The sequence below is a fragment of the Phoca vitulina genome, unplaced genomic scaffold, assembly GCF_004348235.1.
Source record: "Phoca vitulina isolate PV1807 unplaced genomic scaffold, GSC_HSeal_1.0 scaffold12, whole genome shotgun sequence".
NCBI lineage: Eukaryota > Metazoa > Chordata > Mammalia > Carnivora > Phocidae > Phoca > Phoca vitulina.
This window is the reverse complement of record NW_022589715.1, coordinates 27,342,027-27,481,256: the sequence shown is the minus strand read 5'-3', so window position 1 is coordinate 27,481,256 and position 139,230 is coordinate 27,342,027. Positions and strand designations below refer to the sequence as shown.

Genomic DNA, 139,230 nt, shown 5'->3' with positions numbered 1-139,230 from the left:
GATCCCAGGACCCTGGGATCATGACCTGAGCCGAAGGCAGACGCTTAACCATCTGAGCCACCCAGGCGCCCGGGCCTGTTTCAATAATAGAAGGAACTGAGTGGACTCCTGAAGGAGTATAATAAGGAAGGGCTGGGAGGCTCTCCTGGAGTTCAGTCTCTCCCAGGAGTTATCACTGGGATGCATTTTAGTAGAAGAGCATTTACTTCCTGGTTAGATGACCTTCAGCCAGTTACTGAACTTAGCCTCTGTTTCTTTATCATCAAAATGGGTACGTAAATACTACTACGTAGGGTTAACATGAGGATTACATTAAAAATTCACGTAAATACCTGAGGACACTTCCTGGCACATAATAAAAGCTCAAGAGGTTATTGTTATATATTAAGATTGTACTAGGGTGAGAAATCATGAAGCAAAGCAAACTTTTAATGTATATAATATAAAAGTTCTCCTGCTTGGTGGTCTTTGGGCCACTTCAGGTATGGACCACAATTTTGAAGATCCTTATCAGCATGACAGTTCAGGAGAAGGACCCTGGAGGACTGAAGAGACGAGATACACTCCCAATCTGAGGCAAACAGTCAGGGAATAGAAGCCGAGGTCTGCGCAAAGGGGGATAGGATGTGAAGGCTTTGATGTGGGGAATTAGAAACATCAGAGCAGAAATCCCAGTCCTGGGATGGAGTACAAGTTTCTCCTGGGGCTCCTTCCACTTTTTACTTGGTGTGATGCCTTTTCTCTTTGTTCCATAAGCCCCCAGCTGCAATGTAATTGCTTTTGCAGTTAGCAGCTATAATCAACACTATAAAAACCAGGAAATAAATTAATGCCCTCAGTTGCCCCTGACTGGGGGGGTAAACAGTTTAGAAATCCCCCACTTTCTCATTGTGGCTTGCCCACATAATTAAGTAAGCACTGATGAGACACTCTGATACATGTTCAGCATAATGATGTGGAGGGGTATGTGAGATGTTTAATTTGCCATGTGGCACATACAGGGTTGAAGGAGTACATACTTTCTAATGCATTGGGTATGTCCCTCTTTTTGAAAGTTCCTTTAACCACAGGTTCTGCTTGAGCGACAACAACAATGTATCTGTGTGTGAGGGAATCATGAAGAATCCCGGTCTTGCTTCTTTAACATCTTTTCTCTTTCCTGGGGGATGAGTGGGAGACTCAAGTTATTTTATGAACAGTAGATTTGTTTGCAAGGGCAAAGGTGGTACAATTTGGGTGGCACAGTTTTAACCACGTTTACAATTCTTCTGGGGAAAAATGCGCGCTATCATTTATTCCTTGAGGTGTGACACGTGTGATATTGAAGCTTCCTCGGATTTAATAAAAGAACAACCATTTACAGAATAGGTAGCCTGGGCCAGGCACTGTGCTAAGGACTGAGCAAGCATTGTTTTATTTCAACCTCACCCTAACCCTCTGCATAGTTCCTTTTATTATCCCCATTTTACAGATGAGGACACTGAGGCTCAGGAGGGTGAAATAAATTAGCCAAGCTTACATGACTAGAATAGCAGAGATGGAATTCAAACCCCGATTTTGCACTTTTAATCAATGTTACATTTTCTCTTCTATTCCTCACACTCTTCCCCTGGGTGTCATTTGAATCCATTGCTACATTTAGCATCTACATAGCAGGAATTCTCCAGCCTTCTATGGTTATCTTTTCTTTTAGCATCCAAACAAAATGACTCTATTCCTGTATACCTGTATACCTGGGAAATCTGACAACCTCACCAATTTTTCCAAAATTTCTGAAGGGTGGAGGAGAAGACTTACATTCTTTCACCCCTTCTCATTCTGAATTCTTCCTCCTATCCTAGTTCTCATCACCCATCCCTGACATGAAGCAGTTACTGTTCACTCTTTATATATAGCCTCATGCTACACATGCACACAGCTCTCCTTCCTCTATTCCCCTGAAAACCACTCCTCTGAAGGGAGAACATGTCTGCTGGGTTCTCTGGAAAGCAGATACTGAGACAGAATTAGGAGTGGAAGAGGTTTATTGAGAAGAGGGGCAGGGATAGTAATCCCATGCAAGATAAAAGAAAAAGGAAGTGGAGTTGGGTAGAGAAAGCCTTCAGACTGTGATGCTGATCTGACCGGGGTTGCCTTGGAAGACGGTGACAAAGGGCAATCCTCCCAAAGGACAGAGGTTTGAGCTTTGTGTGGAAGAAGAGTGGCCCAGGATGATAATATATATGGGCTCATGAAGTGGCAAATGGGCTATACAGAAAGAGATCACAGACAAAAAGGTCTGGGGTAGTGGTGTATGGACATAATGAAAGTGGGCTTCAAGTATGAAGGTGTTTCACCCTAAAGGTTGGCCAGTTGGTGTCAGCAAGTCCTTGGTCTACTACAGACACGTGAGTAGAGTGGTCACAGTGGCAGAGATGGAGGCTATGCCCAGTGCCAACGGTATAGACCTCCACTTTCCAAGGCTCATCTAGCTACTGCCACCTCTGAATGCCCAACCTGTCAGCAACAGAGACCAATGCTGAGCTCCCTGTATGGCCTTATTCTTCAAGGAGACCAACCAGCCCCTCGGCAAGTTGACTACATTGAACACCTTCCATCCTGGAAGGGCCAATGATTTATTCTCATAGGAATAGACATCAATTTTGGGTGTTGATTTTCCTTTCCTGTCCATAGATTCCTCAGCCAGCATCACTATCCAAGGGCTTATAGAGTGACTGATCTAAGGCATGGGATCCTATACAGCGCAGCATTCAAACAGCCGACCCAGCTCACAATGAGGGAGGTGAGGAAATGAGCCCATTACCATGGGATCCATTAGTCATATGAAGTACTGTATCATCCAGATGCTTCTGGAGTGGTAGAATGTTGGAATGGCCTACTGAAGCATAGCTACATTGACAGCATGGAGCAATACTCTGCAAAGATGGGGACCACCACCAAGGATGCAGTGTATCAACTGAATCAGAGACCTCTATGTGACACTGTGTCTGAGAACCAATGGGTGGAAGCAGGAGTAGCCTCACCATCATGCCCAATAACCCACCAGATGACTTGGGCTACTGGTCCTTGCAACTCCGGACTCTGCAAGTTAGAGGTCCTCATCCCCAGGCAGCATATTCTCGCTAGAGGACCCAGCAAAGTTCCCACTAAACTGCAAGTTATTGCTGCCACCTGGGCATTTGAATTCGTTGTGTCATGGCACCAGCAGGCAAGAAGTGCAGTCACTATCTTCAAACAGAATTGGTATGTATTTTTTGAAAGACGCCTTTCCTGTATTTCAGAAAGTGTCCTTACATATTTTACCTTTGTATTTCCTTAGTGTATAGTTAACGTTTAAATGAACTCTATCTGATCCTATAGGACATAAAATTCCTTTCTTCTCCCAATAAAACTTAGCACTTGCTAATGAAACCAATTGGTTTTCATAACTATTATCTCTAAAATGGGTATCAAAGCCTAGTTTGGAACTAAAAGCCGAACATTGTTTCCCTTTTGGTAGCTGGGTTCTGCTCACCCCTCTGAAGAGACTAAGGGAGCAATAAAAATTGCCAAGAATAAAAAGTGCTTCTGATAATATTTCGAATTATTACCCTGCATAGATTCATCTCATGGATATTGCATGAAAGAAACCAGCCCCCAAAGACTACATACTGCATGATTCCATTTATGTGGCATTTAAGATCCAGCAAAATTAATGTTTTTAAAAGTCAGAATATTGATTACTTTGTGGGGCATGGGATATAATCTGAGAAATTGCAGCAGGGAATCTTGTAGGATGCTGGAATGTTCTATAACTTGATCTAGGAGCTGTGGATTAATATGTAGAATGCTAACCCGTTACCTGTAAGTTTTACACACATTTGTGTGCCTATCGTTATGCATTCATGTGTCGGTACTAAATGTTCTCTCTCTCCATGTGGATGCTTCACAATCTTATCACGAATTGGAAAAATATCTTTCCAGTTAATTCCCTCCCACATTCTCTATATCCTCACTCTTCATTTGCATTTGCCCTTAGGGGCTGGTTTCTTTGTCAGGTGAGCCAGCAAAGATGCAAATGTCCCCTTACTTGATTTGTTTCATGTGTTTCAGCATCATACCAAAACAAAGGTGCCAGGGATGCTGTTCCAAAGTCCACAGTGTCTGTGCATATGGTGCACACAGGTGAAAGCATCCACTTATCTTTTCTACTCCATCTGGGAACCTGGATGTCAGCTACAAATACTAATTGGTTGAATGCGTTGTGTACTTTCTCTTACTAAGCCTGAAGTTTTTTTTTTTAAATTGAAATTTCTAAAATCAGTAAAAGCGTTAGTTAAAAAGTGAAGCCTCAAAATAAAATGTGACAATTATAGTTTATTAAAGAGTTAACTTAGGTAAATTATCATTTAAAACACTATGGATGTATTGCTATGAACTAAATATGGCCCCATTGCTTAATACCCAGACAGTTCTATGCTCTTCTTAATAAATTGCTGCACAATGTGGTAGCACCAATAGAATGACTTAGTTCTGCAAAATGTTGAAGAGATGGCTTGAAATGAGAAAACAAAACAAAACAACCAACTTGTTTTATGCCATTAAAAAAAAAAATCCCTGCCTTAGATACCCAGCAAGATCAGATCAAAGACTTGGTCATTTGCTCGACATTTCAATTCATCATACTGAATATAACCTTGCATGGGCATTCATAGGCGGTGACATAAACATATCACACGTAATCTACTCATTCTTAGTGAAATTCTTTTAAGGAAATTCAACTGGTGGAAAATAATCTGACCCACTTTGCTACGCTGAAGTCAGTTTACAAAAATAGAAATCATGGTGTGAAGTATAATTGTGAAGCTAAGAACTAAATTTCAAAAAGTTCTCTGACTTCAACTTTATGAAAACAAGCTAAGATTATTCTTTTTTATCATCTGAGTATTGATAGTGTGGAAAATTGCTACAAAGGAAAGTTACTAAATGCAGTTAAACAAGAACATAAAAAAAGAAATCAAGTGATTTCAGAAGAGCAGAATTTCTTATCTTAAGAGTGGCTAGTCTAAAAACCAGGTGCAAAGATTGTATCCACATTTCGAAGTGCCTATATTTGTGATCAGCTGATTTCATTAGGAATAAAAATAATTATCTCTCTCACCTAAAGGATTTAAGACTAAATTCTGCATTATAAACTATAACAAAAAATACAAGCCTGGCAGTGACAGCTTAGTGAGGAAGAAAATGCATGATATTTTAGTTCCAAATTAAAGAAGTAACCAATTAAAAAAGGAAAATGTAACAGTGATGATATTTAGAGAAAAGTATAATTGTGCCTTTCCAAGTATATGACCATTTTTCCTGGTTATCCTTGGAGGAGATTTGGATCTCCTCCAGAAGCGGAAAAGCGATGTGATAGCAAGAATAAGGTAATACTCTTTTTTTGACATTCTTTGAGATTTATAATGAGACGATGTGCTTAAAATCCAGTTAATGGGGAGAGAGAAAGGGCTTACGTTTTTCTAAGTCTTGCAAACTGAGATCATAGAGTTAATGTAGAGAAGAGACTCCCACTGGGACAGCCAGGTGGGGAGGCTAGAGCACAGAAAGGGGTGGTGGTTGACACCTGCCCATTCTAGTTCTGGGGTTGTGGGACAAGCAGAGAGAAAGAATTGGGAGGAATAGAAGTGTGTTGTGATTGTCCATCTTTGGGCCTTGGTGTAGAGAATGGGAAGAGTCAGATAAATTGAAGGGAGAGTGGGTTTCCCTGCTCACAGTTGGAGCTTCTGGAAGGGACTCTTGTGTAGAGACTCCATGCCAATATGGGTGAACCAGCATAGCCAAGAGAGCTGCTGGGTGTGGCCAGGAAGAGGGCTGCTCTCATTTAGATACCAAGCCTCTCTTGGTTCCATACTGAGAGCCAGGGGGCTTGTCATCATGGCTGCCATTGGTAGGAGCAGATTGCCTCACAGCAGAATTGAAGGGAGAGCTACTGGTGGTGAGACCACATGGAGGGGAGGAGAGTCGGGGCTATAGCCAAGCAATAGCTAAAGGCAGGCCTGATTAGCATGAGACAGTGGAGAAAATCCCATGTAAGTCAGCAGTAGAGGCTAGTAGAAAGCCCAGGACAGTACCAGCCAGCTATGCTTCAGCAGCCATAAGACCAGATGATGATAGAAGAATAAATGTCGTATGACATCTTCTGGTGCGAAATCACATGAATCCCTCTGCCCCCCTGGCGCTCTTCACCATTTTGAATGAGAACAGGATAGAGAACAATGGAAATACAAGATGGTGAGCATTTCTCTCAAAGTTTGATATTTAATAATACTTTATGTCACTGGATTGGTCTAAGGTTTGAGATGGATTGAATAGTAAACCTTTTTTCCTCTGCTGAAACTCAGAGGTTGGAGGTTTGCAACGAACACCTGATCAGTTATGTCAGCTAAATGAAGGAAAAACACTCCCCAAAGTGTTTTCTATGAAAAACACTTTTCTATAAAAACACTTTTATATGTTGTGTAAGAAAACCTATGACAATATTCAGGATAATTCAATATTTATATTTTTCAATTTGTATTCCATTTCATCTTTAAAATAAAACTTCTAATATTATATAAATGTGTATGAGATTATGTGCTTAAGCCACAATTCTATAAAAATAAGGCAAATTTGATTATCTTTCCTCAGCTGACTTTTCTTTTCTTTTTTTTTAAAGGATTTTATTTATATGAGAAAGAGAGAGAGTGCACACACAAGCAGAGGGTGTGGCAGAGGGAAAGGGATGAGCAGGCTCCCCACTGAGCAGGGAGATGGATGCGGGGCTCAATCCCAGGACCCTGGGATCATGACCTGAGCTGAAGGCAGACGCTTAACGACTGAGCCACCCAGGCGCCCCACCTTAGCTGACTTTTCTTATATTCAGCTTGCTTCACTCCTATTTATTGCCATCTTGGCCCCTGAAGGCATTTGAGGTTTATGTATTCCTATATTTAAAGAAATCAAATGACTCTCTAGGAACTTCTTGACTCTGAAAGGACACAAAGGGAAGAGAGAAAAGAAAACTCATATACTAAACTCACGTTGAAACATTGAAAGGATCTCTTAGTAATTCCATGAAAATGAACACAAATCCAATTAAAAATACATAAAAGTAGGCTTGTGAAGAATGGATTTGCCTTATCCCATAGAGATTTAGGGGAAGGTTAAACATTATATGGTTCCTTACAAAAGTCAGCCTTTTCTTTTTTTTTTAAACCAGGACTGAGCCAAGAATAATTCAGAAAAGTAAAGTAATAGATTTGGTTAAAAAAATAAAAAAGAGGGGTGCCTGGGTGGCTCACTCGGTTAAGTGTCCAACTCTTGATTTCGGCTCAGGTCATAATCTCAGGGTCATGAGATTGAGCCCTGTGTTGGGCTCCACACTGAGCATGGAGCCTGCTTAAGATTTTCTCTCTCCCTCTCCCTCTGCCCCTCCCCACTGCTTGCTTGCTCTCAAAAAGAAAAAATAAAATAAAATAAAAAGGAAAGAGTAAAAGGGATATAACTAAAAAATTAAAGAAACAAGGATTAAGGATAAATATTAGAGCTAAATAAAAAAGGATATAAAAAAGGATAAAATATACACTGTAAAGTCAAGAATAGATAAGGTGAAAAGTAAAAACAAAGCTAAACTAAGCTAAAGGATAAATACAGAGAACAAAAATAGAGAGGTGACAAAAGACTGAAGTGGGAAGTGCATAAAATAAAATGTTAAACCTTACTAAATTTAATTCCAAATCCCCAAGTATTTGTGGCATGAAGGTCAGAAAAAATAAGCTTCCATTACTTAAAAAGAAACAAAGCTGACAAGTCACATGAGTTACTCAGGGTGACCTCTCAGAGTGACCTCTGGGCTTAAGTAACTCCCAGGGGTTTGGGTCCCCAGCAGAGCTTCCTGAGGGCAGAGATGGTCCCAACTGCCAGGGTCTGCAGTCTCTCAAGTGCCTCTTTAATGCTAACAGAAGGCCTGTTCATCAACAGAAGGATTCAGCCTGGAGCATCACTGCTAACTAGTGTTAATAATTCTGTGGCTTTATCTCTGTTCCTATTTGCTATTGCACAAAAGTGTGTAATATGGAAAATACCAGAGAGATAATATATCTTGAGTATTAATGTATTGTTAAATGCTTTCTGCCACTTTAACCACAAAAGATATACTCCGTGCTGAGATTGGCAGAAAAGACAGTCCAATCACTCCAAAGTTTTTTTTTTTTTTTTTTTTTTTCTGGGACAGTTTTCTCTCTCCTCCTTATTGAAAACTTCCCCAGCTAGGCTAAGGTTAAAAAACTATCCTCCTAAGACTCAGAATGGTCAAAACAATCTTAAAAAAGAACAAAGTTAGAGGACTTACTCTTCCTGATAGCACTTAATGCAAAGCTACAATAATCAAGACAGAGGGGCACTGGAGTAAGAATAGATAGTTCAATGGGATAGAATTGAGAGTCTAGAATGAACCCATGTAGCTATGGTCAAGTGATTTTCAACAAGGGTGCCAAAATCATTCAATGAGGAAGGAACAATTTTTTCAACAAATAGTGCTGGGACAAGTAGAGAGCTGCATGCAAAAGAATGAAGCCCTATCTTATACCATTTATAAAAATTGACTCAAATGAAACGAATAGACAAATCTATGGGGACAGAAAGTAGATATGCAGTAGCTGAGGCAGGGAAAGGGGAAATGGGGAGATGGGGCATGACTGCTGATTTTTATAACAGTTCCATGAGATGAATCCTTTTGTAATCATATTACAGATGAAGATCTAAGGCATAGATAACTTGCCCACACAGTTAATAAGGGGAAGATTCAGGAATGGACTATCTCCAATGGTTGTTGGAAAGATATCTTGTACATAGTGAGCACTCACCTTAGGGTAGCAATAATTATCTATAGGCATTAATCTTGAGTGGTGACTTTTATATCAGAAACATACTGTACTTTAGGCAGGGTCCGAAAAGTAGAATAAAAAACCAAGTGATATGAGATAAAATTATACATTATACTTGAGCACATTTTGCTTTCCATTTTAAGATGTGGATATTACATACACAATCCCGAAATGGATTTCAAAATTTACAAGTGACAGGTTTATTTGTAAATGAAATGGAATCTTGCACATGAATTTTGATTACCTTGCTCAACTACTTAAGGCCCCTGGCTCACTCTTTTTGCCCAAAGGAGTTTCAAAGGGAAACTAAAAACATAATTCTAGAAGAGTCTTCACTGCTGGATGAATTCCTTTTATAGTCTCTTCATATAAGAAAGTTGTATTTATTGATAATGTTGGTAAAAGGATGAGAAATTTCTTGACACCTAAAAACTGTTAAACCATAAATGTCTAATTCTAAGTCTTGGATGTGACAACCTCAGAGCTCACATCTGTTACTTCAGTAGAATATACTCACACTAACAGCCCAACCTCATAGAACTATAGTATCCATGGACACTGGGCTGAAAATTTGGAGAATAAACCTATGAAAAATGAAGTAATACACCTATGTAAAAACGTCTGCACAGAATAATGACGTGGACATACTTCTTTGGGGAAAAAACCTGCAAAACTGAATTCGTATGTTCTTTATTGTGCTTGTGGAAATCAAGATAGGAACCTATTGGGTGGTCAGGACAGGAGTGAAGGGCAGAGTAGGATGAGAATTCTTTCCGTTGGAGTGTTCTTTTCCCTGACAACTTTCTAGCTAGAAAAACTGTTGGTCATTTTTTAGTTATATACAGTGTTCTCTTCTGGGAAAGGCCCAGAAGATGGGCAGGACTAGTTTCAGTTCTGTCATTTACAACAAAAAGGTTTGTACAAATTCTGACTTCTGAGCTTTTCCGATCAGCTGACATGGCTGAAATGAGGAACTTTGTCCTCATATGCTCAAGCTTTGTCAGAGTTTCAGCAGAAACATTGCTCCCTCTGCTGGCGGCTAATTAGCATCTACCAGGTCTCAAGGAGGGTGTAGCAGAAGCAGCTTCTGGGCCAGTCCTGGGGTCAAGGTCCCTTCCTCCAGGTACAAGCTGCTTGACCTTACTCAATTTACTTTGCTTCCATGAATCTCAATGTTTGCATCTTTAAAATATTAATGTTAACACACTTTCAAGACTATTTGATGAGTAAGTGGCTATGTAAAAGTTAATCAATGGAAGATATTATTATTATTACAAGACAATTTGGGGGAAGAAAGCTAGTCTGTTCATCCAGTTTCTCAAGGTTGTAAAACATGATTTTCAATACTGTTGGCTTTCTGGATCTGAGAAAACATGCATGTGTTATATCAACCTAAGAAGCTATTGTTATAGCGTGTAGAATAATAACATAATATTTGTAAAGTTCTTAAAAATTCTCAGGTGAGGGGCGCCTGGGTGGCTCAGTTGGTTAAGCGACTGCCTTCGGCTCAGGTCATGATCCTGGAGTCCCTGGATCGAGTCCCACATCGGGCTCCCTGCTCAACAAGGAGCCTGCTTCTCCCTCTGACCCTCTCCCCTCTCATGTGCTCTCTCTGTCTCAAATAAATAAATAAAATCTTAAAAAAAAAAAAAAAATTCTCAGGTGAGAAATGTCTAACTTAAATCTTAAATGTCAAACAGTCCTTTTATAAAATTCAATATCCATTGCTAATAAAAGTATTAGATAAAATAGAAATTAATGGATGTTCCTTTAATGTGATTAACATAATATATATTATAAACTGTATAATATTATAAATATATATATATATATACATATACATATGAGAGAGACAGAGATTGTTGAAAGGAACACTGAAAGCATCCCCATGAAGGTAAGGAACAAGGTAAAAATATCCACAATCTTCATTACTATTTCACATCATTGTTGATGTATTAGTCAGTGTACTCATGCAAGGGGAAAAAAAATAGAGGCATAAGAATTGAAAGAGAAGTAAAATTCCACTTGCAGGTGATATGATAATATATCTGGAAAACTCAATAGAATCAATGATAACACTAATATAAACAAAAGAATTCAGTAGTTAGCAGGCTACAAAATCAAGGTACAAAAATCAATAGTGTGTGTGTGTGTGTGTGTGTGTGTGTGTAATGATAATCAAATAGAAGATAAAGGAAGAGAAAATCCCATTTATAATAACAAGATAAAAGATAAAAATACTTGGAAATAAGCTTAAAAAGAAATGTGCAAAACTCATATGAGGAAAATTTTAAAACACTCCTGAAAGACGAATGGAAATATTCCTTGGTCTTGGATCACTTGACATCATCGAGATGCAAATTATCCCTAATTTAACACTACTCCAGTAAAACTTCAACAACTATTTTTCCTGAAACTGGAAAATTGATTCTGAAGTTCACATGGCAAAAACACCCCCCAAACATACATGTAGCATATATAGGAAAACCTGGGGGTGGGGAGAGGTCCTTATCAATAAGGAGAGATAACTCTAATAAATACGAATACACTCTAAATTCTCCATAATTAAAACAGCATGTCATGAGTAAATGGACAAATCTGGAACATAACTAGAAATTCAGAAATAGAACCAAGTCAAAGAAAAAAATTATGATTTGAATAAAACGGCAACTCAAATCGCTGGGGAAAAGAGAGACTTGTTAATAAATCGTGTTAGGACAACTACACAACCATTTGAAAAAAATAATTTTGGATCCATAACATACATTCTGCTTCAGGAAAAACTCCAAATGGAAAAAATAAGCCATACAAGTACTAGAAGAAAACTTAAGTGAATTTATTTATAATTTTGTTGTCAGAAAACCTTTTAAAATATGCTCATCATCCAGAAACAATAACAGAGAAGATCAACAAATTTGACTACATTGATAAGAAGAAGGTTTATGAAAAAAACTCTGCTAGAAAAATCAAAAGACAAGTGACAAACTGGGAAAAATATAATTGCAACATACATGATAGACAAAGCTCTAGCTTTCCGTATTTATAAAGCATTCAAAAATTGAGAAGGGCAAAAATTCATATACATAAAAAACATAAATGCCTTTAAACCTATGAACTTCATTTATGACAAGAGAAAAGCAAATTAAATCTGCAGGGAAGAAGTTCTTTCAACTTTACTTATGTTTGGAAAAGTTCATAATAAATGAGTAGAAAAGCTACATTGAAATATCATTTCTCACTATCAGTCTGGCAAGCATCCACAGGCTTGAAAGCACACTTTTCTGCTCAATCAGTTGAGTGAAATTTGGGCCTGAGCTGGGTATTAGATGATATCATTATTGTATGAAAGTTATATTTCCTGGGTGTGATTATTGTGTTGTGGTTATGTAGGAGTGTGTGCGTGTCCTTGAGGAACATATACTACAGTATTTATGGATAAAATACCACGAGACCTCGAAACCTACTTTCAAATACATCAGCTCAACAAAAGTGGTGTGTTTTTATTGTTGATCAGTGGTTCTTAATCAGGGACATTTGGCAATGTCTGGAGACATTTTTGGTTGTCACAACTTGGGAAGGAGGCTACTGACACCCCAATGAGTGGAGGCCAGAGATACTGTTAAACCTCCAGCAAGGTACAAGAAACCCCCTAAACTACTCCAAATATCAATAGTGCCAAAGTTTAGAAACCTCGTACAGATGATGGAGATAAAGCTAACGTGGTTATAGTTGGGTAATCTAGGTGATCATACGATTACACTATTCTTTCAACTTTTCTGTAAGTTTGAAAATTTTCAAGACAAAATATTTAGAGAAAAGGGGCACCTGGGTGGCTCAGTCAGTTAAGTGTCTGCTTTAGGCTTGGGTCATGATCTGCCTGCTCAGCGGGGAGCCTGTTTCTCCCTCTCCCGCTCCCCCTGCTTGTGCTCTTTCTCTGTCTCTCTCTCTGTGTCAAATAAATAAATTTTTTAAAAATCTTTAAAAAAATAAAAAATATATATAATCAAAGGAGTCTAGGAGAGAAAAAGGAAGTTGCATTGGTAAAACAATAAGCCACACATCAGAAAACAATGGTAAAAGTCTTTTTTTTTTTTTTATTAACCTGAGAATAAAGAAAGAGAAAATTCTGCCTAGTCTACCCATTGGCAATAAAACCACAGGCACCACATTAAGTTGAGGCATTTTCAAATGTGATTTTTAGGGAGCTTCTTTTATGATTATATATATTTTTAAATATTTTATTTTTTATTATTTTTTAAAGTAGGCTCTACACCCAACGTGGGGCCAGGTGCCCTTGTATTTTCTTTCCTTTCCCTTTTTTTTTTTAACCAGCCTCTCACTGTGTGATGATCAGATACATAACTTTGTCATACTAAAACTACATCAAAATGAGCAAACTGGGAAACTATCAGCCAGTTTCTTCCCTACAGGGCTCAGAAGACCCACAGCTGAAAAAGGAGTCTCAGAAAAAAGTTACTAAAAAAAAAAATTACCTGACAACTTAATATTTATGGTAACATAGTGTAATTGGAGTGGTTTGCAAAGCTCCTGTTTTATCTGATTTTATCACCCATCCTGCCCTCACTGGGCAGGGACTAGGAGGTGCTGGGAAAGGCAAAATGGGTTTACTAAAAAAATGGGCTGGAAAAAAAATCTTCAGCAGGGCTGAAGATAAGGATACTGGGCTTTTATGAGACCTGACTTGCATCCCTTGCTTTGCGCTATTACTTTCTTCCGTGTCGTTCAGTCTTTGCCGTTCTTCATAGTCCTTACTCTTTCTTCCTTGCCCAGCATTGTTTTATTGTGCAGAGAGTATAGAATGGGTTGGTATTTTGGTAACATTTCTTCCTACTGTACTTTCTAGCCCCAGTAATTCTTGTTTTCTCTACAGCTCTGCATGCCTGATCATTTTTTACTGGAGGCAGACATTGCATAAGACAAGCTGTAGAGGCTCCAGGTGATGTTATCTCCTGCCAGACAGGGTTCACCCTGTCCTCTGCTAGGTGGAGGCGTTTGCTCACCTTAATCAAATTAGGGATGTAGCTGAATTAAGGCTGGAGCCTTTTGGTAAGACCCTCCATGGGCTTAAAATTGAGAACCTGGTCTGTTCACCTGGGCCACTGCCTCTGGTGGGTCCTCAGCTCTAATCACTGTCTCCTGAGCAGAGTGAGACTGGGGAAACTCCACTCTGCTTCCCAAAGCCTCTCTTGGCTTAACTTCTTAGCCTCCAACTCAGCAGAGCTTCAGAATTTGGCAAATGTCTTAAGAAAACTAGCCATGTATCAGACTTCATTCTCCACCTGTCCCTTATGGTGAGCCCTCACGTCTCCAGTTTTGTTTCTCCAGGATCCCCCACCCCTGAGACCACCCACAGCTCTGCTCCCCCACCAAGGCCCTCTGTCTTGACAAAGCCCAGGATCTCAGTTTTCTGCATCACATCTGAAATTCCCAAATGCTTCCATGGAAAAGAAAACTGCAGAATATCAGTTTACCTTTCCAGGTCCGTCCTTCTCCAGAATCTTGGTCTCTCTAGCCCTGCTTGCCATGGTGGCTCTCAATGCCTTTAAGTAGATGTTTTCTGTTTTATTATGGTTTTTCTACTCATTTGAGGCAGTAGCATTGCTCTCGTATATCCTTACTGTCTTTTGTTGTTTTTCTATCAATTGCTGACAGTCTGATAAAATCTCCCACTATAATTATGGATTCTTTTACTTCATCTTGTAGTTAAATCAAATTTTATTTCCGTATGTTCATGTTGTGTTATTAAATTCATCGACTGAACCACCCAGGCACCCCTGTGTTATTAAATTCATGTGAATAGAAAAAAAGTTAAACTTTGTGAATTGTTTTTTTATCCTTATATAGTTTTGTAAAAAATCTCTAGTAGTGCATTTTCCCTTAAAGTTTAATTTGTCTGATATTAGGTGTACCAACTTTCCTTTTGTTGCTATTTGCACAGTATATAATTTTCCATCTTTTTACTTTAGACTTTTATGTATCTTCATGTTTTTTTTTTTTTAAAGATTTTATTAATTTGACAGAGAGAGACACAGCGAGAGAGGGAACACAAGCAGGGGGAGTGGGAGAGGGAGAAGCAGGCTTCCCGCAGAGCAGGGAACCCGGTGAGGGGCTCGATCCCAGGACCCCGGGATCATGACCTGAGCCGAAGGCAGACGTCAAAGACTGAGCCACCCAGGGGCCCCTGTATCCTTATGTTTTGATGTATCTCTTATAAAATGCCTATAGTTTAAAAAAATGCAATCTGGTCTCTTTATCTTTTCATTAGAGCATTTAGTGTACTTATATTAACTATAATTACAGATATATTTGGGTTGAAAATTCCCATCTTACTATTTTTTGTTTATTCTGCTTGTTCTATGTTACTGTCTTTTCTTGTGTTCATTATTTTTTAAGTTATTCCATTTTACCTTGATAGTTACATATTAGTTTGGTAGTTATATATTCCTTTACAATTCCTTCAGAGTTTACTATAGAGATTACTTCACATACCTATTACTTTCCAAAGCAGAACATTAATTGGCTTTTTTACTTTCTTCTCAGACAATGCAAGAAATTTGAATTTTAATCCCATTTGTGTCCTCCCTACTTAAATGCCATTGTTATCCTGTATTTTAATTCACTCTGTATTTTATTATTATCTTATGCTTGCTATTCATTGAGATTTGTCCACATACTTACCACTTTTCTTGCTTTCTAGTGTTTCCTATACTTCAACCAGATGAAATCTGGGAACATATTCCTTTTACCTTTTGAATAGGAGTCTGTTCATGAAGAGCTCTCTCAAGGTTTTTTGTTCCTGAGCATGTCTTTGCTTCATCTTCCTTTTTGAGAAGTATTTCCTCTGGGTACAGAATTCTAGGTTGGTGGTTTGCTTCTTCTGAAAGTTTCTTTGAAGATAACATTTCTTTGTTCTTCTTAAGAAAAAAAAAACATTCAATTTAATTATTGCTCATCCAGAGGTAGTTTTCCTTTCTCTTTGGCTGCTTTCATTTTTCTCTTGGTCTTTACTTTTTAGCAGATTTACTGTGTTACAGTTTAGTGAGTATATGGTTTATTTATCATGTTTGCAGATTGTAGGGCTTCTTGAATTTATGAATTGAGGTTTCTCATCAGTTTTAGAAAGTTCGTAGTTGTCCCCACTTCAAAATTGCTTCTGCCTCATTCTATCCCGTCTTGTCTTCTTGGTCTCTAAGTACACATATACTAGACCTTCGTACTTTATTAATATTTTCCCACGTCCTCTGTTCTGTATTTTTCATTCTTTTTCTCTCCTTACTTCATTCTGGATATTTTCTTTGCTCCTATCTTCAGATTCACGAATGCTTTCCCCTCTCTTCAGCTGGGTTTAATCAGCTGTTAAATAGCAGATCACTGTTTTAACATTGCTTTTTTAATGTGCCATTCTTTTTAGTTGTGGGCTCTTTTTATTATTTTCAGTCCTTTTGTTGAAATTTTAAGCATACCTTTTATCTCATTGATTACCTCAAGCTTTGTTATTTTGGAGGCTTCATCTGATAACTCCAACTGTGGGTCTTTTCTATTGTGTCTTTCTGTTTTTATTTATGTTATCATGACCCCTTATTTATATGTGTGTCTGTATGTATGTGTGTATGCATCAGACACTGATTTTAAAAAATGTTCACAGACATAACGTGAAGCCTACAAAGTTGATCTCTTTCTCCAGGGAGGACTTTTTTTGCTTCTGCCAGCTGTCTGGGGGATTATTATTCTGGGATCCTCACATGCCAGTTTCAGAGACTGAGGTGTTTTGAAAGTGCATGATTCTCTTGTGAGATTTTGTGTACTTCCAGGCCACTCCCATTCCTAGGGTGGAGTCCTTCTGGGTCCCAAACTACAAGAGGGGAGTTACTAAGGAGAGGGTTTCCTCATTCTCCTACTCTTATTGAGTCCTAGATTCCACTCATTGTCCTCATAATCTTGAGAAGCTTTCAGAATCTGTTTAATTTCTCAGTTGCTCTTGCAGAAATTGGCAAATGCTCCATGGTAAGACTAATCTTAATCATGGGCTTACCTCTCTGCTTCTCTTTCTTTTTCCAGAAACTGGTCTAATATTTCTTTACTACCTTGTTAGCTCTATGATGCCTTCAGGTAGAATAAATTTTTTTACTTGAGGTTTTCAAGTTGTCCTATGTAGGAAGGTTTAGAATTAACTGTTCTACTATTAGCAGAAATGTTAAGTTCTATATGTCTAATATTGATTTCCTCTCATTTTCTAGATATTTGTACGGGAGGTGTTCCCTGTTAATCTTAGTCCTTCATGTTGCTTCAGTGTAAGGACTAAGTGTCAAAATTATAAAAAGCGCTATACTCTAGTGGTTCAAAACTTAGTCTCTGAAGTCAAAGAGATTTGGGTTTAAATAGTGGCTTTACATCTTCTTATATTGATATTTAGATTAACTGCAAAATACCTCGAAGATGACTTCTTGTGTTCTTTGAAAGTCTAATTATGAAGATGAAATAAGAAAATGTTATAAAGCATTTAGCACAGGGTTAGTCAAAGGGGAGTACTCTAGAAACAGGTTCTTGAAAAAAGAAATTTTGGCTTTATGGGAAAATATCCCTTTTAACGGAGAGATCTGATGATTACCACCTCAATCAAATAATCAGACTTACTCTGTCACACAGTAAAACAATCAGACATTATGTGCCTTTTAATGTGGTGCATTAAGAAGACTATTACATCCACCTATGTATAATTGCTAAATATGTCTTACCTGAATCAAATCATGAAGAGACGATCAGACAAATCATTTACAGAACATTCTATAAGAAAACCAACCTGAATTCTTAAAAAAAAAAACCCAACAAGTCAATATTCTGAAAAACAAAACCAAAGGCAGAGTGATGCTTCTGGTTAAAAGAGATTAAGGGGACATAAAAAATGATATGCACTTGTAAACCTTGTTTGGGTCCTGAATTGGAAAAAAAAAATCTATATATTTTGGGGGCCATTAAGAAAATTTAAATAAGGATTGTAAATTATATTATTGAATCAATATAAAAATTTTAGATGTGATGATGGTATTGCATATAGGAGAATGTACTTATTCTTAGGAGATGCATGTTGAAGTATTTAGGGGTAAAGTATCATCCTGTCTGCAACTTGGTTTCCAAAGCTTCAGCAAAAATAAATAAAACAAATGTGGAAATGTTAACAACTGGTATATCTAGGTTAGGATATACATAAGAGTTTTTTGTCATATATTTTTACTTTTCTGTGTTTGAAATTTTTCAAAATAAAAAGTTGGAGGAACATTCTTGGCTTTTTCATTCAAGTTACTCAATCTCAGGTAAGTTTTTAATTCATTCAATAAAAATTTATTGAGCACTTACTGCGTGTTACATACTCATAGGTGCTGGGGAGTGGTGATGAACTACATAGATAAGATCATTCTCTAATTTTCAGTTTCCTCATCCATAGAAAGGACGTAGAATAATAGTATCCCCTATAGAAGCACTATGCTTGGTTCCGAGTAGGCACTCAATAAATGTTGGCTATTATAATTAATCAACTTTCTCCATTGTTGATCTAATTTCATTTATTTGATGATTTTGGTCTTTCAATTCTACTGTAAATAAAAATGTATGCTCTTTCATCTTATGTATTATTCTTCCCATGATGTTACTAGTCGTCTTATTTTTGTTATTATTAGGGCATTTGAAGTTTTGGAGAGAAGATATTATATGAAATCAAAGCAAAGATGAAATTAAAAGTGGTTTGTGGTATATTTTTCAAATTAGGCTTTTATTTACTGGGGTATTCTAAGGTCCAAAGTTTATATTCATACAGATTTTATTGGTGATTATGTTCTGGTCTAAGACTGGGTTATAGACTAGAAGCAACTAAAGAAAGGTTTCTAAATTAAAAAAAATACTAGCTCTTGAACTGATTAAATATTAAATAACACTGGAAACTCCTTAATATTCTATGCCAACAATATTCTATGTTGTTGTTCTATGCAACAACAAAACTGTGTCTATGTAACATGTTATTTTATCTATGAGTAAGAGCACTCCTTCCCTCCATTCTACTCCACCCACTCATGTTCTCAGATGCTAATGGCTTGGTCTGATAAATGCACAGTTCATTCTAGGCCCATACCATAAAATTTATCATTAAGTCCCCAAACTTTCCTTTCTGTGTAGAATGTGATCATAGCTTATAACTTATTATATAAAATAATTTTAATGCTATAGTACTAAAAACAACCAAACTAAAAATTATTCATATAACTTGCAAAATAATACTTAAAACTCATTGGGGTGACCCAATAATTAAAAATAAGTGATACTTTTGGGTTAAGTTGATTTTCAGGTGTTTATTCCCAGACATAAAACAAAACATTTCTATTTTCCTGTTTCTCTCTTACAGCTTTTGAGAAGACTAAAACAATTATTCATGTATTTCCATTAATAGTAAGCATCCCATCTACCTTATGGGTTGCACATTGCATTTCAGTACAGTCTTGTCCACTAACAATATAGCAAATTATTTTTATTATACAATCTGGGTAGGATTAAAATAAATAATACAGAAATAATTTAACAAATCTTTATGGAATACCTACTATATTCCAGGTTTGGGGAACATAAAAATAAATAAATGGTCCCTGCCTTCAAGAAGCTCACAGTCTAACGGGGGAGGCAGACAAATTTTAATGTAGTAGGCAGCTTTAAGAGTGGTATGTACAAAGAACTATGGGAACTCTATTGAAGGTCACTTAATCCAGAATGGTAGGATCTAGAGATGGTTTCCAGATCAAGAGGGTAAGTTTTACAAAAGAGTTTGCCAAGAAGAGAGTTTGGTGGGTGGGAGGGTGAGAGGAATTTCTCTAGAAGGGATTGTTAACTAGTCCTAGAGACTGCACTGCCTGATCTTCAAGGCCCCTTCCAGCTGATCCTCACCTGCTTGATCCAACAAGGGGAATTTGTATAGAGTGAGGCATCTTTCTGATATTGTGTCTATTTGTTAGATACAGGTTTCCTGGATGCTTCTTTTTTGTGCTATGGAGCACAATTTAAGAAGAAAATGCCATACTAACTAAAATGTTTTGTAGACACTTTTTACTATGATGCTGACCACAGATTCAGAATGAACAATCTGGTATAGTGAGTACTACACCATCTACTTTTAAGAAAAAGAGAACTAAAGTTAAACTGAAGGTTCCTGAAGAGCTATAAACTTAAGTCAGGTATATAGCATTCTCTAAAATAATATATATATTTTTCTTTTAAATGTGAGGAAAACAAAAAGGACCTTAAGTCCTTTGCCTTGGTTATCTATGAGGAGTACACTAGATGGTGCTCTAAGGCTGTTAGAAAGAAAGCTTTTACCAAGAAAAAGAGTGTGGCAGTTCAAGTGTTACCGGAAACTTTCCATTGTCCCTGAGAGCAGTTCCAGGTCTGTAGGCAAGTAATGGGAATCTTAGTCTCACAAGTTTTAGCCTTCTGGTCAGGTTAATTTTAAACTAAACCACAAGTTTAACACATTTTAAAATGGGCTCAATGTTTGACAATTCAATCTGATTCCACTGAAATGGACATTTTGAAGTTCTTGAAATATAAGTGTATTACACTCTACATTTAAATATAGTGATTAATTTCATTTAGGTAGTCTTCCTAGTGTTGTCTACTTCCAGTTATGAGCCTAATTATGTCTACTGCTGAATGAATCTCTAATCAGTTTCTTCAAATGGTTTCCTGAATTTTTGAATTACTATTCAGTAGAAAATACCAATCAAACTCTCTTGTCATTAGAGTACTGCAATATGCTGATACAAATACATGAAGCAATACATTTGAAATCACTCTATCCGTATAGTATTTCCTACAGACACATTTCATGATTTTTCTACCTTACAATAAAACCAGAAAAATTTTTATGAAAGTGCAGAATAAAAACAAAGTTTGACTTTCATAATATTTTCTACTTAGTTTTCTTTTAAATGTTAAACATTAAAATGGTAAACAAAAAAATGAACCTAAGAGTCATTTTTGTTTGAAAGTCTCAAAGTTACAAGATCTTTGTAATTTTCTGGCTTATCTTTCCAGTTCTGCTTCTAGAATTTCCCCCCACGTATCTACATCCATTGGGTACATGATTTTTTCTGGTAGGCTCAGAGGAGAACATATGTTGCTGTATCTGCCACTTAGCCATTCGTGTTTCACTTTACTCTTCTGGTAATTCCTCAATAGTATTACCTGAAAGAGGTAAATCATCACTGTTAAAGAATGTAGTAGGTGGTTGGTCAGTGAGTTTGTTTAAAACTAGAGGAGCTGATTGACAGGGCTGAAAAGAAGATTAAGTATTTACACTGATACACACATACACTAATAAATGTGTTGTGTGTGTATGTGTGTGTGTGGGCGTATGTATATGTGTACAGATGCAAAGTGAGCCATGGAGTTTGCTGTGAGTTTTGGATAAAGTAGAATGAAGTAGCTAACGGAGGAATGTGCCTAAATTTAGGATTTAAAAAAATGTAAAAGGATGGATGGGATGGTGTAGTTTGTAGGAGAAGAATAATAATTCAACTTCAACTCCAAAAGCCAACACACTCTGTATGCCACTCCATCTCTGAAATCCTACCTCCTCAGGCAGAAGGTGGGGTTGGCTCAAACCTACCACCATATTGTCAAGAACACTGCAGACTACAAAGACTAAACTTACTCTCCAGGAATATCCACTTTCTAGATCATCGTCTATTTCTCTTTGGCACACAGCTCTTAGAGTCAAGCAATGAGGTTTCCACAAGGAGTCACTATTTCTTACTGTGTTATTCCAGCTCCTGCAGGTTACTGAAGCCCTGCACAAACTCCGAATGTCTAGCTGACTGAAAATTTTAAAAGTAACTTCTGGAGGCAGCAGTTCAACAAAGTTATTTTGACTCTCTTTTTTTTCCTTCTCAGCATCCACAGAATTCAATTCTATGCCCGAAACTCTTGAATTATTGTTCCTCTTGCAGTTTTTCTGCATAGCTTGATGTTTTAGCAAATTATCCTCATATGTAACCTAGAAGGCAAAGTTTAAACATGCTCAGTCTCTTCAGATCAGACGACAGAACCTACTCTGAGCCAGATACATTCTGGGTATGATTGAAAGAATCTTAACTCTCTTGACTTGAGTTTTTCAATCTGTAAAATGGGGCCAATGATGCATCTCTCCTGTGTGTTCTTAAAAGGATTAACAGGGATTATGTGTAAAGGATCTAGCTTCACATCTGAATTGCACATGGGAGGCACTCAACACATGTTACTTCCCTTCTTCTTTTAAAATGTTTTTAGTAAACGGGCTTGTTTCTAAACATTTGTTTTTCTGTTCCCAGAGAACATTATCTAAAAAAGAGAAGTGATTCTTCACAGACTACAATTTGAGTTTAGTAGTAGAAATGACTATTGTGGGAACATATTTGATTCCAAGCATTTGCCAAAAATACTTCTGAAAATGTGTATGATTCAATTCTCTTCAACTCCTAAATACTTGTCTGTGGGAGCTGATGCCTTATCATTAAGTTCTTCATCTACAATCTGTGATTTAATCATAAATCTGATGGACTTTTGTAGGGTATATAATTATTTATCTACTTGTACCTAATGGGTAGGTGCTCACAGATGACATAAATACTCTCTGAAATGGACAAGAGGTTGAAGTCCAGGTTATAATGACACAAGGTCTCAAATATTCAGTTCAGTTATAAGATTAGTGTTTTAGAAATGGCCTCTTGAAGCTATCCTACATGCATAATTATGTAACTAACAACAATAAACAATGTTCATAATTCAGCTAGGTACAGCATATAATTAAAGATGGGTAGGCTTCCAAAATCAGTTGAGACCATGGAGCTATTTTTGCATATAAAGACAGCTCATATTAAAATCAGTTTATTCCATGGTGTACTTTCTTTTATAATGGGTGTGTGTGTGTGTGTGTGTGTGTGTGACAGTGCAGGAAGAGGGGTTTGTTAAATGCTTCTTTTTAATTCAGCTAATGATTATTCCCCTTTCTAGACATGTTACTCACCTATGTTTCTGGACTTGCCAAGGCCACAGTTGCTCCCATTCATTTGGTTGTTTATGATCCGAATTAGCTTTGGTGGTTAGAATTTTAATGCCTCTGCTCAACAGAGAACTTCCTCTCCAAGTTTTGGGGAAGTAAGAAAGCAAACTGATAGAAACAAATTCATGAGTCAAGAGCAAGTTTTTGCCACGGAACTCATCTCTCTCACCATCAAACAAACCAAGCCAAACTACTATATTCTTGAAAAAAATTTCATATTAAGAGAACATTACCGTGCATTTAAACATGTTACTTTCCCCAGAATCTCAATGGTGAATAAAATGCATCCTCTCGTTACAGTTCTTCCCCAGGAGGCAAATGAATTTTTTGAATTTAATAGCTGGGGGTACCTTGGTGAGGTTCCTAAGCTCCCACTAGGCATCTTCTTTTAAGTCCAGTTTTGCCTGGATACCTGGACAACTATCCCTCTTCTGCCCCTTCGTGTTTATGAACCATATTTTGCTGAATTACCTCTCTAGTTAGGTAAGAGCTCGCCCCTTTTCCGGTGTCACGAGAAGGGAGGGATCGGGAGGCAGCGCAGACCAACCCCGCAGGTCGGAAGGAATGACCCCATATCCCACTGAGCCACCCTCCTTGAGGGTCTCGCGCAGTCTGCAGCTGCCCGAGTCCAAAGAACACGGAGCAATGACAAATAAGCGACAATAACAACCGTCAGCACCGACTGTCACCACAGTTCTAAGGAGCTGAGCCGAAGCTGAGCTGTCCAGACGTCTGCTGGAAGGGAAGACCTTCCTACCTCCAGTGCCTCGGTAGCTCCTCCAGCGAATTAAATCCTTTGGAATTCGAATCCTTCGCCATAGTCCCTCCAGTCCCGCCCACTGTAGCTCCGCCTTGCTGACTCGGATTTCGTACAGGCGTAGAGAGAAGCGCGCGTTGCCTTTTGGGAGTGGTAGTTTTACCAGGGCGTCTCAGCTCAGCAAGAGAGGAGAAGGAGGCGCCAAGGACTACAAGGCCCGGCATCCTCCACGGCGGGTGGCGGTGAGAAAGGGTGGGGGGGTGGTTAACCCGGGCTTTTAAAAAATAATTTTGAGGCGGAGTGTTGGAAGAATCCCGGCGCGCGTCACGGGTCGGAAAGGGGAGGCGGGACTCGGACGCGGAGCTGGGGCCTCGGCTGAGCGAGGCCTGGAGACACTCGAGCGGAGCCTGTGCTCCTCCTCCCCCTGCGTTTTTCTGAGGGCCTGCCTTGGCCCCGCGCGTGTCCATGGAAGGCGGAAACGGCTGCGGGGACCGTCTCCTTGCGAAGGGGTGTAGTCCTCGCCGCCATGTCCGGGGGCTTCGAGCTGCAGCCGCAGGACGGCGGCCCCCGGGTGGCCCTGGCCCCCGGGGAGACGGTGATCGGCCGCGGGCCGCTGCTGGGAGTAAGTGTGGCAGGGAGGCTCTGCCGGACCCAGAGAGCCGTGCGAGGTCCTCGCCGTTTCCTGAAGCCCTGCTCCCCGTTTCTGGCTTCCCCACCACGCCGGCCCTGCATGTCTGGATTTTAGAAGTTTGGGAGCAGCACGTTTTTCAGTCAACTTTAATCAACTCACAAACGTTTCCTTATGTTGCCTTTAAAAAGCACGGACTTGTATTATCATTATTACATTCTTATCCAGAGGTCGGCAAACTAATGTCCCTGAGTCCAAATCCAGCCTGTTTTTATACGGGCGCACGTAGTAAGAATGGTTCTTAAGTTTTAAAATGTGAAATGTAACAAACAAAAAGCCTGCTAGCCTTTCAGGGAGAATATTGGCCCAAGGATTGAGGATATTGTCTCTTGGCCTGACAAGCTACGGTATTTATAGTAGAATCTGGCCCTTTACAGAAAAAGTTTGCCAACCTCTGATCTTATCTTTCCTAGAATAATTTCTTTTAAGCTTTTGGCCTCTTGTCGGACTGCATGAGCCTTACTTTTACTGTAATAGTCTTTTTCAATAATATCAGCAGCTAACCCTTATGTAGTGTGTAATGTTCCTGCGGTGATCTAAGGACTTTACGTATACCAACTTTTTAACCCATTCAAAATCCTGTGAGTTAGGTGCTCTTATCTTCATTGTTCGGATGAGAAAATGGAGCCATAGAGTGGTTATTTAAAGAGCACACATAAGATTTCGGACACGTAGTGCCACTGAGCTATATATTCTCCACCCTCTTTAGGATGTTTAGGAGTTTGAAAATTTTCCTGTTGCATTCTGGAATTTTATAGGTCTCTACCTCAAACATATGTTGTCGTTTTAACATTCAGCATATCTTTAGTGCCTACTTTGTGTAGCACATTCTCTGATGGTAGCACTGTGGTGTTACAAAGATGAATGAGATGTGGGTCTCTGCCCTCTAGAAGTTTTCTCTTAGGCTCTGGAGACAAACCTGTGTCAGTGAGCTAGTATCAGAGTAAAGAGTGTGGACTATTATCCTGGCTAACCTCCAGTGTCTAAGTGGAACCATTGATATTAGCCTTAGGACCCTTCTCTGAGAGGAAAAGGAGTGGTAATTGGGGGTTCCGATGTGGACGTCTATCCTAAAGCGGTGTGTGTATATGTGTTCGTGTGCATATGTGTATATGCAGTAAGATTATTGAGAAAGTTAAAGTTTACGTGCCGTTTATTTTATTTATTTATTTATTTTTTATTAGCATATAATGTATTATTTGTTTCAGGGCTACAGGTCTATAATTCATCAGTCTTGCACAATACACAGCGCTCCCCACAACACATACCCTCCCCAGTGTCCATCACCCAGCCATTCCATCCCTCCCACCCCCCTCCACTCCAGCAACCCTCAGTTTGTTTCCTGAGATTAAGAGTCTCTTATGGTGCTGTTAATTTTTTTACTGGACAAGTAATTACTTAAATGTTTAGGTAATATTCTGTTACTTTTCTCCATAGTTTAACCTAAACATTTGAGAGAACTGCCTGGGAGGTTTTTTTTCCTCCCACCCTCCCTCTTCTCTTTCTCCATATATATGAAATTTTACAGAGTATGTGCTTCATCTAAAAATCTTATGTCTGGTGACAATTGAGTTTTGATTTGCTTAACAAATTGTATCACCAGTACAGAGTACTGTGGATCTGGTTAAAAGATCAATGAATTTTAGGCTTATGTTTTATAAACATGGCAACAGGTTACAGACCCTTTCATTGTTTGTAGCTTGATCTTTGTATTATAGGCTTGCTAAGGTGAAATGAGCCTAGTTGGTTTCTGTCTTAAAATGGTAAGGAGTAGAAAGTTAGTCTATCTGGTCAGAATTTTGCTTCTCCTTTTCAAATAATCATTCAGTGATGAGATTCTCTTGCCAAGTTTGGCAGCTATTAGAAGTGGTTATGAACAATGTCCTAAATGTGTTGAAGGAAAAATTTGAAGAACAAACAAATCAGTTTGTGGTTTTAAAGATTTTGGAGCTGTCGTGTTTCTTTCTTTGCAGTGGTTAAAACTCAACATGATGGAGGCGACTGGGTGGCTCAGTTGGTTAAGCGTCTGCCTTCCACTCAGGTCTGATCTCCAGGGTGGGGTCTTGGGATTGAGCCCTGCCAGGCTCCCTGCTCAGTGGGTCTGCTTCTTCCTCTCCCTCTGTGTCTCCCTGCCCCCCCCACCCCACTCTCTCTCTCTCTCTCTCAAATAAATAAAATCTTAAAAAACAAACAAACAACAACAACTCACCATTAGGGCATGTTTCAAACAGCAGCAATTCCAGTGAGGCTTTTTTTTTTTTTGTAGTGTGAGAGAGCAAGGACTTAGTTAAAGTAGGAAAATTCAGGAAGTTCATTGTAAATTATTCATAATATAATGATTAATTATTACTATGTGATGATTAATAATGATGATTTTGGAACTAACTTAACAAGTCATGTTTTTTGGAGATAAGTTTCACAGGCCTTCATGGCCGTACAAGCATAAAGGTTTATAATTCCAGTGTGTAAAATGGGCTTGGTGGTGAAACAATTTGATAAGAATGTCTTTACGTCTTTACAGTGGCAGGAAAACCCTTATAGATAACAGAGCACAGTGAAATTTAATTTTCTTATGCCATTTGCTTTAGTGGGAGTCATCAGTGAACCCAAGGTCTTTGTTTACTAGGTTGTATTCTGTTTTATGGTCCATACCAATTAAAGGTTTTACAGCAGAATGAATCTCCATGGAATTATCCTGGGTGAAAACAGCCAATCCCAAAGGTTACATATTGTATGAATTTATTTATATAACATTATTGAAATGACAAATTATAAATATGGAAAACAGATTCCTGGTTGCCAGGAGTTACAAGAAGGGGGGAGGGGAGTAGGAGGGAGTTGGTATGGCTATAACATAGCAACATGAGGGATTTTTGTGGTGATGGAAATGTTCTGTTATCTTGACTGTATCAGTATCAATATCTGGTTGGGATATTGTATTATAGTGTTGCAAGATGTTACCGCTGGGGAAAACTGGGGATATGGTACAAGAGATTTTTCTGTATTGTATCTTCCAATTATATGTGAACCTACAATTATCTTAAATAAAAAATTTACTTTTAAAAAAGGTTTTACAGTACAGCATCTTAAGCAACAGAGTACCTTTACAGCAATTCTATGCATTACTCTGTGCTTATCAAGATAAATGTACTCTTAATCCCCTTCACCTATTTCAGCCATTCCTGCCCTCCTGCTCCCCCCATGGTAAACATCTCTTTGTTCTCTGTGGGTTCCCTGCTCAGCGGGGAGCCTGCTTCTCCCTCTCCAGCTCCTCCCCTGCTTGTGTTCCCTCTCTCAGTCTGTCTCTGTCAAATAAATAAATAAAAAATCTTTAAAAAAAAAAAAAAGAAACAAGTTGTTACTCTCAAGAAACTTACAGTTTCATAGGTATGAGAGACAGAGGAACAGGTAACTAAACAGTGGTTGCAACTTCAAATGGGGACTGGAGCCAGGCAGGCACCTTGAGTGAGTGAAATTGGAGGGAGTAAGAAAAACAGGGATGATGGTAAATAAATCACAGCAGTGTCGTAGATTACAACTGCCTCAGTTTTGGGAAGGCCACAAGGAAAGGGATCTGTAATGTGGTCCCTGCTATTCACTCCCATACCCACCTGGTAACAGTGACCTATTCTTTTCAAGAGTAGTAAGAAATCTGGATTTTTAGACATAACCTCTGACTTTTCAAAGATCACATTTAATTAAAAGTTTTGTTTCAGTACCATGAGCCAGCCGAACAGAAAAGAATGTTCCATGATACAGAGAGGTATAGGAAGGAACCCTCAGTCAAGATGAGGGGTCAGGGAAGGTTTTCATGAATTCAGTGACGTTGAGCTGACTTTGAAGTGAAAGAACAGTTAGAAGTTTGGTAGGTAGAGAGTCGGTGGTAGAGAGGGAAAGGCCTTCAGGCTAAGTGGTTGTATGATGTATGGTTTCCTGGCTCTACGATGGAAAGTGTATGACATATTGGATGACTGGATAAGTGCTGACTAGGCTTGTGGGATAATCACATTACATTACTCTTCCCCTTTAACTTTCAGAGACATTGCTTTTATATAGGATGTATCTTTCTTTTTAAAAATAGGGTTTATTTTACTGAGCAGTTTTAGGTTCATGGCAGAATTGAGTGCAAAGTACAGAGAGTTTCCATATATACCTCTGCCTCTTCCCCTCCATACACACACACACACACACACACACAACCTCCCTCACTATCAACATCTTGCACCACAGTGGTGTAGTCGATGAACCTATATTGACTTGTCATTATCATCCAAAGTCCATAGTTTAACACTAAGGTTCACTCTTGGTGCACATTCTGTGGGTTTTAACGAATGTGTAATGACACATATCAACTATTATAGTATCACATAGAATAGTTTCACTGCCCTAAACATCCTTATGTTCTGTCCTTTATTTCTTCCTCTTCCAACCTCTGGCAACTACTGAATTTTTTACTGTCTCCGTAGCTTTACCTTTTCCAGAATATTATATAGTTGGAATTATACAGTATGTATATGTAGACTTTCTTAGATTGGTTTCTTTCTTTTTTTTTTAAGATTTTACTTATTTGAGAGAGAGAGACAGAGCAGGAGCAGGAGAGGGTGGAGAGGTAGAGGGAGAAGCAGACTCCGCGCCGAGCAGGGAGCCCAACTCGACTTGGGGCTCGATTCCAGGACCCTGGCATCATGACCTGAGCCGAAGGCAGACGCTTAACTGACTGAGCCACCCCGGCGCCCCTAGATTGGTTTCTTTCAATTAGTAATGTGTGTTTAAGGTTCCTCCATGTCTTCTCATTGCTTTTTAGTGATGAGTAATATTCCATTGTCTGGATGGTCCACAGTTTATTCATTTACCTACTGAAGGATATCTTGGTTACTCCCAAGTTCTGGCAATTATGAATAAAGCTATTACAAACATCCACATGCAAGTTTTTGTGTAGACATGTTTTTAGTTCATTTGGGTAAAAATACCAAGGAGCTCAATTGCTGGATCATATGGTAAGAGTGTGTTTAGTTTTGTAAGTAGCTGCAACTATCTTTCAATGTGGCTATACCATTTTGCATTCCCATCATCAGTGAATGATTTCCTGTTTTTCCACAATCTCACCAGCATTTTGTGTTGTCAGTGATTTGGGTTTTGGCCATTCTGATAGGTGTATGGTGAATTACTTTTCATATATATATATTCATATGAATTTCATATATATTTATTTATTTCTAAATCAAGCTCTCTAAACTGTCTCCTGGATACTACTCAGCCTTAATATGCCATCTCCTCACATGCCTCCATACCTCTGTTTGAGTTCCTTCCTCTGGTAATTGGATTCTGTAGGTAGCATTTGGGTATCTGTAATTTTAAAAACTCTGAAGATGATCTGTTGCAAAATTAGAGTTGGAAACCTCTTCTAGACATACTAATAATGCTTGGCACAAATAATTCTTTAAGAAATGTCTGCTGAACTGAATTAAATAACTATTGAGACACTTTAATTTACTGAAGTCTCAAGTGAGGGTTTAAACCCAGTTTGTCTTCCTAAGTTCTGCTTCTGTTTTTACTCATTATGTTGCCTCTTTCATAATATATTCATAATAAGGATGATTCTCACATTTGGGTAGCATTCACTTTGCAAGTAACATTGCAAGCCAAACAGGTTGAGTGAGTTGGGATTTCAGTGGTATCAAGTCAGCACAGTTCCATCATATTGGCTAACAATTCAGCAACCTTGACTTAGGAGTTCAGAAGGTATTGGATTTTACTTTTTAAAATCTAAGTGATCCATATTTCACCGGTATTGTGGATTAAATAGATGTTTGTGAGGTAGCCTGATAACCTAACTACTATTATACAATTAGTCTTATGGGAAAGTATTTCACAAGTTTCAAAGACCATTTCACATCCAGTATATTAATAACCTTTTAAAGAGAGCTTACTGGAATCTGTCTAGAGAGCCTCTGGCAAAAATCAAGTTTGTTTCCTCAAACTTGCCCTTTGTTAATATCAGAAAATGAACTTTGGTACATTCCAAGTGCAATAATATTAAATACTTCGTATCAACTAACTTTTTCCATGTTGAGGAATAAGATGGACTTACTTATCTAATGTTATGACAGAATCTCAGTGTTGATTGAACTCTGGAGTGTGTCCTGGATCTGATAACTGGGAAGCAGTCTTGATAAGAAAATTTCATGGTTTGTCAACTGGTTTACAGTAACCAGCCTCCCATCCAAGTACTAACCAGGCCCCACCCTGCTTAGCTTCTGAGATCAGACGAGATTGGGTGTGTTTAGGGTGGTATGGCCATAGACTACAGTAACTAGTCTCTACTTAATTCAAGTCTTAATTTTAGATTTTCTTTACCTGCCACATACACAAGTTTGAGGAAAATATTTTATGTAAATTATGTCTGAAATAGATCCTGTGCTTCTTTAGGTTTATGCATTTTCTCGTAATACAGGCCTAAATCCCATACCAGAGGGTTTTTTATTTTTCTCTACCACAAAAGTTTGAATTTGTCACTTTTTTATTTGTCTGTTGTTGATAGAGCAAACCGGATAATCTTGTGTGACAGCACTATAAGTTATAAAGTATTATACAAGAAAATTTTTATTATCTTAAGCATTTGGTGTGTTATGTAATTTATATTGGAAAAAACTAATCTTGCCTCTTCTCTGTTCGTTTATGTTTATAGGAGCCAGGCTACATGGGGATATTGTATTTATGAGATATATTATACCTGTCTGTGATATTCAGAAATTTCTCTAGGGAAACATTTTAAGAAAAATTAACTGCTGTTGGTTTTTCAGTAAATGTATATAGGCAAAAGTGAAATGAAAGATACCATTGTATTCTATTTCAGGATCCAGTAGCTTTTCTGCTTTTTCTTTATTCAGGTTTGTTTTTTATTTTTAGAATGTTGGAAATAATAAACAAATAGGTCAGAGACCTTGATTCAAAACATCCAAGCATTTCTGCTAGTAGCATAAGAAAATCTTTTGTTTGACTTCAGTAAATGCCAAAAATAAATATTTGGCAAACAAATCACAGTTCTTTTATGTTTTCATGTCTTTATCTTTTTTTAGCACAAACTTCATGTCTTAAAAGCAAGACATGAAGACAAGGAGAAAAGACTTGTCCTTATCATAATGTGTGAAACATTCAATTTAGACCCAGAAAATGAAAGATAAGGGATCCACATTTTATCGATACAAAAGTGATACAAAAACAGAGTCCTGTCCCCGTTCAAGAAACAGTATGAAGAATTCAAGTAAAAAGAGTTGGTTTATTCTGTAGTATCTGAAGAAGAATTGCTATCATTTTATCTGTTGTTAACAAAGGATGGGGTGGGTGCCTGGGTGGCTCAGTCGTTAAGTGTCTGTCTTCAGCTCAGGTCATGATCCCGGGGTCCTGGGATCCAGCCCCACATCGGGCTCCCTGCTCAGCGGGAAGCCTGCTTCTACCTCTCCCTCTGCTTGCCATTCCCCCTGATTATGCTCACTCTATCTCTCTTTCTCTGTCAAATAAATAAATAAAATATTAAAAAAACAAAGGATAGGGGTGATTTCAGCATTACCTGTTAGCCTGAGTATCCTTCAGCTCCTGCCATATGTTATGCAACCTTTTTAATATTAAAAAAAATTCTTGGGCTTGAATGTTCAATTTGGTTAGCTTCTCTGACTAGCTGATCATACATGAATTTATTATTAGATGTCCAGTATCAATATAACAGTTGTTGGAGTAAAGGATATTAATCATAATTGCTTTTGGCTACAAGTAACACATGGTGACAAACAGCAGCTTAATCAAATTTCCTTTTGTAAGAGAATCTCTGGGGCAGTCAGTTCCAGGACCAGTGCAGATACCCAAGGAATGGCCTCTTCTGTGTTCCTCCTTTTTCATCCTTTGCAGGTGGCTTGCATGCCTGCAGTCATGAGATGGTTGCTGTACCTTGAAGTGTCCCATTTACACAGTAAGAAAAGAAGAAGGCAGAGATCAAAAAAAAAGCCCATGCCAGCTGAGCCTGTTCCTGGTTATCATGAAGACAATAATCTTTCCAGAAACTCCACTGTTTTAAAATGGAGATTTTGTTGTTTTGTTCAGGAATGGTGAGGCCAACAGGTTAAAAGATGCTTGCCATTGAAAAGATAATTTATTACTCACAGTTCCCAAGAGAAAGAAGGGCACACAGGGCCATGCGGGGCCACATGAGGTTGGTTGAAGGCAGAAGACAGAGCTAGGGGTACTGCAGGAAAGCCTTTCTTACGGTTTTCTCAGCAATGAATGGGCAAGGCAAAGTAAGCAGGTGCAGGATGGTCTAGTTTGAATAATGTTATGGGGCTCTGAGCTGTAGGGGCTGCCCTTAGTTGTCTGATGCCTAGCCCTGGGGTGATTGGGGCAGCATAAGAGCCAGGGAAAGCCATAATTGGGAGTACAGGCTTCAGATTGGTTAGTTTGCTTATGAAAGGTATACTCGTAGGTGAGTCATTTACTGTCTCCAAGAAGCCCATAACCCTGGGAGAGGTAATCCTTCCTTAGTTCAAGATGTGAAATATCAAAACATTAGATGCGGAAACTAGAAAATGTGGTTAATACACACTCTTATATCCTTTGCTAGAGCTTGTCATTTGGCCATTCATAGCTACAGGGAATTCTGGGCACTTGGATATTTTTAAATGGGTACATTCTTATCCTCAATAAAACTGGAATAAATATTAGTATGGAAGAAGAAATGAATAGCTATTGATTAAGCAACTAGCAGCATCTGGTACACAATGTCACATGTGAAGAAATGGCATCTAAAAGTACAGGTGTAGTTTAAAGCATAAGTTGCGGGGCGCCTGGGTGGCTTAGTTGGTTAAGCAACTGCCTTTGGCTCAGGTCATGATCCCCGGGTCCTGGGATCAAGTCCTGCAATGGGCTCCCCCTGCTCTGCTGGGAGTCTGCATCTCCCTCTTCCTCTGCGTGCCACTCCCCCTGCTTGTGCGCTCTCTGTCTCTCTCTTTCTCTCTCTCTGTGTCAAATAAATAAATCTTTAAAAAAAATCATAAGTTGCAAATTCAAATGCCTGCAGAGGCCAGGTATACAATAGTGAAGTGTGCTCAGTGGAAGATTATAGGGAGTGCTGGGGTCTATGGTGAGATGGAAGGTACATATACTTTTCAAAGCAAAACTTAAAAAAAAAAAAAGAGAGAAGAAAAAACTGAATGAAAAACCTGGCTACCAATTTGGTGCCTAGTCTAAAACAGAGGTGAAAAAAGTTACAACTAAATAGGAAAAGGCTTATTAATTTTACTGAAATAACTGTAAATAAAATTATACTTCATTTATGTTGTTTAACAATCATATACTACATTTTCTAGGTAATTTATTTTTAGAGAGAGAGCATGCGTGCGTGTGTACGAGCAGGGGTGAGGCATAGGGAGAAGGAGAGAGAGAATAATCTTAAGCAGGCTCCACACCCATCCACATCCTATGCGGGGCTCAGTCTCACAACTGAGATCATGACCTGAGCCGAAATCAAGAGTCAGAGGCCTAACTGACTAAGCTACCCAGGCACCCCGAAATTGTTGATGATGTTGTGTGATCACTTTGGGAAGGTGGTGTCTGTCAGACTTCTCCAGTGAAGACACAATTCCCTTTGTAAGTAATTTGTGCAATGATGCTTTGAGACTTCAGGAATATTCTTTTTCCCATCAAGCACTCACCTGAAAGTTAACATCCAATGATCTTTACTGAGTCAATTATTATATTGGTAGTAACAAAATAGTGATTTTCTGGTTTGATCATTTCTTCATTAGTTGGCATTCTTTTATGAATATGAGCTTTTCCTCCCAGCCCTAGCCTCAGCCCCTTTCTCGAGTTCTGTATGAACTCATGGATTATTTTGTATTCAAAGTGTGTTGTATTCCATTATTATCATTATTCATATTGATGCCCAAATTGTTCCCAATTTTGCTGGACCATTGAGCTGCTGGATGTGAGATATATTTTCATTATTTCTCAGTCAAGGTGTGACTATTTTGGGGAGTGATCTTATCTGTGCCCCACTACCCCTAGCTTACCCCTAGCTTCTTACTCCCTCTCTTTTTCCCTCCCAGTTGTCACTTGACTTTCTGTTCCAGCATAGTAACATTTGGTTGCATTTGGTGTTTCTTTCCCCTCTTACATGTAAACTTTGTGGTCATCTCTGTTTCCTATTGTGCTTTAGATGTGAATATAGGTGGCTTTATTTGTTCTATTTGTTGATCTCTGATTTTTTGTATGGTGTGATTAGTATTTAGGTGGCTATAGTTATTTGATAGGAAATTGGAATTCCTCTATTTTAACTATTTTTATGGCTTTCTAAAGATGTGAAATGTCTGACTTTCAAATAAAGTTTTCATTTAAACAGGGTAATCAATAAACTCGGGTAAGTATTTAGTACCTTTTGAAGTATGTTATGCCATTTGTTCCTAGTCTCAATAGCTTCTAGCCAGTGCTATCTTTTTGAGTCTTTGGGTTTCTTTGCTTTTCTATAGCTTTTGTCTTTCCACTTGCAGACCAACCTCAGTCATTTTCCCGCATTGCCAATGCACCGCCTACTAAGCCTTATCCACTTTATTGTCTACTGTGAGTAGACAATTGGGAATTCAGACGAGATTGGGTACATTCAGGGTGGTATGGCCATAGACTTGGGAATTCAGATAACACATCTTGTTAGACTTGGGTATGACATTAGAATAAATAGGACCAATTGAAAACCTGAAGACCTTCTGGAGCTTTATTTAGGGCTTGATTTTCTGAGAATGTCTATTTGCTTATTAAATAGTCATTCTGCCTTATTTCCAGTTCTTTAATATGTTCTAGTTTATATTCAGTTAAGCTGATGGTAAATAATCTAAAAAATTGTATTTTATGTAATGATAATGAGGGAGGAAATATAGTTTGTTTTTTTTTAAGAAAGATTTTATTTATTTATTTGACACACAAAGAGAGGGTGAGATCACAAGTAGGCAGACAGGCAGGCAGAGGGTGAGGGAGAAGCAGGCTCCCCGCTGAGCACGGATCCCGATGTGGGGCTGGATCCCAGTATGCTGGGATCATGACCCGAGCCGAAGGCAGATGCTCAACCGACTGAGCCACCCAGATGCCCCATGGAGGAAATACAGTTTTAAAAGGAAGAGTGTCCCTAGAATCAGATTCCTTCTGTTCAAGTCCCGGTCCTGCTGCTTATTGGCTGTGTAACTTTAAGTAGTTGCTTAACCTCACTGTACTTGTATTTCTCACTTATAAAATAAAGATAATAGTGTCTTCTCTGCAGCTTTTGTGAAGATTAAAAAAGATAATACATGATAAATAATAAAACAGTGCCTTGGTCTTGATAAATAATTGCTATTACAGTTAATATAGTAGTAAGAATATATGGATATTTACTCTGCACAAGGAACAGTGATCTCTGTTTAATAAAGCAGGCCATCAGCTCCTTAGGGTAATCTATTTATGACCTAGCCTCCACATACCCTCTACCTTCTACCCTCCCCACACCCATCCTGCAATTAAAATAAGCCCCAATGATAATTTGTTAAAAGCTTCCTGTAGAGATGACATAAATTATTATTTTCTAACTTACTCATTATTTAGAGGTATAGTTTAAAAGGGACTATTATAGCTAAATGCCCAAATAACATTAATTTGAAAGGCTCTTTAAAAAACACTTTTTTTTGGTATGCTATAGAAATGCACAGCTTGCCATGAAATTACATTGTTATGGAATGATATGTCCACTAGAGGTCATGTTATGCTTTCATATATATATTTTTTTTCATGCTAGTGTCGGGAAAGCCTACTTCAAAGAAAGACTGAGATAGAAAAAGTCCATTATCGCTTCCTGCAAAAATATGGTTTGAAAAAGAAAGAAACCCAAGCTGGACTATTACAGGAACCATCATTGCATGCCATGGTTTTATATTTGACAGTCTGCTGCAAATGGATTTGTATTGTTGAAGTTAGCAATGAGATCTTACTACCCAAGTTAGAATTAGAAGCTTCTTACTCCCTGACACAGAGTAATTTTCTTTTCTTGAAACTGTTTCTGAATGATTATATGCAGGTATAGAATCATATATGACTATTTTCCCCACATATTTATTCTTATTAATGAGTATGGATTTGGAGTGCTACCTACTCAAGGAGTGGCCTACACAAGTTACTTCAGTTCTCTAGACTTTCAGTTTCCAAATTTGTAAAATGTGAATAATAGCTATGGCAGTATTATGGTGAATCTCAACATTTAAGTGAAAGTTCTATGCAAATGATAAAATCTGCACATGGTAAATTAGGTTATCGGGTAACTGCTGGTGTTTTTGGCTCACAAGGCACAAAATGGGGGAGAATATAGGAACCTCCAAATTTCTTCTCTCCTTTCTTTTTTTTTTTTTTTTTTTAACATATAATGTATTATTTGTTTCAGAGGTACAGGTCTGTGATTCAACAGTCTTACACAATTCACAGCGCTCACCATAGCACATACCCTCCCCAGTGTCTATCACCCAGCCACCCCATCCCTCCCACCCCTCTTCTCTCCTTTCTGATAATTAGTTTATATTTACTTTTCTGAACTGTTGTGGCCAACAGTGTATATACTTTAAGTGGGCTACTTTTAAGATACTTTATTTTAGAAAATGTTCTAAAAATTAACTGGAGCTGTTGCAATACACATATATGGAATTCATTCTACTGTGCCTATTTTTATATAGTCATGGTTTTACATGCAGAACTGTTCTCTGATTAAAAAAATGAGTACTGATTCCTGGTACTTTCACATTTTTGCAAGTTTTTGCAGAACTAATGGGTTTAATTGAATTAGGCATTGCTGTAGTCTGTTTTTACTGATAATTTTGGTCCTTAGGTGGATAATAATCAGAGTTGAAGTGATAGATACTAAGGTGATCCAGAGATGGGCCGAATAATTATGGTGTTAAGTTTGTGCTTAACATGTTTTCATTATGTATCTGCCACAAATAACAAAGGCAATCCTAACTGTTGTGTTTATAGCCTTGCAGGGAAGGCTCAATTGGCAATTTTAGCATTTAAAGTGCAAATGATTTTTAAACTTTGGTATGCAGAAGTGCTTGTGAGGGGAAGTAGAACATTGTTGGCTCAAAACAGGAAGCAAATATATTCATTATACATTATTATATGATATTAATATATGCGTATATATTGTTTTATATATATACACACACACATATATAAATGATAATCTCTGCTGCATGTGAATATTTGGTTTTCATCACTGCCCCTCCCACCTTCCTGTTTTCTTAACTACTACTGATGGCCCTAGAGCTCCAGTGCAGGTCTGCCTGACCCTAAAACTTGTAGTCACCCCTTTATATTTACCAGACTGCTGCTCCTTAAATCCTTTTGTCATCATAACATACTATATATTTCTTATATTTGAAAGGTTTCTTAATAAGTACACCACATACAGATTTTTTTCTCATTTTATGAATTTTATTGATAAGAATCCCCACAAAATGTCTATCTTGAAACCATCATGAAAGGTTTTGGGATGTGTTAGATTCCAAGTTTGGGTCTCTGCTCTGCCATTTATTCTTCTTATGACCTTGGGCATGTCCCTTAATCTCAGAGTTGTTTAATTATCTGTTCAATGAGGACAATCATTTTAATACGCAGTTGCTGAGGGACTATTTCATATCTAACCTACTAATTTCAGAAACCTTGCTATGGGTTTTGTTGTTGTTGTTGTTACTGTTGTTTTTTATGGAGGTAGCTGTGTTTGAAATGTTTATTTTTTTTCCCCTGTAGATAACAGACAAGAGAGTGTCCAGAAGACATGCCATTCTTGAGGTGGTCGGTGGTCAGCTTCGAATCAAACCGGTATATATGTTATTCATGACTTGTTTTTAACTTTTTGCCTCTCACCTTTTTACAGCTCCTGATTAAAGTGGCTTATTTTCTAAGGTTATGGAAATAGAGAATGAATGTCAGAATATATCCTTCTTATTTCCAGAGGATAATTGGGAGATAAAGATCTAAACTTTTTAAAGTATTTATTTTCCCATAAGGCAGTGCTACATTTACCTAGTTAGAACTGTAGTGAAAGATGACTGCCAGTTCATGTATACATTATGACTGGGTATTACAAATAAGATTCTATAAGAAAGCCTGTAACTATATAATGGTTTGTTTTTGGGAGGTGAGGTAGTGAATGAAGTCACTTAAATATTACAGGGTTGTATTTTAAGAGATTTCTGTACCTCTGTGTGTAGAATTGAATATTTCTAAAATTTAAACCTTGTTCAACTTTAGGGTTGCATAAATAGTTTTAATTTGAAAGTTCTTGTTGAGGGCTAAAATTTTAATTGCTTGCTTTATAGTTTGAGCATTGATGTATCATAGGGATATTAGTTTCTGAGGATGTACTATGTGATTATTCCTTTCCATTTGCACAATGTGTTGTATAGGAGAATAAAACATGTATGAGGGTCCATCTGTTTTGGACTAGATGCCGTGGCGGTAAAATTATTATGGAACGAAATTCATTAACTTGTAACATTTTTAAACCTATATGTATTTTCATCTTATACGTACACTGCCTGTGGTATCATTAGTTCTTTCTTTTACACATAAAGTACTTTTATTATCCTGTGTTGAGCTGTTTTCAAATTTGAGAAGTATCCTTTTAATTCTAGTATTGGAAAAGTTTTGAATAAAGCTGAATTTACCCCATCTCAACATTGAATAAATACTTTAAAAAAGGTTTTTTTATATCATTCTGCATTGTCTTCGTGTCTTGAAAAGTGCTGATATCTATAGTCAGCTCTCCTGTGAGAGCCCATTTATTTACCATCAGCTGTTCATCTCTGAATCCTCTCCAACTGTCCTCTTAGATGAGACTTACTAGATCATAAGCTTGTTGAGTATAGGAACACTGACCCATCTTTGTATCTTTAGTATCTAGCATAATGCTGAGCACATAGTAGGTACTTAATTCATATTTGTGAATGCATGAAGAAATGCTGCAGTGAGAACTATACACGACATGTCTAAAAGTGGAGATATCATGAATTTTTACAAAATTATGTTATTCCTAGCACCTAAGTTCTTTTTTTTTTTTTTTAAGATTTTATTTATTTGACAGAGAAAGAGAGAGAGAGAGAGAGCACAAGCAGGGGGAGCGGGAGAGGAAGCAGACTCCCTGCTGAGCAAGGAGCCTGATGTGGGGCTCGATCCCAGGACCCTGGGATCCTGACCTGAACTGAAGACAGACGCCTAACCCACTGACCCACCCAGGTGCCCCCTAGCACCTAATTTCTAACGCCATTTCAATGACCAACTATGGCCTAAAATAAACAAGTTTGTTTTTATTGTTACTGAAGCATATCAAGGTAGAGAATATAGGAATCTCTAAATTCCCATCCTGCCTTCTCTGATAGATCATATCATTACTTTATATTTACTTTTTTTCAAAATAGTAATTATGGCAAATAATACACATGGCTCCTCAAGTGGAATACCTACAACTTAATACTACATTATTTAGATTTACTACTCTATCATTCATGTTAACGAAATGGAGAACTTCTAATGAGTACTTACTTTTGGAAAAGTGTAACATTTAAATAGTCCTTGATGATTAGATTTCTAGTTATTTTTGATACCAAAGCAGAGAATATCAGCCCTGCAAGTAGGTTTATAGACTTTTCTAGATTTGCATTATTAGTATCCAAATCCTATGTATACATATATCATAGAAAATAAATCAATAAGCCAAGAGTATTCTTTATGCAACTTATAAAGACAGATCCTTGGTCAATACCTGTAATTCTTGATGTTTTTGAAGCTTTGCTTTTGTTTCAAATAACATCTGAAAACTTTGTAGTAGCAGAAGAGTTGTAGACAATGACATGATCCATTTTGAGAACTCAGCACATTTATTTGTAAGCAAATTAATCAACTGAATTGTGAACAATTGAATATTAGATTTTCTTTTTACATTCTTATTTACTCAGTGCTAAGAAGAAACCCTTCTTAGAACAAAAGTTACACGGCATTAAATTTTTTATGTATCAAAAGTAGGCCATTTGGGAAACCATCAGTTTAACTAATGCTTGAATATTGAAAAACTTACTTATATTTATATTTTAAAAACTAGAATGTTTTCCAGATTGGCTTAATAAAGATGCTTAACTAGAGTTGTGTCTATACTTGGATGAAAAGTATTCAGGTATATTTTGAACGTCTATGATTATTCAAAAAAGTAGTAATAATATAAAATAAGTATACTTATATTAAAATTTTGTTAATGAAAAATTCTTTGAGTTAAATTTTATTTTTTTGTGAAGTGGGTCAAATTTCTGCACAGGAGTTTAGTAATTTTTTAATTAAAAGGAGATATCTTTTCGAAAACATCCTTCTCCTTTACTTGGTCTTTAATTAGACTGTACTCATATAAAACAACTATATGAAGTCAACAAGTGTCTTTTGAGTATCAAACTGTGGTAGATACAAAATTAGAAGCTAGAGCAAAAATTCCTCATGAGATTATAGATATGAAACTAAAATTTGGTATAATATTGTTAATGCATACCTTTGTTTATACTTATCTTTTAAATATTATTTAATATAATTTATGAACTTTCTAGTAAATGTAACCTTATATACTTGGGAGAAAGATAAGTATTTTTTACCCTTTTCTTGGTAGCATTAGTTTTGACAATGTAGAATATCAAGGCTCTCTAGAGAATGCATAATTTTACATAGTCAGCAAGTTGTCAAATGGGAATTAGAACTCAGGTTCTTTGAAATCTGTGCAGTATTTTTTTTTTTTTTCATTATATTTCCCAAGTCAGGATTCTTTTGCCATTCGGTACTCTCTTCTTTAAAAAAAAAAATTCTTGAAGTTAAAAGTAACTTGATTTTTCTTCACAAGAAGTTTTGGTGCCTTCAGTTGGATAGAATTTTACAACTGGAAGCACTCTTAGATTCAGTCTTATATATGTGGGAATTTGATTTGGGCCAGACCTGGCATTGCTTATCGGTGGACAAGAGGACTTTTCATCAATAAATGGTACTGGGAGAGTTTGTTATTTGCTTGTGGGAAAAAAATTAGATCCCTACCTCAAACCATACATACAAATCAGCTTTAGGTGGTTTAAATGTGAAAGTTAAAACTATAAAACTGTTAGATTATATAGGAAAAAAAAACCTTTGTGACCTTAGGGTAGGGAAGGGTTTTAAAATAAGCTATAAAAAGAAAGACTGAAAAAAATCCAATTACAGGGGCACCTGGGTGGCTCAGTCAGTTAAGTGTCTGCCTTCAGCTCAGATCATGGTCCCAGGGTCATGGGATCGAGCCCTGCATCAGGCTCCCTACTCAGCAGAGAGCCTGCTTCTCCCTCTCCCTCTCCCTCTGCCTGCTGCTCCCCCTGCTTGTGCTCTCCCTCTCTCTCTCTGTCAAATAAATAAAGTCTTAAAAAAAATCCAATTACATTAAAATTAAGAACCTTTGCTTATCAAGGATTATAATGAAAATGGAAAATGTAACAGGAAGAAGTTATTTAAAACACATATAATTGACAAAGGAATGATATCCAAAATATATAGCAAATGCCTTCAATCAATGAGAAAAAGAGAAATAATCCAGGAGAAAAATGGGCTGAAGACTTGAGTGGCACATTATAGAATTGGAAATCTGACTGTTTAGTAAATATGACAAAATAAGAGGGCTCAGCCCTCTTATTAAGTAGAGAAATGTAATGAAACTGCAATGAGATACTAACACCCAACAGATTACAAAAACGAAAAGTCTAACAATTTCAAGTGTTGATGAGGATGTAGAACAAGTAGAATAGTTATAAAGTTTGGGTGGGAGCTTAAATGTTGCAGCCACTTTGGAAAATAGCTTGATACTATTTCCTAAAGATGAAGGCATGCATTCCCTACAAGCCAGACCTCACACACACATAAGTACCAATAAATGTGTACAAGAACCTGAAGAGCAAAATTGCTTATATCATAGCAGAAAACTAGACACAACATAAATTTCCATCAACAATGGAATTAATAAATATATTGTGATATATTCATTTAATGAAATATCCTACAACAGTGAAGACAAATTATAGTGAAAGCATGAAAAAAATGGATTAGAGTCAGGAACATGATAATGATAAAAGCAACCTTGGAAGAATATATACAGTATAGCTTCATTTACATAAGATTAAAAATTCTACAAAATAAATATTCACTGTCATAAGCTTAGGTGATAAAACCATAAAGAAAATTTCCTAAGGAAGTGATAAACATAACAATTGGTATAATAATTACCTCTGAGGGAACTGAGAAGAGACAGGGATAGGGAAAGACTCAAAAGGGACATCAGAAGTTAATATACTTTTTCTGAAACTGTATGATGGGTCCACACATAATATCTAACCTGTATTAGGTTTTCTTTTTTTTTTTTAAGATTTTATTTATTTGACAGAGAGATTGAGAGTGAGCACAAGCAGGCAGAGCTGCAGGCAGAGGGAGAGGGAGAAGCAGACTCCCCGCTGGGCAGAGAGCCTGATGTGGGGCTCAATCCCAGGACCCTGGGATCATGACCTGAGCTGAAGGCAGACGCTTAACTGACTAAGCCATCCAGATGCCCTGTATTATGTTTTCAAAAAATTATTATGGAATCCTTATGACATGAAAAAGGTGTAGAGAATAGTACAGTGTGGTGCAGTTCCTTCCGTAATGCCAAAGTACCAAACACTGGAAGACATGAAAAAGTGTATTTATTTTTAAGGAAATGTACAACTCTAGTACTAGAATTTGATTGTTCTTTTAGAACAATATTTAATTGGGTTTTGAATTTTATTCTATGAATTATTTACACCATGCCAGTTGAAGAAAAACTGCTTCTTGGACTTGGTGATGTATGCATAGGTCCTTTGCTTTATGTAATGCTTGATTTCTTGTGTATGTTAATGTAGTTTCAACAAAACGCCTATCTCCTTGAAATAGATATATTTATTTATTCAGCTGTTTATTGTAGCTGTACCTTCAAGGTGCGATTTAGAGAAATTTAGAAAAATTCTAAACTGACCTTAATTGTGAATAGAAATGTTAAGGTCTTGAAAATAATGAGATAGACGAGCAACTTCTAATTCATTCATTTTACCTTTATGTGTGCTAAATATCATTTACTTTCTGTTCTCTAATAAGTCACAAATAAATTGATCTGCTAAAGCAGGTTATGTATACAACTGTGATAAAATTTTGAGAGAAGTTTTATTTTGAAAAGTTTTTGTAAAATTATTTAAATGAACTAGAGCAAATGTTTTGTTACAATCCTTCTGTAGGCTGTGTACTCCAAATTGTGTTTAAGTGATTAAATATTTTTCTGCTTTCCTTCAAATTAGAAATCCAATCAAATAGAAATGTAGCTTTGACAATGATAGATGAATGCGATTAGGGCATTTACTAATTTATACTTTTAAATTGGATGAATTTGTCTTTTTTTCCTCTAATACTTCCTTTTAAAAAAGACTCTAGCTCTCAGCAGTTCTTGGAAATAGTGTGTGAGGAGATAATGTTAGCTCATGAGGAGATGATGTTAGCTTTTTTGTGTGTCATTTAAATTTAATCTGTCTGGTATCAGCAGGGAGAAAATATAAAGGCAAATCGACAGTGTTGTCTATAAATGATTGCATCACCAGTTAGTTATGTCCTCCGGGTAAATTCATAGCTGTCAATGCTTTTATTTCATTTTAAGAAAATCTTACTCTTTTTGGTTCTTGGATGATTGAGGGAGTAGTTCTATAACTACAGATAAATTGCAAAGGATTAGATACGTTTTTTGCCACTTAGTGTTAATCCTCAAAATATACATCTTTGAGTGACTGTGTTTTTTCTTTGCCCAATAAAATTCCGGAGTTGTGATTGTTTTTCTTCCTGTGAAATTATGAGTGTACTTGGAAAATAGCTATAAAATACTACAGTAGCTCTTCCACAGCTCATTTTGTAAAAAAAAAAAAAAAAAAGAACAAGAAAGAAAGAAAAAAAGAATGCTTTACAAATTAAAAAAAAGAAAACATTGAAAATAAGAGGAACTTTTTGGGGTGGTACACATCAATCCTTTAATGTTTATGATAATTACTAGAGAAAGCTATGGAAAACTGATTTGTATTTTAGTTCCACTTCTTCAGGGATAATGCATCCTTTGCACCACGTCTAAAATTATAGCATAATATATTTAAGTTTGCACTTATAATCCTATGGGTATGTTAAAAAGAATTTCCCACAAATATGCTTCTCATATAGGTGGCTCTATCTTTTATTCACTCTGAGTTTGGGTTTGCAAGTATTTTGCCTGCCCTTATCTGCTTTTAGAATCAAAGTTAACTTAGCCTTATTGAAGGAATTGGAGAGCTTTCCATCTTTTTCTGGTCTCAGGAAGACTTTGAATATTCAGAAAAATTTTAAATCCATTTAGGTCTGGTTTAGGGAGAGATTAGAAAGATTTTTAATTACTGATTGTATTTTTAAAGTATAGGTCTAATTCAAAAAGACACACACATACACACTTTTTTTTTTTTTTATGTCAGTTTGGTGTATATTCTTTAAGATCATTGTCAATTTTGGCCATATTTACAAATACATTGCCATGAAGTATTTGTAGTATTTTACCAAGTTTTATGTGTACTTATGTCATTGTTTTCATTCCAAAATTTGTGTTTGTGTTATCTTTTCCCTTTTTGTTTATTAATATTGCTAGATTTTTGTCTACTTCATAACTTTTAAAAGACTACCCTTTGTTTTGGACTTCATGTCTGTGTGGCTTTTTAGTTGAAGTGCATATAGTTGCTTTTGTTTTTGTTTTTGTTTCTTTATAGAGGGAGAGGGGGCAGGGGGCAGAGAAAGAGGGAGAAAGAGAATCTTAAGCAGGCTCCATGCCCAACATGGAACCTAACACGGGGCTTGATCTCATGACTCCGAGATCGTAACCTGAGCCGAAATCAAGAGTCGGATGTTTAATCGACTGAGCCACTCAGGTGCCCTGAAGTATATATAGTTTGACAGATTTTAAAAACTTATTCAATTAGTAATATTTATTTAGGTTTAAGTTATGGGATCAAATATTAGATTAGTTATAGGAATGTCATTTTTGCTCTTGGTTCTGGAATCCCCTGTATGAACAATTTTAGGAAAAGAAAAAGATGATCATGGACCATATACTTGGTTCACTTTCTCTTTGGATTTGCTAAATACCTGATATTTCACCACTTAAAATTTAAATGTTAAGTACATTCAACTGAGTAAAAAATACTGAAAATGAATGTTTCTTTGACTTTGGGTTTGTGATGCCTTATTAAAGGAATGTAATTAGTTTCCTTTTTTAAAAAGTATTTTACCTTTTCTACCCTTAGAATATTATGCCTTTGTATTGAACATCTTGGCCTTCGAAAATTTAGGACTATTGTTATTTAATGTTGTTTAGAGATTCATCTGAATCTTTAAAATACTTATGAATAAGAGCATGGTCTTAGCGTATTAGAAGCAAACCTCATTTATAAAATATTCAAGGTTCAGGCAGAAGCTATGGATATTTCTGTCCTGACTCTTGTCCCTCCTGCTGCTCAACATTCCTGACTCTGATGATTGTGGTATACTCAAGGAAAAGGAGGCTTCATTTAAAAGTCCAAGGAATAACAGGGAACAATTGCCAAGCCCAGCAGTGTGCACAAGCTCAGAATCTGGTGGTTTGTCCTGGCTCGAAAACTCTAGCCATGAGCCAGAGCCACTCTGAGAGATAAATTAGGGGTGGTTGATAGCTAACGAAAGGTTTCTAAACATTAAGTTTAAATTATAACTTCATTTTTAAAAATCAAACATTCACAGTTCTTTTCAGCAATATGGTGTTACATAAATATGGTATTCCATAGCATGTCCATTCTTACGAAGTCTTGTGTATAGTTTGTAAAATAACTCTGACCTATAAAATAATTGCCTACCAAATTTACATAGTCTCTGTTTTAAATTTCTATTTCTACTCTTTATCTCCAAATTTTATTTCACTCCCTTCTTTTAACAGATTTAAAGGAAATAGAAATGTTTTCAGTTGCAGATACACATAGGAAGGATTTATGGCCAGATCCTCATGAAATTAAATTGCCAGAACTGGATAGATTATATTCATTATAGCTTTCAACCTTGTCTTTTTTTTTTTTTTTTTTTTTTAATTTGGGCATGTAGGCAACAGTGCTTATTTTTTATTGGTGGCTTTTGTTTTAACACTCCCTTTTCTATATTAGTCTATGTTAGAAAACTCCTAGGTGAGGAGGAGCAAAAGCAATCGAAACAAGCTATGTTGTTTGCTTGAGAGATTTGGTCAAAGTCTCTCTTCCTGTAATATCTCTTTTTTTAATCATACTAAGAATTTACTAGGGGAAAATAAGTATAAAAGAAGCTAGCCATTTCCAAGGGATTAGTGAATTATGGATATGAAAGTTGGGGGACTCAGTTTCCAAACTGAGAATTATTTTTCGTGTTTCTCTTTCCAATGTCTGATTGTCCCTCTTAAGCAAAGCAGAAATATCTTTTAACCAGCTAATTGATAACTTTGCTTTTTTCTTTGATTCCTACAAAAGTGGGAGGTATATTTTAGCTCTTTTTCCTTTTTTATGTATAGATAATAATTATTGTACTTATAAGTGCCAGATTTATTAGACTTAAGTCTGAGTTTGTAATGAAATTGTTTTGATACCCAAATTTTGGATCAGTTCGTGTTAAGTTGTATTTTTCTCATAATGTAGAGTTACACCACTGTATTCTTTTTTTATTTGTTAGATACACGCAAATCCATGTTTTTATCAGTCTTCCAAGAAGAGCCAGCTCTTACCATTGAAGAGAAATCTATGGCGCTGGTTGAATCCTGGAGACAGTTTTTCTTTGCTAGTCGACAAATACATATTCTGTGTTTTCTCTACACACTCTGAAACAGAAATGGAATGTACTTTAAGGTAAGATTGCCTGATGAAATGAGATTAAGTAATGGTAATTGTAACCTAGGGGCACCTGGGTGGCTCAGTCAGTTAAGCGCCTGCTCAGGTCATGATCCCAGGGTCCTGGAATCGAGCCCCATGTCAGGCTCCCTGTTCAGTGGGGAGTCTGCTTCTCCCTTTCCCTCTGCCATTCCCCTGCTTGTGCTCTCTCTCTGTCAAATAAAAAAAAGCTTAAAAAAATTTTTTTTTAATAAATTTTGAAAAAATGGTAATTGTAACCTAATTCCTCAGCCATCCACAAATGCTTCAGTAAAAACCATTCTAGGATTAAACAATGTTGGCAGTATAGGAGTTACATGGAGTGTGTGTGGTATATATGTTTGTTATGTTTCTCTAGGAAAAATTTGACATTAGAAACCTACACCTCAATAGTGATTGCTCGCATATGTGGTATCCTTTTACCATTGTGTTCAGAATGTATTTTCTATCTAATAGTAACCAGGATAGGTATTTTGAAACCAACTACATTTTCTTAATCTTTTCTTTTAGCTTTTTAAATTGTATTAAGGTATTATTAACCCCTCTGGCTTAGACTACACTCACATAACTCCTCTTTCTTATAAAAATAACAGAAAATATAGAATTGGGAAAATGAGGTATTACAATAAACATCTAATATAAAGTTAATACTCTAGTTTTGTTGAGGCAGTCATTAGCAGATTATTTGCCACTCTTTCAGCTTTTAAATTATAGTCTACATAAACTGGACTTATAGAAGTAGATGGACAAAAGTATACAGAATGTGTTCTGTGATTACAGTAATATTAAATTAAAAATCAGTGACAGTAGGGGTGCCTGGCTGGCTCAGTTGGTAGAGCATGCGACTCTTGATCTTGGGATTGTGAGTTCGAGTCCCATGTTGGGCATAGAGATTACTTAAAAAAATCAGTAATGATAAAATAGAAAAATCTCCAAAAATTTGAAATTAAATAGCACATTTCTAAATAACTCTTAGGTCAAAGAGAATCACAAGGGAAATTAGAAAACATTTTGAACAAAATAATGCTGAAAACAACATAAAAATTTGTGAGATGAAGCCAAAGTAGTTCTTAGAGGGAAATTTATATTAAATGCTTGTATTAGAAGAGAAGAAAGCTATAAAACCAATGATCTTTGTTTCTACTCTAAGGAGACAGGCAGACAGGAGCAAATTAATCCCAAAGCAGATAGAAAAAAGGAAATAAGAATAAGATTAGAAATCAGTGACATAGAAAATAGACAAATAACAAAGAAAATCAACAAAGCCAAAAGTTGGTTCTTTGAAAAGATTAATTAAATGTAAACCAAAATGAAAAAATACAAATTATCAATATCAGGAATGGAAGACAGTATATTACTAGGGATTTTACAGACCTTAAAAGAATAATGAAGAAATATTATTTAAAGCTTTATGCCAGCAAACTTGACAGCCTAAATGAATGGATACATTCCTCCGAAAACATAATTTACCAAAACTAATATAGGAAGAAATAGAAAATTGGGTGAATTTTATATTAAAGAAATTGAGGTCACAATTTAAGAATTTTCCATAAGAAACTTCACTAGTGAGTTCCATTAACTTTCAAGAAAGAAATAATACCAATATTGTGTCTTTTTTCCCCCCAAATAGAAGAAGAAACTTCCATAATCCTCATACCAAAATCAGACAATAACATTACAAGAAAACTAGACCAGTATTCTCATAAAAAATACTTCTAAGTCAAATCCAGCAATTTGTAGAAAGGGTAATACACTATAACCAAGTGGAATTTGTCTGAGGAATGCAAGGTGGATTTATGAGATAAAAATCAATGCAATTTGCTATAGCAGATTGAAGAACTGTCATTTCAACAGATACATAAAAATAGTTTTGACAAAATTCAACACCTGTTTGTGATTAAAAAAAAAAACCTCTGAGAAATCTAGAAAAAGAAGGAAACTTCCTTTCTATCTAAAACAAACTTAACAGCCAAGTTTTGGAAGTTCTCTCCCTAAGATTGGGAACAAAACAAAGATGCCATTTTGTACAACTTCTATTCAACATTTATTGGAGGTCCTAGCCAGTCCAGGAAGGCAAGACAAAGAGGTAAAATGCATCAGATTGGAAAAGAAGAAGTAAAACTGTCTTTATTTGCAGATGATAGGATTGTGGATTTAGAAAATTCTCAAGTATCTACCTAAGAAGCAAGGCACAAAACAGTACCTATTGTGTGATTACGTTTATATTACGTTCTATAATAAGCAAACGAATCTGTAGTGATAGAAATCCAGTCAGTGGTTATTTCCAGGGACACAGGAAAGCTTTTTGTGGTGATGGACATATTCTGTGTCTCAGTAAGGGTGTAGGTTACATGGATGTATGCAATTGTTAAAACTGACCAAATCGTGCGCTTCAGATCTGTGTATTTCAGTAAATATAAATCACATCTACAATTTATTAAACTAGTAAATGAAAAGAAATTATGTGAGGAAATGGGTTTTGATTTCAGTTAAATGAAATTCAGTAACTGTCGCTTGCAACTTTACATATCTTCCTCTTCTTTTTTCTCTTATCACACATGTAGAAAGAATGCTGTTGTTTTTTTTTTTTTTAAGATTTTATTTATTTATTTGACAACGAGAGAGTGAGAGAGAGAGACAGAGAGCAAGCACAAGCAGGGGGAACGGCAGGCAGGGGAGAAGCAGGCTCCCTGCTGAGGAAGGACCCCCCGATGTGGGGCTCGATCCCAAGACCCTGGGATCATGACCTGAGCCGAAGGCAGCCGCTTAACTAACTGAGCCACCCAGGCGCCCCGAAAGAATGCTGTTTTTAACCAGCTGTTGAAATGAGAAATATAAAGAACTAATTTTTCTGTTACAGTAAATTTCCACAGTGAAATTATATAGTTTTTTAAAAAATCAGGAAAATATTGCACATCTCTATAAAACAAAATAGTCATTGCCTCAAAATTTAGAGTATTATATGTCAACTTTATATTTTTAAAAATTTTATTTATATCCATTCAAATAAGCTTGTCCCCTTAACATGAAAGACCAGTGCTGTACCTTAAATAAATGAGATTGTGGGATGACTGAATTTTGAGTGTTTTTGTATGGATAAAAGTAAGAATACAACCCACTTCAGCAGCACTGTACTTTTTTAGGCTATTATGAGTAATATATCTGGTGTATTGTTGCTGTGAAGCTACATGTTGAAAGAGGTAGTAAATATTTTGCATATGTTTTGGTAAATTGTGTGCCTGGGTTAGGGTAACCAAATTAATTGTGTTATTTTATATTTAAAAAACCTATGTGCTTTGTGGCAGTGGTTGGGTCCCTGATGCCATTATAAATTTTTTCTTCCAACCAGTTGTGAATATAAGAAAGATCTGAACAACAAAACAGCAACAATAAAAACCGAGAAAACAAAAGCTTGCCATTTCTTTCACTTTTCATTTTACTGTTGTCATAATGTTTTCATGTAGTAGTTAGATTCTGTATAAGAAGTCCCATTTATAACCAACTCCGTGGGACCGTATGGATCTGTTCATATCAGCTCTCATCAGTTTGTTCATTTCTCACTCTTTTCTGTATATATTTCTGTGAAATCATTCTGTTAGAAATACCAAAACCCATACTTTTTTGAGAAGTCAAAGTAAGAGAAAACCAAATTAAAAAAAGATTAATCACTTAGTTTTATATTTTAGTTAATTAAATTATGGCATATTTCATTCAGAAGCACCAACATTAATTTTGCATTCTTTTACCTCCCCAATAGTGGGTGCTCATCAAGTGTTGGTTCTTAAATACATGAATGAAATATTGTATAACACTTTGTTTTTGATCTGAATTTTGTATCTGAATTTCACTGATGAAGAAGTACAACATTGTCTCTCTAGGGAGATTATTTCCTTTAAGACACTGTTGAGAAAAGTACAGTAAATCTTATGTCATACAAAGTTTTTTTTCAAATTGTTAAAGTTCTTAATTTTTAAGTTTCATATAAAAAGCTAATTTTAATCACTTTAATTTTGAACAAAACAATAAAATGATGAAAATGCCATTATAGTATGGTAATATGCATGTTTACAATTGATTTATGATTTTTAAAACTTATTTCTAGATCCAGTTCATTTATGTTAGTCACATATTTTATATTAAAGATAAGAATATTTATATTTAAATTTAATTTGGAGTATATTTTTAAGATTTAAGAATAACTTAATTGCTAAGTCTTTAAAAAGAAGAAAAGAGTTTTCTACACTACCTAGGGAAGGGTTGCTATGGTGTTGCTCTGCATGAATGCCCTGTGGGATACCTAGCACCACCCAAAGCCACCAGAACAAGCTTCCTGCTGGAGTGAGGGATTCCTGTCATAACTTAAAGGGAAATTTTCACAATGTCTGGAGCCCTTGATGTCCTGCAAATGAAGGAGGAGGATGTCCTCAAATTCCTTACAGCAGAAACCCACTTTGTTGGCAACAACCTTGACTTCCAAATGGAACAGTATATCTAAAAAGGAAAAGTGATGGCATCTACATCATAAATCTGAAGAGAACCTGGGAGAAGCTTCTACTGGCAGCTCGTGCCATTGTTGCCATTGAAAACCCGGTTGATGTCAGTGTCATATCATCCAGGAATACTGCCCAATGAACTGTGCTGAAGTTTGCTGCTGTAACTGGAGTCACTCCTATTGCTGACTGCTTCACTCCTGAAACCTTCACTAACCAGATCCAGGCAGCTTCTGGTGGTAACTGATCCAAGGGCTGATCCTCTCACAGAGGTGTCTCATGTTAACCTGCCTACCTACCACTGCTCTGTGTAAGACAGGCCCTCCTCTGCACTATGTGGACATTGCCATCCCTTGCAACAAGGGAGCTCAATAGTGGGTCTGATGTGGTAGATGCTAACGTGGGAAGTTCTGTGCATACGTGGTACCATTTCCTGTGAACACCCTTGGGAGGTCATGCCTGATTTCTACTTCTACAGAGATCCTCAAGAGATTGAAAAGGAAGAGCAGGCTGTTGCTGAAAAGGCTATGACCAACGAGGGATTTCAGGGTGAACAGACTGCTCCAGCTTCTGAGTTCACTACTACTCAACACGAAGTTGCAGACTGGTCTGAAGGCATGCAGGTGCCCCTGTGTCTATTCAGCAGTTTCCCGCTGAAGACTGGAGCACTCAGCCTGCCAATGAAGATTGTCTGCAGCTCCCACTTCTCAGGCCACTGAATGGGTAGGAACAACCACTGAGTGGTCTTAAGGTGCTCTTCCACAAAGGCAAACAAAATGGAAATAAGGTTGATGGAAAATAAACAGTTTCTAAAAGTTGAAAAAAAAAAAAAGAGTTGGAGGATTCACACTTCCCAATTTCAAAACCTACTACAAAGCTACAGTAATGAAGATAGTATGGTACTAGCATAAAGAAAGACATATAGATCAGTGAAATAGAATTGAGGGTCCGGAAAAGCCCTTACATTATGGCCAACTGATTTTTGACAAGATTGCCAGGACAATTAAATGGGAGAAACAATAGTCTCTTCAACAAATGGTGTTGGGACAACTGGATATCCACTTGCAAAAGAATGAAGTTAGACTCCTACCTCACACCATATAAAAATGGACTTAAAATGGATCAGAGACCTAAATATTAGAGCTAAAACTGAAATTCAGAAAAAATACAGGTATAGATCTTTGTGACTTTGGATTAGGCAGTGGTTTTTTGATATAACACCAAAAGCACAGAATGTGGTACAAATGGATTTATATGATTTGTAGCCTTTTTTTTTTGCATTTTTTAAATTTTATTATGTTAATCACCATACATTACATCATTAGTTTTTGATGTAGTGTTCCATGATTCATTGTTTGTGTATAACGCCCAGTGCTCCATTCAATACGTGCCCTCTTTAATACCCATCACCAGGCTAACCCATCCCCCCACCCCCTCCCCTCTAGAACCCTCAGTTTGTTTCTCAGAGTCCATAGTCTCTCATGTTTCGTCTCTCCCTCCAATTTCCCCCCTTCATTTTTCTCTTCCTACTATCTTCTTTTTTTTAAACATATAATGTATTATTTGTTTGAGAGGTACAAGTCTGTGATTCAACAGTCTTACACAATTCACAGCACTCACCATAACACATACCCTTCCCAATGTCTATCACCCAGCCACCCCATGCCTCCCACCCCCCACCACTCCAGCAACCCTCAGTTTGTTTCCTGAGATTAAGAATTCCTCATATCAGTGAGATCACATGATACATATCTTTCTCTGATTGACTTATTTCGCTCAGCATAACACCCTCCAGTTCCATCCACGTCGTTGCAAATGGCAAGATTTCATTCCTTTTGATGGCTGCATAATATTCCATTGTATATATACACCACATCTTCTTTATCCATTCATCTGTCAACGGACATCTTGGCTCTTTCCATAGTTTGGCTATTGTGGACATTGCTGCTATAAACATTGGGGTGCATGTACCCTTTCGGATCCCTACATTTGTATCTTTGGGGTAAATACCCAGGATTTGTAGCCTTTTGTGGTTGGCTTCTTTGAGATTCATCCATTTTGTTGTATATCAGTGGGTTATTCCTTTTTATTTCTGAGTAGTATTTCCATCTATATTTTCAAATGTTCAAAGAAGTACATTTGTTGGATTGTCTCTATGTATATGTAATGAATAGTAATCCATCAACTTTGGATGATCTTACTGCACTTTGCAGCAAGTGGGAGGTAGTCGGTTCTGCTAGTATGTTCCACATGTGACCATGGATGTTCCTGTGTCAGAACAGTTAGCTTCCGACTGGACTACAGGTTTGGGGAGATTTCACAAATGGCTATACTGGCTAGAACTCCAGTAGCAGCTACGTGTGAGCATGACATCAGGATTTTATTTTTTTCTTCAAAAGCCATACTAGCTTATTTGATATTCTTGCAGTTTGCATTTTCTCTTTGGGTGCTGGGTGGGGATCTTAACTTTTATGGGCTATCTGGACAAATACTGAGTAAGGACACAGCTCTTAAGCCTTAAGAGAGATGGCTACTACCCATCTCATAAGTACCTAGTGGTTTCTAGGCCGACCACTTGGAAAGATAAATGTATTTTATGCTGATACAATGAGCAGAAGATGAAGAACATATTTTAGTCTATATATTTTATTCTAATATGCTATCATCTGCTTTTTTGTCTTGCTAAGGCCAAGAAGCACAATTCATTAGTTAGATGTACTTGGGAGAATCACATTTATAATGACATGGTATAATAAAAGTGTTTTAAATGATTTTTTATTTTATTTTGTAGAAATAGTCAGATGCTTGATGAAGATAATATACTGAATGAAACACCAAAATCTTTCTCAGTTCACTCGCCTGATGAGACAACTGGTGCCCCACAACTGGAAGGAAGCACAGAAATAGCTAAGACCCAAACTACTTCTGCAAATAATGAGGTCAGAAATTTAAGATCTCATCCATTTGTAACATATTCCTTATTTCAAGGAGAGAAAAGACAACTGAAATTGGCCATATCATGACAATATTACTGGCATTGCTGTTCTTAGGTTAAGCTGTACAGACTACCACACTAGTCCACCATGTCAACTAATAGAGATAATGAATTTCTTTCCTTGAGAAATTGGAATAATTCAGTCCACATTTGCAGATAGGTTTTTTTTTAATGGTAGTTTCCTGCAAAGTAAGTAATTTTACAGTTTCATTAAGGCTGCATGATTATTTTTAGTAATTAATATATAGGTGCCTTTTTAGTGTTTCCTAGGTGAATGTAGAGACCTCAGTAAGCAACAGTCAAACCCTGCACAGAGGAGAAGAATCCTTCCAGCATGGATGTTAACAGAAAATCTCAGTGATCAAAAACTTTCAGCACCAGTCAGCAGCGGGGGTAGGTTTTGTTTCGAAAACATTAAGCAGAATTTGGAAGTTTTTCTGAACAAATGGAGACAGACTAGTGGTTGTGTAAGTGTATCACTTAGCCTAACATTTTTTTTAGATGTGTACATGAAGTCTAACCTAAAAATTAAGCTGTTATGTTATGTCATTTATCATACACCATCCTGCTAATTACCTTTTGATTTATGTGCTGGACTTATATTAATGTAGATTTTTTAAACATACCTGTTGGTGTCATGTCAGTGATAACAGGTCAGCACAGTAAGAGCTTTCTAAATTAATTTAATTAAATAAAAAACTGCCAGGCACACACTATTACGTGCTGGAGGATTCAAGAGGACCTCTGTCCCAGCACAGCTCACTGTCAAGGCAGATAGCACAGTGATTTATGCCAGCTGTTGGGCATTCCCATTGATTCGAGATTATGAAAACGTGTACTGCATTGTCTTAGTCTTTTATTTGCAACTTTGTAGCCATCTTGGGTTTAGTTTCTATTGACTGCTTGTTTTCTTTTATATGGGTCACATTTTCCTGTTCTCGTTTAGTAACTTTCAATGGGATATTGGATGTTATGAATGATACAGAGATTTTTTTATTTTATGTTCCTCTGAATAAGTATTTTTGTTTTATTTATTTATTTATTTATTTATTTATTTATTTAAAGATTATTTTTATTTATTTATTGGACAGAGAGAGAGAGCACAAGCAGGTGGAATACCAGGTAGAGGGAGAAGCAGGCTCCCCACCGAGCAGGAGCCCGACGTGGGGCTCGATCCCACGACCCCGGGATCATGACCTGAGCCGAAGGCAGACGCCTAACCAACTGAGCCACCCAGGCACCCCAATATTTTTGTTTTAATAGCGATTAATTTGGCCTAATAGGCAATCTTCTTCTAATAGGCAACTAATTCAGACCCTGACCTCTATTTCCCCTGTTGTGGTCAGCAGCCACAGCCTCTGCTTAGTTCTCGCAGCTCCTAGCTGCTGCTTGTCCTTGCACGTGTGGCTCAGCAGCCAGTGAAGGACTTGGGTCAGTTTTATATGTAAATTTTAGTTCATGGCCCTCAGAGGCTTCCTTCCTCTCAGTATTTTATCCCTAACTTTCTACCTGCTCTACCAAGCCTCAAAGTCTGTCCTCTGACCAGTTAAACCAATAAGGCTGCTTTCTGCCACCTGTGGATTGGGAGATGCCCTGGGTCGGTTGGGGGTGGGGAGCCACAAATTCACAAACCTCACAGGTTATACTTAATTTTTTTGGTTCTGCCTTTTTCATCTCTCTGCAGTGCCTTCAAACAGTTGTTTTTTTAATATTTTGCCAAAATTTATACTGGTTTTATTTGGGATGATTAATTCAGTCACACTACTCTGCCATTTTACCCCAAGCACAATTGAATATGTACTGTAGTTGAATGTTACTGCTCTCACTGCTTCTCATACTCAGTATAGTGGTCATAGAAGCAGTCTCAAGATTTTGATCCCATATGTTATATACAAAATATTCCTTATTTAATTCTAGTTTGGAATTTAGTAGGATCAGAGTGACCTCTTGGGAAAAGTAGGTTATATATTATATATTGTGAAAGATGTAATCTGGAGAATTTTCATATATAAACCCAAGATTTCCTGGTAAGAGTTTTATTCCAGTACAGTGGTTTTCAAACCTCCACCACCCATCATTACATGTGTAACATTTTTATCAGTAACATTTCTCATTAAGCGACGTAATTTCTCAGTTTGCCAGAAGGAAATGGGGAGTGATGAATGGTCATGGAGAGGGGGCGGGCACTTTCTCTCAGTAGACCAGTTTCTCTAATATAGGAAGAAGAACTTCAACTGACCAAAAATTGGACCAATGTCAACTGCCTCCCTGCAAGCAAGTCCTTTTCTTTCAGAGTTGTTCTGCGTGGTAGCTGCTTCTGTGCTACCACTATTAGATTGCTTATAATAGTCCAGAATACATTTTGCTTCAAATTAAAAATAACTATTAACTTTTACTAGCCAGATGTACCATGTAAGATATGAAGCACCTTTTGAGTACTTCACCTTAAAAATGCAAAGGAGAACAATTTGCCATTGATTTGGACAAGAATATTATATAATACCTGATGTACTTAAAATGCTAAAGCTTAAAATAAGATAGAAAAGTCTTTGGATTCTGGCACGTCTTCTTTCTTATAAGCAGACTTTGGGGGTACTTGTAAGGGCAAACTTAGGTTACTTGATTCCTTTAGAGACTGAAAGAGTTAGAAATACACATAGGACAGTTCAGCACTTGAATCCAGCTAATTAAAAATCAAAATAATTTGACTTTTTCTGCCGTGTACTTTATTATTATTGTTGTTGTTGTTTTATTTGTTTAAGTAATAAATCATCCAGGTCAATAGACCAATGTTAGAGATTTTAAAAAATCAATTTCTAGGATGCATTTTGGACTCATTTAGAAGTAGGTTACTTTCTTACGTCTTTTGCAGCTTTAGTACTATACTTTGTTCATTGATATCTATTTAGATTATCTGATTAACTTGATATTTTAGAACCTTTTGTATCATTAGGTACAGAACAGATAACGTGAACTGATGTTAAATGACTTATCTAGGATCGTGTAATAAAGGCCAGAGCCGTAAATGAGACCTAGATCTGTCTGACTTTAGAGCCCATGCTCTGAGCTGTGACACTATACAGCCACCTAAATTTACCCTTTCTCTGTTGTGGTGTTTTTATTCTTTTCTGTTTTAATATGCCCTTGCATTCTCTCCTAGGTCTTTTCTCGTTTAACTCTTGGTTTCATCCTTAAATGTATCTGACTATTTGCTGGGATCAGGCTGTCCTTTTTGTTTTTCAGCCAATATAGTTCTAGTTTATTTTCTGGGTCCCCAGATACTAGCCATTGGATGTTATCATGAGTTTCTCAGGCCTGGGCTAAAATTTTCTCCATGTCCCTTAGTGATTCGCAAGTGAATATATTTGGGCATGGGCTTTCTGATCTTCTCTTCTCTTCTCTTGGCTTTCAGTCATCTCTGTTCCCTTAGCCTTCTAGGCTCTAGGACAAGTTATAATTCCTGGGCTATGACACCCATGTTAGATTGCAAAAGGAGCTTTTAAATTTTTAAATCATGCCACTCTGTAGTACGCTTCTTCTCCCATCTTCTAACCCTCCAACATGGAGTCATGAAAAGTGGCACATGCTGAAAAAGGTTGAAGTAGTCCCCAAATCATCGTTTGCATTTAATTTTGTACTGAATATTTTCCACATGACCACTCAATGCAGACGATAAATACTGAACTGACATTCTGTTAATTTGACTGTAGCTTAAATTTTACTTAAAGTGCTGGTTATTCTGTTTACTTTATTTCCAGCAGCCCTGCTAAATTATCTAATTAATTCTCATAGTTTTTAAGTCTCTCAGATTATCTAGCTGTACAGTCATATCTACAAAATTATAATAATTTTGGCTCTTCTGCTCTATCTACTGCCTTTAAAAAATTTTATTTCATGAACTAGACTGTATAAATTTTAAATAAAAATGGATAAAATTGGTAGCTCTATCTTCTTCCCGATTTTAATAGGGATTCTATTAGTATTTCAGCATTAAAATGATTGGTACTCAGTTCTGATTCTCTTACCATGTTTTGGATGTTTTCTTTTTTCATTTTCTTATTTTTCCTTCAGGAATAACTATTGAATTCTTTGGCAAATTTTTTGGTGTAGATATAGTCCTGCAAAGGGGTGGATGGGGGTCGGAAGCAGGGGAGGGCATAGGCAAGCAGTGGGGTGGGGCGCTGGGCTAAAAAAGAAAAAAGGAAAAAAAGAAATAGTCCTGCATTTTCACCTGTCAGTATAATTAGTGATGTTGGTAGATTTCCTAATGTACCACACTTGGGTTCCCGGAATAAGTCAATTTGTCATGATGGCTTATTATTTTTAAGCTCTGTTAGACCAAAGTTGCTGATATTTAGTTTAAAACATTTGTGTCTGTATTCATAAGTGCATAGTGTTTTCCTCCATGGGTGCCATCTATGTCAGATTTTAGCATTGAGCTATGTGGGTGTTGTATACAATGAACTGGGAGATTTTTCCATATATGCTCAAGGACAGTTTGAATAATAGGAATACCTGTTTCTTTAGAGAATCTTTTTATATCACGATCTGGGCCTGGTTCCTACTTTTAGTAGTTGATAGTTCTAGCATAGGAATAGGTAAGTTAGACCAGTAAAAAATGAATGAAACACCCAGAAACAGATCAAATTAACACATAGTTAATATATTAAAAATTATCAGTTCAAATTGATAGGGAAAGGAATTTTATTATTTTTATATTATGTTATATATATTATTATTATAAATGATGTTGGGAAAATTAGCTTTCCATTTGAAAGAAAACAATATTAGAGTGCTACCTCATACCATATTCTTAAATTTTTATTGAATTAATAATCTTAATGTAGAAATTAAAACTATTAAGGCATTTGAAGAAAATATGAGAATAATATTTTTATTACTTCTGGGAGGCTTTCTTAAGATGATAGGGAGCCTGGAACCATCAGGGGAAAATTGACAGGTGCATTTAGGTTAAAAATGAAAAAAAAAAATTCTGTGTGCAGAAGACACTATAAACAAACCAGAGGCAAGTAGCAGACTGGCAAACCTACTGGGAGATAATATCTGTCACAATTATAAAACATAGAAGGTTAACAATTGTTTACTTAGTAACAAAAAGGAAGGTAAAACTCAGAAATTTTGGACATAGTATATGACATACTACAGAAGAATAAATACAAATAGGCAATAAATATATGACTACTTCGCCAGTCTTTCTTACATATTTAAATATACAATGCTCTTTGATCTACAAATTCTAATTCTACGTATTTATCCCACAAGAATAATAGCATTTATAGTTTTAATCTGTGTGTGTTTACACATATGTATTTGTAGGTATATTTGGTTAACCTTAGCAAGTTGTGAAGGATACACTTCAAATTGTTAATGTAACTGTTAGGGTAGTTCTTTTGGAGGAAAAAGGTGGATGGATGTGATTGTAATGACGTGTATAGTGTAGCTATCTGTCATTCATGTACTGTTAATGTAATAGCTCATATAAGTAAATGCAACTAGTAATATTAAAAATAAAGTGATTTGTTTTAACAGATTTTCTTTTATATTACAGTCATTTAACTGTACCTATTCTGGATATAGAAAAATATTTGGTATGCCAGATTTGAAGATTGTTATGAACTAATTAAGCTATTTTATTTACTCTTTTAAAGAGCATTTTTACAACAATATCAAAATGGCTTCTTCCTATGCAAAAAGAAATTAGCTCTGGTCCTTAGAAGGAATATTTGTAGTACAGAACTTGGAATTTTGAAGAATATTTTAAATATATATTTTTAATTTTGTGATTTATTTTATTTTATTATGTTATGTTAGTCACCATACAATACATCATTAGTTTTTGATGTGGTGATCCACGATCCTTTGTTTTCGTATAACACCCAGTTCTCCATGCAGTACGTGCCCTTCTTAATACCCGTCACCGGGCTAACCAATCCCCCCTTCCCTCTAAAACCCTGTTTGTTTCTCAGAGTCCATAGTCTCTCATGGTTCATCTTTCCCTCCAATTCCACCCCCCCATTTTTCCCTTCCTTCTCCTAGTGTCCTCCATGCTATTCCTTATGTTCCACAAATAAGTGAAACCATATGATAATTGACTTTCTCTGCTTGACTTATTTCCTTATGTTCCACAAATAAGTGAAACCATATGATAATTGACTTGGTTTATTCCGAGGTATCTTAATGGTTTTTGGTGCTTGTAAATGGAATCGTTTCTCTAATTTCTCTTTCTACAGTTGCGTTGTTAGTGTATAAGAAAGCAACTGATTTCTGTGCATTGATTTTGTATCCTGCCACATTACTGAATTGCTGGATGAGTTCTAGTAATTTGGGGGTGGAGTCTTTTGGGTTTTCCACATAAAGTATCATGTCGTCTGCGAAAAGAGAGAGTTTGACTTCTTCTTTGCCAATTTGAATACCTTTTATTTCTTTTTGTTGTCTGATTGCTGTTGCTAGGACTTCTAGTACTATGTTGAACAACAGTGGTGAGAGTGGGCACCCTTGACGTGTTCCTGATCTTAAGGGAAAGGCTCTCAGCTTTTCCCCATTGAGGATGATATTCGCTGTGGGTTTTTCATAGATGGATTTTATGAGCTTGAGGAATGTTCCCTCTATCCCTATACTCTGGAGAGTTTTAATCAGGAAAGGATGTTGTATTTTGTCAAATGCTTTTTCTGCATCAATTGAGAGGACCATATGGTTCTTCTCCCTCCTCTTATTAATGTGTTCTATCACACTGATTGATTTGCGAATGTTGAACCACCCTTGCACCCCGGGGATAAATCCCACTTGGTTGTGGTGGATGATGCTTTTAATGTATTGTTGGATCCTATTAGCTAGGATTTTGTTGAGGATTTTGGAATCCATATTCATCAGGGATATCGGTCTGAAATTCTCCTTTTTGATGGGGTCTTTGCCTGGTTTGGGGATTAAGGTAATGCTGGCCTCATAGAATGAGTTTGGAAGTTTTCCTTCTGTTTCTATTTTTTGAAACAGCTTCAGTAGAATAGGTATTATTTCTTCTTTGAATGTTTGGTAGAATTCCCCAGGAATCCATCAGGCCCTGGACTCTTGTTTTTTGGGAGGTTTTTGATCACTGCTTCAATCTCGTTACTGGTTATTGGCCTATTCAGGTTGTCAGTTTCTTCCTGTTTCAGTCTTGGCAGCTTATAGGTTTCCAGGAAGGCCTCCATTTCATCCAGATTGCTCAGTTTATTGGCATATAGTTGTTGATAATAATTTCTAATAATTGTTTCTATTTCCTTGGTGTTAGTCATGATCTCTCCCCTTTCATTCATAATTTTATTAATTTGGGTCCTTTCTCTTTTCTTTTGGATAAGTCTGGCCAGTGGTTTATCGATCTTATTAATTCTTTCATAGAACCAACTTCTAGTTTCGTTGATCTGATCTGCTGTGTTTCTGGTTTCTAATTCATTGATCTCTGCTTTAATTTTAATTATTTCTCTTCTAATGCGTGGCTTAGGCATCGTTTGTTGCTTTTTCTCTAGTTCTTTAAGGTGTAGAGTTAGTTGGTGAATTCGGGATTTTTCCATTTTTTTTAGTGAGGCTTGGATGGCTATGTATTTCCCCCTTAGGACCGCCTTTGCAGTATCCCATAGGTTTTGGACCGATGTGTTTTCGTTCTCATTGATTTCCATGAATTGCTTAAGTTCTTCTTTGATTTCCTGGTTGACCCAAACATTCTTGAGCAGAGTGGTCTTTAGCTTCCAAGTGTTTGAATTTCTGCCCAATTTTTTCTTGTGATTGAGTTCCAGTTTTAAAGCGTTGTGGTCTGAGAATATGCAGGGAATAATCTCAATCTTTTGGTATCGGTCAAGACCTGATTTGTGACCCAGTATGTGGTCTATTCTGGAGAAAGTTCCATGTGCGCTCAAGAAGAATGAGTATTCTGTTGTTTTAGGGTGGAATGTTCTGTAAATATCTATGAGGTCCATCTGGTCGAATGTATCATTCAAAGCTCTTGTTTCCTTGTTGATTTTCTGCTTAGATGATCTGTCCATTGCTGAGAGTGGAGTATTGAGGTCTCCTACAATTAACTTATTGTTATCAATATGACTCTTTGTTTTGGTTAACAGTTGGCTTATGTAGATGGCCGCTCCCATGTTGGGGGCATAGATGTTTACAATTGTTAGATCTTCTTGTTGGATAGACCCTTTGAGAATGATATAGTGTCCTTCTGTGTCTCTAATTACAGACTTTAGTTTAAAATCTAATTTGTCTGATATAAGAATTGCTACCCCAGCTTTCTTTTGAGGTCTGCTGGCATGGAAGATGGATCTCCATCTCTTCACTTTCAGTCTGGATGTATCTTTAGGTTCAAAATGAGTCTCTTGTAGGCAGCATATGGATGGGTCCTGTCTTTTTATCCAGTCTGCAACCCTGTGCCGTTTTATGGGAGCATTTAGGCCATTCACGTTGAGAGTGATTATTGAAAGATATGAATTAATTGTCATCATGTTGCCTGTGAAGACGTTGTTTTTATAGATTGTCCCTGTAAATTTCTGTTGTATATCACTCTTGCGGTCTTTGTCCTTTTATAGAACTCCCCCTTAATATTTCTTGCAGGGCTGGCTTAGTGGTCACATATTCTTTCAGTTTCTGCCGGTCATGGAAGCTCTGCATCTCTCCATCCATTCTAAATGAAAGCCTTGCCGGATAAAGTATTCTTGGCTGCACGTTCTTCTCATTTAGTACCCTGAATATGTCTTGCCAGGCCTTTCTGGCTTGCCAGGTCTCTGTGGATAGGTCTGACGTTATTCTGATGTTCCTCCCTCTGTACATAAGGAATCTCTTCCCCCTAACTGCCCTTAAGATGGTTTCCTTGGTTCTAAGATTTGCAAGTTTTACTATTACATGCCGGGGTGTTGGCCTGTTTTCCTTGATCTTAGGAGGGGTCCTCCTGCCTCTAGGACTCGAATGTTTGTTTCATTCCCCAGATTAGGGAAGTTCTCAGCAACGATTTGCTCAAATACATCTTCTAGCCCTCTCTCTCTCTCCACTCCCTCCGGGATTCCAATTATTCTGACATTGGAATGCTTCATGGTGTCACTTATTTCTCTGATTCTATTTTCATGGATTCTGAGTTGTTTTTCCCTGGCCTCCTCTTTTCCGTTTTTATCTATTATATTGTCTTCCAGGTCGCTTATTCTCTCTTATGCCTCAGTTACCCTAGCTGTTAGATTATCTAGATTGGATTGGATCTCATTGAAAGCATTTTTAAATTCTGCCAATTCCCCTTTTATTTCTGCCCTTAGAGACTCTATGTTGCCATTAATTGATTTCTCCATTCTAGCCATTGTCTTCACAATTGCTAGCCTGAATTCCATCTCTGACATCTTGGTTATATCTGCATCCATTTGTAAATCTGCAGCATAAGTCATAATCTCTGAGTCTTTTCTATTTTGGGGGCTCCTCCTCCTAGTCATTCTGTTGATGGGTGTTTGAGGGTATGTATAGAGTCCAAATTATTGACCAGAACCCAAGCAAGATGCACCTGTTTTCTTGGGACCTTAGGGTTGCTGGCCTCTTGTTTTCCCAGCCTGTCTTCTGCGGGAGGGGCCTGCCGCGCTGTTACTCAGGCAACCCTGTTTGGGCGGAGTTGCCCTGCCCCCCTGTGGCAGGGGATGGGCTCAGCGGGAATCAGTTTTTGGGGCTTTTGTTCTCTGGCGGCTTTCCCTGGCGGCTTTCCGCGTCTCTTCCGCGAGTCAGAGCAGAAGAGACCGTTTCCAACCCTCTGCCTCAGAGCAGAGAGCCCGCAGTCTGTTCTTCAGTGAGCTCTCCAGGCCACACTGTCTCCGTTTCTGTCCGTGCTGCTATAAACTGCAGCGTCCTGGGTTGTGCGCCCCTCCGCAGCGCTCCCAGTCCTGCCTCCAGGTCGGGGCACGTCTCTGCCCTTTGTGCTTCTAAAACCGCCAGCTGCTCGCGTGCGACCCAGCCGCTCTGGGTTTCTGCCCCGGGGGCTGCCCTAATGTCCTTTCCCCTCTGCTAGCAGTCTGCGAGTCTGTGCCCGTCCCCAGCGCGCGAGGCTGTCGCTCACCGGCGGTGTAGGATCCCCATGGCCAGGCACCCTCCCGCTGCCGTTTATCCTCTGATATCTGCCCGCGGAATCACGGCTCCCCTCTTCTACTTCAAAACCAACCGCCTGGGGCGCCTGGGTGGCTCAGTCGTTAGGCGTCTGCCTTCGGCTCAGGTCATGATCCCGGAGTCCTGGGATCGAGCCCCACATCAGGCTCCCTGCTCCTCAGGAAGCCTGCTTCTCCCTCTCCCACTCCCTCTGCTTGTGTTCCCTCTCTCACTATGTCTCTCTCTGTCAAATAAAATCTTGAAAAAAAAAAAAAAAAAAACAAACCAACCGCCTGCAATATTCTGCTTGTAGAGCTCCAGATCTTCTTACATCTCAGGCTGGTTTCGTGGGTGCTCAGAGTGGTCTGGTATATATCCAGCTCAATTCCGGGGACCAGTTGAAATAGGGTCCCCTACTCCTCTGCCATCTTTTTTCCAAAACCCTAATTTTAAGATTTTTAAAAAAGATTTTATTTATTTTAGAGAGCGAGGGAGCGTGCTCGGGGTGGGGCGAAGGGCAGAGGGAGAGAATCTCAAGCAGACTCTGTGCGGAGCGCAGAGCCCGAGTTGGGGCTCAATCTCACGACCCCGAGATCATGACCTGAGCCAAAACCAAGAAAGAGTCTGATGCTTAACTGATTAAGCCACTCAGGCACTCCTAATTTTATGATTTTATGTACCTGTGTGACACTTGGAATATGGTAAACTGCCATTTGGGCAGATGTTGTGTCTTAATTTACATTTTTAGTTCTTAGTATAGTAAGCGGTACTATTAGTTGATTATTTCTCTTCATTTGACTAACTCATATCTATTGTAGCATTTGGACATTTGCTGCATGAAGCTGTATAGTCCTGACAGTTTCTAAAATGATATGAAATCTTCCTAATTTAGATTCAAAGCAAATATTTGAGTAATTTAGGCAAAGTTTAGTTATTGAATAGTTTATTCCTAAGTTTCCTATGTAAATACATTATGTTTATATTGGTTCAATTGACTTCACTGTTAAATAATGTGGATGGTATTTCTTTCCTAACTTTAATGAAGGACTGTTATTTCAGGCCACTTGAATATCCTTTAGTACAAATCTGAGCAACCTTAGCTCTTGAGCCAAATCCAGCATGCTGCCTGTTTTTGTCAATAAAGTTTTACTGGAACGCAGCTATGCTCATCCCTGTATGTATTGTCTGTGGCTGCTTTTGCACCAGAAAGGCAGAGTTGGGTAGTTATGACAGAACACTGTATGACCAACAGAACTTAAAATATTTACGCTCTGGCTTTTTGTAGAAAAATTTGCCAAACCTTGCTTTAGAACATTAGTGACTATGGATTGCCTTACATACCTATATTCAGGCTCTCAAGGGAATCTTTGGACCAATTCTGTTTATGTTCACAATTCATTTAGTCATTTATTGAGCACCAGTTTTATGCTAGACACATTTCTCGGTGCTGGAGATAGCAGGAGGGAACAGTGAACAAGACACATGAAGTTTCTGTTCTCGTGAAGTTGTTATTTGAATGTAGGGGAGACAGATAATTAAACATGAAGATTGTCCTCTTAAAAAGAGTAGATTTTTTTTCTGATTAGAGGGATCATGGATTTATTAACAAAATATGATACTGACTTAGGTTTGCCACATATATTGAACCTAGGGTAAATATTATATGGGGTACAGTGTCCATTGTTATTGAGACTTGTTTTCGAAATTGGTGAAGTTTGTGGAGGTCACTCTTGCTTTTGGGTTGTTTTGGGTTCTTAATCTGTTATTAAGTTGAATTCCTCACTGTGGATGTTAGGCGCTCAATAATTGTATGACATATAATTGTATGTCAAATTCATTGGATTCATTAGCTATATGTTAAATTTTCTGTTAGAGAAATTCAGTGCTAAAATAAAAAACATATATATTTAACACATATCAAATACTCTGCTATATAGTTTATATATCACACCTCGTTTACTCCTAGTAACTCTATGAGTTATTATTATAATTCCTTTCTTTGGGATGATAAAACCAGAGTTCAGAGAGGCACGGTGAAGCAGTTCAAGGATGGCACCTGTTCATATTAGCATCTTGGCCTGGCTCTCTCCAGGGCTGGAGCTCCAGGCCAAAGTGCTGCTTAATACTTTCTGAGATTTGCAAATAAGTGTTTTCAAGTTGGCATTAATCTAAATGGAACTTTACTTTTAATTGCCCTTTTATCCTTTTTCTTCTTTCTTTTGATATTTGAAGATATAGGAGATAATTTTTTTCTTCTTTTTCATTGTGTGTTTAAGATAATAATATAATCCAGGAAAGTGGAAAAGAAGGAATCTGCAAAGATAAAACTCAAGTAAACATAACACAGCAAGGAAGAAAGCGATTAATTTCATCAGGAAGTTCAGAAAGTACATCTGCAGAACAAGACACAGGGAAAAAGTGCAAAAATGCTGATCAGGAAGAGTCTGTCACTTCATACAAGGTGATTTTTTTTTTTTAATTATTATTTGGGGGTGCCGGGCTGGCTCAGTTGGTAGAGTGTGTCTCTTGATCTGGGGGTTATAGGTTTAAGCCTCACATTGGGTGTAGAAATTACTTAAAAATAAAAATCTTTTTTTTTTTTTTTTTAAGATTTTATTTATTTATTTGACAGAGAGAGACACAGCAAGAGAGGGAACACAAGCAAGGGGAGTGGGAAAGGGAGAAGCAGGCTTCCCGCTGAGCAGGGAGCCTGATGCAGGGCTCGATCCCAGCACCCTGGGATCATGACCTGAGCTGAAGGCAGACGCTTAAAGACTGAGCCACCCAGGTGCCCCTTAAAAATAAAATCTTAAAAAAATTTATTATTTGATCATTCGTTTTCTTCATCAAGTGTTCTAGATAAGAATTGATTATATGTTGTATACAGCAAGAAAAAAACAGAGCTGTTCTTTATTACTCAGTTTATGAAGATAAAAAGTAGCCCAGATTTTTTTGGCTTACTAAAATTAATATAGTACTTGCTTTGTAGAAAACAAATCTATTTAATTTACAAGTTTTCAGCCTGGAAAAAAAGTGGAGACCACTTGACTGGTTGTAATTGGTACCTTCATTCTGAAAACCTGGTTTCTTTTATTTTATTGGTCATTCTCAGACTACATGTAACCACCTTTTTCTTGATACCTATGAAGAACAACTGATAGGCTAGTTCTTAATAGCCTGTTGCAGGATTACTTCTGCGCTAATTTACAGTATTTGGAAAAATTTTTTCTCTTTCAGTTTTTGCTAACTCACTAGAATGGTTTGACTGACTTAAGCATTCTTTAACACTGGGTACTTAATGAAAATGGGGCCTATTATTGCATGCCTTTAAAAAAAGAGAGAATAGGAGAGAGAGCGTGCAAATGAGTGAGCAAGCCCAGGGCAGGTCAGGTATTTTTCCTCTTAAGAGAGCGGTGGCTTTAGGTAATAGTTTTCGTAATCGTTACAAGCTCCATGGGTCTCCATCTTTTTAGTGTCAGTGGGAGCCAAAGGAGTAGGATTGGTTTTAGAATAGTGTACACTGGGATGATTGAAATGCTGTCAGCTTTTCCGGAGGGTTGGGCCTTTTATAGTACTCGCTTTGCTCTGCCTCCTCTCCCATTAGAAAAGATCTAGCTTCTCACTGGATCCTTTCTTCTAGGTAGGGAAATGGGGTCTAATCCCTATCGGGTCAACTCCTTGGCTTACTTATGGAGTCAGGTTTAATAAATGAAAACATTTTCTGACTCACTTGTATTGACCATAACAAGTTATTAAGATAAAACTTGTTTAACTTTGAGCCCTAATATGCTCTATTCTCTGAACATATTAATATGACTGCCTGTTTTTTTCAAAAAAGAAGTTGTTTTTTTTTTCCAGAAGAAAATCTATAGTATACGTATTTTGCTATGTTTATCCCAACCCATTACCCAAGTTTGGCAATGACAAGTGAAACTTAAGAAACTTTTCTTAATTGATAGATTGCAGAGAGGAGCAGTAAACAGATCCAAGATATTCGAGGTATTTGTGAGATTTTGATGACACATACATTGGACTGCCTACAATTTTGTGACTCTACTAATGTCTGGTCATGAAGATAATTGCTCTGAAATTGTCCATATTTTTCATTAATTCTCTTGCATCTTTCTGCAGCTCCTTATGGGTTATGTAATTGTCCAGTTTGGGAGTGAACATGAGGGGCTTGAATCTACTAACTTTAAAGAAATAATCTACATAATTTACATAATCTAATTAGGTCTCTGTTATAAACGACAGAAGGAAGCCTAACTGAAACAACTGAAGCAAGTAGTGTTATAAAGTGTATTAACTGTTGCTGGGAAGCCAGCTACCCTAACATTTAGTGACTTAACAATGTTTTATTCTTATAATTCTGTGAGTTGGCTGGGCTCAGTTGGGCATTTCTTTTGTGACGTCTTTTTGGTGTTGAGCTGGGCTACATTCAACTGGGAACTCAGCCGAGGGTGGAGCATCTGAAATGGCTTCACTTGCATGAATAGTGCCTCCATGAGGGTTGACTGAATGGCTGGTGGCTGGCTGGGCCTCCCTTTCTCCACTTAACCAGTAAGTAGTCTAGGCCAAACATCTTCACCTGACAGCTGGATTCCAAGGGTATCAAAGTAGAAGCAACTATTCTCTTAAGGCCTAGGATTGGAACTGGTACAGTGTCATTTCGGCTGCATTCTTTTGGTCAGAGCAAATTACCAGGCCAGCCTGGATTCAAGGGGAGGGGATAAGGACTCCACTGCTTGATGGCAGGAGTAATTTGTGTATAAAGGGATGGGAGGAATTGCTGGCAGTCATCTTTGATAACTATCACATAGAGGAATAATTCAGTTTCCAGAATGGAAAGGAAAACAGCAGGAAATATAGGTCATAAAGACCAGCTGGGACAAGGGACTTGATCAAAATCATGTTGGTCTGTTGTTTTCCCATTTTCATCTCTCAAATCATCCTTCACTGCCGATGGCGGGCTTGCTTCACATGGTGTACAACACGGGCACTAGTAGCTCCAGGCTCATGTCGTCTCGTTTTTCAACTTAAGAGGAAAAATGAGAGTTTCTCTGTGGTTGCTTCTGTGGTAAGTTCTAGGGACTTGGATCATGAAATCTCCACTTAGACCATTCACAGTGCTCAGAGAGATGAAGTAGTATCATTACCCCTTTTTGGGTCATGTATACACCCATTATCAGACAGATGGAGGAAAGGGGGTCTAGAAAGAAAGAAATAGTAGGTATTGTATTTTTGGGGCAGGGGGATACTATAGTTAGATCTGGATAAATTCAGAGAGGGGGAGAAACTGGTAGTTTTTAAGTTGGTCGGGATTAACCTAACAAATGAGGTTTGGAATGGTTGGAAACACTTGGGATATACCATAAGGTGAAAGAGCAGATGTGAGGAAGAAGGGACTTTCAGCATTTCATGCATCTAGAGGGGATTCTCTTGTTTTGACTTGGCCTCCGTTGAGCAGTCAGGTGTCAACGTGGTCAGTTAAGACAGAGAACCAAATTGAAAATAACTCAAGCCTTTCTTCACTTAGTGCGACAGGCAAGCAAAAGGGGAAATGACTTGTCGGCTCCCCAGTGTTCCGTTTTGTCCCATGGAACAGCACTCAGCAAGAGTCAGCAGCATAGGTGTGGAGAATCCTCTAACTGCTGAGGAGCCCTGGACCAAATGCTTCTGCCTCTTTCTAGACAAGGATGAAGGAGAAGAGGAAGAGCTAGTAGTGAAAAGATACTGAATCAAAGTACAGAAAAATGCCTCATCCAAAGCCCCCCATAGGGAGGATCCTTGGGAAGGGCCTAAGCTAATCACACACCCCTCCCCCACACCTACCAAAGAGGCCTCTGGATGGAGGCATCTGGGCTAGGAATGCACCATAAGCATGGCTAACCCACTGAGGCTTGAGTCCTTGATTGCAACTCTCTCCAGAAAACTGTAACACACTGGCTTTGCACCATGTCTGTTGTGGGGAGGGCAGCTTCCCCCTTGAGGTCTGCCAGCCAAAGCCTTGAAATTGTCTAAGCTTGGGCCTGAAGGATCATAATAGGACTTTGGCCTAGAGCCAGACTCCTCAGTCTGCACCGCGCTCTGTTGACTACTGTTCCACATAAGTTCCAGACGGAGAGGCCTGAGTATCCTCCAGCCAGCTGCTGTCTATTCCTTTAAATCTGAGTTAGAGTCCCTACCTTGAATCCCATCTGCTTTTCTGTTTTTTTTTTTTTTTTACTGTATAGCATTTTATTTTGTTTTCCTTTTTTAAAATTTAAATTCAATTAATTAACATAGAGTGTATTATTAGCTTCAGAGATAGAGTTCAGTGATTCATCAGTCTTATATAATACCCAGTGCTCATTACATCATGTGCCCTCCTTAATGTCCATCACCCAGCTACTCCAACCCCCATCCCCCTCCCCTCGCCTCCAGCAACTCTAAGTTTGTTTCCTATGATTAGGAGTCTCTTGGGGCACCTGGGTGGCTCAGTCAGTTAAGCGTCTGCCTTCAGCTCAGGTCATGATCTCAGGGTCCTGGGATTGAGCCCTGCATCAGGCTCTCTGCTCAGTGGGGAGTCTGCTTCTCCCTCTCACTCTCCCTCTGTGCTCTCTCTCTCTCAAATAAATAAGTAAAATCTTAAAAAAAAAAAAGTTTCTTATGGTTTGTTTCCCTTTCTGATCTCATCTTGTTTTGTTTTTCCCTCCCTTCCCCTATGATCCTCTGTTTTGTTTCTTAAATTCCACATATGAGTGAGATCATATAATTGTCTTTCTCTGATTGACTTATTTCGCTTAGCATAATACCCTCTAGTTCCATCCACATTGTTGGAAATGGCAAGATTTCATTCTTTTTTTAAATGGCTGAGTAGTATTACATTGTATATATATAACACATCTTCTTTATCCCTTCATCTGTTGATGGACATCTGGGCTCTTTCCATAGTTTGGCTATTGTGGACATTGCTGCTATAAACATTGGGGTGCAGGTGCCCCTTCGTTTCACTACATCTGTATCTTTGGGGTAAATACCCAGTAGTGTAAGTGCTGGGTCATAGGGTAGTTCTATATTTAACTTTTGAGGAACCTCCATACTCTTTTCCAGAGTGGCTGCACCAGCTTGCATTCCCACCAACAGTATAGGATGGTTCTCCTTTCTCAGGATCCTCGCCAACATCTGTCATTTCCTGACTTGTTAATTTTAGCCATTCTGACCGGTGTGAGGTGGTATCTCATTGTAGTTTTTATTTGTATTTCTCTGATGCCCAGTGATGTTGAGCATTTTTTCATGTGTCTGTTGGCCATTTCTGTGTCTTCTTTGGAGAAATGTCTGTTCATGTCTTCTGCCCATTTCTTGATTGGATTATTTGTTCTTTGGGTGTTGAGTTTGATAAGTTCTTTATAGATTTTGGATACTAGCCCTTTATCTGATAAGACATTTGCAAATATCTTCTCCCATTCTGTTGGTTGTCTTTTGGTTTTGTTGACTGTTTCCTTTGCTGTGCAAAAGCTTTTTATTTTGATGAAGTCCCAGTAGTTTTTTTTGCCTTTGTTTTCTTTGCCTTTGGAGACATGTCTAGCAAGAAGTAGCTGCGGCTGAGATCATGAGGTCATCCATTTTGAGTCTATTTTTGTGTGTGGTGTAAGGAAATGGTTCAATTTCATTCTTCTGCATGTGGCTGTCCAATTTTCCCAACACCATTTGTTGGAGAGACTGTCTTTTTTTCCATTGGATATTCTTTCCTGCTTTGTCGAAGATTAGCTGACCATAGAGTTGAGGGACCATTTCTGGGTTCTCTGTTCTGTTCCATTGATCTATGTGTCTGTTTTTGTGCCAGTACTGTAGTGTCTTGATGATTACAGCTTTGTAATAGAGCTTGAAGTCCAGAATTGTGATGCCACCAGCTTTGGTTTTCTTTTTCAACATTCCTTTGGCACTGTTCGGGGTCTTTTCTCATTCCATACAAATTTTAGGATTATTTGTTCCAGCTCTGTGAAAAAAGTTGATGGTATTTTGATAGGGATTGCATTGAATGTATAGATTGCTCTAGGGAGCATAGACATTTTAACAATATTTGTCCTTCCAATCCATGAGCATGGAACTAAGGTCTCCTACTCTGCCATCTTGGAAAGTTAATCTTTTCTGTTTTGATAGGCTTGACTAGACATTGTAGAAGATGGCATATGAAGCTAACAATTTGTAATAATGTAATCTTACCTCCATTTCCAATCCCCCATATTTGTCTGACCCAAATCTAAATTTCACATTTATGTCTTTGGGTACTTATATTAATATGCCCTTATTTGAGCCTTGGGACTGATTGTAGTAGGTGATATGGCAGGTGGAATGATCTTGACCTCTAGTTCTAGCTACAGGGGTCATGAGTCCCTAAGTCACAGTGGGAGTCTTAGCTAGTTAACCCTGGGCAGCCCAGAAGTCCATTTGGGCAGTAAGATATTAAAGAGATATAAAGAGGAGAAAAATACCCAATTCAGAATATCCTGAAGATAAAGGCTATTCTGTCTTATCAGGGTGCTATAGTGATTTATTTGGCAAAACCAATAATTTAGCAAATGTTTATCTCAGGAAGTATGAATCTAAACAACTGATTGTAGAGAGCCATGTACCCCTGTTTGTTGTTTGGATGTATCATTTTTTTCTTCCAACTTAAAGACTGCAATCAGGGTTATTCAGAAAGGGTTTTTTTTGTTTTTTTTTTTTAAGTCATCCAGAATATCAAAAGGTCCAGGTGTTCAATAAAGTTTTTAAGGCATTACCAAAAAGGTTGTTTATTCCTGGAAGCTGGTTGGGAGAGGGGTGGTATTTTGAGAGTATCTTCATTGTCTCAAGCACCCTAGATACCTTGGCTTGGCTGTTTATATTACATTATTGTTTGGTGGAAGGTGTATCTTTGAGGGGAGGGGAAAGATGCTTATTTAATCGCTTTGAAGGAGATGTTTGTGTTAGGTGTTGAAAGATGGCTGGCACGCTAGCAAACAGGGTTAATGAGGAGAACTGTCAGTGAGCAGCACAGTATGAGCGGAGGCATAGAGGCAGGAAAGTGTATGTGGCCCGTGGATGTACATCTGCACTGGAGTGTCATGTGCGTGCTTGCATGGGCGCGTGTGCAGATGTGGGTGGGTGAGACAAGGGGAGGAAACTACTGCAAGAGACTGGGGAACAACTCAGGATGGCCCTTGATGCCAGACTGTACAGAAATCAGGACTGTACTTTACGGCCTCAGAGACTTTTTGAAGGTTTTTGTTTTTTTTTTTTGACAGAGAGAGAGACAGCCAGAGAGGGAACACAAGCAGGGGGAGCAGGAGAGGGAGAAGCAGGCTTTCCGCAGAGCAGGGAGCCTGATGCGGGGCTTGATCCCGGGACCCTGGGATCATGACCCGAGCTGAAGGCAGACGCTTAACGACTGAGCCACCCAGGCGCCCCATGAAGGGTTTTGAGAAGGAGAATAAGTGGCCAGGAAGATGGCTGTAGCCACCATATGTAAGATGGAGGCAGGAACTGCCTAAGAAGCTGCCCTGGGAGGCCTCAGGGAATGAAGGCCTGAGCTAGATGGTGGCACTGGGACCAGAAAGAAGTAGAGGGATATGAGAGACATTTTGGAGATAGAATTAACAGAACCTGATGACTAACAGCATATTGAGGAGGAGGTACTGAAAATGTTCTTTAGGGGCGCCTGGGTGGCTCAGTAGGTTAAGTATCTGACTCTTGATTTTGGCTCAGGTCATGATCTCAGGGTCATGGGATCAAGCCCAGCATAGGGCTTTGGGCTGGGTGTGGAGCCTGCTTAGGATTCTTTCTCTCCCACTCCCTCTCCCCACTCCTCCCCCCTCCCCAACTCCCACACACACACACTCTCTCTCTCTCTCAAAAAAGAAAAGAGGGCTAAGAAGAGAGCTCTATTATAGTTGTATTATTTGGAAGCAAACTTGCAAACAGTGCATTTAGAGTAGAGGAGTATATGGAGGTGGAGGCTTTGGCAGCAAGAGCCATTTCCAGTTTTGCTGCCTGTACTGTATGTATATGCAGTTGTGCTAATAATTGCTGATGTGAGTGCGCTGGCTGCTAGGTATCTCATTTCTCTCTATACACATGCCTGCTGTGAAGTCTTACTCATATTTCTTTATGAAAATAGCAGGGGAGATGAAGACTAACTTATTGCACAGCCACCTCTTAAGTAAGGCTGTATTCCCCAGAGCTCCACAGTATTGGTTTACTACATCAAAGAATCCTGTACCCTTTGCTTTTCTGATTGGCCACTTGATACCATTTATGGCATGGCTCTCATCAGCTCCACAGAAACATCTTTTCATTCATTCATTTATTCAGCATGTGTTCATTAAGCAAGTAGTAGTGATATAATGGCATCGATAATGCTATTAACTAAAACAACTTAAACACACACACACACACACACACCCATTTATTGAGCTCTTATTATGGGCTAGAGCCACAACTAAGATATACTTATTTCATTTAATTTTTAGAAAATCCTGGAAAGTTGATTGATAATATCCCCAGTTTACCGATCAAGAGACCTGAGACTCTGAAAGTTGGAATCAGCTTGTTCAAAGTCAAAAGTTAGGAAATGGCTAAACTAATATTCAAGATATGATTTTTTTACTTCACAGGCCATTCTAATAATCATTACACTAAGTAGTCTTTCTGTTACATGCAAGACAGTGTGCTAGAATCTGGGATAAAACGTGAATAAGAGATAGCTGATTAGGAGCTCATAGTCCTGTAGGGGACATGATTCAAAATGATGAAATAATGTTGACACCACACTGATTTTTCTGGGGGCTTTGGGGGCTGCCTAAGGCAACTCCTAGGGAAGGGATCCTCAAAGAACTGATCTGAGCTGACTCTTAACAGAAGAGGAGTAGGCATGAACCAGGTGCAAAAGAGGTAGAGGTAGGAATCCATCCAGGTAGATGGGCAGCAGGTGCAGGAGCAGAGGAGGTACAGTAGCCTGCTGGGAACTATCGTTCTTAGAATTCGTGGTGTAAAGCCAGGTGGGGATGGAGCTGGCAGTGGGGACCAGTCATAGAGGGAGGACTTTGAAAGGATTTTGGCCACAAGGATAATCCTGGAAGCTCTTTAGAGGAGAGATTGAAAGAGAACAAAATAAAAGACAGGGGAATAAGAGAGGAAATGAGGACATTTCAGTCAAGAAGTATAGAGAATCTGATCCAGGTTGGTGGCATTAAGGATGGCACAGAGGCATTGGGTAAGAGAAATATTTAAGAAACAAAGCTGCAGGACTTATTGCTTGGGTCTGAGCAGAATGAGGGAAAAGAAGGAGTGAAAGGTAGACTTCCAAGTTTCTGGCCAGAATTAATGGAGAAGTTATGTTGGCAGAAACTTTGGTACAGAATACAGGGGGAGGACTTCAGTTTTCACATTTTGAGTTTGAGGTGCGTTGGATATTGAGGAAGAAATGTCTAGTTAGTGGTTGACTGTAAGTTTGAAGCTCAAGAGTGAAGATGGGGCTGGAGGTTGGGATTTTTTAATCCCTAGTATGTGGGTGCTAATGAGACTAATGCAGGACCTTTAAGGCAACTTATTAGTACAGACATTCTTTCCAGGGACAGCAAATTACCTCAATGAACTTGTATTGGGCATAAGTTCTGTAGCCTGTCCCTTGTGGTACATTAAAACTTCAGATGGTTGGGGTGCCTGGGTGGCTCAGTCGTTAAGCATCTGCCTTTGGCTCAGGTCATGATCCTGGGGTCCTGGGATCGAGCCCTGCATTGGGCTCCTTGCTCAGCCGGGAGCCTGCTTCTCTCCCTCTTCTGCTTCCCCTGCTTGTGTTTCCTCTCTAGCTGTCTCTCTCTCTCTCTGTAAATAAATAAAATCTTTAAAAAAAAACACAACAAAACTTCAGATGGTTGAAGGGCAGGGGAGGGCTTGCTAGGCAAGTTAACAGACAATTTAATAATCTTAATAGTACATTCCAGCCATTGCTAGGCACCAAGGTCACCTTACACCAGCTCCATGCTCCTTGATCCCTGAGGCCTCTAGCATATATTTTTATAGTGTAGAGAACCCCATTTTCTCTAACATGAATCTTCAGCCTCCCACATTTCATTCTCCACCTTTTCATCTAAGCAGTGTAGGTGCTTATAAAATATGGACCTCTCTGCCTTTCTCCTGCTTCTTCCAAGTACACAGCACTTTCCATCTTTTCTGTTCCCTCACTTGCCAGTTCAGTGACTTGCTCTGGCTCATGAGCTTTGTAATTGGCACAGGACAAATTTATGTCTCAGCAAACTTACAAATTACTGCATGTAATGGATTTTTGGGATCCTTTATAAATAATTGAAACCGTGAATGTTAAATTCTTGAATGCCAAGGGTCTACTGAGTATCAATATTTCATGAAGTTCCATAAAGGACATTATGAATTCCAGCTTTTGTGCCTCTTAAAATATATTTGAGAACACCTGATCCATAGTATTGATATCTGTGACTTTATCATTCCTTTCTCTTTTAGAATAAATTAGTGTGTTTAACATATTCTTTGTGAAGATTTAAAAAAAAACAACAGAGGGAGTTGAAATAATGTTAAACATGTCTTATCTTTTATTTTCTTTGGTTTATTTTCTATTTTTTAAATGGCAAAAAAATGCATGCTGTTATCAAAAAATAGAATGTTAGAGCATGTGGAGTATAAAGTGGAAATCTTGATTTGCCTTATCCTTCAATCCCATTGGCCTTACTAATATTTTGGTTTGTATCCTTCTAAACGTTTTTGTTTGAATTTATACAAGTAAAAACATACATAGGTAGACAGGGATTTTTTTTTTTTTTTAAAGCTAAATGGAATCATTGTGTGTGTGTGTGTGTATGTAAAATTCTTGTTTAATTAAAAAAATTCCTAAAAAAAAAAAAAAATTCCTATATGAAGAGAGAGATCTATTCATTTTCAACCTTTGCATAGTGTTTCTTGGTAAGAATGGATTCTAATTTATTTAACTGCTTCCCTAGTTGTGTCCCTTTTTTCCCTATAATAATTGACAGGATGTTGAGTGGGATTTTTTTTACCCTATCATCCCAAAACTGCTACTGAGGCCCAAAGCTGGGGACAAAAGTACTAAGTATAAGTATCTCATGATTGAAAGGACCCCCCAGCAGTGAGAGTCAAGCCTTTCCCTGTGAGGCTTATTGAAAAGTATAAGAAGGGTTCACCATTCCTACCACCAGGCTTTGTATAAAGAAACCTGAGAGGCCAGAAGATTTTAAGGTTTGGGGGAGTGCTCTGTTTGTGGGGAGACGTTATGTTCTCTCTTTTTAAAACCAAGAGAGAGGCACTCCAAGACAATTGACTGTGGAGTTCAGAGATGTCAACAGGAACAAGAGACTGGCATTTTATTGGACATTTGCTTAGCCAAGGGATTGCTAACCTGCCCTGTTTCTACCTAAACAGGGAAAAAGAAAATTGGTGAGTTGACCCAGTGGGTACCTGCCAAGAGGGGAGGTGGGTCAGGATTGCCCCATTCCCACCCCAGAGTTCCAGTCCCTGGCATGTGTCAGTTGGTCCTGTAGTGGAGGGAGATGAGATTGGGGTGTAATTGAGCAGCTTGGGAGAAAAGAGTATGTGTTTTAGAGAGGTGTGGCATGAATACCACCAGCTGAGGGTTAGCTCCAAGAGGTAGCCAAATTGCTTTTCCCATCGGTTGTTTATTAGTATACAAGAAACATGGTAAGAACTAGGTTCCTTTTGCAAGGTCTTCAGTCAGTTTGGATAGCCTTTTAAAGTTACGTGCTCTGTTTTTTAAAAAAGAAAAGACTATTGGGGCACCTGGGTCGCTCAATCGGCTAAGCGTCTGCCTTCGGCTCAGGTCATGATCTCGGGGTCCTGGGATTGAGCCCCACTTTGGGCTACCTGCTGAGCAGGGTGTCTGCTTCTCCCTCTCCTTCTGACCCTACCCCTTACCCCCGCACATGTTCTCTCACTCTCAAATAAATAAATAAATCTTTAAAAAGACTATCAAAACATTTAAGTAATTAGTCCCAAAGAAGTCATGCTAATTAGTATCTTCTCAGGAAATGTGAACCATTGGATATTAAGTGATATCAACACTAGCTTTCTCCAGATGGCAGCCAGCATATACGAGTCCTCGGTTAAAAATGTTTTGCTTTTTTTAAATTTTGTTTTATTTTATTATGTTATGTTAGTCACCGTACAATACATCATTAGTTTTTGATGTAGAGATCCACGATTCATTGTTTTCATATAACACCCAGTGCTCCATGCACTACGTGCCCTCCTTAATACCCATCACCAGGCTAACCCATCCCCCCACCCCCCTCCCCTCTAGAGCCGTCAGTTTGTTTCTCGGAGTCCATAGTCTGTCATGGTTCGTCTCCCCCTCCAATTCCCCTCCCCCCCATTTAAACCTTCATATATACCTGTTAGGTTGTTGGCACATCCTAGTAGTGGTTACCAGGAGGACTGAGGTTTATCTGAGCTATGTTTCCACTCCACAGGAAGTTAACTAATTAAGAAGTCATTTTTAATAGGATGCGAATAGGCTTACTGTTTGTCCTGGTGGTAAGTACAGATTAAAAAGGTTTTGCAGTGCTAATGAGAATGTTTACGTGGTTCAAAACACCTTTCTGGTTAAAATGAAACTTTTATTCAAACCACTCCAAAGGAATCATATTTATTTTCTGAGTTTGTCATAACACAGCTTCATCCAAGTTTTTCTATGTGAGGGAGGAGCAATTTTACCATTCAGCTAAAGGGACAAAGTCATGATTATATTTAGAACGTAGAAATAAAGTATTGCAGTAACAGAAATTATAAAGACAGTGCAAGTTAAGAGCATGACACATTATTGAATGGGAAATTTAAAAGACTAGTAGTTTTTTGGGGAAAGATTATATTCAAATGGAAACAAAGTTGTATTCGCTTATGTTTCATTTGTATTTTTCTGGTTCTTTTTCAGTGAATGTTTGATGTGATTGTAAAGGTTTGATACAGCTATATATTTTCTTTTTTTTTTCTTATTTTCTTTTCTTTTTTAAAGATTCTCTTTTTTTAAAGTAATCTCTACACCCAACATGGGGCTCGAACTCTCAGCCCCAAGATCAAGAGTCACATGCTCTTCTGACTCAGCCAGCCAGGCGCCCCTGTATATTCCTTTTCTAATAACTGTAGATTGTTTTAAAGTTACCAAATTACAGATATGGAAAATGGCATTTTTAATAACTTTAAAATGTGAATCTTAAAGTTTTAAAAACATATATGTTGAATGAATCTTGCAGTTTCACACCTTTTTACTTAAGTTTACATATTTCTTTTAAAACATATTTCATTTATTTGTAATATCTTTTTTCTGATTTGTCTTTGTAGGCAATGCCAAAGTCATGTTCTGCAATCTCATTAAGTAATGCAGAGGTGAATGATATGAAGGCTAGTATACAGAGAAATGAAATCCCAATAGAGGAACTTGGTAAGGTTCCTGAACATAAAAGTATTGTGAAAGGAACACAAAGTAAAGAAGGCGAGGAGATGAGCTGTTCTGAGAGTCACTTGAGTGCCCAGGACAAGTCCTTCCATGAGGAGTCTCAAGGATCTCCTCCTGAGTCCAGCTCTGATCTCTCCAATCTTAAAACTTTGCATGCAAAGGCAACTGACTCAGTTGCACAAGGTTCTGAAGAAAACAAGATCAAGAGGACATCTTGCGTGTATGGGGCAAACTGCTACAGGTAAAATGAAATTATAGGTAGCACAGAATTCCATTATTTCTGTAGCAGGTAGCTATGTAGTATATGTGTATTAAAAGCCTAGTAAAACACATTGGCCTAAAGGTTAAGAGCTTTATTACGTTTCTACTTGTTTACACTTTCTCAGTATTCAGTCCTGCAAATCTTGCTAGAGGCTTTCAAGATACAGTGGGGGAATTAAATGTTTCATATGTAGACATACTGATTAATGCAAGGACATGAACTAGGGAATCCAGACTTGAGAATTGAATCACCCAGACCTAAATGTCTACTTATTTAATGTCTTATTTAGATATTAGAAAGATGGCCTCATAAATAGTTGTAGTATATAATTTAACTCTCAAGAGAATTGTAAGTTGTGTTTAAGGGATCTTACTATACTTGTGCTTTTCCTTTATATTTTTCTAATTGTGCTTTTGAATCACCAAGATGCTTTCATTTTGCTACCATGAGGGTTCTGTACCAACCAGATGTCATGAGCTTTATTTTTAACAATGTAACACATTGGTTCAATTTCTGGAATAATTAGATGTGTATTGCTTGGTTTCCTGCTATATCCTATTAATTATTTTTTGTAGTATATCTAGAACTCTAGTATACCCTATTAATTATTTTTTCTGACAGTATATTTGCCACCCTCATAGGAAGAATCCTGTTCATTTTCAACACTTCAGTCACCCTGGTGATAGTGATTATGGAGGTGTACAAGTCATGTGTCAAGATGAGGCTGATGACCGACCTGAATGTCCCTATGGAGCATCTTGTTATAGGTATGTACACCTGAAATGTTAGGTTGTCCTCCTTTTCTCAATCGCTGTTGTATATTCAGAAGAAATTGCAGGCAACTTCTCACTTCAAGCCTTTTAGTCTTTAAACTTCCATAGATAGTAGGTTTTCATTTTGTTAATAAGATTATAAGGTTTCTTTTAGATAATTATAAACTGTTGAGTTAACCTTGTAAATGCCTGACATTGTTCCTCATTTCTAACTTTCCAAAATGCAAATCAGATAACTGAAAAGCTGTCGATGCTATCCCTTGTACACTCTATCCAGACTCCTTAGTGTGACATAAATCAATTCAGGATGTTATCTCTGCTTTCCTCAACTCTTACCACTCTGCCATTCTTGCCAACACATGAAACTTGATCCTAAAAGAAGAGCGCCTTCTCCTCTTTGCTTTCATAGAATCTTTTGCCTGTCTGTATCTTGCACAGTAGAATTTATCTTACGAGATTGTGTTTGTTTCTTTACTGGAATGGCAGCTCCTCTAGACAGTGAGTTTCTTGACATCAAGGACTGTTTTATCCTTGTATCTGCAACTTTGTTCAATGAATGAATGAACTTGAAATAAATCAAACTACCAAGCAAAGAAGTGATTCCAATCTTAGAGAGCTTTAATTCCAGACAGCCATCTTTCTTAGATAAATTTGGAACAGTTTACTGAACGTACTGGTCTGTTTGACGTTGTCACTATTTCTATGATTGTGGTTTTCAGTAAGAAGGCAGAATAATCTTCTGAGCTTGGAAAGAAAAATCGAAAAAAGAAAAAAGCCCTACCTTGTGCCAGAACACCTGTGAGGCCAGTTATCTCCCCGCCAGTCCCTCTGTTTCTGTTTTGTTTGCCCTTCGAGTGCCCTTGACACGGTTCTTTAGAAAGAGAGGTCAGAGAGAGACTGCGCTTCCTGGAAGCATCCTGAATGTGATCCTGCAAACAGTTCTGTCTCTCGCTTCTACCAGCTGAAGTGCCTCCGTACCTGGCTTGGCTTCCAGGCTCGGCTGAGCTGCAGGCCAACGGTTTCCAAACCTGGGCAACCGTCGGAATCGCAGCAGGGAGCAAAAAAAATAAAAGGGGGGGGGGCGCCTGGGTGGCTCAGTCGGTAAGTGTCTGCCTTCGGCTCAGGTCATGACCCCAGGGTCCTGGGATCGAGCCCCGCATCGGGCTCCCTGCTCAGCGGGAAGCCTGCTTCTCCCTCTCCCACTCCCCCTGCTTGTGTTCCCTCTCTCGCTGTGTCTCTCTCTGTCAAATAAATAAATTTAAAAAAATCTTTAAAAAAAAAATTATTTGAAAATTGCTATGTTTCATTCCAGCAGAACATCTTGTAGACCTATGCATATACAGGTGACATATTCATGAAAAAGGGGCATTGCAGGCATTGATAAAAGTATGAATTTTTAAAACTAATTTTATTGAGGTAAGGGTATCTATCTGGAGAAGGAAAATTGGAACCTTATTTCATACCATAGTCAAAAACTGGATTCCAGATGGATCATAGAACTAAACGTGAAAGGAAAAAAACAATAAAGCTTTAAAGATATGTATAAGAATATTATTTCATGATCCCAGACTAGGAATTGTTTTTTAGAACAAGATATAAAAAGCAATAGCTAATATGGAAAACATTTAATTATTTGACTACATTAAAATTAAGATTTTTTTATACATCAGTAGACACTATTAAGAGAGTAAAGATAAACTACAGGGTGAGAAAAAAAATTGCAACCACGTAACTGACAGTAGGCATATATCCAGAATACAGAAGGAAGACTTAGGAATTGCTGTTGGTTTTCTCTTAGTGACACGTACAGGCCTTTTGTCCAAAAGGAAACGGTGAGTTTCCTTAAGGTGAATAAACTTATGAAAAAGTACTCAGTATCATTATTAATTAGGAAAATTTCACACACATACACCCCCTTGAAGGAACTAATTCCTTGCTCCCGTTTATTCATTCATCACATATTATCCAAAGAATCTTCAAATGCCAAGTACCGATGAAACAATGTTGAGTGAGTTTACTTGTAGAACAAATGTGTGTGTCTCTCTCTCTGTCTTTTTAAAATAAGACAGCCTTTCACAGCTCGTGGCACAATGGCCATATACCTTTTCATTTTTAGGGAATATTTTAGGGAACTTTTGTAATGCGGAATTTTATACATCTACACAAGTGGGGTTAATGTAGAACAAGTTCCAATGAAGCCATAACTCATTTTCAAGTCTTGGCCAGTATTGTTTCATCTGTACTTCCCTTTCTTCCACCTGCTACCTCTACGCCTAGATTATTTTGAAGTAAACCCTTGATATTGTATCTTTTCATCCCATTTTATTCATGGGTATCACTAAAAGATAAAGACTATAAAAATATGCTATGACACCATTATTAAATAAATACCATTTAGATCCTGTCAGGCATCCCAGTCCTCTTATAGTTGCATTTTCTTCCTTTCTTTCTCCCTTTCTTTCTTTCTTTCTTTCTTTCTTTCTTTCTTTCTTTCATTCATTCTCTCTCTCTCTCTTCCTTTAAAATTTTTTTTTCTTTGAATTAGGATCCAGTTAAGGTCCATATATGGCAAAAGGTGGCCATGCTTCTTAAGTTATTTAATCAATAGGTTCCTCTTCATTTTTTTTTCTTGCAATATATTTGTTGAAGAAAGCAATCATTTGTTCTGAGGAGTGTCTGATTGTCTGGATTTTGCTAACTGCATTACCAAATTGTCATTCAGTATGTTCTGCTGTATTTCCTAATAATTGGTAATTAGAACTAGAGACCTGATCAGATATCATTTCTAAAAATTGTAAAAGTTGTCTGGTCTTACGAATATCATGTCCCTCTTAGTCACTAAAATGCTTCTTGCTGTAAAATCTACTTTGTCTAATATTTACAAATGTTTAGGGATTGCTCTAGATATACTGTTATTAGTTTCATGTGGTCATATAACATTTTTTAGAATTTAAAATTTATTGAGATTTGGTTTTGGTCCAGCAGATGGTCTATTTTTGTTGGGACATACTAGGTGCACTGAAATATATATTCTGTGATTTGGGGAATACGGTTCTGTAGTTGTCAATTTGGGCAGATAGTTTTAGTGTGGTTCATATATTTATTATCTTTGCTGATTTTTTTCTGTAGTTGTTCTATTAGTCACTGAGAAAAGGATGTGAGACTCTCCACTGTAATTGTAGGTTTGTCTATTTCTTCTCTTAATTCAGTCAGTTTTTCTTAATGCACCAACTGTGCTCTTTCCTCAGTGGAAAAGCCTTAAAAATGGGAAACTCACTCAGAGCTGCTCTCTTTTTCCATGTGTGGACTCCCTTCTGGTTTCTGCCTGCTTTTGGTAGCTATCCATTTCCTTAAGATTATTGTTTTTATACTTTTAACAGAGTATAATTGTTTCCTGTGGGAGGTTTGGTCTGATACATCTCCTCTGTCATTACCAGAAGTAGAACTCCTATTTTGTGTGATATAATACAGCTGCTCCAGATTCTGTTGGTTAGTGTTTGTGTGATAATATTTTTCATCCTTCTATTTTCAACCTCTGTCCTTATATTTAAAGCATGTCTCTTACAAATGGCATGTAATTGGTTCACTGGTTTTATTTTTATTTTTATTTTTCTCTTATTTTTTTTTTTAGATTTTATTTATTTATTTGACAGAGAGAGGCACAGCAAGAGAGGGAACACAAGCAGGGGGAGTGGGAGAGGGAGAAGCAGGCCTCCCGCGGATCAGGGAGCCTGATGCGGGGCTCGATCCCAGGACCCTGGGATCATGACCTGAGCCGAAGGCAGACGCTTAACACCTGAGCCACCCAGGCGCCCCATTGGTTTTATTTTTAATCCATCCTGATAGTCTGCTTTTTCAATGGATTGTTTAGTCAATTATATTTAATACAATTACTGATATTTTTAAGTTTAATTTTGCCATTTTGCTATTTGTTTTCTATTTGTCCCATATATTCCTTGTTCCTTTATTCTTTTTCTGACCTCTTTTGGATTGAGCAAATGATTTCATTCCATTTTTTTCTCCTCCATTAATTTTTTATTTATAAATTCTTTTTTTTCAGTAGTTACATTTGATTTTAATAGGCATCACTGACTTATTACAGTCTACCATACTGTGATTCTTTTACCACTTCTGAAACAGAACAGTGATCTTTTATCAGTTTAAGTCCATTTACTTCCTCCTCTGCCCTTTTAAAAAAATATTGCTGTCACAATTTTTACCTTTACACATGTTAACTTGTAAGGCATTGCTCTTGTTTTCTTAAATTTTAAGCATCAGCATTCTCTTATATTTATTGACACTATCATTTTGGGTGGCCTTCTTTTATTTCTGAAGTTCTATCCTTTAATCTGGGATCATTTTCTTAGTCTTAGGAACGTCTTTTAGTATTTCTCTAGTGAAAATCTTGTGGGAAAGGATTCTTTCAGCTTTTATGTGTCTGAATATGTCCTGAATGATCGATTGCTTGGTGGCTCTTTTCACTGGGTATAGAATTCTAGCTTGGCACCTTTGCTTTTTTTTTTTTTTTTTTTTTATCACTTTAAAGACATTCCATTGACTCTTGCATCCATAGTTTCTGTTGAAAGTTACTTGTTTGTCTTATTGTTGCTTTGAAATTAACATGGCTTTCCTCTGGCCATTTTTAAGATTTTTATCATTGCTTTTTTTTTTTTTTAAAGTAAACTCGACCCTCAACATGGGGCTCAAACTCACGACTCCAAGATTAAGAGTCTCATGTTCTACCAGCTGAGCCAGCCAGGTGCCCCTCATTGCTTTTACTTTCAACAGTTTAACTAACATGTGTTTAGGTATGATTTTTTTTGACATTCATCCTGTTTGGGGTTCACTGAGCTTTTTTGCAGGTTGTTGTCTTTGTTAGTTTGAGGAGATTGCTTAGCTATTATCTCATCTCTCAGATATTGTTCTCCCCCATTCTATGTCTTCCCTCATTCTTCTCGAATTAACCATGTTAAGTCTTTTGACTATGTCCCATATGTCTCTTATATATTATTTTATTCCTTCCATTCTTTTTTTTTTTTTTTTTTTTTTACCTCTGTGCTTCAGATTGGATATTTGCTGTTGCTTGTCTTAGAGCTCAGCAGTTCTCTCTTCTCATGGGTCTAAGCTGCTGATAAACCTATCCACAGATTTCATAATTTCAGATATTGCATTTTATGCATGTTATCTTCCATCAGTGAGCCCCCCCCCCACCCTGTTTGGCAGATAGGGGGTAGTCATCTCTGTCCAGTCAGAGATTTGGGTAAGTAATACCTATGTTGTTATTTTAATAAAACTCAGTCTGCTTTTGGTTTGTCCATGTTTCTTTGGCATGACTTGTCTAGACTTTTGGCAGAAAAGCAGGTCTCTGTCTTCTTAGCTCTGAAACTTCCGTTTGGATATTAGGCTACCACCCATGCATCCTAAAATCTGGCACATTTCTTGAGAGGACACTAGTTATGTGTTTGTTGCAGATCCTTTCTCCCTAGTGGGACTTCATCTCTGAAACGACATGAATTAGAGATTTCATTCTACCATTTTGAAGTTTCAGACACAGACCTTAAACCTCTCATACTTTCCAGGAACTCAGCAGATATTTCTTAGGAAGAATCAGCCTTGTGTTTGGGGTTCTTTTAGTTTTCAGATTGTCATGACAACCCCATGAGACCATGAAAAGCTCTGCAAGTTTCTCTTTCCTCAACTAGAGTTCCTCCAGATGACTCAAATCTTATTCTTTAGCCCACACCAAGAATTGGCAAAGACCTCTAGGGAAGAAAACAGCCAGTGATTGTCAGATAACCTAGGAAGGGCTTTTTCTCCGGAATTTTAGATAATCCAAAATTCTCATTGCTCCCACAGTTCTGTCATAAAAATAATTTTTACAGTTTATCAGGGTTTTTTTCCTAGTTGTTAAGATATTGGCCTGCCATGATGTCCTGTGTCCTTCCCAGAAGCAAAATCCAAATGTGCCTATTCTTGAGAAGAATGAATGTAAAATACAAAACCTTCCTAAGAATAATCAAATGTCAAATACTGTCAAAAATAATGTCAAAAATTGCTGCCTCCACATCGTCAATCTCTTCAAGACAGTTCAGAGCAGTGAGTAGTCAAGAGAAATTACTCCAATGCCAGTGACCCACATATGCTAATAGAAACTTTCAGATCTAGATCTAAATATATTTATATATACGTAAAGTGTATTTTGTTCATCTGTTGAGCTGCTTAGTGTCTTGGTTCAACTTGGAGATAAAATCTGAAGATTTTTTCCCTTGTTAATTTTAATTACAGTTCAGAGAGACTCTTGGAGAATGTTAGATATGATCGCTTACCCTGACTACTGTTTTACAAATAAAAGAGCGGGAACAAGAAAGGTTAATGAGTTGACTAAGACTCTAAAGCCAGTGAGATGAAAACCAACTCTCTTCCCTCCTCCATTCCAGCATTTCTCTGTGTCAGGGCCTGACTACACCATTGTTATTCATGGCTGGCTGACTGGCTGGCTTCCTTCCTTCCTTCCTTTCATTATTTTTTTAAGATTTTATTTATTTATTTGAGAGAGAGAGCACAAGCACGGAGGAGGGGCAGAGGGAGAGGGAGAAGCGGACTCCCCACTGAGCAGGGAGCCTGATGCAGGGTTCAATCTCAGGGCCTGGAGATCATGACCTGAGCCAAAGGCAGATGCTTAACTGACTGAGCCACCGAGGCACCCCTATTCGTGGCTTTCTAAAGTATTAACAGTGTTTGTTTTTTATTCAAATGGCAAAGTTTTGAGTTTTTTGGAGTTAAAAAAAACCCTCTAGATAAGTTACTTTGATTGAAGAAATTGTGAATTTTTCAGATTATCAAAACAGTAGAAGAAACCCTAGTTATGGAAGCATGATATATAGTTATATACTCTTTGTTGACACCTTATTATTATTATTTAGGCAAAAAACATGATCTAGTAGATGTCATTGATGATAATATACATCACTTTAGTTTTAGCAATTTACTCTTTAACAATCTTGATTTGCAAGAATATATCATTTTTTTAAAAATATTTATTTATTTGAGAGAGGGCAAGAGAACGAGTGTGAATGTGTGCACTATGCAAGTGGTGGGGGGGACAGAAGCAGACTCCCCGATGAGCAGGGAGCCCACAGTGGGCTCCATCCCAGGATGCAGAATAGGTCAGAAGGTGGGAAACTTTTAGAGGATCAAGAATAAAGAACAAGGAAGAGAATAATAGAAAATATCTGATTACTGGGGCCACAGAGTCAACCTTATTTGAGGTGAGAAAAAACAAGGAAGTAAGTATAGAGCCCAGAGTTGGTATGGCATTTGGGGGTTGGCAGACTGGATATATTGTGTTTGGGGTCAAAGAGAGCATTTATAGGGACTTGAAAGTTATCTAAGTGTTGGTTTGCTGACATGGCACCCCAGGCAGGAGTGACTCCATCTTGGGACTGGATTTTTATTGCTACAGTGCTAGAATATAAGCCTACTGTATTAGAATGATAAAATGTTCTAATTTGGTTTACTTAAAAGCAAGTTTTAATGTAAATGCATGCTAGATTTTTCCTATAGCCACGGAAGAAAAATACTGAAGTCTCACAGATCATAAAATAACCCACAAAAATCAGCCAGAAATTATTATATTTACAGAAGTAAAAAACATATATATATTCTAAAAGTAGAGCCATGATAAGCCTGTTTTCCATGATGGTTGACGCATTTGGAAGGGAGATGAAATTTATGGCTGAAACACTTTTATTTGCTTTTTATCTTTGAAAATTTGCCTTCACGAAACAGGATAAGAATTATTCTCAAGTAAAAACAGTCTCTCAAGTGAAATACTGAGTTGGTTTTTTGTTTTTTGTTTGTTTTTGCTTTCCAGTTTTACCCTCTAATCCCTTAAATGTGTGCAATTCAGTTTCTCTTTTTGAAATATATACGTGATCTCAACTGTGTACAATATACTAAATAATCGCAGTTTTATACTATGTCAGCTACCTAAATTTATATGATACTGTATTTCCAAGTATTACTGTCTATGGTCAAAGTTTTTATCACGATAGAGCAAATATGAAAATACCAAAGTACACATATATGGATATATTTCATTTTTAGCCATTCAGAAAAACAGATATGAATCACATTTTAAATGCATACTATAGTAAAAATAAAGATTCCTAAAGCCCATATAAGAGGTTGATGTTTAAAAAAGATATTTAATTATTAAATTTTGTTCTTTTCTAGACTACAGGCATTACTAAAATTTTCTGACATTATAATTTTTAAACCTCACAAAATTAAATGAACCTGAAAAAATGGTAATATGAAAGAACTAGTTAATGTTGTCATTTTAAGTATCTTGCCCATTAATAAATCTGATTTATTCCTTTTGTGCTGTACACTATAGTCTGTCAGAAGACTTGCTCAGTTTAATGCATTTGATTAGCTTAAGGTACTTGTCTGAATTAGAACATTAGATACTTAATGTCTAATATAACTCAGTGATTGTTGTGCCTGCCTCTGACTCATTCACTTCCTCTGGTGTGTAATAGGATTTTATGCAGTGCGTTACTCCTGTTCTTGTTTGTTAAATTAGGCTCTAACTTTAGAATATATATACACTAAAATGAATGGAATCCATCTTCAACCAGTTTAGTGTAAAAATGTAAAGTCAAACTCACATACATTTGCCTCGGACTTAAAAACTTAAGGCAGGTATGTATTATGCAAATGAAAATGTTGATGCCTTGATGTTTTTTGGAAGCCAATGACCTACTTTCTGTAATTATAATACCTTCTAAGAGGGATGACGTAAGGAAGTGTATTAGTTATCAACTGTAAGTGCTGTCACTGTAATGAATCTGCAACATGATCTGTGTAGTTGAAAGAACACAGTGTTTTGCAACAAGCATAATTCATTTTTTAAAAAATATATTTGATAGTAAATTCATTATCTTTTGTTATTTGCTGATCCAAATTTATAGCTATGATCTAAAATTTTTTGCTATTTCCTCTTTTTAATTTATTTATATTTTTTATTTAGAGAGAGTGCATGTGCATGTGCACATGAGCCGGGGGTGGGGGTGGTTGGGGAGAAGGAGAGGGAGAAAGAGAATCTCAAGCAGGCTCCGCACCCAGGTTGGAGCCCGACATGGGGCTCAATCTCAGGACCCTGAGATCATAACCTGCCTCAGTCGCTCAATCGACTGAGCCACCCAGGCACCTCTCTTTTATTTTTGAAAAGTGTTCCAAATTATTGCAATATTATCTTAATTGATCATATGTGCAGATGTATACTTCAGACCGGAAGATACTGATTTTTGGGAGCTGCTTCATAAAAATTAAGAATGTGTGTTTAACGTAAATCCATATTATTTTATGTGAGGCAAAATAAATAGGTTTTAATAGGGAAACTCTAGTTGTCTGGTAGTTGAGATTCCCAGAATCAATCATGTGAGGCCATCAATCATTTTTTTAAAAAGATTTTATTTATTTATTTATAAGAGACAGAGCAAGAGAGTGAGCGAGCACAAGCAGGGGAAGTGGCAGGCAGAGAAGCAGGGAGCAGGGAGCCCGGTGCCCGATGTGGGGCTCAATCCCAGGACCCCGGGATCATGACCTGAGCCTAAGGCAGCCGCTTAACCAACTCAGCCACCCAGCTGTCTCAATTATTTTATTTATAGTTAAGAATAATCAAAGTTGTTAGAATCTTAATCCATTTTTATAGGATCTGCATATAGAGGAAATAACCTATCATTGTCTGCCATGCTTGCAGTTCTTTAATCATGTATAAGAATATCATCTTAGAAGAAAGTATCTTGGACTACATACACAGGCTTAGCTATGCAGTTTTACATAAGACTTGGCTATAATTTTTTTTTTTAACTTCATTTAGAAATAGTAGTAATGACATCAATTATGTTTATGTAGCCTTGAAAAAATGTATTGGAATGTCTTGTGGTTTTGTTTTTCTTACTCCTTTATTTGAATATGCACCTATTTTCATAATGAGAAAAATTTTGATTTTTTTTGTTACGTATAGTATTAATTGCATGTATGTATAAGAATTTTCAGAGTTATTTTGGCATGGGTAGTAAAGGTAATCATGTTCAATTAACAAATTGGCTACTTTGTATTATCTTATGCTGGTTTACTCTTTTATTATTTAATAAAGACCATATTTACTAACTCTTCTTTTTCCTCTAAATTTTGGGACTTAGATATTTGATAACATAGGATTCGTGCTTTTGCTTTAGGTTTTAAAATAGATGTTGACTTTCAAAAATGCAAGATATTTTGGAATGAAAACAAAAATATAGTATGATCACTTATTTACTGAGCAAATATTGAGCATCCAACATGCTAGTAGTCACTATTACAGAAGCTGATGTAAAATAGTGCTTCAGGTTCATTTAAAATTTTGGGTATTAAGTTACTTAATTAAGTTACTTTGGGTATTAAGTTACTTCTTTGGAAGTAAACAAAAATAAAAAGTATGATTCTGTTCTTGTTACTATTGCCTAGTTAATCTTTAGGTAGCTCTTTATGGTGGAGAGAGAATGTGTTTTTTAAGTCAGTGGACTTGGGTTCTAGATGGTTGTACCAAGTCTGTAGCATAACTTTGCTTGTCATTTTATTTTACTGGGCTTCAATTCCTCATGAAAACGTGGGAGACTCAGAGGTTGGATCATTTGTGTTCAAGGGTCCTACACTGAGTAATGGCAATATCCAGAGCAGAGAGCAATTTATTCATGTCCGTAAAGCCAGACCGGTCATATTCCTGGTCTGTTCTTTCTTAGCCTTCTTTGCTACCTCCTCTTCTTTTTCCCTACCTGTAACTATCACTGAGCCACAGGGCTCAGTTCCCTGAGTGAGACCCTTCTCTATATTTGTTCTTACTCCTGGTGGCATCTGATTCAATTAAATGGCTCCAGACTCGTACACTTGGTTGTAAAATAGGTAGTTCAAACTTATTACATCTGAAATAGAACTCTGGATTTTTATCATGAAAACAACTCTTTCCCAAGTGTTCTCCACCTGTGTAAATGACTTCACCATTCACACAGTGTTGAGGCCTCAAACCTAGAAACAGCCTTGATTTTTCTCTTTTCTTCACGTCACTCATTCAGTCCATCAGTGATTCTTGCCATTTCATCCCTGAAAATATATTAGGACCCTGAGCACTTCTCTCTTCCCCTACCTCTACCATTGTAGTCATAACCACCACCTCTTACCTCTGAAGTACTGCAGTAGCTTCTTAACTGATAACCCTTGTTTCTCCTCTTGCCTTCCTGTGGTTCATTTTCCATAAGCAACCAGAATAATTCTCTAAGATTAAGTCATATCATGTTTTCTTAATCAAAATCTCCCAGTACTTTCCCACGAAACTCTTTACCATAGCTTACAAGTCCTTCTCTGACTTCATTTCCTACTGTTTTCTTCCTCATTCATTCTCTTTGAGCTTTACAAATCTATATGTTTTTCCAAATACCCTAGCTTGTTTCCTATCTCGGGGCCTTAGCAAATTTATAGACATTTTACAGACACTCTTCCTGGAGTGTTCTTCTTCAGATATGTATTTATTCCAATACCAATATCATTAAAATCAGAATTTTTTTGGAAAATGTATATTTTACAATATAATGGCTCCTGAAACCCTGGTGTGGTTATGGGTGTATAGTGTTATGTTTAGAAACCAAAGATTACCATTAATAAGTAATAGTAATGCAAAAAAAAAAAAACAACTCAGAAAGAATTTTGAGGCCTGCTAAGTTACAGAAAATGCCATTGTGAAAAAGATGGATGTAAATCTTTTATGAATGAACTCTGAGTATTTCCATTTAGTATTAGGAAAAAGTCCTGGGTGGAATTTGGCATTATCCTTGAAAGTTATTTCAGATGCTCATATGCCCCCAAAGAGCTGTACAAAACTGCCACTTAGCCCTAACCCAGGGTTATATGAAAAAGACATTCTGCCTTGTTATGAAATGACTGATTTTTGCAACTGAGATATGCACAGGTGAATGTTAGAAGATATTCCATAGGGATGCCTGGGTGGCTCAGTCGGTTAAGCATTTGCCTTGGGCTCAGGTCATGATCCCGAGGTCCTGGGATCAAGTCCCACATGGGGCTCCCTGCTCAGCGGGGAGTCTGTTTCTCCCTCTTCCTGCTGCTGCTCCCCCTGCTTGTGTGTGTGTTCTCCCTCTCTGACAAATAAAAAAATCTTAAAAAAAAAAGAAAATATTCCATAAAAATGTGAAGTATGATGGGGAAAATATTCAGTCATAATAATACATATTATTAAAAACAAAATTCAGCTATTTAGTATTAATTGGAAAGTACTTTTTCCCTCTATTTTATTATTTAATAGACTTAAAATTTTTTATTTTTTTCAGTCCACATGCACTTTTTAATTGGTAATTACTTTTACTGGCACACAGAGTTTCCAAACGTTGTTGGCTATCTCAAAGTAAAATTAATTTCTGTTTCTATAAAAATAGCTGACATGTGGAATATACTTAATAGCCTACAAGTGTTTATGCATATTACTTCATTTAACCTTTGGAACAGCCCTGTGTGAGCTAAGCAGTATTATCCCTGCTTTACAGATAAGTAAATGGTGACTTGGTTTATAGGACTTTGCCTGAATCACACAACCAGTAAAAGGTATAGTTTGAATTCCTAATCAGCTCTTCTGATCCTGAAACCTGAGCCCCTTCCATAGCAATGCCAGTGATCCAAAGTTCAGCCAGCCAGATGAGAACAGATCCAAGACACAGTGGCATCTATCTCTTAAGCATTTGTGAAGGACTGTGTGTTCCTGTGTTCCTTGCATGATTGACTGACTAGAGCTAAGTGTGTGGTGATGCTGACCAGTCAGTATCTCAGGAACCTGATTGCGGTGGAGTCTGCTTAATATGATTGCTACATTTTCATTGTTTCCTGGGGAAGTAACATGAATTGTTAATGGCAGGAAATTCTAACATGTTTTAGTGTTAGGTTTGCATAAAAAGATTCAGTGAGTACTTTGATTATTACCTTTGTAAGTGTGAATACAAAGCAGTTTCAGCACATTGACATTCTTTTCAACCTAATGAGAATAGGCATTCTCTGGCATATTTCCAGTAGAAAAACTGCCTTTCAAAGGATAGGGTTCTGAAAACATCAGGATCCATGGATTAGGATTACTATAAAAATATTAAGTATTAACATGAACTCAGAAACACTTATTATCAGTCTAGAAATTACTAGAAACTGCTTTTTGTGCTCCAACCAATGAGAATTTTAAACTTCAGTTTGTATTGTGTCAATACAATATTGACAATATTCTGTCAGGTTCCTTTCAACAGTTATTTTAAGAAATAATAGTAAGGTTAGCAAAAAACGTTTCTTTTTTTCTTATTAAACAGGAAAATATAAAATATTCCATCATTTTGGAAACTCATGTAAAAGCTTAATTAAAAAAACTTTTACCTTAGAAAAAATCTACATTCTAGTAGATGAATCTGTTAAAACTAAATTGGAAGTTTGGCCTCTAAAGGTGGAAAAGTACTAAATCGACTAGTTTCTTCTGGTTTCCATTAGTCTTATACTTGTTTTTTTTTTTCTTCTTTTTTTAAGATTTTATTTATTCAAGGGCACCTGGATGGCTCAGTCATTAACCATCTGCCTTAGGCTCAGGTCATGGTCTCAGGGTCCTGGGATTGAGCCCCGCATCAGGCTCCCTGCTCGGCGGGAAGCCTGCTTCTCCCTCTCCCACTCCCCCTGCTTGGGTTCACTCTCTCGCTGTCTCTCTCTCTGTCAAATAAATGGATAAAATCTTAAAAAAAAAAAAAAGATTTATTCATTTGACAGAGAGAGAGCACAAGCAGGGGGAGTGGCAGGCAGAGGGAGAAGCAGGCTTCCCACCGAGCAGGGAGCCCGACGTGGGGCTCGATCCCAGGACCCTGGGATCATGGCCTGAGCCGAAGGCAGACGCTTAACTGACCAAGCCACCCAGGTGCCCCTATACTTGTCTTTTTATGAAAATAGCAAGTTCTCCTAGGAAAGGATGGAAACTATTATCAGAGCCTTAGAAACATCCCTGCCCCCCCACAAGGCAGATGAAAATCTGTCCATGGAGCTGAAAATCTTTTCCTTTTCTGAGTACAAAATTTCAAAGTACACTTTTCTGCTCTTCCTTTTCGGAATATACAAGTGTAAAACTTTTCTCCTTATCTTTTATTCTGAAGTGGTTTGCCTTTTTCCTAGGCAGTATGTGAGGTTAGATTATGTAGGTGGGGTTTGTGAGTGCCATTGTGGATGTGTTTCAAGATAATAGAGAAGGGGGAACTATCTTCTGCAACCTTAAGGTTGAATCAGTACCCCTGCCCTCACCCCATTTGCCTTTAAAAACAGTTATTCTCACTTTCAGTCTCTCTGGTGGTGATAACTGTTATCAGCAGTCTTTTAACTGGTATTTGGTGCATAAACTGTACTTGAGTCTCTGTTAACTCCTTGGATCCATTTTCTGTACTTTTTTTTTTTATATGAGTGTAATTGACACACAAGTTACATTAGTTTCAGGTGTACAACATAGTGATTCAAAAAGTTTATATATTATGCTATGCTGACCACAAGGGTAGCTACCATCTGTTACCATACAACCTATTACAGTATCATTGAGTGTATTCCTTATGTTGTGTGTTTTATTCCCATGACTTATTGATTCCATAACCGGAAGCCTGTATCTCCCACTCTCCTTCTCCCATTTTCCCCATCCTCCCACTCTCCTCCCTTCTGGCAACCATCAGTTGTTCTCTGTGTTTATAGGTCTGATTCTGCTTTTGTTTGTTTGTTTATATTCATTTGGATTTTTTTCAGATTCCACATATGAGTGAAATCATATGGTATTTGTCTTTCTCAGTCTGATTTATTTCATTTAGCATAATTTCCTCTAGGGCTATCCATGTTGTTGCAAATGGCATGATCTCATCCTTTTTTATGGCTATATAATATTCCAGACAGACAGACAGACACACACACACACACACACACACCACATCGTCCTTATCCATTTGTCTATCGACAGACTCTTAGGTTGCTTCCATATCTTAGCAATTACAAATAATGCTACAGTAAACATATGGGTGCATATATCCTTTCAAATTAGTGTTTTTGTTTTCTTTGGGTAAATATCCAGTTGTAGAATTATTGGATCATATGGTATTTCTGTTTTTAATTTTTGAGGAACCTCCATGCTGTTTTCCACAGTGGCTGCACCAATTCACATTTCCACCAACAGTGCACAAGAGTTCCTTTTTCTCCACTCCTCACCAACACTTGTTATTTGTTGTGTTCTTGATTTTAGCCATTCTGACAGGTATAAGGTGATATCTCATTGTGGATTTGATTTGCAGTTCCTTGATGATTAGTGATGGTGAGCATCTTTTCATGTGTCTGTTGGCTATCCATATGTCTTCTTTGGAAAAATTCTATTCAGGCCCTCTGTCTATTTCTGTACTTATTTTTAAAGACTGACATTCACTTACTTGAGACTTTCTAAAAGCTGCCTTTGAAAGAGGCTGTAGTAGCAAACAATTAAGACCATATTTAACTGTTCAATAATTTTTTTCTTAATTATTAAGGGCAAAGCAAGAAAAGTTAGGACTGCTTGGAACCTGAAAAATATATATATTAAAAAGGACCAAAAGGTTTTAAATCTCAGAAGACTATAAATAGTAATAGTAATAACAACAATGGGGCATCTGTATAGAATTGTTAACACTTGAAGAATCTCACAGAGGTATATGGAATTTTAGTGTACTAATCTTGCTACTTATCAGTAGGTTTGACATTTTTTTCAAAACAAAAAGCTACCAGTGTATTTAATTTTACCACACTCACACAAAAAGATTTTTTAAAAGGTTACCAAAAATACTCTCAAATGACCAACAATCTTTTTCTAGGTTACTGATGAAGAATAACTTTGGTATTAATGTCCCTGTCCCTCATATTTCTGTTCCTCCTCCCCTGAAGTCCAGCATTAATTGCATTTTCATAAAGACTGCATTCAACAAGTCAGTCTTCCCACAAATCGTCCCTGCAGCTTTGTTCATGTGCAACTCTCTTGGCCACATTGAAGTTGTCCAGTTTCTTTCTCTCAACTTTGAAGTGTCTTTTCCATTAAGAGGTCAGATTTGGGTTAATTATTCCAAATGCACAATCTTTTGTAGAATCTTTTTTCCACTTTTCGAAACTGTTGAGTTATGACCCTAATTAACTGTGTGGTTGCAGTTTTGTACTGTGTTAAAGGCTCACAGTGTATGAAAAGTGATCCCCCAAAAAGAAGAGATATTAGCAATAAGAGATGTCTCTGACACCTGACACAGAGCCTGACATATAGTTAGTGCCCCATGGCTATTTATTGAACCAACGATGGATGTGTCAACGGCTGACATTAATTACTTACGACCTATCACGTCCTTGGACTAAGGACTTGCTCTGTATTCCTCATGAATCCTCACAGCAGCTTTGTATGAGCTGTGCACTTCAGCACATACCTATTGTCAGTGTACCCCAGCTCTCCTGTGTCAGTCCCCCAAGAGAGGTCCCCATCAAGTGGGTCATGATCGACCAGTTACTGCTTTGGATTTTTGCTGCCTGGGCAGTTTTGCATTATCTGGAGAATGCTTTATATATAGTGTACCCCAATACTCATTTAACTAATAAAATAATAGAAGAGATCATAGGTACATAAAATCAAAAATAAATATCCAAACAGTAGTTTCTGTATGACTTTGGAATATGTCGTATAAATTTCTCAATGCAAATTGACTTTTGTTTTCTCCTAACAATTGAGGATCTTTAGACACATGACTTAGATGCTTTTGTCTTTGGATTTAAGAAGACCCTAAAAGTATCCTTTTAGACATTACAAACACATACATACACACACATATTTGATACTTTGTGTTCTATGTTTTATACACTATTATACATTTGTATTTTTATATATGTGATGTATGGCATTGACATTTTAGAAATACAGTATATCATATTTTGGGAATATGATATATTGTACTTCATCTCATACTGTTTTTCTCCAGTAAGTCATGAGGGAAAAACTTTTGTCTGGTTCACCAGTATAACTTTGCATCTAGAAATATGCCTGGACTGTAATAGGCACTTAATAAATTTTGTAATTAAAAAGCAAATGCTTTGGGGGGTGCCTAGGTGGCTCAGTCGGTTAAGCATCTGTCTTCGGCTCAGGTCATAATCCCACGGTCCTGGGATCAGCCTCATGTCGGGCTCCCTGCTCAGCAGGGTGTCTGCTTCTTGCTTTTCCTCTGCCTCTCCCCTTGCTCATGCTCTCTCTCTCAAATAAATAAATTCTTAAAAAAAAAAAGTAAATGCTTTGTACAGCATGGTGACTATAGTTAACAAAAAAAGTGAATGCTTTTCAATAAGAGGCTTATTGGGGCCTAATTTTATTTGTAGGTTAGTGAGTGTTCTTGTTTATTTTTGTTGTTGTTCTTGTTCTAGTTTAAATAGTCCTACTAATATTTAGTGATTGGAAAACTAGGTCTTAGTTTTGATTTCTCCTTTTTTTTTTAGGAAGAATCCCCAGCACAAGATAGAATACAGACATAGTGCACTTCCAGGTAAGTAATTTTACTTCAGGAAACAAAATGAAATATTCAAATGATTCTCTTGTTAAACCTAGGTACAATTTCCAGTTATGTGAATTTTTTTTTATCTCTGCTTCTATGAATTTGCTGATTTTAATGATTTTTCTTAGATTAAAAAGAGTGATAAATTTTTTATACACCAAATGTTTTCTACAATCATTGCACAACAATATATATTTATCCTTATATCTTTTAGAATTCTCTCATTGACCAGTATCTGAAAACAAAATCTCAAACTAGCCTAAGTGATAATGAGAACTTACTGACTTCTTTAAGTGAAAAATCCAAAGTGTGGATGGATTTAGACAAGATTTACTGCTTTGGCTCATTAGTAATGTCAGTAATGTCACCAATGACCCAATTTCCTTTCATCATTCTGTCTTTAGAGGGGGTCATTATCATCCTAAGACTGGCTCTTCCCCCGACAAAGGGACTATATGAATTACTAGGACCACTGATGAGTTTGTACCACCCCTGGAACTAGGGTAGGGTCTCCTTCTTCAGAACCACAGTGATCCCTGATGGAAACTAAAGTTTTGGGGGAAAGAGAGCGAGGGAGGACAGATACCAGAGAAGCAACCATCAAATGTCCTTCAGTCCTAGGTGCAGGCATCCATTCTACCTTCTCTTTTCCCGGTTCCAAACTCAAATACTTTTTACCTTTAACAAATTCTGGCTTCTTCATATCATTTATATAATGCAGAGGCGAATTTGGCACACAGTATTTCTGCCCACAGAATGAGAGAAGAAAATGCATATTCTGCAGGCTATGACCCCATGCACATGTATGTGCATAAACACAGCCCCCTTGTAACCAAGTGATAAAAATAAGGAATTTCACCATAAGAGAATTCCATTTGAAATTTCTCATTGAAACACACTTTTCGTGCTTTAGTACTTCAGACACAACTCATTTTATCTGAGCTAATAGGTTATAGAGGTTATATGTTATGTGTTACACTTTTTTTTTACTGGGGCTGTATCTAATGATGTAGCATTTCTGGTGGTTAAATAAACTTTCTTACCAGGAGTCATGTAATGTATGTTGATTAAAGCATATTTTATTGGCAAGGTTTAACACTGTCCCATGATAATGCATTTGACACATCTGTATCTTTATAGAAATAAGAACCATTTTCCTAGGGGCGCCTGGGTGGCTCAGATGGTTAAGCGTCTGCCTTCAGCTCAGGTCATGATCCCAGGGTCCTGGGATCGAGCCCCACATTGGGCTTCCTGTTTGGCGGGGAGCCTGCTTCTCCCTCTCCCTCTACTGTTCCCCCTGCTTGTGCTCTCTCGCTCTATCAAATAAATAAATAAAATCTTTAAAAAAAAAAAGAACCATTTTCCTAAAAACTATCAATGTGCATCAGATGGCATAGTTTAATCTGAGTTTTCTTTGAAAAGTCTCTATGAATTATCATTAGGGAATCTTCTGAAGGAAGAACATATTTTTACAACTGACTTTTTTTAACAGAAGCTTTTCATTTCATTGGAAAGCCAGTTTTTATAAAAGTGTAGATATTTTTAAGCACCATTTAATTTTTTTAAAAAAGATTTTATTTATTTATTTGTCAGAGAGAGAGGCAGAAAGAGAGAGCACACACAAGCGGGGGGGAGCGGCAGGCAGAGGGAGAAGCAGGCTTCCCGCTGAGCAGGGAGCCCGATGCGGGGCTCCATCCCAGGACCCTGGGATCATGACCTGAGCCAAAGGCAGACGCTTAAGCTACTGAGCCACCCAGGCATCCCAACATTTAATTTTATATTTTTAATCTACTTTTAAGGGTTGTTATGTGGCGATATTGTCAGAACACTCTTTCTACTCTAAAACTTATAAATTAAGGTGTCTGGAGTATTTCCAATCTTAAATTAAATATTGGGGTCTCATATTTCTTAATTTAGAGATACCTAACACCGAATTCTAACGTCCTTGTTTTTTTCATCTCCCGAATCCTTCAAGTTTAACATCATCCAAGATCTTAATCTCGTTTATATAGATTCAGTATACACTTATTGATTGATTATCGTGTCTTCCAAGTGAGCACAGTTAACAGAGATCCGTGAGACCCAGCTCTGGCTCTGTATGCTTGTGGCAGGACGGTCTAAAATCTCTGAGGAGAGGGAAGAAGCACTTTCTGCTGGGGCTTACCAGGGTAGAGCACGATATGGGAATTTAGGCTAAGTTGGTCGTTAAGGTGGTTGGATTTAAATCATCTTTGTTTCTTAGCTCTGTGGTCGGTAGGTAGAAGATATCCCAGACAAAGTGAGTCATGTATCAGTGAAGGACATCGAGGTAGAAAATGGTAAGTGGTGTGTGGAGTTAGCAAGTGGATCAGTTTAACTAATACGGAGAGTGTCTGTAGTTACCGTGGATGATACTAAAAAGATGTATGGAGGCCAGATTATAGAAGCTCTTGAAAACTAGACCTAAGATGTGGGTGCGTTGGCATGTAATGGTGAGGTGGTATTTTATCCAAATCAAGTTGGTAACAATGAGCCGTCCGAGTTAGAGTGGGGAAAGGTTTCTGATGTCAGGCAGTTGAATAAAGGGCCAGAGCTAGGGTGGCCACCATGAGAATGGAAAGATAGGCATGGATACAAGTGAGATTTTGAAGGAAAAATCAGTCAGATTTGCCAACTAATTGGTTTGGGGCCTGAGATGACATAAAGGAAATAATGATGACTCAGAATTATAATACAATTTATCAGGAGACTGGGGATGACATTTACATATCATAGAGATCAGGAGGAAGAGCCAGGTAGTTGTTGTTGTTTTAATTTAAACATGTTGAATTTGAGGTGGGGGTATCATAACTACACAATGAGACAATAAAATTTAATATGGTACTGGTGTTAAAATAACTGCATTGAACTCTTACTATTTAACTTCTGATTTGTAGCACTCCTAAAACATTTCTGTCTACAGAGTTCTTCCACACATGTAACAATTTATGTAGTGTATTTTTTTTTTTGTAGGTTTGACTGCTGTCATCTCTTAAGCTTCTTATATATCTAATTGGTTTAAAATTTCACTAACTTTCCACACTTTTTTTTAGAATTGCTGTGGTTTTGGCACAAAATACTGAATGCAAGAGTAATCAATGCCAGGAAAATTTTATTTTATACTTTCTTAGCTACCTTACCTGTTGACGACATTAAAAAAAAATTATCACCAGCATTTTATTATCTGATTATTGGAGTCATTCTGGCTTTTATTATTATGTGATATGCGTTATTCTAGGCTATCGGTACCATCCATGGCTGAAAATTTTTTTTTTAAAGGTTTTATTTATTTATTTGACAGAGAGAGACACAGTGAGAGAGGGAACATAAGCAGGGAGGGGGAAGCAGGCTTCCCGTGGAGCAGGGAGCCCGATGCGGGGCTCGATCCCAGAACCCTGGGTTCATGACCTGAGCTGAAGGCAGACGCTTAACGACTGAGCCACCCAGGTGCCTCATGGCTGAAATTTTAGAATGTTCTACTGATAGTTATTTTAATTTCTCTCTAGTTCTGCAGATGTATGCACACATTTGCTTATATATACTTTTCTTCCAGAAGTAGAACCCAAAAGTTCTAGAAAGCTATTGTGGAAATTAATGGAACTTAAATGAGATTCTATAAACTGCTGCTTAGTGTGGGGAAATTGGAGAGATTTGGGGATACAAAAAAGGCTAGTGCAGTGGGATTTAAAAAGAGGAATAAACTTCATGTATAATAAAGTAGATCAGAATACACAAGCTGCTTTTCCAAGGCTAAACTATGAATACCCAGCTAGTAGCTTGGTGCATGAGAAAGATGTGTCTTTAGTAGTAAAATGAAGTATTTAAAAAAGTGTTTATTCTTGTAGCATGTAGTAGATTTTCATCTTTAGAATATTGGGCTAAAAGTTTTTTTACTTAATGAGAATTAATATCCTAATTAGTTCTCAGATTTACTGGTAAAGAAAGGAAAATAAAATCTGAAGAATTATGATGTTAAGCTGTAAATCTGCTATGAGGCATCTCTTAGATGTCTTCTAAGATGACAATCTTAGATCCTAACACCAGAAATCTGTTTGGAAAAATCAGCACTTTGGAACGATCTTTTCTCTCTGTAAAAATCGACATTTCTTCCAACATGCATTTGGCACAGTGTACTCTTCACTAGCTCTTCAGACTTACGTTCTTAGGGTAAGAACTGACCGTGAAATTTTAAACCGTAAAGAAAAGGTTAGGTACAAACTTAGGAATTGTTATTCTGATATGACACGTCCCTCCATATGAACAGAAATTAAGAAATGACCACAGCCTAATATCAAATAGTTAATCTCCTGTTGTTTTAAATACGTTAAAAGAGTTTGTTACTTTTCTAAAGGCGGTTCTTTTCCATCACGGAAGTCCAGCATTACCCATCAGTTTCTTGTTTTTTTTTATAAAGATTTTATTTATTTATTTGAGAGAGAGAGAATGAGAGAGAGCACGTGAGAGGGGGGAGGGTCAGAGGGAGAAGCAGACTCCCTGCCGAGCAGGGAGCCCGATGTGGGACTCGATCCAGGGACTCCAGGATCATGACCTGAGCCGAAGGCAGTTGCTTAACCAACTGAGCCACCCAGGCGCCCACCCATCAGTTTTTAAAACTAAGTGACCGCCTGTCCCGTGCTGCTTCGTGCAGTCAGGCTGTCATCCCTACATTCCATATGACTTCACTGATTTGGAGAGAAAGTGATGATTCCTACTTTGGCCTTAAAATTAGAACTTTGGAGTCAGAAAAGATTTTTGAAGTAATTCAATCAACATCCTTTGACTCAGAGATAAAAACATAAATTCCATTAAGCCGTTAAGTTAAGTGGCTTGTTCATTGTTTATGGGCTTGTTTATGACCTAGATCTTTGGGCTTCTACTCCCCAGTCTATCCTCTCTCTTAAACCACAGCTGCTTTTTAGAAACTTTTTGTTGGATGTGGGGGATGGACAACCACATAAAAACAGCAATAACTATCAGCAAGAAACTTCTAGGTGAAGATAGAGAAAAAAAAATTATTTCATCAGAGTTCACCTCGATTTGGAAGAAACAAGCACACTTCTGATTTCTTAGACACACTGAAGAATTATATTTCAGGGGCGCTTGGGTGGCTTACTTGAATCAGACTCTTGATTTTGGCTCAGGTCATGATTTCAGGCTTCTCCTTGGCTGTGTGCTGGTCATTGAGCCTGCTTAAGATTTCTCTCTCTCCCTCCACTTCTCCCCCCCACCTTGCACACACACTCTCTCTGTCTCCCTCTTAAAAAAAAATTATATTTCAAATCAGCTAGTCATTATTTAAGAAAATGTTATGTGTAAGCACTTATTTTTTTCAGAAATGCAATTATGCTATTTAATTCTGTGGAAATCTACAAAAAATAACACTAAAAATTATGTTTTGTTATTGAGTAAAGAAAATTAAACAGTTCCTGGCTGTGTCTCCTGTTACTATTTTTGTACTTTAATAAGCTTTTCACCAATCGTGACATTATCTGTACAATACTGGAGTCTTGGCTTGGGGTCGTCCATGATGGGATTCCTCATGTATGTGACCTGGTTCTCTAACCAGCAAGCTTCCTTGTATGAGCTTTCTTTGAAATTTTTATATAGCAAACAGTGCTACTAGCAAGGTTTATGTGAACTTTATTAGTTTTATCACTTTAAATCCATCTATTCAGATACCATACTATATGTTTCAGCTTGCCCAGTTAGAGAATACATGCATGGGCTTTTTTTTTTTTTTTTTGCTTTTGCTTATATCCCTTTTGCATAAAAACTTAATTGTAGGGGCGCCTGGGTGGCGCAGTTGGTTAAGCGTCTGCCTTTGGCTCAGGTCATGATCCCAGGGTCCTGGGATCGAGCCTCGCATAGGGCTCCCTGCTCCGCGGGAAGTCTGCTTCTCTCTGTACCCTCTGCCCCTTCCCTTGCTTGTGTGCTCTCTCTCTCTCTGTGTCAAATAAATCAAATCTTAAAAATAAAAAATTGTATGCTAAAAACAGGCATTTTATTCCTAGGTTAGGTGCTAGCCATATTTAGTTCAGAACCCTGCTGCCTGAGTTTATTCCCATGATTCAGGAAGTCATGTAATAATTCAGATCAACAAGTGTGCTTATTCAAAGCATTTTCCAAGTAAGTCACGTTTCACTATCTGCATAGCCTAGTTACACTGAAAGGCAGAAACTGTTATTTTTCTAAAAACACCTTCAGCAATTAAAAAAAAAAGGTAAGCTTCCATCTAGATGGCATTTACACTGTGGGATATTTAAAGTCACTGATTGAATTTGCTAAAGAGGATCCATTGTAATTGATTCCAGAAAATAATCACATGTCAGCATTCAGTACTCTGTTAAGTGTACACCTGGCGCTGCTAGCGCGGGACATAGAGCTGACTTTGCCTTTGTCATGAGCTGGCTCTTCAGGTGCTTTTACTTAAAGCACGAAATGCCTGTTCATGTGAAGTAAAATGGTTGAAATTTGACTACCAGCTACATGGAGTTCTGTTATGGGTGGTTTTTTTTTTTTTTTTTTAGATTCTGAACCTCCTATTTAAAAGAATATGAATGTGATGTTTATATAAATGAAGATTTGATAGATACAAACAATTTTTTGAGGAAATAACATGACCTTATTGCTCAAGAAATTAGCCTGCCCAGTAAGTTGCTAAAGATTTCCAGGGTTCATTGAAGCTTCAAGCCCCCTTCAATTAGCAGGACTTAGATAAAAGTCTTTAATGTAATTCATTATATTGACAGGCTAGTGATAAAAAGTGTAGGTTATAATAAGGGTTTCTGTAAAACTAAAGGTGTTCAGTTGATTTGCAAATTGTTCATTTGTTCATCCAGTCATATATTTAACAAATATATATATTAAGTGTCTTCCATGTGTTAGACATTGTTGTAGGAGCTGAGGATACAATGGAGGCAAAGCCTTGCCCTCGTAGAATTTTACAAAGGTGGACAGTGTGAACAACTATATGACATCATATAGTGATAACTGCTAAGAAGAAAAAGTTGTGTAAGAGGACAGAATGGCAAGGTTGTGTGTGGTGGGGGACAGGTGCCACTTCAGATAGGATGGTGAAAGGACTCTGATAATTTGACATTAGAGCAGAGGCTTGAAGGAGAGAGCAAGACAGGTGATTATCTGAGGGAAGAATATGCCAGGCAAGGGGAATGGTGCCTCCAAAAGCCCTGGAGATGATCCTGCTTGTCCTATTCAAGGAGCAGTAGAAAAAGGGTATGAAACAAAGAGAATAAGGAAGGAGTGGCAGATGGGATCAGAAAAGCTAGCAGTGAGCTAGTTGTGTAGGGTCTTAGAGGCCAGGACCTATAAGTCAGGACTTCAGATTTAATCCAGAGTGAGATAGAAAGGTATTGGACGGGCGCCTGGGTGGCTCAGTTGGTTAAGCAACTGCCTTCGGCTAAGGTCATGATCCTGGAGTCCGGGGATCGAACCCCGTTCAGGGCTCCTTGCCTCAGCGGGGAGTCTGCTTCTCCCTCTGACCCTCCCTGCCTTGTGCTCTCTCGCTCTCAAATAAATAAATAAATAATCTTAAATTTAAAAAAAAAAGAAAAAAAGAAAAAAAAAGATATTGGAAGGTTTTCTGGCTTCTCTGTGGGGAATAGATAAGAGTGGAAGCGAGAAACCAGTTGGGTGAACATTGGAATTGACTGAAAAAAGAAGATGGTGGTATGGGGACCAGAGAATGGAGTAGATGTAGTGAAAAGTGGCAGATAGTTTTTGATGGCAGAGCCAATAGGATCTCTTGACATATTGGATATTGGGTTTTCAGTGGAGGATATTCAAGGATGACTCCAAGGTTTCTTGGAAGGTTGGAGAAGTCATATACTCAAGACTGATAAAAGAATGACTAGATTTGGGTGAAGCACCTCAAGAGTTGTGTTCTGGGAATATGATGTTTCAAGATGCCTGTTCATTATGCAAGTAGAGAGAACCCATAGGCAGTGAGATAAAGGAGTCTGGAATTCAGATGGTGGTCAGGGCTTAGGATATACATTTGGGAACTTAGGATGTAAGATTGGAGTGTGTTAGAGAAGAGATCCCAGCCAGAAACTTGAATATTCCAACATTTAGAGATTGGGAAGATCTGAGGAAGAGCCAGCAAAGGAGCCTGAGAAGGAACAGCCAAATAAAGCAGGAGGAGAACCTGAAGGTGTTTCAGCTTTATATATGTTTTTCTTTTTAAAGATTTTATTTATTTATTTGACAGAGAGAGACACAGCGAGAGAGGGGACACAAGCAGGGGGAGTGGGAGAGGGAGAAGCAGGCCTCCCCACTGAGCAGGGAACCCGACGCAGGACCCTGGGAGCATGACCTGAGCCGAAGGCAGACGCTTAACGACTGAGCCACTTAGGCGCCTCTATATATGTTTTTCTTGTAAATCTGCTAGGTTAATTTCTGAATCTGAGAGGAGACGCGTTACTGAGATGTCACTAGTTATATATATGAGATACTTCCAAAGCCGAATGGCCAAGAACAGAGACGTTGACGGTCTTTCCTCCTCCCTCCTTCGCCATCTGCAAAACTACGCTCGAAATGTTTTTTAAATGTTTCCCATCATAAAAGTTTTATGGGAAATTGAGATTAGCTAGACATAAAACATGCCCTCAGGATGCGTACAGGAGATAAGAAATGTTTACAAATAAACACAATGCTAGATTTCCCTTAAGGCACTGGTGTGCTTCTTATGCTAATGAGAACTGTGCAATTCATTATGTAGCCTTTTTAGCCTTGGCTGTGGAGAAACTCAGGGAGAAACCTGATGCTCAGTTTCTAATAATTATGTTAAAAATGAAGGTTGACATGTTTACATTCTGGTTTTTATGTTCTTAGTTTCTACTTTTATTTGTATTTTTTTATGACCTCATTATTACTCAGGGAGAAACCTGATGCTCAGTTTCTAATAATTATGTTAAAAAATGAAGGTTGACATGTTTACATTCTGGTTTTTATGTTCTTAGTTTCTACTTTTATTTGTATTTTTTTATGACCTCATTATTATAAGCTGTCTCAAATCCTCTCTGGAAATGAATGGTGATATTAAGAAAAATGTAAATGTCTGGGCTGTGAGAGTTAAGAGGGCAGATAAATTACCTTTTTTTTTTTTTTGTCATCCTCATTTCTTCCTCCTCAAATTTCTTGAGTTTCATTTAAGTTACATCTATCTATGGCATGTGAACATTTTAGGAAGAAGTTAAGTAAAGCATATACAGGAGTACAAACAGTAATTTTTTAACCCATATATGTGGTGTTGATCATAGGGATTGTCCCCTGCCATTCAGAGATTTCCAGATAGAATCTTCCTACTTGTTTCTTAAATGTTCCACATCATCCTAGAGTCTCTCGCTGCTTATTTTAAAACATGCCTGTTGCTTGCAATGGAAAGTAAATAAAACAGAGTGGGATGAGGGAAGAAGTGGATTTGGAGACCGGAGAATTCTAGTATTATAATTCTAGTTTTATAATATTACTTAGAAATCTATAAATTCTGTACTATTATTTAGAAATCTATAAATTTTAATGGCTGTTACCATAGCAATCCTGATATTTTCAGTAATCACAGTCCCTGAAATATGAACTGTAAGATCTATAAAACCAAACGTTCCAAAGTGTATAGACTCATATTTTCTCATTTGATCACAAACATGGTGTGTTAATCAGATTGTGCCAATTCTCCTGTGATCACAGACTGTCCCCAGATTTCAGTGCCTCACAGCAATAAATAGGTGTATTTCTCCCTCATGTTTCGGCTGCATGTTAGCTGTGGCCTTGTCCGATGTGGGTTCTCATCCTGGAATCCAGGCTGAAGGATCATCCCCGAGCTGGGATGGGACCTGAGGGAGATGGTGGCAGAGGGAAAAGGACAGCAGCAGAACCACAGAAAGGCACTTAAAGCTTCCCGTTGGAAGTTGCACAAACTATTTCCATCCACTTTTCTTTGACCAAGTGTGATGTCAGTGGGGTTGGTTAAATTAATCATGTCACAGGGAGGGACAGTAAGTACCTGGGAGAAAACTATATTCTACCACCCCGAGGGTAGGGTAGCGTGAATATGATTATGATATTATTAAGGAACCATTATTAGGATTCTCACAGGACATTTTAGTTTCAGGAGCCTCATGGTAGGAAAAGTTAGAAGTCTAACAAAGAGTAATTTTAGCCCCCTTTCTAGAAATTTGTGGTGGTTAGTGATGTCTTAAGTAAAATTAATTCTTCTTGTCAGAGAAAGACATTTTACAGTTAGATATCTCTACTCCCGGGTTTGAGTGGCGATTGATATGTTGGCTGCCAAATTCTTTTTTTTTTTTTTCAGTGAGAAGCGTATCAGATGAAGACAGTGATAATGTTGGGCAACCCAATGAGTACGACCTCAATGACAGCTTTCTAGATGATGAGGAAGAAGAATATGAGCCGACAGATGAAGATTCTGACTGGGAACCAGGACAGGAAGACCAAGAGAAGGAAGATGTGGAAGAGCTTTTGCAAGAAGCAAAAAAGTTTATGAAAAGGAGAAAGTAACTTTTTTCTGAGATAATATATGGCTCACAGTTATTCTTTATGGAAAAAATTCAGGTACTAAGGAGGCACTTAAGCGATAATTGTTTTCGTTCTTTTGATAGTTATGACTTTGCTGTTGACTCTGTGCAGATGAAACATTGATATATCAACCTTCGATGCAGTGGATGGAATTTGTTTTGTTGCCTTGCTTTTTCTATCCTATTTAAAGCATCTGGAAATAGGAAGCAGACAGAGAGTTAAAGAGAAATAATTGATATTTTTCATGTACTTTGTGTGTTAGTAATAAAAAGTAAAAGCCATGGGTTGCACAATACTTTGACCTTGTTTCTTTTTTCCAAAGATTCTATCTTTATAGAATACGAGGCAAGCAGAACCAGGAAAATTACATCATGGCTGGGAGAGCATGCGTCTTTTATTGCTATTGAAGTAATTCTTCAAGCAGAACCAGGCTTTAGAGAGTGACAGCCATCATATAATGGCTATTATTTTTCTAGTACCCTGGGTATGAGCTTTATAATTTCATTTACTACTTTTGTTCTTTGAAACTCAGGGAAATGAGTATCAAATGGATACTGAAAATATATTCAACTAGACCGTAGAAATGTCCACCCTGCAGGCAATGTTATTTCGTGCCCCACATCTGTAATTTACTCTATGTCTGAATTTAAAAGTAGAAAAAGTCAAAGATTTGACAGTTTCTTTTTCAAACTAAAGTCCTGCATGGTTATTTTAACTCTCAATGTTCCTTCTTTACATGAAAAGATCTAGAAATGATTTTTGACCATCGTTTTCTCAGATGACATTAGGTTCTTTTGTCCTCAGATGAAGGCAGCAAGCTGTCTGCTAGTATTCAAGATTTCAAGAAGAAACCCTTTATTCTCCAGTTTTATGAAGTATATCTCTGTTCTCAAACTACTTCAGGCCCTGTAATACTCTTCATTTTAGGTGACTTAGAATTTTTGAAATCCAGTTTAGAATCTTTAATAGCAGTTGGGTATGGGAACACCACAATAGGCACAATATTGAAATCATAAATCGCTAAACCAAAAGTGTCCTAATATTCATCTAACACTAATATTTTCTATTCTAAGAGAACCTAGGAATTTATAATTTAAAAGAGCAAGACAGCTTTATAATTGTTCTCTTAGTGTTTTTTAATGTCTTTCAAAGTTAATTATGTAATATTAAAGTTAACTTAAACTGGCCAGGACAAGATAAATATTTCTTTAGACTATTATTACCTATTATTCTGACTTTGCCTCTGTTATTTAGGAACTGATTTGCCCCTTGTAATGTCCCTTTAGTCTTGGGGGCTTGACAGACCTATGAAAAAAATCTTTGAACTTATTTTCATCCCTGCACTGACTTAATCCTTAAAGGGTTGTTTTTTTTTAAGATTTTATTTATTTATTTGACAGAGAGAGACACAGCGAGAGAGGGAACACAAGCAGGGAGAGTGGGAGAGGGAGAAGCAGGCTTCCCGTTGAGCAGGGAGCCCGATGCGGGGCTCAATCCCAGGACTCTGGGACCATGACCTGAGCCGAAGGCAACTGCTTAATGACTGAGCCACCGGGCGCCCCTTAAAGGGTTTTTTAATCCACTCATAGATATATCCCCAAAACAATTGAAAATGTGTTCACACAAAAACTTGTACACAGTGTCCATAGAGGCATTATTTATAACAGTCCAAAAGTGTAGGCGCCTGGGTGGCTCAGTCGGTTAGGTGTCTGACTCTTGATCTCAGCTCAGGTCTTGATCTCAGGGTTGTGAGTTCGAGCCCTGTGTTGGGCTCCACTCTGGGCCTGGAGCCTACTTAAAAAATAAATAAACAAATATAAGTAAAATTGGTATAATAGTCAAAAAGTGGAAACATCTAAATGCCTATCGGTTGATGAATGGATAACCAAAATGTGGCATATCTCTACAATGGAATATTTTTGGCAATGAAAAAGAACTGAAGGATTGATACACGCTATAACATGGATAAACCTTGAAAAGGTTGTGCTAAGTGAAAGAAGCCAGCTGCAAAAGGCCACATATTATATGAACTAATTTATATGAAATATCCAAAATAGGCAAATCCAGAGAAAGTAGATTAGTGGTTGCCAGGGGCTGGAGGAGGCAGGGACAGGGGGTGACTGCTAATGGGTACAGGGTCTCCTTAGGATTGTTAAAAATGTTCTATAATTAGTGGCGATGGTTGCACAACTCTGTAAATACACTAAAATCCACTGACTTGTACACTTTCAAAGTGTGGATTTTATGGTTTGGGGATTACGTGTTTTAATAAAGCTGCTATAAAAAGAGAATGCAAAAGGTGACACTAGTCTTTCAGAAAGAAAAAAGCATTTAATCAGAATATGTTCTTCTTGGCAATAATGTGATAGCTCATGGTAACTCTTTTTTTAGAGTGGGGAGGGGGGCTGAGGGAGAGAGAGAGAATCTCAAGCAGGCTCCACACCCAGTGTGGAGCCCAATGTCAGGCTCATTCTCACAACCCTGAGATCATGACCTGAGCTGAAATCAATAGTCAGATGCTCAACTGACTGAGCCACCCAGGCACCCCTCATGGTAGCTGTTTTTAAATATAGTCTGATGTGGCTTCCATAATCATCCTGAAGACACTTTTCAGTATAATATATAAATGTATGACTTAATTGACTAGAGTGTAGTGAGCATTTGCCACTTGGAATTGGACCATATTTAAATCTGAGACTTACAAAAGAGAGGGAAAACTGATGACATTAGCTTGTCAGTGGGTACAAGAGCAATGTTCACAAAAACTTGATTCTTAAAGTAATTGCCGTCCTAAACAGTGTATAGGAGCCAACTCTCCCTATCATGGTGTTCACAGAATTTAAACTATATCTCAGCCAAAAATTGTACACAGACATTTCTTACCAATGTGCTTAATTCTGAAAGCAAATGTTTTTTGTTGACTTCTTGTTGGAGTTGGGGGGCTGGTTCTGGGACCTTGGGAAGCTGAGACATGAAGATTTTTCAGTGACACCCAGACCCTGCTTCTGTTTTTGCCCCAGGTTGAGGATGGCCTTGTCAGTACTGTTGGTTTCTAGAACTGGAAGATCCCTAGTGGTTGTAAACATTCATTTCATGTAATTGAAAGCAAATAGATTGTGAGCATAATTTTCCAAGAATGGTGACATAAAGCTGGGAATAAATAGACAGTGACTTTCTTCCAATTAATTGTGTACAGAGTTCAGTGTCACCAACACACCCCGTGGTGGGAGAAACCACACACTGACATGCTGCATCCAACCCTGCTCTGTTGAGACCACCTTGTTCCTATTAAGTTCTCTTTCTCGAGTAGGAATCTATAATGGGGTGTGTGGTGTGTCTGTGTCTGTCTATGTATGTATTTTCCTCCTGCCAATCTGTAAACCATACTTACAAAGCTCCTCTGCAATAGATACTGAAAGAAAAGGGATAAAGATGAATTGCTGCTGACATTATGACTGGCTATTCTAATACAATGTATGTAAACTTTATCATCATAAGCAACCACACTTGTGCTCTGTTGTGCCCAAGACCCTGTCTAGCACAGAACAGCATAGAATCCCTGTTTCCATGTGCTTACAGTCTATTCGGGAAGTTGGATATTTATTCATTTAGTAACAATGACTACTGCATACTACGGGGGTTCAAGGGAGAAAAAGACATGGGGTCTACAGTCACAGAGTTTACAAAGGCAATGAGGCAATTAGCCAAATAACAATGGGTAAAATGGGACTAGTCAGAGAAGGGAATGCTGGATTATAATCTAAATATCCCATCTTGCTGCATATTGAAATATAGTCTCAATCTTGAGGAAAAGCCTTTGTATGATGGAGTTACAAGCTGAATTAGTAGATTTTTTCATAGAACACAATTTTTACTTGAAAGAATGATTAGAATAGCAGATATGCTATGGTTATTCAAATTTGAGTATTTGGCAGATGTTTCCTCAAAAAAGTACAAAGCGAGCCTGTTTTTCAAGGAAAACAACCAACAGTATTTGTTGTAATTGTAAAACTTGAGCTTTCAAGCAAAAATTAGAATTTCGGAAAATCTGTATTTGTCACTTGTGAGCTTGATAGCTTCCCAAAGCTTTCAAAACTGTTATCATGGTAATATAATACAATGAAGTGTGTCGACATTTGGAAGAGCTGCAGAAGTGAGCAAGCCAATATTTTCCAAATGACCAGTGTATGTTACAAAATCAGGGATGGGTAAAATCCATTCAAAGCAAAAGATAGACCAATGGAATTTAATGTAACAGAGCCTGTCTGTATGGTTCATTAATTTAGTTTCAGACTACGTATTGTAAATAACCTTTCAGAAGCTACCATTTTTCTAACTTCAGTGACATATCAAAAATAATATCCATAATTATCTGAAAAGCCTATTAAAATACTCTTCCTTTCCCAAGTACATATCTGTGTAAGGCCTACTTTTCTCTATATACTTTAAGCAAAACAACATATGAGAGTAGATCCATGAATCCGGCTATCTTCTATTAAGCGAGGCATTAGAAAGATTTATAAGAAAATAGAACAATGCCACTCATCTCACTAAGTTAAAAAAAAAACTAGTTGTTTTTCATAAAATACATTTTTTGTTTATTTTATTATTTTTTCATTATTTTTTTAAATTTTTCATTGTTATGTTAATCACCATACATTACATCATTAGTTTTAGATATAGTGTTCCATGATTCATCATTTGTGCGTAACACCCAGTGCTCCATGCAGAACGTGCCCTCTTTAATACCCATCACCAGGCTAACCCATCCTCCCACCCCCCTCCCCTCTAGAGCCCTCAGTTTGTTTTTCAGAGTCCATCGTCTCTCATGGTTCGATTTCCCTCCGATTCCCCCCCTTCATTCTTCCCCTCCTGCTATCTTCTTCTTCTTTTTTTTTCTTAACATATATTGCATTATTTGTTTCAGAGGTACAGATCTGTGATTCAACAGTCTTGCACAATTCACAGCGCTCACCATAGCACATACCCTCCCCAGTGTCTATCACCCAGCCACCCCATCCCTCCCACCTCCCACCACTCCAGCAACCCTCAGTTTGTTTCCTGAGATTAAGAATTCCTCATATTAGTGAGGTCATATCACACACAAAAATAGACTCAAAATAGTTGAAAGACCTAAATGTGATAGGAATCCATCAAAATCCTAAAGGAGAACACAGGCAGCAACCTCTTCGACCTCAGCCGCAGCAACTTCTTCCTAGAAACATCGCCAAAGGCAAGGGAAGCAAGGGCAAAAATGAACTATTGGGACCTCATCAAGATAAAAAGCTTTTGCACAGCAAAAGAAACAGTCAACAAAACCAAAAGACAACCGACAGAATGGGAGAAGATATTTCCAAATGACATATTTTATTTTTTTAAAAGATTTCTTTATTGTTTATTTGAGAACAAGCACGAGTGGGAGGGTCAGAGGGAGAGGGAGAGAGAATCTCAAGCAGACTCCTTGTTGAGCCCGGAGCCCGACACAGGGCTCGATCTCACAACCCTGAGATCACGACCTGAGCCAAAACCAAGAGTTGGACACTAAACCGACTGTGCCACCCCAGTGCCCCGGTTTGTTATTTTTAAATGAGTTAATAAATAAATATTTTAAATTTCTCAGTTACAATTTCCAAAATGATATGTCACTATAGATATGACCCTCATAAACAAAAGCTCTTTGGGGTCGTTAATAATCTTTATGAGTAAAAGGAATCCTAAGGCTCAAAATTTTGAGAACCACTCCGTTACATCAGTGTACCATTCAGTTAGGTTAGTTATGGTGGGATAACCCTAAAATCTCAGTGATTTAACAAAAAGAAAGTTTTCTTATGCCAAGATTTTTTGTGTTAGGTGACTCTCCGGGGCACTAACATGTGACAACTTGACATCCCAGGCTTTCAGAGGCTTCATCATCTTATAGTTGCACCATCTGGAACCTGGGAACTTCTTAACCAGGACTGCCAGGGGAATAGAGAAAGTTGGCGGTGAGGCCCTGCGAATCCAATGCTGCAGGCTGAAAGTGAACTCATCACTGCTGCTCACAGGCTGTTGGTCACAAGCAGTCACATGGCCCTGCCCACTGAAAGGGGTGCCCAGAAAAGATGAGAACCAGATAGTGTGCACACTAGTCATGTCCACCACAATCGCCAAAGGAGTGAGTAATACCAGGGAAACAAGTTGGGGACAAGATCTCAAGTGTCACTATTTAAGGGATGGAAAGATAAGATTCAGTGAAGGAGTTAGAGGGAAAAGAGGAATGTAAGGAACTTGCCCTCTAACTCACAGTCTGCATCTGCTCACCTCTTCCCTGAACGTTCCCATGACCTGGCCCTTCATGATGGGCTCCTGCCTACCTCTACTAAAGGGAGAGGTCTCGGGGCACCTAGGTGGCTCAGTCGGTTAAGCATCTGCCTTTGCCTCAGGGTCCTGGGATCGAGCCCAGCATCGGGCTCCCTGCTCAGCAGAGAGTCTGCTTCTCTCTCTCCCTCTGCCTGCCACTCTGCCTACTTGTGCGCTCTATCTCTCTGTCAAATAAATAAATAAAATCTTTAAAAAAAATAAAGATAAAGGGAGAGGTCTCTTACCCCTCCTGGTCTTCTGCCCCTCCTCCCATCTTGCTCATTCTACCTTCAACACTCTGGTTTTCTTGATGTTTCTGGAACTCCCCAAGCTCCCTCCTGCCCTGTGGTCTTTCTACTTGTCACCTGTGTTGGGAATACTCTTCCCCTAGATCCTCACATGGCCACTGCCATTCACTCATGGTCTCTACTCAAATATCACTCTGCAGGGAGCCTTCTCTGACTACTGACCTAAAATAGCCACCACCTCAAGCCCACATGCCACCATTTTCTGTCTCTTTTCCCTGCTTTATTTTCATAGCCCTTTTTATACTGCTTCATAGTCCCAGTTTTATTTGTTTACTTGCTGCCATCCCACTTGAATATAAAATCCATTTGGAAAAGAACATTATCTTGTTTATTTCTGCATCTTCAGTGCCAAGAACAATGTCTGCCACGGTTACAGCTACTCAACACATATTTGTTGAATGAAAGAGTGAATGGATATTCTAGAATTTCCAGAATGCTCCAGAAAAAAAAAAAGTCATGTTTATATAAGTTTCAGAGACAGTAAATACTATAAACCCAATTTTGAAGATTTCACTGTACAGATTTGCTTATGCAAGGCTATGCTGTGTCTCTGAGTGAGAAGCCCATTTAGTCCAGCATTTCACAAACTTATATCACCACTATACTCCTTTTTGAGCCTCATCTAATAAACATAAAATCAGAATTCCATTTGGGAAAGGCTGCTGTTGGCTACGGAAATCTGTTGAGGATATTTTAGGGTGAAGGACATCTCCTGACCTCTAGGCAATCCCCTGCTCCCTCTCTTCCAACTCCCGCCTCCAATTTCCTATTTTCTTTCCTAGACCAGGAACAGAGCCCCACTCTCAGCTGTCCGAGCACCTGCATCTGGCACTCACAGGAGAGAAAAAAAAAGTCTGTCTGTTGGTGGCCACATGGTAACCAGCCACATGGTAACCAGCAATATGACACCCAAACCCATCTCACAAAGATCTCAGAGACCTCCAGTACAGCATTCTCCAAACTTGCCCCAGTTGCTGCGTCCTCCCAATAGCAAACTGTCCTTCTTATTGCAGGATGTGTGGCTTGGAGGACACTGTTAGGAGTGAGGATATATCTGCTTGCCACTGCGACTCGTTACTTTCCCCCAGAAGACCATCATGCTGTTCCAGGGAACACTGCAGCCGGAGACACACTGCTGTAGGAGACATCGATTACAGTTCATAGACTCCCAATTTCCCCTAGACAGAGTGAAAGTCTTTGAAGACAGAGAAATGCAGGCTAGAGAGCTCTCTCTGACTTTACTCAGTCTTGGCGCAACTACAGTTCTGACTTCTGATGATTAAGTGGGAGCCTCCCAAAACTACTCGATCCTGATTGAAGCCTCCCTAACAAATCCTGATTGCTCACTCTGCTTACATCCTCTCTGCTCTGTAATCTTGCAACTGGATTATTTTACCTGCCTTGATGGCAGTTTAAAAGTTGACCTAGAAACATGAGAAACTGTAGGCATGGAAGTAGTCTCCAAATATTGCTGATGCACAGTGCATGAGCAGGAAATTTTGAGCATGCATATTTCTTCATATCAAGTATTTATGTAAATATCAAGTATTTATGTAAATCCTTGCTATAAATTATTTATACGCACCACTATATTAATATATACACTATAAAACACAAACAAAATTAAAAATTTAAAAGGATGAGGTCAACTTGAAATAATCAATATTTTCTAACAGGATTCTTTTGTTTTCAGATTAACTAGGATAGAGCTATTCGTCACTTTCTTTTGTCATTTAAGAAATCATCCCCATGTTTTCTTTCCTTTAAATTGACTTAAGATTTTTAAAGAAAAATCTCAAACATGCAGAAAAGTTGAAATAGTAGTAGAATGAGTATTTGGATACTCACCACCCAAATTCAACATTAATTAACATTTTTACCATATTTGCATTATCTGTGTGTGTTTATGTGTGTATAAACAAAGCCATTAGAAAATGAGCTAAAATTATTATGCCACTTCCACTATAAATACTTCAGTGTGTATCTTCTACAATTGAGAACAGTGTCCCTCAGAATCAAAATACTGTTATCATAACTGAGGAAATTAACAATAGCCTCCTAATATCATCTAATATTCAAATTTAGTTCATATTCAGATTTCTCCAATAGTCTTAAATACATCTTTTATAGCTGTTTTAAAAAAAACAAAAAAAACAAGCAAGGATCAAATCAAGATTCATGCATTGCTTGTGGTAGTTCAGATTCTTTATGCTAGGTCTAGAATGGTCCCCTGCTATCTTTTTAGAACACTGTCTTTTTTTAAGAGAAAAGGTAGAATCTCCCACATTTTGTACTTATCTCATTATTTTACTATGGTGTCATTTACCACGTTCCTCTATCCACTGTATTTTCTGTATCCTGGGAGTTAGATTCAAAAGCTTGATTAGATTCAGGAAAACACTACATTGCTTCAGGAAGCACATGTTAAGCCATCCCACTATTGGTGGGTGACACCTAATCTCTTCATTGTAAAGTGATGTTTTCTCACTTGCAAATTATCTGTGGGATGATGCTTTTCAGGATCTATTGATGATCCTTACCTGAATCAATTATTACACTGGGGGGATAGAAAATGGTGATTTCCTTTCCCATTTATTAGCTGGTATTCTATTATAAAGAAGAGATTTTTCTCATCTACTGGAAATGAAATATAGTTCCTCTCCAAAGGTAGAATAAATGTTTCTTTAAATTTCTAGAGGAAGAAGTTAGTGAATATGAGCTTTTTCTTTCTTTTGATTTTTTAAAAAAAATATTTATTTAGTAGTAGTAACAGTCGTATCTCTAGGTACTCAGAGATTTGTATTTATTTAATGTTTTATAATGAATTAGAGTCCTTAGTTTTTTTTTCTCTAAAAAAATCAGAGAAAACAGACAAGCAGAAAGAACAACATAAAAATCACCCATAGCTGTTGCCACCTTCAGACCATCACCACTAATCCCTTTTTTGAGTGTCCTACTCTTGTTTTGCAATTGATAAGTCAAAGATTAGAGAGTTTAAGCGAATGTTCCCAAGTTACAGAATAAAAATTAGTAGTAGAAGGTGTTTCTAAGAATGATGGCAGGTGACTGAGGCCTTCTCCTCATTCACTCTAGGTCAATAGTTCAAGAACTCCCTTCCAACCTACCAAGTCCCTTCTACCTTTTGAAGCTGTCCCTAGTTAATAGTGGTGGGTTCAAGGATAGAACCGGTTCACCTGATGCCTGACCAACTCTCTCACACCTAAACTTATAAACAAAACGAAGGGCCAAGAGGTCTGATTTTTATCTTGTGCTTCGATCTTGCTTCAGGGCACCAATTTAGAATGGACAATCAATGACAGATTAACACGGTGACTGGCCCTATTGAATCCCTCCTTTCGTGAGCTAAATTCTCCTTTGCTAGATTTGCTATTTAAGAGAATGAGAGCCCAGGAAATAAAATATATGCCAACCTGGTGTCATTCTTTCAGTGACAAATCAAGTATTTCTGAAACAGGAGTTCACGATTAAAGATGCAAGGACCTGTCATGTTAATGTTAGCTCATTTCCTGCCTCAAAATGTCTTCCTGCCTCTGTCACTGCCAATTAAATTCAAGCAGTGTTTGCTTTTCTTGACCTTTAATGAGAAAATGCATTTTCAGGCTCTGGACGTGAATGAAGTGCTTTAATTTGGAGAGAATAATGTGTTTGCATCATCCCAGCAATCTGTGGATCTGACGACCTGTGTTATTTCTACATTCCACTTCACAGCGGACTTCTGGAGGATGGCTGGTAGCGTCAGACGCACCGTAATTAGTGCCGAACCTTGTCTCTCTGCACATGTGTCACCCCAAAAAGGGCCTGTTTATTTCTGAAGGGAATGAATGAAGGCTCTAGCTGACCGCTGCTTTCAAGAGCCTCCGAAACCTATTTCTTTTGGACCGCCTAGATTTTTCATATTCTGTTAAGGTCTTTGTTTATACTGGCTCATATGAACAAATAGTTTTCTCAAGTTGTACCTCGATTTTCTTGCCTTCACCCGCTCTTTCCTGGTTTCCTCATTGCTCTCCATCCCCCCCTACTGGGGAAGACTGGGTGGTGCAGCAGCTTTGTGCCACGCAGGGGATGCGGGAGAGGAGCGCCAAGGGAGTGGGCTCAACCGCGCAGGTGGGGAGCTGCCCAGGAAACAAAAATAAAAAAATGGATAAATTGGGCTACATAAAAATTCTAGAGCAAAAAAAAAAATTAAAGCTTCTGCGCATCAAAGGACATAACCAATAGAGTGAAAAGGCACCCTATAAAATGGAAGAAAATATCTGTTAATCATGTATTTAATGAGTGAATACCCAGAGTATATAAAGAACCTCTACAATTCTACAACAACAAAAAACAAATAACCTGATTAAAATATGTGCAAAGGACTTGAATAGACATTTCTCCAAAGAAGATTTACAAATGGTCAACAAGCATATGAAAAGATGCTCAACATCAGTGATCATTAGCGAAATGCAGATCAAAACCACAGGAAAATACCTCTCACCCATTAGGATGGATACTTTCAAAAAACAAACAACAACAACAAAACACAGAGAATAAGTGTTGGTGATGACATGGAGAAGTTGGAACCCTTGTGCACTGTTTGGTGGGAATGTAAAATGGTACAGCTGCTGTTGAAAACGTTATGGCAGTTCCTCAAAAAATTTAAAATACAATTATCATATGATCCATCAATTTCACTTCTGGGGATTTACCCAAAGGATTGAAAGCAGGGTCTCAAAGACATTTCCATGCCAGCATTATGCACAATAGCCAAAAGGTGGAAGCAATGCAAATGTCCATTGACAGATGAATGGATAAACAAGATGTTGTATATATGTATAACGGAATATTATTCAACTTTAAAAGAGTAGGAAATTCTTTTTTTTTTCACGGTGCAAAAAGGTGTTTTTATTATAGCACAGGGACAGGACCCATGGACAGAACGAGCTGCATTGTGATTGGAGGGAGTGACTGATCACACAGGGTTTTCTATCCTATGGAGGTGAAGGTGATGTTAGGGCTCTAGGAAATTGAGTCTATAGGTTCCTGGAGGTCTGATGATTAAGATTGTGTTTTTCTTTTTAAATTTAATTAATTGAATTTAATTTTTTATTATTATTATGTTCAACTAGCCAACATATAGTACATCATTAGTTTTTGATGTAGTGTTCAACGATTCATTAGTTGCGTATAACACCCAGTGCTCATCACAACGCGTGCCCTCATTAATACCCATTACCCGGCTACCCCATTCCCCCAGCCCCGTCCCTTCTGTAACCCTCAGTTTGTTTCCCGGGGTCCAGAGTCTCTCATGGTTTGTCCCCGTCACAGTAGGAAATTCTGACACCTCCTACAACATGGATGAAACTTGAAGACATTATGCTGAGTGAAACAAGGCAGTTACAAAAAGACAAATACTCTATGATTCCACTTAGGTGAGGTAGTAGAGTAAGTCAGATTCAGAGAGACAGAAAGCAGAGTGCTGGCTGCCAGGAGCTGGGAAGAGGTGGAAAGTTAGCAGTTGTTCTTTTACAGGGATAGAGTTTCAGTTTTGCAAGATGAAAAAGTTCTGAAGATGGTTTGCAAAACAAAGTGAGTGTATTTAACATTACTGAAATGTTCACTTAAAAGTGGTTAAGATGGTAAATATTATATGCATTTTATCACAATTAAAAACAAGAAATTCTTCTTACAAATAGAGACATTCCAAAGCACAATTAGAGAATATCAGTTAAAACTCTTATTCCAATTTTTTAGATCCTCTAGCTTTTATAGGGATAAATTTCAACACTTCTGCTTATAAACTTTTTTTCAATAATTGTAATTTTCTTCCACATAGAAAATGTGTGTGTGTGTGTGTGTGTGTGTGTGTGTGCTGATAATCAGCACAATTTAAGCCGTTTGGTGTTACAGTCACTGAATACTTTAACTGAAGATATGAAATTGTTTATGCTCAGAATGCAACCGAAGTTTAGAGGTCCTATTAAAAAGGTTTTAAACAATTTTATACAACTTTAATTGACAAAGTTGTTCTTCAAAGGAATAAACATTTCTAAAATCTGATTGGTAACACAAAGTAGAGAACATTCTGCCAACCTAACGGCCTTTTTTTTGTATTTAGCAGTAACTTAATTTTAAAATTCTGTTATTCTATGTATATTTATAATATTTATAAATGTTGACAACTGTAGCTTCTATGTGGTTTTGTAAAATATTGAAGTTTGAGTATAATATTGAATTATGTGTGCAACAAAACTAATTCTGGAGATGGAATTCTACTCCATAAGTTTCTTTATTTAATAAGAACATAGTTTTTGCCACAATATTGTGCTGCATCGAAATTCTGATCATCAGCACACACACACACACACACCATATAATTTTGTCATCAATGTTGAACTTATTACTTGACTTTATAATAACATTCGCTATAATGTCAAATGTTTGCCTTTGCCAGAATGAACTTCCTAAAGCTTTACTGTGAGTCTGTAAGTATTGAAAAAACCTGATCAAACCATTATTGGAATCAGCTGACTTCCGATTAGAGTCATTTGAAGACACCAATATAAAATGTTTATATAAAATTTTTCTTTTATAAATGGAGCCAAAACACTAATAGCTATTGCTTCCTTTGTTTGCACAGACCAAAAAAACTGAATTAAAGCAGAGTTAACTTAGAAGATTGGTCATTTGTTCTAAATGAAAAGCCTTACTTCACAGAATGTAAGTAAATGCACCTTCTGCATTGGAACATAGCAAATTCTGCAGCCTTCTTAAAATAATTTCTAATTCTTGTGCTGATGCTTTCTGGCACGTATGTATCTTGTTTTCATGTGGTCAGTGATACCACCATGGCCCCCATCGTGGACATTTGTCATCAACTGCCCTAAAAAATGAGAATAAGTATTTTCCTTTCTGTAAGTTCATTGCTACCAAGGAGACTAATACAAAATAAATTTTAAACCCATATTGTAAATTTTTAAAACTTCATATTTTTCTGATGTCTTCCACAAACAGACTGTGAGCAGCCTGCCCAGATGACCAGGTACACAAGCGTGATAAGGCAGGTTCCCCTCCTTGCCCCCCCTGTGACCTAGCAGCATTCAGTTGCACTGATGAAATCCCCTCATGCCTTGTGCTGTGTACTTCACCTTGACCCCAATGAGGTTACTTGTCCACAGGTCCTCACTCTCTCTTGGCTCCCCACTTGCTTAGTTGAGCTCACTCCCTTGACACTCCTCTCGGTGGTCCCCTGCATGACACACTGCGCCTTCCTCTTTTAGGACCTAAGAATATAATAAATCTCTTTGACTTTCATACACCCCTCCGTCATGTGATTCCATGTCCATAACAGACTGATCATCCAAACACCCCATTTTAAGTAACATAATTATTCCGTGTGATGCACAAACATTAAAATAAATACACGGATCTAGATTTACACCCCAAATGATTAAAGCACTGTAGCACAAGCATTCAGACTCCTCTCTAACTCTGTGGCAGGGCAGCTCCCGACACACTTCCCGTGTTTCCCGGGGGCCCCGGCAGCGGACGGCTGGGAAAGCTCGGAGCATCTCACAGGCCACAGCGTATGAGCCATGGTGCCCCTGGCTGGCTCGTTCCCCAAGTAGCCAGCACAACAGCAGCCCTGAAGACTTCCGCTCCCACCAGAAGAGCTGAAGAAGTTAAATAACCCTCAGGTCTGGTTTTCTCTGCCCTTTTGAGGCTTCACCGGTTTACACTGCCTTCCAGGCAGACATCTGAGTTTGCAAGCCCTGGTTCTAAAATGCCTCCAGCCTTGTTAAGGTATATTTTTGTTTATAATCCTTGGATTTCTCTAAGTGATTATTTAATTAGATTTGTCTAGTTTTAGTTTTTATTTATATATTTATGTATTTATTTTAATTTTTAATTTTTATTTATTTTTTATTTGACATGTATTTAAAATATACTTGACATATAACCTTGTGTAAATTGAAGCCTTACAGCAGGTTAATTTGATATATTTATATATTGTAATATGTTTGTCCCTGTAGCAATAATTAGCGCCTCTATCGTGTTGCATAATTATCCTTTCTTTTCAGCAGTTGGAATCATGTTCTGGTCTCTTAGCAAGTGTGATGATTATAACAGAATATTGTTGTCTATATTTACTGTATTGTGTATTATATTCCTAGGGCTTATTTACTACTCATGGCATGTAGATGCTTTCAAATACCTCTGTTTTGCACCCACTCACTTTCTCAGACACCTCTGACAAGAAGCAAAGTGCTGCTCCCCGGCCTGCAGGGGACGTCGAGAGTACAGATAATAAATGGCAGCACAGAGCGTCTGATCCCAGGGTTCGTGCTCTGTCCGAGACTCCACGCTGCCCCTCTTACCCCGGAGCACTGGTGGGAGCGCGGATGATGGATGAATATAACCATCACTGTTTGTTGAGAGCTGCCGGGTCCCGCGGTAAGCATTTTAGGTTCTGAAGCACTTTAGAGGCTCAATGTTGTTGTTTTAAGCGCTCAATTTGAGTAATTTTTATGTAGCAATCGATAATGAATGTAATTAATGTTACTTTGATTCCTTTAACCAACCAACCGAACTTATTCAGCTTCCATTGTTGTCCAAGAAGCTTACCCAGAGAAAGCAGCTGATTCCTGGGGATCTGCCTGTTCCAGATCCCATGGGAGTTAGAGTTCTTTCTTTAAGTTTGTCAACAGAAATGTTGATTTTATTCTTCTGTCTCACATGCTTGAATGATAGGAGTTCACCATTGAGAGGTGCACCAGCCTCGTTTGGCTGCAAGGCCCTACCCTGCGTGGTTGTGAGCACAGGAAGTTAATGATTGCCCAGTGAGGGGACAACAGCCTTCAGGCCATTCCTTCGGTGAATGCACCTGCTTTTCTACATACAACTCCTCAATTTGGCTACCTGGGAGTAAGTAGGAGTCCTGAGGAGCCTAATTCTCACGGGACCTTGAATCTGCAGCGCTCATGACTCCTCTGTTCTCTGTTTTAAGTTTAAGTAGAAGCTGAATGAGATTGAGGTGGTGGTGGTTAAATAAAGGAATCAAGTATTTGTGGGTATGTTATTATTGATTACTGTCTCATGTTACCCCAAACAACAAACACTTATTTCTCTAAATTTCTGTGGGTTCAGAAATCTGGGCATGGCTTAGCTGGCAGCCTCTGGGTTAGGATCTCTCATAAGACTCCAGTCAAGGTGTCATATGGGGCTTGGGTTGTCTCAAGGCTCACTTCTAAGCTCATTCATGTGGCTGGTGGCAGGTCTACGGTCCCCACTGGCTACTGGCCAGACATCAGTTCCTTGTCACGAAAGCCTCTCCATAGGGCAACTCACAATATGGCAGCTTGCTGGCTCTAGATCAAATGAGACACCAATATGGAGCCATCGCTTTTTTTTTTTTAACCTAATCTCAGATGTGACACATATCATCACTTTTGCCATATTCTATTTATTACAAGTGAGACAGTAGGACCAGCCCATGCTCGAGGGGAGGGGATTGCACAGGGCATGAATACTGAAAGGCTGGGGTCATTGGGCGTCATCTTAGAAGCTGCCTACCACAACCCTCCCTGTTCTTTTTCAAAATTGTCATGGCTATTCTTGGAGATAGACTTTAGAACCGGATTTCCAAATTCAATAAGGAATTCTTTTCAGATTTTTAATTGGAGTACACCAAATTTATAATTTAATTTGGAGACTGCTGACATACTTACAAAATTCAGTCTCATCCAGAAACATACCAGCCCCTTGATCTATTTTGTTCTGCTTTTATGTCCTTTAATATTATAGTTTTCTTAATAGGCTTGCATATTTCCTGTCACTTTTATTTCTAAGTACTTCATAATTATTGTTGCCTCTGTGGATGGAATATTTTTTTCTTTGCATTTTCTAATTGGTTATTGCTATTGCTGTAAATATGAGAACAACTCCATTTTCCTGTGCTGATCTTTTATCAGCCCAATTTAATGGACTCACTTATTAGTTTTAATATTTCTTTCACGTATTCTAGAGATTTTCTGGTCAAACAATGATGTCATCTGCAAACTATGGTAGCTTTGTGTATTCTTTTTTAAATTTTTAAAGAAGATTTTATTTTATTATTTATTTGAGAGAGAGAGAGAGCACGAGTGAGGGGAGGGGCAGAGGGAGAAGCAGACTACCCACTGAGCAGGGAGCCTGATGCGGGACTCGATACCAGGACCCTGGGATCATGACCTGAGCCGAAGGCTGACGCTTAACTGACTGAGCCACCCAGGTGCCCCCATTCTTTTTCAATATTTCTACTTCACTAATTTTTCTTGTTGCATTAAATATTAGCTAGAACTTCCAGGACAGTGTTGGTAGTGGAAGTGGCAGCCAGAATCCTTATCTTGTTCCTGATTTTAATGAGAGTGCTTCTAATGTTTCACTATGAGGTATGGGACCTGCTGCCATTATAGAAAAAAAAAATCACAGCATTAGAATTTTATAAACTAGGGGCGCCTGAGTGGCTCAGTCGGCTTAGCGTCCAACTCTTGATTTCAGCTCAGGTCATGATCTCAGGGTGGTGAGATTGAGAACCCCCCGCCGCCCCCCGTTGGCTCTGCACTGAGCCTGGAGCCTGCTTGAGATTCTCTCTCTCTCTCTCTCAAAAATAATTTTACAAATGAAACTTCTGTCTCTTATCTGAAGAATTGTATAGAGGAGGAAATGAAGGAAACAAAAACAATAGCTTGGTCCTTTATGCATTAAAATCACAGGGTCTTTTTTTTTTTTTTTAATAATGTAAGCATAATCTAAGAGCTCTTCAAGAATTGCCTTAGGGTAAGCAAGGAGAAGGGTCTCATGACATAAAGCAGGAAAGGTAAGACCCATGATGCTCAAAAAGGAAGATGAGAGTGGCACTTGGGTCATAATTTAGAAAGGTCATTGACGGGGCACCTGGGTGGCTCAGTTGGTTAAGCGTCTGCCTTCGGCTCAGGTCATGATCCCAGGGTCCTGGGATGGAGCCCCACATCGGGCTCCCTGCTCAGCAGGGGGCCTGCTTCTCCCCCTCCCTCTGCTTCTCCCCCTGCTCATATTCTCTCTCTCTCTCTCTGTATCTCTGTGTCTCGAATGAATAAATAAATTAAAAAAAAAAAAAAAGAGAGGTCATTGATAACACACATGATATTTATCCAGGAAAGTATTTGAGAAGGCACCACAACATCGTTTCCAAAGGAGTCAAATACTGAGCGCCTATAAAGAGATCCCGGAGTTGGTCCAGAGGAGTAAAATATTAAGTAATTCTTTGAGATGTTAACATTTAGAATATATGACATGATATTTTATTGATCACTGGGTCTGCTTTCTTCTGTAAATAGGTTTCTAGTTAAATAAGTTTACTTTTATTTATAGCTTATAAAGAATTTTAAAAGGAAAGAATGGTTTTGAATTTATCACAATTTTTAGCATCTACTAAATATATTTCTTTGCTATTCACCTATTCTTTAATTATGTGATGAGTTACATAATATATTTCTAATATTGAACTATGCTTGTATTCCTGGAATAAATCCTGCTCATGATTCTCCTGCTGTATCCAATTTTGCTAATATTTATTAAAGGTTTTTGATCTTTGTTCATAAGGGTGATGGACAAATATTTGGGGAGATTTCCATCATCTGTTCCTCAACAATTCTATAGACTTTTTGCATAAATCTGGGCTTGGTACGTTTAAAGAAGGAGATCTTTAACTACTTTCTCATTTATCTATAATTACTGTGATTTATGCCTCTTCTTGGGTCAATTTTTATAATTTCCATAAAATGAGACATTTCGAATGTATAAAAATTTACTTTCACGTTATAAAAATCTCCTATACAACTTTACTAATATTCCTTTTTTGACTGCTAAAGCTATCCTCTACCACTGATCTGTTCATTTCCTTCAGAGGTTTCATGCCTTGGAAACTGCCTTAGTAATAGTGCATGAAGTTTATGGTGATTTGAATGTGTATGATTGTTATTTTCTTTTCCTACCACTACCTGGCTATTTCCTTTATTCTGTTTGCTTTTGTTACCTCCCTGAATCACTGACCACTAACAGGGCAGAATGGAATAGGGGAAATGTTCTAATATCAAGATACCAAGTTCTCATCCTGGTTCCAGAACTTATAAGCCTCAAACACATACCATGCTGTGAACAACTCATTCCTCTCAAAATGAGAATCATTACAATAGGGGCCAGTGGTACAAGGTGGGGAAGGTAAGCCATAATGATGTTTGGTCTCTTTTCTTGCCCTGATTCAAGGAACAAAGTATAGAAAACACTGCTAAGGATTGAACTGTGTACCCGCCCCTCAAATTCATATGTTGAAATCCTAATTCCTAGCTCCTCAGAATGTGCCCTTATTTGGAAATAGGGCCATTGCAAATATAATTAGTTAAGATGAAGTAATGCTGGAGAAGAGTGGGCCCGTATCCAATAAGACTGGTATCCTTATTAAAAGATTTCATGCTTATTATAACACAGGGCCACAGACATGCATACAAGGAAATCACCATGTGAAGAGGCAGGCAGAGTTTGGGGTGATGCTTCTACAAGCTAAAGAATGTCAAAGACTGGGGTGCCTGGGTGGCTCAGTTGTTAAGTGTCTGCCTTCGGCTCAGGTCATGATCCCAGGGTTCTGGGATCGAGCCCTGCATCGGGCTCCCTGCTCTTCGGGAAGCCTGCTTCTCCCTCTGCCTTTGCCTCTCTCTCTCTCTCTCTCTCTGACTCTCATGAATAAATAAATAAAACATTTTTAAAAGAAATTAAAAAAAAAAAAGAATGTCAAAGACTTCTAGCAAACCACCAGAAGTGGGGAGAGACATGGAACCAGTTTTCCTCATGGCTCTCAGCAGGAACCAACTCTAACTACATCTTGATCTTGGATTTCTAGCCTCTAAGACTACAAGACAATACACTTCTGTTTTTTAAAGTACTCAGTTCGTGTTACTTTGTTGTAGCAACCCTAGCAAACTGATACAAGTGCTGAGCTAAATGGTATCTCTAGGAGTATTCTGGATACGCCAGCATTCCATGCTTCTTGTGTTTGTAAACCATTACGGACTATATTAATCAGCCTTTGCTGCAATAATGGTGCAGTAACTCCGAAACTCAGTAGCTTAAACCATAAACATTCCTGTTTCACTCATGGGTCTGGGGCTGTGGCCCTGCCAAATGCTGCTGGGCTGGGTGGGACTCGGCTCCAGCACGTGGGAAAGATCCAGGTCTGCTCTCTCTTCTCATTTTGGGACCAAGACTGAAGGGGGCCCCCACACACTGCCAAGGCTTTTCTCATGGTTGTTCCCATCATCAGTCAGGACAGTGGAAGAAGTCTGGCCACACAACCGTGATGCCTCTCGAAGACCAGTTCACTTCTACTATTGGCTCTTCCATATGGCCTGTCTGTGCCTCCCTGCCACCTACCCCAAGGCCCATCCGTTTCCTGCCTGTGCATGACCGAGATGCAGAGTGACTGCCTTATTGTCTTGTCCTTTTGGGTTCCCAAGAGACCAACTTCCTGGGGGGGAAGTAATCTGAGCTCGGAATTCTACCAAAGCACGGATTGTTCATCCTTCTACCTGGTTTCTCTGACACGTATACATAGACAGTGTGCTAACAAGCCATGGATGCCTCAGAATGTTTAATGTTCTGGCACGGAGGCAGATACTTGCCACATTTGTGAATTTATAGTCTATCCTATTTGTTAAAATATATGTTAACATATACTACTATCACATTAATGAATTCTGTATAAGATTATTTTATTTTTTTATTTTTTTAAAGATTTATTTATTTATTTGACAGAGAGAGACACAGCAAGAGAGGGAACACAAGCAGGGGGAGTGGGAGAGGGAGAAGCAGGCTTCCCGCGGAGCAGGGAGCCCGATGCGGGGCTCAATCCCAGGACCCCGGGATCATGACTTGAGCTGAAGGCAGTCGCTTAACCAACTGAGCCTCCCAGGCGCCCCATGTAAGGTTATTTTAAAACACACTATATTTACAAAGGTATCTATATCCAACTGCTAATCATGGGATTAGGGATAAAGGTAAATGTGACAATTTTTTTTTAAATTTTTTTTATTGTTATGTTAATCCCCATACATTACATCATTAGTTTTAGATATAGTGTTCCATGATTCATTGTTTGTGCATAACACCCAGTGCTCCATGCAGAACGTGCCCTCCTCAATACCCATCACCAGGCTAACCCATCCTCCCACCCCCCTCCCTTCTAGAACCCTCAGTTTGATTTTCAGAGTCCATCGTCTCTCATGGTTCTTCTCCCCCTCCGATTTCCCCCCCTTCGTTCCTCCCCTCCTGCTACATTCTTCTTCTTCTTTTTTTCTTTCTTAACATATATTGCATTATTTGTTTCAGAGGTACAGATCTGAGATTCAACAGTCTTGCACAATTCACAGTGCTTACCAGAGCACATACCCTCCCCAGTGTCCATCACCCAGTCACCCCATCCCTCCCACCCCACCCCCCACTCCAGCAACCCTCAGTTTGTTTCCTGAGATTAAGAATTCCTCATATCAGTGAGGTCATATGATACATGTCTTTCTCTGTTTGACTTATTTCGCTCAGCATAATACCCTCCAGTTCCATCCACGTCGTTGCAAATGGCAAGATCTCATTCCTTTTGATGGCTGCATAATATTCTAAATGTGACAATTTTTGCTTTCTATGTTTAATATGGTTTACTTTTTTTTAATGACAACACATTACTTTTGTGATTAGACAAAACTTAAAGACATTGAAAATATATACCTCATGTACTATTCCTAATTAAACATTATGTATACGCTATATATATATTATGTGTCTGTGTATGTGTATATATCCCCTTGTTCGTGAGAATGGAGTTTGTTTGGGGAAGGAGAAAGAGAGGTTGAGACGGAGAGCAGGTGCAGGTGAGCACCAGCTCTAGATACATGCTGAGCACTGGTGAGGGGTACCATCACTCGGGAAGGACGGATGAGGAGGCCAGGGAGTCGAAGAGAAGGTGCTACCCTACAAGGTGGCCTTTCTGTGAGCACCTTCAACTCCTCAAACCCTGCTTACTAAGTCATGGCTTCCATTCTACTTCACCTACTTCACAGAAAGTTCTAGTCCTTTGTCTTGATATTTGCCCTTCCTGTCATTGCCCTCTCCCCAAATGCTCTTTAGGTTAATCAACATTAAACGTGTTTTCATTAGGTTGGCTGTGTCACTACATTCTGGCTTTTGGTTGGTGATAAAGTGCCTCTGGGGCTTTGCCAGGCATATCCCTTGTCTCCCACTCCCCACCACACACACACACACACACACACACACACCCCCTTGAAAATGGTCTGCATATAAGATAGTACTGTAACTTATTCAAGAAACCACGCAAAAGATTAACCACACATTTTTGAAGTATAATGTGAGTTCAGTCTTCTCCTGTGGTTTCTCTCTAAGTATAGGGAACAAAGTACTCTGACACTTGACCTTACTTCGAATGACATCATCTTCTTGGCCCTGTGCCTGTGTCTGTTCTCCTGGCGGCAGCTCAAGTAAATGTCAGGCAGAACTAAAATCGGAAGAGGAGAAAATGGTTGTGTGGAATCAACGGAATCAACCTGTATTTATTACAGAGCAACTCTAGACACAAGGCAGGAAAGGCTGAGGAATCTCAGAAAGCTCAAGATTCTTTCCAAGTTACAGAGCTTATTCGATTCTTAAAGTGAGCTACTGATCCAATTTCAATTTTTAGTTTGTGATGTTGGCTTACGTGATAGGCAAAATGGTATCTCATTGTTTTTAGATGACATTTCTTTTTGTGAATTGCCTATTAGTGTATTCTGCTCATTATTCCTCTGAAGTACTGATTCGTTTTTTTTTTTCTTATTACAGTGTAATAGTACTTCATATATTAAGAATCATGACCTTTTCTTTGCAACATTTGTCATAAATATTTTTCCCTGGTTTGACATTTATCTTTTAGTTTTGTTTATGATTTTTCTTTCAAATGTTTTGAATTTTAATGTAGAAATAAATATAAATATCTATTCATCTTTTCTTTTGGGAGCTCATCGATTGCTTTTTTTTTTTTTTGCTTAGTAAAACCTTCACTACTCTGAAATCAGATAAATTTTTATCAATTTTTTTAAGTTTTAAATTTTTTGAATTCAACTGTTTAATCCTTTTTTAATTTTTTTATATATTGCATTTTTAGAAAGTAGTGTGAGATAAAGATCTAAATTAATATTTTTCCCTAGTAGTTGAATCTCTTATTCATTGTTATTGATTAATTCACACTTTTCTCATTTATGAAACGTAAAGCAAGCATTATACAAATAATATAGGTTCATTTAAAAAAATTAGAAAATAAAAAATAATTGAAGTAAAGGGGAAAAAACTTGTATTTTCTTTCTACTCTGAGTTGAATGTTAACAATTTGCTTTGTTTCTGCAGATATTTTCTTCTATAGATATATGAATATTTTTCCCCTCCAAATGGAATCATATTGCAATATGGTATTGTAACTTGATATTTTTCCATTCAGTAATATGATTATCTTTCCGTGTCAATCAATATACTTTTTACAGTGCTAGGTCCTAATTAACTTTTCATTGAAATATACTACACATTCAGAAAAAAGCACATTTCATAAGCGTATAGCTGGTTGAGTTTTTACCAACTGAACATACCCATGTAACCAGCTACCACATCAAGAAAAAGAATATTACTGGCACCCAAAAGCCCTCCAAATGGCTCCTTCCAGGGATCTCCCTTCCCCGAGAGTAACCTTTACCCTTCTATCCTGACTTCTAACATAGATTCATTTCACAGCCCCATTTTTGATAGCTTCATAGTATTCTGTCACACATAAACGTATCGTAATATGCTTGTTATGGGTTAAATTGTGTCCTCCGAAAGGATAGGTTGAAATCCGAACCCCCAGTACCTGCTAATGTGACCTTATTTGGAAATAGGGCGTTTGTGGATGTAATCAAGTTAAGATGAAGTCATTAGGGTGGGTCCTAGTCCGGTCTGACTGGTGTCCTTATGAGAGGAAAAGGCCCCAGGAAGACAGAGACACACAGGGAGCATGCCATGTGAGGACAGAGGCAGAGACTGGAGTGGCACAACTTCAAGCCAAGGACACCAAGGGTTGTCGGCCACCAGCAGAAGCTGGGGAGAGGCAAGGAAGAATTCTTCCCAGAGTCTCAGAGGGAGCTGACCCTGTCGACACCTTGATTTCAGACTTTAGCCTCCAGAACAGTGAGAGAAGGCATTTCTGTTGTTTTAAGACACCTAGATTGAGGTACTTTGTAATGGCAGCAGTAGGAAACTAATAGATACTTAACTAATTTTGATGGAATTGGGGTCTTTCTAACATTTTATTATTTTTTTACACTGTTATGAATATTCCTTTAATTTTTTTTCCTTAGAAGAAACTACAAAAGTGAACTCTTTGTATCAAAGAATATTCATAGGGAATATTAGTAAGACAGTGGCTATGAACGATCAAATCACTATCTTTAAGTGTTGTACTTGGTGATATAGTTGATGTGGACTGCTTCCTTTGTAATGTGTTCTCCTATAACTCCACTTTCACCAGGATTCCCTAACTTGTGGGTACAGTGGACTCACATAAAATATAACTGTCTCCTGCCACCATCCTCATAAAGCAGAAAACCCCAGACCCTTATTTCTGGAAGTCTCTGGGGTGAGGGAGGTTATCATTCAAGTTCTCACTTTCTTCCCCTCCTGCCCAACCCCTCAACACATCCACCCATAAAGACTTTTGGGGCCTGGCTGTGCTATTTCTCTTGAGAGAACACCATGTTAATGGAAAGGACCCATGTCAAGGCCTCAGAAGGTAAAACAGGGTACAAAGAAGGACGTTGTGACATTCCATGTGGTACTCACTGCCTTAGAACCAGGCCACATGTCTCAAACAAGGAGAGGCCTTTCTTCCCCTCCCTGTACTAGGGGCCCCAAACCAGCACTAGCAGGGTCCCCCGTTTCTCAGAGTCCCATTGCCTCTGGCCCCGTCTCCACAGGGCTTAGTCAGGAAGACCAGAATCGGAGGCAGATACCATGCACTAGCTCCATCCTTGTCCTCAGCTCTCCCCTCCCCCATCCCTATGTGAAATATGCCAGACTGGCGAGTCCACTGAGTTATCAGATTTCATGTAAAGACATACCCAGATCTCAAGAGTGGGCACACTTTATGCTCAAGCTCGTTAGGTGCTGTTTCCTTGAACCTTCATAATATTTTAATATTAATAGGTCAGATTTCCCCGTATTACTCTTCTTTTTCAAAAAAATTATTTTTTTTAAGATTTTATTTATTTATTTGAGAGACAGAGAGACAGAGATAGCGAGAGAGAGAGAGCATGAAAGGGGAGGAGAGGGAGAAGCAGACTTCCCGCAGATCAGGGAGCCCGATGTGGGGCCCAATCCCAGGACTCTGGGATCATGACCTGAACCAAAGGCAAACGCTTAACCAACTGAGCCACCCAGGCGCTCCTCAAAAAAATTCTTATATGCTATTACCTGTTTATTCTTTCAGATAAACATAGGGATAGTTTGGTCAACCATTAAGTATTTGTTAGGGAGGTATTAAACCAATGAAATTAATGAAAGAATTGACATCTTTGAAGTGTTTGGCCTTCCATCAAGAATGAGGTCATGTCTCTGTATCTATCTGAATCTTCCTTCATGGCTCCTCCAGAGGGATTTGGGGAAGTGGAGAGGAATAGCAGAGAGCAGTCCGAATGACCCGCTGAGTGGGCTTTGGGAAGCCCACCAAACACTGCTGGCTTGAGTGCTTCAGAGGTAATTGGAAAAGGAAGCAGGATGGGTTCCGAGCCAGCTCTGGGTTTCTTCCAGGAATCCTTGATTTTTTTCATGGCACTGGATGAGAGTGTGTGCCAAGAGAACAAATCTGATGAAAGCAGAAAATGAGCTGATTTAGTAAATTTGCCAGCCAGGAGGAATTGTGACCAGAGCCAAGGTTCATGGAGAGAGCGGCAAATGAAGGCTGGTAGCAGTAGGTGTTGTGAGTGTGGCCGTCGGAGATTCAGGATGGGGCTAAAAGTCAGGAGATTGGGATTCCAGTCTGGGCTCTGAAATCAGCGCTCTCTGTTCCTTGGGCTAGTGGGCTTCCCTCCTGAGCATCTGCTTGTTCCTTGCTCAACCTCAGAGTGCTCACTGAATGAATTCCGAGGGCTCCTTGAGCTGAATTTCTATGTGGTATTTACTAGAGCATCACAGGAATTACATGGCTGAAAAATGCCCCAAGACATTAAAAATTTCCATGTGTAAACCAAAGGATATAAGTATAGACTAAAATGATGAAGAAATGAGATTCAGAGGACTTTTTGGATGATTCCTGCTAGTGAAATAGGAAAGAAATCTAAAGTAGCCTAAGGACATTATTTAGGGGTGAGGGACATCTCCAAAGAAAGTGCTTCCTAAATGAGTTCTTTGATCTTGTTTGGTGAGGGGTCCCTGGGATGGCAAATTCTCTCAGATATTGTGGCTTCTTTTGTAGGTAGGATGAGGCAAAGCACTTTTACCCCTCCTGGCAGTAGACTGTAATCATAGGAAAGATTTTTAGGCTGTTGGCATCCTTGTGGCTGCAAGTTTGAAAAAAGAAATTGTACCATCGTAGTACCGGATTTGTTAATTCCTTTCCTTTCCTTCCCTTTTTTTTAAAAAAACTTTTTTAGTGCCATATTTTGCTTTAAGCTCAGGTAGCCCTAGTTTAACTCTGTCACAGAGACAAGCTGTTAATGTAGGGCCGCCGATGGGCGTCTACTCCTCAGATGAAAGGGAGATCTCTTGAAGTCTGGCAGAAACTGACACATAGGGATTGATTTCTCCAAGGGAGTTCCCAATATGACCTACCAGACTGTATCTATTTCCATTATTTCATTTCTTTCATGGGGGTCCTGGGCCAACAAATCATCCCAATTATACCCTCCAACTCCAGAGGTTATGCAGGACCCCCCTACTCTGAAGTTCAAAAATATCTTCTTTGTGGCTAACCTCTTTGCTAAACTCAGGCACCATTCCTTGTCAGGTCTTTGAAGGGGAAAAAGGAGAATTCTAAGTTTTGCATGGTAACCAGTCCTTAAGGTGGCCTATACCACATAATCAGTCCCCAGTGACTCCCCCCCACCCCCTGGTATTCATACACTTGTGTGGTTCCTTCCCACATTGCACCAGGGTGATCGTCATTGTTGTTTGTGGTGAATAACATATAACAGAAGCAGGTGGGGGTGCGTCAGCTAGCAAGTTGTGAAGTCATTCGGGCAGCCTATGCGAGGCTCACATGATGAAGAACCAAAGTCTCAGCAACAGCCAGGGAAACACTGAGGCCTGACAACAACCTCATGAGTAACCTTGGAGTGAATTCTTCCTCCGGTTGAGGCTTCAGATGAGACTGCAGCCCTGACTGACAGCTTGACTCCAATCTCATGACAGACCCTGAGCCTGGCTCCAACTAGCTGAGCCATTCCCAGGTTCCCAACCTTCAGAAATTTTGTGAGATAATACAGGTTTGTTGTTTTCTGGTGCTGGAGTTTCAGGGTAATTTGTTTTGTAGCAATAGATAAACTCTGTGCTTTGTTTTTGATTTTTGAGTAGAGATAGAGTCAAGAAGACATTTGCTATATGGAATGCCCACATATGCTGTGTGAAATGACAAATCAATATTTGTCTATCTTTTGCCAGGCTCTGATCTAGGTCCCTGAATTCCTAGATTTATTTGAAAATAGGAATCACCTGGGGTGCTGGTTTAACGTACAGATTTCTAGGCCCCTTCCCTGGGGTTTGGGGTGAGACCAAGGAATCAGTATGTTTAACTAGCACCCCAGATAATCCTGTCATCAGGCAAGCCTGAGAAATATTGCAAGAAAGGATTCAAAAAAATGAACAAGACATAGCCCCTCTTCAGGTAACAGTGCAAAGTAGAAAGCAAATTGGTTGGTTAAGATCTCATGGAGCAAGATAGGGAAAGAATCAGAGTGATAGTAACAGCTGGCATTTATCAGGTGCCTGCTAAGCATCAGGCATTGTGCCAAACACTTTACCTGTTTTACCTTGTTTAATCCTCACAACAACCTTATGCAATAGGAGCTACTGCCATCTGTAACTTACAAATGGGAAAGCTCAGCTTTGGTTACCATACTGCCCAGGGTCACACAGCTCCTGTGTACAGAGCTAGGTGGAAAGGAGGTGGGTGACTCCATATGCCATTCTCTTAACTGCTATCATGTTCCATGTCCCAGCAGATGTGAAAGGGTTGTGACATCTTTGCAAATGGCAGGAGTGTTGTGCAAATGACAGGAGAAAGTGTTCAGGGAGGGATATGGGCCCGGGGAAGATAACACATGAAGTCCTGGAACCTGGCAGTGACTTCCCAATATAAACTCAACTCGTTTTGTAAATGAGGAAAGGGAGCTCCAGAAAGTTTATAGGACTTGCCTGAGTGGCAAAGAAGAGTAGAGATGCAGAACTTGAGCAGCCCCCTTTCCATTGTGGATAGTTGGAGGTCAAACTGGGATTGGCCTTGGATGCCTTGCTAATGAGGACTGAGCTGTTCTGTAGATCATTTTAACCATTTTAAGTGTACAATTCAATGACATTAAGTGCATCCATCTTCAGAACTTTTTCATCATCTCAAACAGAAACTCTGTATCCACTAAACAATAACTTCCCATTCCTCCCCCTCACCCTGTACATACCATTCTACTTTCTGACTCTGAATTTGCCTATTGCAGCTACCTCATATATGTGGAATCATATACTATTTGTTTTTTTTGTGTCTGACTTATTTCACTTAACATGATGTTTTCAAGATTCACCCACATTGTAGCATGAATCAATAGTTCATTCCTTTCCCCCCCATTTCTTTATTGTGGTGAAATACACATAATATTTACTATCTTAACTATTTTGCAGTGTACAGTTCAGTGAATTAAGCACATTCACATTGTTGTGCAACCATCACCACCATCCATGTCCAGGATTCTCTTCATCTTGCAAAACTGAAACTCTGTACTCATTAAACAGTCACGCCCCCTTCCTCTAACCCCCCAGCCACTAGCAACCACCATTCCACTTTCTGTCTCTTTGGTTTGGACTACTCTTTGTATCTCATATAAGTAGAATTATACAGTATTTGTCTTTTTGTGACTGGCTTATTTCACTTAGCATAATGTCCTCAAGTTTCATCCATATTGTATCGTATGTCGTATTTTCCTCCCTTTTGGAGGCTGACTTATATCCCGTTGATTGTATACATCACATTTTGTTTATCCATCCATCTGTTGATGCATCCTTGGGTGGTTTCCACGTTTTGGCTATTGCGGATAATGCTGCTATGAACATAGGTGTATAAATAGTTCTTTGAGACCCTGCTTTCAGTGATTGTGAGTGTATATCCAGAAATGAGATTGCCGATCCTATGATAATTCTATTTTTTAACTTTTGAGGAACTATCATACTGTTTTCCACAGTGGCTGTCTCATTTTACATTCCCACCATCAGTGCACCAGGATTCCAATGTCTCCACATCCTCACCAACACCTGTACTTCATTATTTTTTTAAAGATGAGAAATATTCTCAGGTTATGTCACATTAAAAAAAAACGATTCATCAGTTGATGGACATTTGGGTTGTTTCCATCTTTTAGCTATTGTGAATAATACTACTATGAACACTGGTACACAAGAATCTGAGTTTCTTTCTTTCTTTCTTTCTTTCTTTCTTTCTTTCTTTCTTTCTTT

The 139,230-nt window shown here is 38.1% G+C and overlaps 2 protein-coding genes across 3 annotated transcripts; one reads left to right on the top strand and one right to left on the bottom strand.

Moving 5' to 3' along the window:
* Positions 1 to 19,252: 19,252 nt before the first annotated feature.
* FBXO48 (F-box protein 48) lies at positions 19,253 to 23,849 on the bottom strand. 2 transcript variants are annotated; one of them, XR_004300335.1, is made up of 4 exons: positions 23,762 to 23,849; positions 22,969 to 23,112; positions 21,721 to 21,960; positions 19,253 to 21,149 (listed from the first exon to the last, which is right to left on the bottom strand). XR_004300335.1 is itself a non-coding variant. In XM_032411163.1 (4 exons), exons 3-4 carry the CDS (start codon positions 21,922 to 21,924, stop codon positions 20,988 to 20,990), a joined length of 468 nt encoding a protein of 155 aa, XP_032267054.1. In that variant the 5' UTR covers positions 21,925 to 21,960; positions 22,969 to 23,112; positions 23,762 to 23,849; the 3' UTR covers positions 19,253 to 20,987. The 2 variants fall into 2 exon arrangements, 1 of the variants encoding a protein (XP_032267054.1); XM_032411163.1 differs by having other exon boundaries at positions 21,619 to 21,960.
* Positions 23,850 to 24,081: 232 nt separating this feature from the next.
* APLF (aprataxin and PNKP like factor) lies at positions 24,082 to 110,137 on the top strand. The gene is made up of 10 exons (XM_032410819.1): positions 24,082 to 24,383; positions 38,253 to 38,324; positions 47,283 to 47,455; positions 54,758 to 54,905; positions 55,222 to 55,354; positions 67,336 to 67,520; positions 80,426 to 80,781; positions 81,444 to 81,569; positions 99,162 to 99,208; positions 109,566 to 110,137. The coding sequence occupies exons 1-10, from the start codon at positions 24,288 to 24,290 to the stop codon at positions 109,769 to 109,771; spliced, it is 1,542 nt and encodes a 513-aa protein (XP_032266710.1). The 5' UTR covers positions 24,082 to 24,287; the 3' UTR covers positions 109,772 to 110,137.
* Positions 110,138 to 139,230: the final 29,093 nt, after the last annotated feature.

Bases quoted from the DNA above. Each gene is read 5' to 3' on its own strand.
- APLF (XM_032410819.1), top strand. From the start codon at position 24,288: ATGTCCGGGGGCTTCGAGCTGCAGCCGCAGGACGGCGGCCCCCGGGTG. The intron at 24,384-38,252 runs GTAAGTGTGGCA...TTTCCCCTGTAG, and splicing joins GCCGCGGGCCGCTGCTGGGA to ATAACAGACAAGAGAGTGTC. The intron at 38,325-47,282 runs GTATATATGTTA...TTTATTTGTTAG, and splicing joins GTCAGCTTCGAATCAAACCG to ATACACGCAAATCCATGTTT.
- FBXO48 (XM_032411163.1), bottom strand. From the start codon at position 21,924: ATGCAGAAAAACTGCAAGAGGAACAATAATTCAAGAGTTTCGGGCATA. The intron at 21,150-21,618 runs GTAAGTTTAGTC...TACCTCTTTCAG, and splicing joins AAAGTGGATATTCCTGGAGA to GTAATACTATTGAGGAATTA.